The sequence below is a fragment of the Alosa alosa genome, chromosome 16 (genome assembly GCF_017589495.1).
Source record: "Alosa alosa isolate M-15738 ecotype Scorff River chromosome 16, AALO_Geno_1.1, whole genome shotgun sequence".
Classification (NCBI taxonomy): domain Eukaryota; kingdom Metazoa; phylum Chordata; class Actinopteri; order Clupeiformes; family Clupeidae; genus Alosa; species Alosa alosa.
The window spans coordinates 24,554,963-24,699,141 of NC_063204.1; the positions used below are offsets into that span (position 1 = coordinate 24,554,963).

General features: G+C 42.6%; 3 protein-coding genes across 6 annotated transcripts; 2 read left to right on the forward strand and 1 right to left on the reverse strand.

Annotated features, from left to right (window-relative positions):
* Window positions 1-7,669: 7,669 nt before the first annotated feature.
* Window positions 7,670-56,576, reverse strand: vopp1 (VOPP1 WW domain binding protein). Of its 2 annotated transcripts, XM_048267149.1 has the most exons (6): window positions 56,168-56,576; window positions 44,356-44,414; window positions 27,530-27,607; window positions 25,117-25,250; window positions 10,421-10,578; window positions 7,670-9,876 (listed from the first exon to the last, which is right to left on the reverse strand). In XM_048267149.1, the coding sequence occupies exons 1-6, from the start codon at window positions 56,228-56,230 to the stop codon at window positions 9,862-9,864; spliced, it is 507 nt and encodes a 168-aa protein (XP_048123106.1). In that variant the 5' UTR covers window positions 56,231-56,576; the 3' UTR covers window positions 7,670-9,861. The 2 variants fall into 2 exon arrangements, with proteins under 2 accessions (XP_048123106.1, XP_048123105.1); XM_048267148.1 differs by having other exon boundaries at window positions 7,670-10,578.
* Window positions 56,577-94,748: 38,172 nt separating this feature from the next.
* Window positions 94,749-97,536, forward strand: LOC125309483 (U5 small nuclear ribonucleoprotein 40 kDa protein-like). Its single transcript, XM_048266440.1, has 2 exons — window positions 94,749-95,695; window positions 97,028-97,536. The coding sequence occupies exons 1-2, from the start codon at window positions 94,911-94,913 to the stop codon at window positions 97,284-97,286; spliced, it is 1,044 nt and encodes a 347-aa protein (XP_048122397.1). The 5' UTR covers window positions 94,749-94,910; the 3' UTR covers window positions 97,287-97,536.
* Window positions 97,537-100,767: 3,231 nt separating this feature from the next.
* hnf4g (hepatocyte nuclear factor 4, gamma) lies at window positions 100,768-112,053 on the forward strand. Of its 3 annotated transcripts, none has more exons than XM_048267164.1 (10): window positions 100,768-100,898; window positions 106,167-106,335; window positions 106,649-106,743; window positions 107,565-107,671; window positions 108,355-108,510; window positions 108,894-108,981; window positions 109,139-109,291; window positions 109,429-109,665; window positions 109,961-110,101; window positions 111,609-112,053. In XM_048267164.1, the coding sequence occupies exons 1-10, from the start codon at window positions 100,877-100,879 to the stop codon at window positions 111,743-111,745; spliced, it is 1,305 nt and encodes a 434-aa protein (XP_048123121.1). In that variant the 5' UTR covers window positions 100,768-100,876; the 3' UTR covers window positions 111,746-112,053. The 3 variants fall into 3 exon arrangements, with proteins under 3 accessions (XP_048123121.1, XP_048123118.1, XP_048123119.1); XM_048267161.1 differs by lacking the exon at window positions 100,768-100,898 and adding an exon at window positions 104,043-104,276; XM_048267162.1 differs by lacking the exon at window positions 100,768-100,898 and adding an exon at window positions 104,046-104,276 and having other exon boundaries at window positions 109,979-110,101.
* The last annotated feature ends 32,126 nt before the right edge of the window (window positions 112,054-144,179 follow it).

Sequence of the window (144,179 nt, forward strand, 5' to 3'; positions counted from 1 at the left end):
GGGCCAGCTCACTATGCCTGGCTCTAAGAGAGGGCCAGAGTATATCAACCATAAATAGCTTAGTGCTGTGAACAACAGCAGTCTACCTTAGTTGAATATTCCATTACATTTGCTAGCTGTGTTTATGTTGCCACCATGCCATATCAGTGTAAAATGTAGCTCAAATGAAATTATACTAATAAAAAGACTCAAGTTGTGAACAAGCAATATCCTACAAATAATTTAAAGTTATCAAACTATGAGAGTTTTATGAAGTGCTGGCAAACACATCTGAAATGACCACCATTCTAACTTTTACTCACCTGATGAGAACTTTGAACTCTGTATGAACATTTGAACGTGTGAATAAAAAATAGAAATAATTATCCCAGAAAGTCCCAGAAATATGACTTGAATAGAAGTTAGTTATTAACAAATAATTGATAAACTTTTAGAATACTTTGAGCACTGATGCAGTCAGCATAGGCCTCTTACATTGTTTGCAGTTAGGCCTACATTTCATTCCGTTTTCGATGGCAAACGTGAAACAGCGCCAAAACAACGCCAGTGGACAAAAGGAGTATTACATGTGTACTGTTAAGACTCGCCATAGAGAATGAATGGGGAAATTACGGAGGTTATAGTTTGACGATGTCGTACTCCCGTGCGAGCCAGATGCTATATATACCACGGACATGTTTTGGGGGGCCACCTAAAATGAGTTGGCGGCCGTAGTTTGGGGACCACTGGCTTAGAGTAAGGATTGCACTGATTTAGAACATGAACTAAGGCACCTCTCCCTTGGTGGATTTTTCATGGCAGGTAATGTGGATGGCGAAGTCTTGATTAACTATAAATGTCCTTGCGCAGTGACTCTACAACCAGTTGGAAGTCTGCAATTAGAGGGATAAAATTACTGCCTCGTACCTCCTTTGTCATTTTTTTTTACTCCACCTCATAGCCGTGGGAAGTGTGGGGGTGCAGGAAAGCACGCGTATTTATGTGTCATACCACTCACGATCAGAAAAAAAAGAAGCTCTCCGTCCCCCTGTCTATTATTCTATTACGCACTAAAAATGTTACATTAGACCTATCTAAACAAAAACTAAACAAATTAACACAACAAACCTGAGGGAGATATCCTATGAGCTTTATGGTATGACAATATGCCATATTAAGTAGCTGAATATTACCGTGAGTTTCCCAAGGAGCTGAACACGGGCCGCCTCAATCTTCAGCTTAAAATGATGCATAGTGTTATCAGGGAGTCTCGGTGCACCACGGTGAAAGGTGGCATGGATATTGAGTAAGCTCCATCCACAAACAAGAGCTCTCTTCAGCGAGGTAGATGAACTTATTCATCTGTGTCTTTGCGTGCCTGTTTCAGTGGCCTCCTCAGAGCGTTTTTTCTCTTCTTTTTGAAAGTGTAGGTTAAAGGCTACACTGTGCGTTTATGATGTTAGCATTTGTTGTAGGCTATATTTGTGATATGTGGATCAATGTAGGCTAGCCTATGAATATTGCGTTGTGTAGGCCTATGTTATGCATATGTTTTGAGTCAATGTGTTCTGTCTAATATGCTGTGCGATAGGGTCTTTAGCCTGTTTTGACACCCATGTCAGAAGCGTCAATAATTATTACGTTTTATTAATGTTGGTGTTCAACAGTTTTATATTTCACGTGTTCACCGTCGATTTCGGTGCAAGGCTACAGCAACTTTGTTACCTTACTAGTGTAGCGTCAGATAGCAGACGGTTACTTTGTTTGCGTTAGTATCAATCTGTGGTTTGCGACATTTTGTCGCATTTTTTCTGTAGTGTAGCCATGTTCTTGACAGTGATGTATGCCTGTGCTGTGTGTCATGCAATGCCAGTATGCTGTTGTCCATTAACAGAGAATGGCGTTTAAATAAAATACAATAACTTTTTTACCATTTCAATAAAGCCTACTTTTCCTGGCAAACTACCCCACCCCCAACCAAAACTCACTTCCCACGGCCCTGCTCCACCTCAGTATTTTCAGCTCAGATATTAAATTCTGTCTTTTTCTTTCCCTTGCGTGTCAACCATCCGAGACCGTCCATTACCTGTCGCCGGTCCTCCTACGCAAGGACGCTCTATTCGTTTCAGACAAAGCCCTCAAAATGGTAGGCCTACCGCTTTGATTAATAGGCCGCCGCGCCACCTCAACTACCTGCGTCTTCCACCTGACCTTGGACAGCACCTCGGAATACTTTCGTGGGAGGATGCCAGCGCGAGGATTAAGCCACCTTCCTTCAGTTTTCAGGGAACGAGACTTTATGCGACAGCAACCTAATTACACCCACGCTGAATGGGTGCATTACAAGTACCAGTATGTGTACAAGTTATGTGGAGCGCGTTCGCACTAGAGTAATGGACAGGTATGAGTAATCTCAGGCTTTTAGTCCGTGGTTGCACTGCCGTTAGGAACGAACGAGCTCAGCAGCGTTTTGTTCTAGTGCTTATCTCGCCTCACCATGAAATAAAACGATGTCTGCATAATTTTAAGAATTGTATCAATTTGTTTCAATGGGGAAGACTCAAATAGTTGCATAATAGGCCTAGCATTCACAGGCAGTGCCGGTTCAGACCTCCATGGGGCCCCAAGCAAAATCTTCCTAAGGGGCCCTCCAACCTAAACTCTGAGGGATATTGTAACCATTTTTTAACAGTAGCATCTGACACCTCAGTGCTCCCAATACAATCATTTTCCCCATAAAGGACTAGGAGAATGAATAATAATTGTGTGTGAATCACCTTCACAGCTATCCCATTACAAAATACTACAGTTTTTTCTAAGTACAGTTCAGTTATACTACAGTAAGCTATAGTGCAGTAGCCTAGTATTTTCATGTCCAAAATACTGCATTTTGGTACAGTAGGCTACTATGCAGTACAATGCTGTTTTGTTGTGTCCAAAATACTGCATAAGAACTGGAAATATTTCCTCCAAAAATGTGGTTTTGATGTGGTTTCGGAAATCTGCAGTTTAATGCAGTTGTTTTTTTTTGTAAGGGTCTGGTTGTGCGTATAGCCTACTGGCTGAGGCTGACTGTTCACCTGTGTCTCTGTAGGCTACTTCCCAAAGGCATACATACATAGGCTAGGCCTACTGAACTGGCTCCCCCTGATTCCCTTCAATATTTTTTCAAACATACTATTTTAAACAATCATTGTAATACTTCATATAGGTCTAATTTACGTTGTGCAGCACAGCAAAGTTAATAAATAAGGCTAGGCTACTTTCCATTTTGCATGCGTTCAGTTGTAGGCTATCTAAACAACTAAAGCTTGACTGAAATATTGTAAAACCATTTATTTCTTTTAAAGATGTATGGGAAGAGTGAAATCGCCGATTAGTTTCGACGGGTCCTGTATTTCTGCTGAAAAACTGATAGTTTCATCCCGAGCTGCACATTATCATGAACGCATTTAATGCCGTTATATATAAACAGATAGTCGCCCGCATTTAATGCGATTATATTTCACAACTTTGCCATGTAGGCTACAGTGACTGGTGATGGCTGGCAAGCAAGCCGCAGACAGATCAGGGATTCACTACCCTGTTAGGGGTAGGCCTAGGCTACAAAAAAGTAACACGCTGGAGAGATATAGGCTATATCAAACCATGGATCGAACACAAGTTTACCCGACTGTTGTTCCCCTGGCCTTATTCTCGTGAAGTCTCTTCTTCCGTTTTCATGCCATGAATGGCAATTCGGTTTCATGCTCATCTTCTTAATGTAGTCTGAGTGAGACACTGTCGCTATAACTGTTGGCTATACCGGTCTGTTACTAGGTTGACTGAAGGGGAGACGGGGGAGGGGGCCTTCATTTACTTGCGGGGCCCTACGCAACTTGCGTAGTGTGCGTATAGGGAGAACCGGCCCTGTTCACAGGGGTGTAGCCGCTACCTTTAACAACCATTAACAGCCTATAGTCTAGCCCTTAGAACCTCATTATAAAGGCATTATACCACACATTACAGCCTTGTAATCAAGAACACCTGGCAGATTTGATTAACACATACATTATATGGACAAAGGTATTTGGACAGCTGGTCATTACACCAACAGGAACTTTTATGACTTCCCATTCTTAGGATTGCTACAACAAGGCTGTTGGTGCTGAAGGTGGTATTTATTTGCCCATTCATCAAAAAGGCGTCCAGACACCAGTGTTGGACAAGAAGGCTCACTATCTCTGTTAGTTCATCCCAAAGGTGTTCGATGGGGTTGAGGCCAGAACTCTGTGTAGGCCAGTCAAGTTCATCCAGACAATACCAAGATTGAACTCACTGAGCTCTTCAGAAAAACACATTATTTCACAAATATTTAAAAATGCAAGACTGCATGACTAGGTGCCTTATTTTATACACCTGTGGCAATGGGTCTGAATTAAACAAAATAATTCAGTGATTAAGTGTTCCAATACTTTTAGATAGCGTGATTCTTTATGGGATAAAAGTGTCCTATTCCTTATGGTAACATGCCGTTTGGATGAGCAGCCTGGCCATGAGCAAGAGGCATATTTTTTATGGAGGAAAGCTTTTATTGTTTTTTTTACTAAGCAACTGTTTTGTTTTGTTTACTAAGCAACTGTTTAGCCAACTGGCTGAGGCTGACTGTTCACCTGTGTCTCTGTAGGCTACTTCCCAAAGGCATACATAGGCTAGGCCTACTGAACTGGCTCCCCCTGATTCCCTTCAATATTTTTTCAAACATACTATTTTAAACAATCATTGTAATACTTCATATAAGTCTAATTTACGTTGTGCAGCACAGCAAAGTTAATAAATAAGGCTAGGCTACTTTCCATTTTGCATGCGTTCAGTTGTAGGCTATCTAAACAACTAAAGCTTGACTGAAATATTGTAAAACCATTTATTTCTTTTAAAGATGTATGGGAAGAGTGAAATCGCCGATTAGTTTCGACGGGTCCTGTATTTCTGCTGAAAAACTGATAGTTTCATCCCGAGCTGCACATTATTATGAACGCATTTAATGCCGTTATATATAAACAGATAGTCGCCCGCATTTAATGCGATTATATTTCACAACTTTGCCATGTAGGCTACAGTGACTGGTGATGGCTGGCAAGCAAGCCGCAGACAGATCAGGGATTTCACTACCCTGTTAGGTAGGCCTAGGCTACAAAAGTAACACGCGCTGGAGAGATATAGGCTATATCAAACCATGGATCGAACACAAGTTTACCCGACTGTTGTTCCCGCTGTGTATTCTCGTGAAGTCTCTTCTTCCGTTTTTCATGCCATGAATGGCAATTCGGTTTCATGCTCATCTTCTTAATGTAGTCTGAGTGAGACACTGTCGCTATAACTGTTGGCTATACCGGTCTGTTACTAGGTTGACTGAAGGGGAGACGGGGGAGGGGGCCTTCATTTACTTGCGGGGCCCTACGCAACTTGCGTAGTGTGCGTATAGGGAGAACCGGCCCTGTTCACAGGGTGTGGCCGCTACCTTTAACAACCATTAACAGCCTATAGTCTAGCCCTTAGAACCTCATTATAAAGGCATTATACCACACATTACAGCCTTGTAATCAAGAACACCTGGCAGATTTGATTAACACATACATTATATGGACAAAGGTATTTGGACAGCTGGTCATTACACCAACAGGAACTTTTATGACTTCCCATTCTTAGGATTGCTACAACAAGGCTGTTGGTGCTGAAGGTGGTATTTATTTGCCCATTCATCAAAAAAGGCGTCCAGACACCAGTGTTGGACAAGAAGGCTCACTATCTCTGTTAGTTCATCCCAAAGGTGTTCGATGGGGTTGAGGCCAGAACTCTGTGTAGGCCAGTCAAGTTCATCCAGACAATACCAAGATTGAACTCACTGAGCTCTTCAGAAAAACACATTATTTCACAAATATTTAAAAATGCAAGACTGCATGACTAGGTGCCTTATTTTATACACCTGTGGCAATGGGTCTGAATTAAACAAAATAATTCAGTGATTAAGTGTTCCAATACTTTTAGATAGCGTGATTCTTTATGGGATAAAGTGTCCTATTCCTTATGGTAACATGCCGTTTGGATGAGCCGCCTGGCCATGAGCAAGAGGCATATTTTATGGAGGAAAGCTTTATTGTTTTTGTTACTAAGCAACTGTTTTGTTTTGTTACTAAGCAACTGTTTAGCCAACTGGCTGAGGCTGACTGTTCACCTGTGTCTCTGTAGGCTACTTCCCAAAGGCATACATAGGCTAGGCCTACTGAACTGGCTCCCCCTGATTCCCTTCAATATTTTTTCAAACATACTATTTTAAACAATCATTGTAATACTTCATATAAGTCTAATTTACGTTGTGCAGCACAGCAAAGTTAATAAATAAGGCTAGGCTACTTTCCATTTTGCATGCGTTCAGTTGTAGGCTATCTAAACAACTAAAGCTTGACTGAAATATTGTAAAACCATTTATTTCTTTTAAAGATGTATGGGAAGAGTGAAATCGCCGATTAGTTTCGACGGGTCCTGTATTTCTGCTGAAAAAAAAAAAAAAAAACTGATAGTTTCATCCCGAGCTGCACATTATTATGAACGCATTTAATGCCGTTATATATAAACAGATAGTCGCCCGCATTTAATGCGATTATATTTCACAACTTTGCCATGTAGGCTACAGTGACTGGTGATGGCTGGCAAGCAAGCCGCAGACAGATCAGGGGATTCACTACCCTGTTAGGTAGGCCTAGGCTACAAAAGTAACACGCGCTGGAGAGATATAGGCTATATCAAACCATGGATCGAACACAAGTTTACCCGACTGTTGTTCCCGCTGTGTATTCTCGTGAAGTCTCTTCTTCCGTTTTTCATGCCATGAATGGCAATTCGGTTTCATGCTCATCTTCTTAATGTAGTCTGAGTGAGACACTGTCGCTATAACTGTTGGCTATACCGGTCTGTTACTAGGTTGACTGAAGGGGAGACGGGGGAGGGGGCCTTCATTTACTTGCGGGGCCCTACGCAACTTGCGTAGTGTGCGTATAGGGAGAACCGGCCCTGTTCACAGGGTGTGGCCGCTACCTTTAACAACCATTAACAGCCTATAGTCTAGCCCTTAGAACCTCATTATAAAGGCATTATACCACACATTACAGCCTTGTAATCAAGAACACCTGGCAGATTTGATTAACACATACATTATATGGACAAAGGTATTTGGACAGCTGGTCATTACACCAACAGGAACTTTTATGACTTCCCATTCTTAGGATTGCTACAACAAGGCTGTTGGTGCTGAAGGTGGTATTTATTTGCCCATTCATCAAAAAAGGCGTCCAGACACCAGTGTTGGACAAGAAGGCTCACTATCTCTGTTAGTTCATCCCAAAGGTGTTCGATGGGGTTGAGGCCAGAACTCTGTGTAGGCCAGTCAAGTTCATCCAGACAATACCAAGATTGAACTCACTGAGCCCTTCAGAAAAACACATTATTTCACAAATATTTAAAAATGCAAGACTGCATGACTAGGTGCCTTATTTTATACACCTGTGGCAATGGGTCTGAATTAAACAAAATAATTCAGTGATTAAGTGTTCCAATACTTTTAGATAGCGTGATTCTTTATGGGATAAAGTGTCCTATTCCTTATGGTAACATGCCGTTTGGATGAGCCGCCTGGCCATAAGCAAGAGGCATATTTTATGGAGGAAAGCTTTATTGTTTTTGTTACTAAGCAACTGTTTTAAACTTAATTCATTGTAACAGTAGAATCAAATTATGGCTGGTAAACATATTAACCAAACATGTAGCTATACAAATACGTCTGTCAGTTGCATAGATAAAAATGTAAAAAAAAAAGAAATATATTGGCAAAACTGAAGAACAACATTACACAGCATAAAACATTTATTTCCTCATAAATTTGACTCAATTTGAATTCTGGCATTTATTGGGTACAATTCTGGCACTGCAGAAAAAACAACACAAGCTTGCGTTTGACATCCAGTCATTTTCGATGTTGCATCACATTTGTTTAGCTGTTACTTTGGAGGTTTCCATATTTGACTCACCTGACCCCTACACACAATGTAGAAACAATTCAGTCGCACAGCTTCCATTATGCCATATACAGCAATAATCTCTTCATAGCTGCAATGTCAAAACAGAATCCAATAAGGCTACTCAACCACCACACAGTTACTCAAGGATAAAAAAGAAAAACATATACACCAACAATGAGCCAATTTGGAAATGGGCTTTTCATTCACCAGAGATGGGTGTTTACATATGCAGGTTTCAAAAGTGCAGATCGTATCACTGTTAACAGGCAAGGGAGAGAAATTATAATAATGATAAGTGTGCTGTATTATATAACATTATCTTCAGCGTCAGGTAAATAAAACATTTTCCCAGATCAATGCCATTATCAGTCAGTTAGTTCCATGGGTGATGAAGATAACATTTGTTGCAACTACTATGTTTGATTTCAGGGTCATTGCACCACTAAATATTTTGCCTACGCAGTTCAGCAGCAGTAGACCACATTGCATTATCTTTCTAAAACCTCAGTATCCAGCACCTTCAAAACAGACATTTCACGTTTGTTGATCCTTGTTACAGTGTGAGTATTTGTGTTTCCAGAGGTGGAGTCAGTCACAGTCACCAAATAGACTGTGACCAAAACACAGAGTCAGACATGTTGCTGTTCTATGGTCGTGTTTCAAGTTTCAATGTTCCATCTCATCATCAGTCCATAAAGGCTGGATTAAACAGAATGTTTCAGTTTTTATGAATGACAGATGTCTGTTCTAGTGATACACCATTATTTGGGAAAGAATATAACTTTTACGAGTGCAGCGTCTTAATCTATCCTGTCCCCTTGGTTGGCATCCGGAGGTCATTGATCGTCACAAACAAACAAGTCTCTGAAATCTCCCTTTCTCTCTTTTCTTCACGGAAAACATGGCACAGGGACAAACATGATGGCTTAGATAACTCTGGTGTTATTCTCCCGCATTTCCCAGCACGAGATGGGAACTGATATCGACTCTGGAGCAAATCTGGCTGTACATCTGCCACATCAGCACCACAGCTGGTGCAGAGTCGCGTCCAGTGAGCTCTGATTGGCACCGTTTGGAGGAGAGTGATTTTTGTGCGGGCCACCAGGCACCCTGTGGAGCGTGCTTCCTAATCTCTATATAACATCTCCATAAAGCATCATCTGGAACAGCCAGGCCAGCAGCAAATCGCTCGACAGAAGCTGATGGCCTGATGCTTCGACGGAAGCAATTTGCAGCCCCCTTCATTGCCTGTGCCTGACATGGTGCCTTTGAACTGTGTAAACCATACAGCTGCCTCTGCACAGCAGGCCTTTCCAAGATTATAGTAGTGGGAGCCTCTGATGCCTGTTGTTTTGGGGAGGGTATCACAAGCCTCTGTGACTTAATTGGTACACTTATAGGTGTGGTACACATACTGAGGGAAAGGTATATCTTCTCTACACTTTGCATTACGTGAAATAAAATCATGGCCTAAATGCATAAATGTAAAAGTAAAAGCCTGAGGCTCTGCTGGCTGTTCTCAGACCTGGTTGCTAGACGTGCCCCAGGAATGATGACGCTGAAGGACTGAACAGCAAACAGATTATGAATCAGTGCCTTGTGTTTACAAACCAACATGGGGAATATCCATTTGATAACAGAAAGGATAATAGGCGTACGTGTTTGCAAATTAAGGCATTGTTTTGTGAGAAATGCGCGGCTTAGAGGCCTCGTCATGCCAACTGGCGAGGCTCCCATGGCACCTACTCGGTTACCGTGGGAACCCATTCCTTCCCATCTGCCTCAAGGAAGCCGGGCACCCGCCTGTGTATCTGTGGTTAATGACTCCTCAGCAGAACAATACCTTTCACACGCACACACACGCACGCGCACACACACACACACACTCACACACACACACACACACACACACACACACACAAACACAAACACAACACAAGCACAGTTTAAAAAGGAAGACAAGAGAGATTAAAGTTAACTCAATTTTCTGTTAATTTGCTAGAGTTCTCCAACAACTTGGTAAGTTTGTTCCATGTTCCATGTGTCATGTCTGGTCCATCACTAGTTCAGAGCAGGCTGTAATTTGGCCTCAGAAACATCAATAGGTGAATAAGATCCTGAGGACAGTGCACTGATCTCACACACACACACAGGATCTGTTTCTGAGCATTTCGCGAACACACACACACACACACACACACACACACACACACACACACACATAAACACATACAAATCTGACTTCTCTTAGGTGTGGATCTGTTTGATCAGAGTTTCAGAGTTTCAGAGGACGCGCCGAGCCTAGAGCGCCCCCTACATGTTGAGCAAGGAGCTGTGAGTGCCCATCAGTCCTACTTCTTTTACTTCTTTTCTGTGTTGTTGACTACCTGGTCATAGGAGGGGGGTGGATGGTTGCAATAGGATGGAGGAGGCGGGTACGAGCTCATGATGTGGGGGCCAGGTGTGGCAGAGTAGGCGGGGACTATTGGCGTTGTGGCAGAACCTCCCGGGTCACCAAACATCTGAGGTCCTGGTTGCTGGGATACTGAGAGAAAGAGAAAGAGAGAGTTTAAATCAAAGATTCTAGAGCGGAGCGGACTCTGAATCTTTGGTTTAAATACCTGAAGAGCTATGAGATGACTGCAGTGAGATAACATTAAGATAATCATAGAGGCAAAGAAGTACAAAGAAACAAAGGAGATAATACAGTGGGCAGTGCTTCGACTTGGCCAGCTTCACTCGCGGTCCGCGCGTGGAATCACGCGGTATCACGCGACTTTAATTTGTATTACCCAGTGAGACGCTGCAACAACCCAAACAACCGGTAGATTGCTCAAGTGAGCAGGGTGTCTCGTAAAAAGAAATGGAGCCTGGAAAACCCTACACAGACTTCACTACAGACTTTAGCAGACTGGTTTAGAAACAATTTAATAGCCAGAAATATGCCTGCCCTGCCATAATAAAGAAATACTTTGTCAACTGCGAGTGAATCCCGTTTGCAGCCATAGAAGAAACGCAGGACAAATTAAACATTCTGGTTTTCTCCGAGTGCAACGATGACAGACAGACATCATTTGGACAAAATATAGAGCATATTAACCTCCGTTGCTCAGCCAAATGCCTTCCTGTTACATTCTGTTATCACGGAGTTACAGGCGATAAACGATTTTTGATGGTCACAAGTTTACTTCATTAGCGGTTTATTTTTTTGATTATTAAAGTGTGTTTTTCATTTAAAGGTTTGACTTCGTGCTTATTCAGTAGAGCATTTAGTGCTCTTCCCAATCCCAGACGTTCACATTGCATGTTTGTTTGTAATGGATGCAACCGCGAGATAGGCTACGCGTTTGACGGCAATGAGTTGTTAACAGACATCAAGACATATAGCCCAGCAGCAATCTAGGGACTGTTCGTTATTTATTGAAGGGGCCACCGGAGGAATTTTGAGTGCTTCAGTCAAAAGTTGCATGACCCTCCCTTGCCTGCTAGAAATTGTTCAATGACCCTCCGACAGAATTGTTAAAAAAGACATGACCCTCCCCTGCCAATTGTCGCTGTCTTCCGCCCGCGCTGCTTTGCGCCACAGCCACACACTGTGATAACGTTTCCTAAATCAATCTTTCCCGTGAGCTTGCATGCTACCAGTCCTTCCTTTTCAAATGTGTTGCGACTGTTTGCAAAATTTCACAAATAATCATATGTGATTAATAATATGACAAATAATCCCTGTGCACGGGGACCGAAACAATGCACAACTTTTTCCGTGTTTTTCACGTATTTTAACTTCCCCCCGCTGTCTTGCCGTTTTAATGTTTTCCCGTAGAATATCCCATATTTTAATACTCTCATAACAGCCCTGCCATCGGGCCTGTCTCTGTGTTGCCCTGTTGCTACCCCCCTGCCCTTCCAACGAAACAGATGTCTTCAAATCATCGTTTTCCTTGCTTGAAGGCGAACTTAGAGTGATGTTAACCTATTTTTAAGTTTAACGGCGTGATTGTCGTGAGAGCACGATTCATTGGCCTTATGTCTACGTGCGCACCTGAGGCTACTCAGCTACTAGAGAAAGAATTTCCCCTGTTTGTATGTTCACTCCAAGTTGGCCTACCATAACTTACCAACTCTGCACTGTAGACCCTAACTGGCTATTTATATTTTTCTGTGAAATAAGCAAATGTATTTGTTCAACTTTATGAAGCAGAATTAACGCACTAGGCTACTTGGAACATAACACATTTGACAAAGGACAGATGTATGTTATAGTAACAAAATATTAACTTTCAGTGTTTTACGATGTCTTTGTCATGGGGAAGTTTTTTCCCCCATGCATTTATTCTAGGCTACTGTCAGTGACTGCCGTGAGAGAAGCAGGTTCTGTGTTTCGTTCATGTCAGTGACTGACGCGAGAGAAGCGGGGTCGGTGTTGCGTTGCATTAATTTATTTTCAATTGGGCATGCCGTGCCGTGTAGTCCACAGCTCAGTTCTGACAAAGCCGAATTTACTCCTTTTGAAACAATGAGTGCGTGGGTTTGTATGGTTATATTGCTTGACAGGGGGGATCCCAAGCAGCTTTCAGCCATAAGGCTACTTTGAGAACATTTCCTAATTCACCCGACACTAATATTCAAAATGTTGAAAACTATTTCGGCATAGCCTATTAACTGACCACCCGATTCACGTTGACTGGGGGGCAGGGGGGGCCATCAGACATTTGTGCCCAGTTAATCCGGCCCTGCCCCCAACAAATCACACCTTCCCACCAGCTGTGACACTCCTAACTCACAGACCTATTCACAAACTGGTTTTGTGGCATTTCGCCTGTTTTGAAATCCTATGCGGCTACAGGAGCTTCTAATCGTGAGGAAGCAATTTTGCATTGTAGGCATAACTAACATGCAATAACGTCACCAACAACAACCAAAACTAGACTACTCATTGTCAACATGTAAATTAAATGTAACATTATTGTGAATCAAATTAAAATGTTCTCTTTTGCAAACGTAGGCATAGGCATAGTAACAGATTAATTTAATAATGTTACAAAGATACTACATCAATCCGTATGTTTCATTAGGCTACTAGGCTATTTGTTTTGCCTTACTCTTGATTCATTTAGGCTAGGCCTTTTTATTCAGTTATTCATCATCTTCTGTCCTTGTGTAGCGCACGCATTCTCAGACCTGTCACCTGCCACTCATCGTAAGAAAGGTGTTTGGAATCATTCCCGCGTTACAATCATCAGCCAATCAAGGTGGTCACTTCAGTCAAGCTCGTGCATGAGTAATAACGTCATCCATAGCAACAAAGACTTACTCACTCTTAGACTGTTAGTCAGCTCCAGAATCTGTTCAGGAGTTGTCATTTTCCCTTACTAAGAGTAGGTCTGAAAGGCTTTGTGAATAACTTAATAAGAGAAACTCCTATAGCAAAAAAACTTTTATTGCTATTTAGGAGTAGCCTACTCCTAGTGGTAAGATAAAAGGCTTTGTGAATATGGCCCCTGGTGTCTTGCAAGTCAGCATCTCCGACGGTAGTCTACCCTATTAAAAATATAAGTTTTCGATGTCCCAAACGGAGAGCCATACTCACCAAAATGTAGGCATGGGAACATGATGAAGTATCCAACTGTCGTGTGTTAAATTATTGTGATTACGAGCCAGTGGTTTTCAAACATAATGCGTGACTCGGACATCTATGCAACAGACTCATATCGTCCTCGCATTCGCAAAATGAGGACATAGGCCTACAGACTGCTCAGATAACAGGTGTACCTCCAGTTATGCACGGTTTTAGTCAAGTCATTTAAATGTGCTGGTGAAACAGTTGTGTACTCTATTGTTATTTATCCCTATTCACCCACGGCGTCAATTCTGTAGCGCAGTGCATTAAGGCCGGCTGATGACAGCTGCCGTTACGCAGCAGTTATCAGTCCCCTGTCCAAGAGTTCGAATCGGGGTTAAGCCCATATTTTGAGAAATGCTGAATAGACCACAACCAATTTCAATTCTTCAACACGGTCACCGTTAGACTAGAGGGAAGAAAGAATGGGAAAATATCTGGGCACAGTTCTTCCAGAGCTTCGTGCCAAGTAGCCTAATAAGCGTTGAGTCGAGATGTTTGTGTGAATGAAACGAAGTGTATAGGCCATAGTGTGACATGCGTAAACCAATGGTGTAGAGATGACGCCACAGGGTTTTATTTAAGAGAGCCTACGTTTGTATGTAGGCAATTTATATTCACAATACTTAGGCCTACTAAAATAAATAGTATTTTATTTGTATTGGTTGTTTAGAGTAAAACAAAATCGGTCGGTCTTAATTTACAACCGGCAAGTCGGTCGGACTAAAGGGGAAAAATAAATATTTGGGTCGGTTCTAAGTTTACAACCGGCAAGTCGGTCGGACTAAAAGGGGAAAAAATTAATTCTGACACAGAATTTACAGATTAATTCTGAACTGTTATTTCTCTACTGGCTCAATTATCACACCACTGTTTTGATTTGCTTAGTTGCGTTACCCCCAACACTGACAATAATGTAGACAGCAAATTTCGATTTTCGTTACCACCATGTAGTCAAGCCTTAAGACATACCCAAGTAGCCTAAATTGCATGATTTATTTTGTTATTGAATTCGTAGGCTGAGATTACTCTCGGCAAGTCTCCTGCTTTTTCAGAAGGGGCGGCAGGCAGAGCGATGTACAGTGGCAGAGCGACGCACAGTGGCTGAAAGTGGTACTAAAGCTTCACGCAGCTTCACGCCTCGTAATGCGCGACTGAAGTGGTCATTTGAAAGCGATGCCACTGTATATGAAGAAACAAGCAATACTTTCAATGCCGTCTTCACATTGCCACTTGAGATCAGCTCCGATGTTCGTCAAATGCACGTCCCTTTTCGATGACTTCTGTTATAAACTTTATCGTTTAAAAGCATGTCCCAAAGACTGGGTCGCAGGATTTTATTTGGGTCGTCAGCACAATTTATGTTGTCTAATAGGCCTAACTTATACCATTTAGCCATGAAAAGCTATCAGTTTTCTATTAGGATATAGTTTGTTTACCACAGTCACGGCCCTCTGTGCAATTTTGCATTTAGAATAGCTCTGAAACTGGGGGGAGAACACGTCGCACAGGGGACAGCCTGGACATCTCACTCGCAAAATGAAACATTTCTGTGGGGCGCCTGCCATGGACATCGCAGTTGTAAAATGCAAGGGACATGAATCAGCCTATTTGCACGAACATTAACGGACACCAGCTCTTCAACTTGACCGAGAGAGAGATGCACTCTTTAAAGTTATACCATGGTCTAGGTTGAAAAGGGTGTCGTTTAAAAAGACACCTATAAAAAGACGTTCCGTTCGAATTGCCTGAGGACAGTTCTAAATCACTGCGCTGGCTCAAACGCTAGTTGGTAATCAAGCCAACGAAGACTAAATATGTTACAACTTATGACTTATCAACATTCCACAGCGTTGCGATAAACAGCTGAAAAAACTAACGATTTTAGCTCTAAAACTCATTTAGTATGAATAATTGATTTCAAATTTATTTATTTTGTAAGTGACCATGGTATAAACGGGATAATGCCCTTCGATGTGTCCAATATCAGAAATTCATTCAAGTCCATTATCCGCTTCGCGTCGGACAGTTCACGCCTCCGCGTCGTCCATTTATTTCTGATAATGGACACCTCGTCCGGCATTGTCCCTTACTTAATATTACACAACAATTGGGTTCTATGGAATTATTTATTTGTTTCTGATTGGCCGAGAGACGTTCCATGAGTTGGAATATCCCTGGACATTTCAACTCAGAATTTGCACAGCTAATAATAAATCACTCCGCGATGAAGATGACACAATGTTCTCATCCCAGCCCTCCACTATTTTAAGCAATGGGTTACTCCTTAGCAAACCATAACGAAACAGTGCTTCACCACATCTGTGGATTAAGCAGCACAGTCAACTCAATGTAAGTAAGATAAACGAGGATGCTATTTATTCTCAGCATTGCTAACATTGTGTATAATATGATTGTCACTTGGAGGAGACTTGTAGATAACTAACGTTAGCATAATTAGCTAACCGCTGCTAACGTGCTAGCATCGTCACGTCAGGCTGTGCACAGTAGTGTAACATTTATTCACCATAAATTAATAAAGTAGAGTGGTTCTGCAATGTAGACTATGTTTCCGGTTTTTTGCAGTACCATATCCTTTACATGACATGGCCCAGTGTCCTTGTAACATGCATGCAGCAAACCTACCTAGATATGAATGTGATTTCAGCCCGACTTTCAACATTTCTTTCAAGAAGACACGTAAACCACAAAGACCCGTAACAAGGGATCTGGAATGTTGGTTACCTAGCAACCAAGACGCTGTCTATTGAAAAGGGAACTATTTTTTGATGCGTAGAACGATGTCGAAATTAACAATTTTAAAACAATAACGGGATGTTTTCAGATTATTTAGTTTGTGGTAGAATTGTTGTATAAAGCAATATAGCACTGTTGTATAAATGGATATTCCCAATATAGGCCTCCGGGCTCGTGGGCTGAACAACACCGTAATATCCATGACCAATATAGCATATATTGCTTAAGTAACCTCCTCACATTCCTTATTATTTCGGATTTAAAACGCTCAACAGTGTATTATATTAGGCTACAATTTAAATGGACATTTTAAACACTATTATTTCCTCTCGTTTTCCACCTCGCAAACTCTATACTAGGCTACAGTAAAGGCACATTATCTTTTGACTATTGCGCAAAAGCCTCTTGTTCTGATATTTATTCATTTCACATTCTTACAACATAGCTTGTCACAACATCAATACACAGCCTTGGTATACGGCCTACAAACAAACATTTAACTCCAGAGGAAAATGCGGATTCAACTTTCCAAATAAAGAAACCTCCACAAATAGGCTACAATATAACGACTTGAGTTACTTGCTATGTTTACATAGGAATTGACGGTGTTATGGATCCATTTGTCTGCAACGCAGCGTAGCCTACAACATTCTTTAGAAATACAGGAACAGCTCACTATGCTGAAGAGTGACGACTGCGTAGCATGCAAGAATACCCCCAAGAAAAGTTTGAGAACCTGTGGCCTAAAACAATATGGTTGCATGCAGGTTGCATGTTAGATCTGAAGTGAAATGGGTCTAGATGGTCTGTCATTTTTAAAAAGTGGGTCCCCAGAAAAAAAGTTTTGGAAACACTGTAATATGCTATTGTAAAAGATAATTATTCAGTTTGTTTATCAGCACTAGGGTTGCACAATTCTGGGAATTTTCAAAGTTGGAAACTTTCCATGGGAATTAACAGGAATATACAGAAATTAACAGGAATAAACGGGAATTAATGGGAATAAACTGGGAATTTTTAATATGGCAAGTTAGTCTATAACAGGGAACTTAAATGTAGTGGACAAAACCCCATCTTGCAGAATAATATTAGTTAAAACAACCTGATTTAATGCAATTTCAGTCAAATTTTTACCCTGCACATTTTTACCCTGCACATACGTCAATCCCATGCACACAGCAATCAGCACGCACCATAGGTTTCCTTTATGTAGCCTATGCTGATTGCTGTGTGCATGGGATTGACGTATGTGCAGGGTAAATCCCATGCACACAGCAATCAGCATAGGCTACATAAAGGAAACCTATGGTGCGTTCATGTGCATGGGGAAAATAAATTCCGGGGGGAAATAAATTCCCAGTGAAAATGTCATCTCATGTGGGAATGACTGGTGTGAAACTTGGGAAAGTTTGCAAACAGAGTTGCCCAGTTATGGGCTTGTCGTCACTTTTGTCCTCATTAAAATGGGTGTACGTCATTTTGCATTAGCTGTAATGGGACAATTAATCTGTCTGATTAAGCTTGACAATTTATATATAACTTACATAAATTTGGTGTGGGTGGTTTGTTGTGTCATTATATATTTTTTTTGTTTTACCATTTTCTGGGATTCTAGCTGAACAAAATGATAGTCAGTCGATGTTCCAACCAATTTGATTTTGTTGTTGAGTGGCGTGGTGTCTCTTGGGCAGTTTAGTGGTTTCAGTGTTGCTAGCTTAGCACGCTAGTAAACCATAGGCAGAGAATGGAATTCCCGCTAGCATGGTAGCTAGCTTTGTATGCAAAGCTAAGCGAAAATACGAACAAGCAAATCATATTGCTTATTACGAAACAAAATGTTAATGTCTGTATATGAAACAGTAGGAATTACCAAAAATTCCCAGTTAATTCCCGTAAATTCCGATAATTTCCTTTAATTTCATGAAAGTTTCCAATTTGGAATATTTCCAAAATTCCCCAGGTTAACTTCCCATGGAAAGTTTCCAGTAAGTTTCCGGAAATTTACCGGAAACCCTTTGCAACCCTAATCAGCACCACAGCAACGGTCGGAATGTCGGTACGAGTTGTCGGCGCATCTGGATGACCAACGGACCCGAATGTTTTCACACCGCACTCGTTCGCAGCGGTTCGGACCTGTTCGCATGCGGTCTGCGAATCTCCATAGGAAATAAATGACTTCCGGTCGTTTCACTGCCGTATCTACAGTTCTAATGTCAAGAGGGCATAAAAAGGCATCACACAAAAAACAATAAATAAATAAGTTGTGTGTGTGTGACTGTGTTCCACTTCTAACTCGGCTTCAAACACAAACAATTATTTGAAACAATTCATCTCTTCTATCTCCTACAGTATGTCGTCATGGAGACGATTTCTATAGTATTTTCACCCTACAGAAACTGAGGAGCCTATGATTTAGCGTCCAGCTATCTATGAGTACAACAGGGCTGACATTTCAGAGAGACATGAAGCCCGACTCGTGGAGGAAGATATCACTTGAGCAGCAGCAGCAAGATTTCTCTCTTGTGCGCTCACATTCCCCCGTGCCTTTCCCCATCTGTGACACACACACCGCAGAGATAGAGAGTGTGAGCAGACCAGATAAAACACAGAGAGAGAGAGTGTGTGTGTTATGGGGTAGAGAGAATCGCTACAGCATTATGATACTAATGTTTTTTAGTCCTTATCGAGACTAAACTTTGTTCTGTTGTTTAAATACCTTTTTATGCTTAAGTTTGTGCACCTTTCAACAAACTAAACAGGAACATCAATTACCGAAAAAGAAAATGTGACATTAAATTAGCTAAGAATACAGAGATTTAATCACAGATTCAATGCTAAACACTGGCATTCTTTTGGAAAGTAATTTCGAGCCCATTTAGCCAAAGAAAATTGGGAATTTCCTATGTGTTGATGAATATGAGAGTTTGACAAATACAAACCAGAAAAAAAAACATATTTCTGTTCAGTTCAATTCTCCAGCGTGCAAGACTTTATATGCATAGAACTCAAGGAGCAAAATTAAACATCAACATATTATTCTGGCCTGGAATTCAATTTTCTGCGCGACTGAGAAAAATGTTCGGTGGCCTACTTATGATGCCTTCTGATTATCAGCCTGAACTTTGAAAATGCAGCAACAAGGTTTTTTTTTTTTAATTGAAGCGATTTGTTGGTGAATCTACCCAACTCACTACTTAATGTGACTGAAGAGAGAGATAAGAGAATAAATATGGTTATCTAATACACTGAGACAGAAAAGTCTTTTTGTAAATATAACATACTGAAAAAAACTCCATTATAGACCAAGGGCTTTGAGTAAGCCTGAGACCTAAAAAAAATGTCTGATTTAAAATATGTGATAACAGAAGGGTACACCCCCACTCCCACACACACATACTGTACAAACTCCCACACAAACACACACATATGCACACACTGTGTACACACACACACACACACACACAAACACACCCTCTATGCACACACACACACACACACACACACACACACTATACACACACACACTACCAGTCAAAAGTTTGGAGATACTTAGAAATGTCCATTCCACTCCACTATAGACAGAATGCCAGCTGAGATCATTTGCATTGTTTTTAATCAGGGCAGCAGTTTTCAGATTACATTATGTGCTTACATAATTGCAAAAGGGTTCTCGACTGTTGTAGAAATAAATGGCTGATCTTTAATGCAATATCTACATTGCCCATTATCAGCAACCATTTATCCAATGTTGCAAAGGCACATTCTGTTTACTAATCTGATATCATTTTTAAAAGGCTAACTGAGAAAACATTGGAGAACCCTTTTGTAAGTAAGCACAGATTGTAATTTGTAAAGTAAAACTGCTGCCCTAGGTAAAAAAAACAATGCAAATGACCTCAGCTAGTATTCTATAATGGAGTGGAATGGCATTTTTTAAGTGTCTCCAAACTTTTGACTGGTAGTGTATGTATGTATGCATGTATGTATGCACACACTACACACACACACCCTGTATGCACACACTCACTCACATACAAGTGCACACCCTGCACATACACACACACATAAAAAGACACCCTGTATGCACACACACACACACACACACGTATGTATGCACACACTGTACACACACACACACACACACCATCTGCACACACACTCACACACACCCTGTATGCACACTCACACACACACACACACACCCCGTATGCACACACACACACACAACCAGCCCAGAAGATATTACAGAGCGAGAGAGCGTGCCATCCATATTCATGTCCTAATGACAGATCACCCACTCTGGGTCCTGTCACTGACGAATCTGCGGACCAGGGGCTGTTTTATAATGGCGCTCTACAGAGGGAGAAGATGTAGCGCTTTCAGCCCCGCTATCTCCCCCAACTCCCCGTGGGACGGGGCTTAGCGGGAGCAGCAGCTCCACTCCTTCCCCTCCCCTCCGCCCTGCTCTCCTCCCCGGCTCTGGCTGCGCTCCTCGGGTCATGAAGGATTCAGAGCACCAGATGCCCACGTTCGCCGGGGTGTAGTCGCCGAGGACACAAAGCGCAGACAGGGCCTCCAACAGGTCTTTTATTTATCTCGCTATAAAGGCCTCATGTCAACAGACTGGCTTCATTGTGATGGATAGAGAACACAAGCGAGGGAGGAAACTCAAACCAAGATAAAACAGATTATCATTGTAAGATATATGGAAACACACACACGCACAGAGCTGGAGGCACTGTACGAATAGCGTTTGTTTCACAATAAATGTTTGATGTCAACAAGGTTTTTCATTTTGATGGATACTGAAAAAAGAAAGAGAAGAAAGAGAATATGACCATGTAAGATGTAGGAGTGCTCCCACACGCTTGCACACACACACACACACTCACACACACACACATACAGAGAGAGAGCTGGAGGCATTAAATTAATAGTGTTTGTGTGTGTGGCAAGTCAATTCCTCGTTGGCTTCTACTTCTCTGCCGCTGAGAGGAGAGATGTTGCTGTGAATCTTTCGCAGCCGTATGGCAGCGTTGCTGCCTCTGTTCCCAGTCAGGCCAACTTCATTCCAGCCTTTACTGCTTACGTGACACCCAGGAAAAGTGCAACCATCACCCGTGGCAAGGCGCCAGTCTTCCGATGAGTGTCTAATAATAGCTGGTTTCCATGCTGTTCCTGGGGACCCATCAGTATTGCTTTGTGCTAGGGTGCACTGCACAGGACACGCAGAGTGGGGGAGATGCAAGGCATGATGGGAGACACACGAGGACTCGGTGGAGCAGGGCATGAGGCGGGGATCACACTGACCAGAGCCAAGCGGCAGGTTTCCTATTGTTCTCTATGGTTCGGCAGCATAACGGTGGCAGCACTAGTGTAACGGTAGCATTGAACAAGCTGAGCATTGAACTTGGTTCAACTTTCAAAGCACAACGCAAGCATCAGTTTAGGCAAATCGTTTGTGTTACCATAGGTACGAGATAGAACTAGATGGTCTGGGCATTGCATTACCCTTGTTGCACCCGCTTGCTGCTGGCCAATGTGATCCCTGCCTAAAGGTAGGATCCCCGTCTGTCTGGACTGAAGAACTGGCAGCAGTGAAGAGGAATATGATTGACTGCTTAGTCAGCATGGACGCTTGCTGCATTAATGAGAAACTTAAAACCCTTTATGTGCATCCTGGGTGCAGAATGTCACACTCGACAGGAAGTACATGCATGGGGAGGTCAGGGCAAAAAGACCCATCCACACTGCTAACGATAACTATATAGACTGTAACTACATAAATGAATGTCCACACTGACCAATAATAAGAAAAGGCTCTCAGGAATATTCTCCATGTTTATGAACGTGATGTCTAAGATCTGACAGACTCTGCTTGGCTGTCAGTGTTTTGATCATTCACAATATCACTCTGAAAGTGATCCCTTGCGTTATCGTTCTTTGTGTCGTTGTCATTATAAAGATCCTCAAGACTTTTTAAGACCTTTTTAATACCACTCCGAATGAAATTTAAAACCAACTTTGCACCCACTCGCACGTTTTTTTTCCTACAGGCCTAAGTGAATGGGCTACAACCAGGGTAGCCTACTTCGGTGGCACCGTATGTATGTGTATGTATTTCTCTATCTTACCATGCCATAAAACTTTCAAAAGTGTGATTAACTGAAAGCTTGGGATCTCAGCTAAAAAATAGGTGCATTCAATGTCAACAAATGATCCCTTGTTTTGAGTTACTTATAATTAAAGTGGTGTTGTGCACTTGTGCCAACCTGCCCCAGACACAGGGTTGGTTGGCACATGTAGTCGGAGTTAGTTGGAACAACTATGTCATAGTCCTGTGCAGTACTCGTTTTGCTTTTATTTGAAGTGCTCATCCAACCCACTGCCTGTAAGGCTTTGCTGATGTCTTTCCTGTGTGTTTTGTCTTCAGTAGGACCCACTTTCAAGACCAATTTGGTCCCTACCGATTTTTTTTTTAAAGGGAAACTTGGCAGGATTTCCCCCTCTGCTGGAGAAATTGTGCATTATGCTATTTTAAACTGTGGGAAAATGTAACGATAAAGCACATGGATTTGTTTACAAGCCAGCTTAACGGCTAGCATAATGCTTGGCATAACTATGTGGATGTTCCAAGGTAAGAAACACGATTTAAAAAACGAGTTTATTGTTTCTCACTTCTCTTTCCGGACGGTAGTCTCAATGTTGCAAGGTTGGTTTTCCGCCTGGGGACGCTTAGGGCTTAGCGGTGAAAGTCACCATTTTCACCGGAACAGGTCATTTAACCATCCAAATGATTTCTAAACGGGTTTATTACGTTGAAATAGTTGCCAAGTTCCCCTTTAACTTCAAATGTTTAAAAATGTCTGAATGTCTGCTTCCAAATGTAAAATTATGTTCAGTAATTACAATAACAAGGTTAAAATAAAAATTTATGATGTTTTTGTGTGTAAAATACACAGTGCCAACCAACCCCAAAATCAGTGTGCCAACCTGGCCCATCCACATTTGGACACTCCTCGGCACTGAAATGGTGTTAACCCGCCAGCACCAGTCACCACAGGCTTACAAATTTTGTATCAAAACATATCTGAGTCCTGTCTCTTTCAAGTGAAATTAATACTTTTTCTATATCCTTACCCATCACAATGCTAGAATGTATTAAATGGGAAGGGCGATTTCTAAGTTTTGACCCTGCAAAATCAAAAAGTTGCCCTCACCTAAAGGGTTAGATATTTTTCTTATGAGTGTGTGCTCCAGGTAAGAGTACACTCATTTTGTGGCTGCACCTTTTAGTTGCCTAGATATTAACCGTGATGCAACCTGCGCATATTTTCCCCCTTGGGATCTACCATATCATGGTCTCTATGAAAATTAATTGACGTTACGGTATCCATTAATTCTAACAAAGGAAAAAATGTAAGACCTTGCGAATTAAATTCAAGACTTTGTAAACAAAGTTCAAACATTTTAAGGCCTTAATTTGACAACATTCAATGTAATACTTTTAAGACCCTGCAGGTACCCTGTTATAGTACAGTATGTGGTACAGACACTGTCATACTTATTACTGTGCTCTTGCCTTTATGTGGATAGGCCAGTAAGAGCACTCTTTTTAGACACAACGTACCCTCAATGACCCCCTCAAAAAACACCTCATGCCCATGTGTAAAAAAAGAGCCTTTAACTGTGTGAGAGATGATGTGCTTCTAAGTGCACAGAAAGCTGCAAAATCACAAAAGCTGAGAGAATTGGGTGTCTGCTATGACATAAAGGAATACCTCTGTTCTTTCTTCTCGTAATCACCAGTGATTCACAATGGCTCTGGGGATGGCCATGTATGAGTGGTTGTTGGTTGATAAGAGCAGCTAAAAAAAAGTCCCTTTTTTCTCTCTCTGCCTTTCTCTTTTTCTCACTCTGAGCAGGAGAAGAGGACAGCACTTCATTTCTGGAGAGGCGCAGTGAGAAGTCCTCTATAGGAAATTGATCGGGCAATTACACTCCAAGGAGAATACCTGCAAACACACTGACCCTAAAGGAATGGAGTTCATCAGACTAGTCTCTCACTGGGCCATTGTTTGTTGCAGTAAGGGGCGGCTCCCACTGTTTTACTATTCAGAAGTCTAAAACACATGCATGCATGCAAAGGGACAACATGTGTGATGGCATAATGCTATGTTCAAAATTTCAGCTTGCATGGCAATCATTTCCGTCATTTTTGTGGGGAAAATTTGACGGCTGGCAGTCAAATTTGTACTTTTTTTTGTACTGCTGGCAGCAGGGTGGGAACTATAGGGACAAGATCTGTATGTATATAGGATAGGTGTAAGTGGAGGTGGAGATGTGCATAATTGCTACAACTATACCTGATCTCCCCTATCTTATAAGATACCGTTTCTCTTTTTCATCCAATATGCATCTACAACTACAATTGTTGGGGCAGACGTGGCCTACTGGTTAGCGCTTCGGACTTGTAACCGGAGGGTTGCCGGTTCGATCCCCGACCAGTAGGAACGGCTGAAGTGCCCTTGAGCAAGGCACCTAACCCCTCACTGCTGTGTGTTCACTGTGTGCTGAGTGTGTTTCACTAATTCACGGATTGGGATAAATGCAGAGACCAAATTTCCCTCACGGGATTGTGTCTTCACAAGACTTTACATTGCTGTGATGCTGTGATTGGCCAAACAACCCACTGCTCCCACTCACCTGGAGTGCTGATTGGCTGCCTGGTGAATGACACGTTGAAGGCCGGCTCATCGCTCAGGGGGGAGGGATACATGCGTCGGCGAATGAAAAATCCGGCACCGCAGCAGAAGAGCACGCCCATCATCAACATCAGCCTATCAGAGACAGCCGGAGGGGGAGTCATGTGATCAGTATGATGAACGTTACAAGAATTAAAATGCCTCTGAACAGCTGCTTCTGAGATAATCAATTTTACAGCCCCAACCTGTCACTCCAGATACACACTAGAGCAAGTGCACTAAATACAGCACATATGTGGATGGTAATGTATTTCCGTTTGATTAACAATAAACATAAACTCCTGCTCCATGGCATGACTATGAATCATAGATGAGTAATTAGCCCATATATCTCTGCGTATCCCCTTCACTTACAAGTCATGCCAGGAGAGACTAGTCCTCACTGTAGTTCTGATTATTAAAGCAACACATTGTAACAATTAGTATTTGCCCACTGGTGTCAATTTTACTGGTGTCAACATACTGAATATACTTTATTTGTAGCATTTGTTTTTTTTAAATTACGCTAAAGAAGTTCCCAGGGTGCCAAAAAGGGATGATAAGAGGCAATTCCACGGAAAATGGACTTTTTGTCACATCCATAACGCCAGTGAAATGCCTTGCCATTTGTATGACGTGAATGATAACATTAATTTTTTGTGCATTTTTTATCATTGCATTCTTCAGCCAAAAATAGCAAATGCTCAAATTTCATGTAATCATTCACATCATACCAAACCATCATAAGTTCAAAGCTAGTGGTGTTTTTCCTCTTGATTTCAGTGAACACTGCCCCATTGCCTGTATAAGGGATGCTAGGCAGCTGAAATCTAATCCCTGTATAATTACCAAAAGGAATTTTAGAAATTTCTCTGAGCAAGCCTTTCTGCATGACCTGTATCGCAGTAATATTTCTCATTCTTCTACTAATTATCTTGATCCCCACATTGCTCTCGAACCATTTTATTGAGATTTTTAATTTGGTAGTGGACAAGCATGCCCCTTTTAAGAAGTTTAGGGTTAAAAATAGAATGAACCCTTGGTTCTCATCTGACATCTCTGATACGAGTTATTATCTGTCAGCAATTTCAAATTGTTTCGATTGAAAGAGTTTTAAATTATAAATATTTGGGCATTTGGATAGATAATGTGTTGTCTTTCAAGTATCACATCTCCGAACTAATAAGAAAACTGAAAGGTAAATTATCCTTTCTTTACCGGAACAGAGACAGAGCTTGTTTTACTTTAAATTGTAGAAAACAACTTGTTCAGTCCACGTTCTTATCTGTTGTGGATTATGGCGATGTTATCTACATGCACGCTTCCTCTTCCGCACTGAAATTTATCAAACTCAATGCAATTTATCATTCTGCACTTCGCTTTATCACTGGTGATGGGTTTAGAACTCATCACTGTGTTTTATATGAAAAGGTTGGATGGCCATCATTACCTACAAGAAGAGAACAATGTTGCATGATTTTTATTTATAAAGCTTTACTTGGTATGTTACCTCAATATTTGACTAGTTTGGTTTCCGTTAGATCTTGCAATCTGCGCACTCGTTCACAAAATGTCCTAACCTTGACTGTCCCTCATGTTAGAACGGAATTAGGAAAAACAGCTTTTGAATTTTATGCTGCCAAAAAATGGAATGGCTGAAATTGGAAACTTGGGTTTCCTTGGAATGTTTTAGAAACCTTATTACCGGTGTTGTGCAGACTGTTTGTATGTGTGAACTATGATTGTTGCTTTATATCATTGTTGTATATTGTGTATGTAATCAGGGCGTCATTGGAAAAGAGAGCTTGCTCTCAACTGACCCCCCTGAATAAATAAAGGTGAAGAAGAAGAAGAAAGCTAGGGCCACCTACTTTTCCCTTCTCTAAACCAGGTATAGTGACTGGACATACTCTCGTCGCTCGCTCCATCTCTCAACTCAAATGTCTCAATGCCAAATCAGCACTGACTAATGCTTTCCCCTCTTTTCCCCCTAAAGTGCTGCGTCAAGGACTTTTGCCTGAATGGCTCAGAAAAAAGCTGTGTGACAATGGAGCACTTAGGAATAATCAGGGTGCGGAATGGGGAAGGAAATTAACTCAGAGACTCTCTGGAGTCGGCCTGGCGCAGGATGGATGGCCCCTAATGCACCATATTGATTAGGGAGGGCAAAGCATTGACCTCTATGCAGGTTCCACAGAACACCAATGCATGCTGGGAACAGCGGGACCTAAGGTTGGAAGAGCACCTAGAGCAGATAGTAGAGGCATGGAGTGTTTTTCTATTCAGTCAGTGCTGTGTCTTCCAGCATCCTGACAGAGGAAAGCTCCATCTCTTGAAGTGGGGTAAATACAAACACCCGAGGAGGGGTCTCTTACCAGAAGTACCACAGCCTCTGGAGGGACAAGGCCCTGATGCAGCATCGCGTCCCACAGCAGTCTTCATAGGAGCGACATCTGAAACATATACAAAATGACATAACAATTAAATAACAATACACACAATTCCAAACTCCTTCACACCAGGATCAGAGCTGTCCTCACAGACCAGCTGACAAAACCTGGAACAGGTGCTGTGCAAGGTTCTTATCATACACTTTTTGTCACATTCAGAAAATTGTTCTTTGCAGTCCTCTAGTTATTCAACAGGGTTTCAGGAGAAAGCAAGGGAGGGGTGCTATTAGATTGGGTGTTGGCCACACATATCACAAACATGAGCAACCTTTCACAAAACCAAATGCCTGTCTTTACAGCGGTCATCGCCGTTTTGAAAGCCTGTGCAGAATCAGTAATGGAGATCTGGTGTCAGGCACGTGGGCGCATGACCATTATGCTGCTCATAAGAGAGGCCTTAAGAGCGATAAAGTTCAGGGGCCAAGCATATCCATGGCAATGCCGCCCCATATCCAGACGATGAGGAGGGTGCAAGGGGTTAAGTATTTCCATAAGAGGGTGCTCAGGAGACCACGTGTCCTGTTAAATGGCCAGATTAGCCATGGTCAGTAGGTTAAGGTCCTGAAGGACTGTTTCAAGATGAGCAGAGCAGGGCTTCGTCAACACCTGCATCCTAGTTTAAAACACTTGATAGCGGCAGCACAATCAATATGGAATGCACATTGTAGTCAAAAGGAACACTTTAATGCTTTGTGTACAAACATCTATTTGATCACAACAGGCAGAGATTTGCTCAGACACAGTTTTAAGGCCGACTGCAGTTTGCTGAGGCTCAGCCGAACTTTGGCACTCTGGTTGTGATGTAACATCTCAGCCTGGCCCTGAGCCCCAGTGTATCAATTATGGATGCAGAAGTACACCTTGCACAGAGACTCTACCGGTTTCGAAGAGAGTGATAAAAGATGGTATAGAAACTGCATAATTCAGTGTTTCAAACTGTTGTCTCCTTTTTCAAATCGAGACACAAATACGTTGCACACACAAGCTAGGCTTTCACAAAACAGAGAGCATCTCATTTAAGGTAAATCTAAACCTCATCTAATTACCATCTAATAATATTACCACTAATAATTTTAATAATATTTCATTTACATTGTAATATACTGAAGCCTGAATCAGAGCTTGAAAAGCAGTGACTGATCAAAGCTATTGTAATGCACAGCAGCCAGTGATAAAAGCTACTGTAATGTACCAAAGCAGAGTGTACTGCTACACCACTCTATCAGTGAGCGTAGTTTAAAGGAACCATGGAGACAAACAAGTTGCATAAAAAAAAAAATAATAATAAATAAATCAGTGATGTAAAAATGTACAAGGTAATAAATGATCATGGTCGGACATAGTTTTTAAATAGACCTATCTGGTATCCTAATGAAAGGCTCTTATAAAATATATTGTGAAATAATTATTATGAATAATAGTGTCAGGTCGTTGTTGCCACAATACCTTTCAGTATGATAGTGCGATACATTGTGTGATTGCAAAGGGAAATTGCATAATGTAAGATAATGTCCATACTCTCATATGATTTACAGCTTGAGCATCTTGCCTGCGTTCCATCTGTTGAGCAGCTCCATTGCCTGTTGATTTTCATTTCTGTGCCCATGTTACCTGGTCAGAGGTTACCAGGTTATATATAATTTATGTTTAAAAGGGGAAGTGGAGGCCACATGTGTACTATAAGGTACAGTAGCAGAAATGGGGTGACCACCAACTAGACTGTTGAAAGGAGGACAATTTGTATAAGGGCCCTATTTTGGCAATCAGAAACGTAAAGTTTATAGACATTAAAGGCGTGTCCAGTCCACATTCACTAATTTAATGGAGCGATTATGTGGTCAAACGTCGGGCACTTGGTGCAAAAGGGTTGTTCTTATGTTTCTTAATCAGTCATACTGTACGTTTTTAAACCAATGAGAATGACAACAGCAAGCAGTGCAACTTCAAACATCGCATCAGTATTTTGATAGTCAGCGGTACATTTGAAGGAATCTGCTTGTACTAGACCATATGGAACAGGGATTCAACGTATAGCCTACATGCATCTGCACTCGTCTATTATTTGAACTCATAGGCAAAGTGAAACTAACTTCACTGTGGTCTCATAGTCAACGACAAAACAGCTCTACACATTTAATTACTTTCACTACTGACTGACACCTGGGTTACCATTGAAAACATGAAAAAAGCTGGGCTAGCATGCAGTAGTCTGAAAATTGTGGGTTCAATTCCCGGCTTCCACCGTTGTGCCCTTGTTTTAGGCTACTATTGTTAAATTGCAATGTGAGCGACAGCCAGCAGGGGAGGATATGTCAGCAGGATTATTTAAAAAAGAAACTGCTACATTGTGCGTCTGCCCTGATTCTGATACCGTGGCGGTATTAATTTAAACCATGGCGGGCTGCCATGCTAAAATAAACGTAAAGGACTGACATCGATTTATTGGTTGGGCTCTGTACTATATTTGTTCCACAAGAAATTTAATTTCACAATTTGAGATCTATATTTACAAAAACCTGAATACTTACGCATATTGCTTGCATATTTATAATACAGTAAAACCTATTCAGCACAGTGTTTCAGTCTGTGTGCATTATAATGACTCCTATAATAATGATGACATGGTGGTGGCAAGATGAGGGCAATGATACATGTGAATCATGTTGATCATAAGAATGAGGATATTGATGATATTCAGTGGAAAGGTAATTAGTGTCATTGGGGCATCGTTAGCAGTAATGCAGATGTGTGATAAAACACAGAATGAACTAGTGTTTCATCATGGAAAGATACACCTACAGTAGATTGCAGTCTGCATTAGTGTGCCACAGAGCAACAACTCTCGGTCAAATTTCCTGGAAATGTGGTGATGGTGATGTGAAGGCATACAAAGTAAATATAAAATATTGCATTCATAACGCACTTCCCCTTTAAAGAGCTGTACTTCCTCTGCCTCTGGCACCCCTTGTTTTCTCTTGCTGAACCTGCTGGAACCTGAGCTGTGAGAAACAGTCCCACAGAAGACGCAAGCCATAGTCACACGCTGACATGGGAGGTGGGTGTCCCTGCAAGTAGATTAATTGTGTGATCCATTTGTACATGCTGACGGTTTGTGACAACTTGTAACTTTGTGAAATGATGTAACTTCCTTGTCGTAAGAACTCGCTGTGAACTGGGCGTCCATTGACTTGTACGAGATCGCTTCTCGTCTGACGAGTTTAGGGAGGGCGTGCCGTCGCGTCATTTGTGTAAATTCCGTTTTTTCAGACAACTTACTACTCGTAAGACGAGCACATTGGACAAATGGATCACACCATAACACCTCTGGATCACTAGCATGAGTCTTTGATGTGTAACAGGGAGGCTACACTGGGCACGTAGCCTAAAGCGCTTTGTTTCTGAAGCATCTGGAACCAGACGTGATAGCGGCGCATCCGTTCGGAAAAATCAGACCAGTATTCTAAAACCATTTTTACACTCCGTGAACGGAGCACTTTAGTTGAGGACCCAGTGTAGCCCGGGCCTAATGTCTGCTCAAACCTCCTTATTCACCTGGATACTGTTACACTAACTTCAATATCACTGGATAATAGCAATTTCTTTCTTTGTGATTATGTTCCATTTACAGATTCAGTAGGGGTTCCAATATCTATTCAAGGCTTATGGCAGGTTTCATTATGCAAAGCAACATCAACCTAGTCCAATACATTTATGTATTACTTTTACAAAGCTCTTGTCAGTTAATTTCTTCAAAGTTTGTCCAAGGTGACTTCTTTCCTGACACTAATCTCATCCTATATCTGTAGTATTATTTGTGACTTTGTGACTAAAATCGTCCAAACTAATATAAATTACTTCTAATAATTATTACATTTATAGTACTAATAACCTGACTAAAACATATATGAATCACTAAAATCAGTGATTTCCAAGGCTTTCATCTGATCACAAATTACAACATGTGCATTTATTTGTTGTCACATGACCTTTAACAAAACTAAAATCATTAGCCATCTGAATCTTCTTAGATCATCAACTAGAACATTTCCATGCTAAACATACTCATCAAGGCAAAAACAAAATGTCACACACTAGAGCCTAATTATTTATTTCTGAATGCTGCAGATGTTTTGCATTTAGATGAGAGGAGACGGAAATGTCAAAATTAACCCTTATTCAGGGATATATGGGAAATGACTCCAACACAAGCTGAAACCGACTGAGAGAGATCAAAACAAAAAGGAAAAAAGAAAGAGAGAATGACTAGAAAGAAGAAGTTCAGAATGAGAGAAATGTGTGCAACTGTACCCCTGTAGAGCTGGGTATCACTGCGTATTTCCTGAAACGGTTTGATTACGATTTACAAGGCCTCAATTCGATTCAATTTCTATTTTGATTCGATTCAATTCCATTCCTTCTGCTGTGTGGTGTATAACCTCTGCTGTGTGGGGCATGTTACATTGCATTCTCGATGCACTGGGTTTAGCCTACTTGCCTCAGCCCTGAACATGTCTACTAATGCCACCACAGTAATGTTACAGTTGTTGTTGAATGGTCATGATCATAGATAGCTCCATTCACTCACCTTCATTGATTGAGCACTCTATCGGTGCACACAGTGTCAGTGCTACTATGATTTTAAGTGGAAGTGAACAGGCTCTCTGTAGATTTATGCATCCATGCGAAAAATGTCTAGCCTATGAATTGATCTCATAATATCATTTAAAGGAATATCGATACAAATCGGAAAATGTATTTTTTAAACCCATATAGCCTAGCACTTTTCTACTCCTCTGAGCACTCAAAGTGTTCTACAGATTCACACACCAATGGCAGTTTGGGATTCAATGGGGCCGAGAGGACCCTGAACTTCTGCATCCCCAGAGTAGAGCTCCATCACATTGACTATCTTATATCATGATAGTTCCTCCCCCTGATAAGAATCTCAACTAGGATATTGTCAAATCACCATACTGAACTGATGGGGGGCGGTGGACCTGAATTAGTGGCAGCACCAGCTCGTTCTCCTCCCCGGCGACCGTTTAAACCCGACCGTTTTAAAATGTCGAGGAAGCTGCATCAAAAGCTGTTTTGCTTGGGAGTTTTACCTCCACAGCGTCTCTCTAACGATCACTGTTCAAAGCCACTGATCAAAGCGCGACATGAGAGGCAGCCCAACAACGACTAACGCATGGTTGCTAGGGAAACGACACAAAGTGACACCTCACTGCTCCTCGGGTATTGACAAGTGGAATAATAATGAAAGCAAAAATGAGGACAAAAAAATTCAGCTTTCCTAACAAACAAGTGCGCGTGTTATTACAAAGCTCTGCTTAAAGCGGCCCTTCTAGAACACCCTTCTGTGTCAGAGAGAGACAATGATCTGCACACCAGAGCAGCACGTCAAGAGAAATAGAAAGACTCAGAGATTCATCCAGTTCTGTGTCTCCAGATTGGCTGGGACATATGAGGACTGACAGCCCTGGCTGCCCTAATGAATGAGCCCCATTAGGACTGCTGGAGGTGAATATTAGCATACTTAATGGGCTGTGTAAAAGGAACTCGCCGAGTGACATTAGTGGTGCGGTAATGGGAGCCTGATAGCAGGATGCTCCAGCAGCCGAGTGCTAACGCCTCTGATGGAGAGCCATCACAAACAGCACCACCAGCCACATGCTTCATGACTCTCATGATGTTGGATTATTTTATTTATAGACAGGCATGGTTTTATATATCAGAGAGGCACAACACCCTACTGCCTGTGCCTTGCATTCGACAATGTAATAACACATCTATTGCACAGAAGGTGATATATATTTAACAGTAGTGAGAAACGGCTCCATTTCATCCCCACAAAATACCATTCATCAAATGTAGGACAAACATGGTTCACTTAACTTGTACATGAACGTGTAACTTAAAAAACACTAGATAAGTACTTTCTACTCCTTAAAATGACAGATTCAAACATATTTTGATACTATACTGGCTTGTAACAGTGAGAATAGTCTCTTTGTCACTGCCACTGGGTGCCTTGAACATCTGTGTAACTTTGGAAATGTGACGTTCCTTTTTAATGCACTGGGTATGCCTTTAGCATAATTTTCCATCAAATTAAGGTGTGCCCAGTACGTTCACAGCACAAATTAGAAAATGACTGATTCTTATATTGTGTTGCTTTAATTTTTTACACTGAATGGGGAAAAATGGCAAAATTGTGGTGATGAGTTAAACCCTGTAGCAGCAGAAGGCCTGGGATCTGAATCCAGGGGCTGTGGTGAAGTGGGCGACTTGACCAGAGCAGAAATGAGTGTGGACGCCGTCGCTAGTTTCACACTCTATTACACACACAGGAAGATAACACAAATGACATCTCTCAGGCAATGGCGCTAAGTCATTTTCATCTAGCACAGTCGCTGGACTGATTCTCTCAAAAAATGACAAAAATTTGTCCATGTAGCCTTAGGCGTTAGTCTATAAAGTTAACTCTGGGAAATTGTCTCAACTTCCTAGATGTAATTCTGTTTTGAAAAGGTCTAGATTTAACATCACAAAGAGACTGCCAGACACAAGCCTTGACATGAGGAACAGAGAACATTTCAGTGCAGGGTTTCCCTCGTTTCAAAAAAAGGTTAAATGCATTTAAACTGCTTGTGACATCCCTTGATAATTAGACGTCTGACCCGGGTAACTTAATTTTACATCCCTTCAAACTGACCTTCAGAGTTCACATCCTAATGAGGCTGAGAGGCAGAACACAGCCCCGCTGCTCAAACTCGACAGAGAGAGAGAGAGAGAAAGAAAGAGAGAGACAGAAACAGAGTGAGAATGTAAGCTAGATGGAACAAGAGCGATAGAGTATGATAGAGCAAAAGAGAGAATGAGAGAGCAAGAAATGGAATGGAAGGAAGAAAGAGGGAAAGCAAGAGAGAGAATAAGAGGGACAGAGGGAGTGAAAGAGAGTGAGCAAGCTCTGACTGGCGTTGTTTTATAAGACTGAGGGGAAGACTCCCAGACACGGATTGCTCGCTCGGTAATAACCTCTATTGCAGCCCCACGGGCCTGTGTCCGCCTGTGAAGACTTCTGAGAGCCTCTGAAGGACACAGCAGTGGGCGGACCAGGCTTAACCCTTAAAGGTGTAGGTTTTTGAACATTCTAAGTTCCGCAACAATTGAAGGTTCTAAAATTCTATGTTGAATTCAATGAACCCAGATATTCTTTAGAATGTTAATTTCCCAACATTCCCGTCACACCGGTGTGACGGTACTCCTTTAAGGGTTAACAGGCTTCCCCACCACCTTCACAAGAACACAAGCATCTTAGAAAGCCACAGCTCAAAGTATTACACTCATAATGTCATGTAAGGCAGAAAAGAGTTCTTTTCCATTTTCTTTTTGCTTCTGTTTGTAGAAGGCTAAGCTATGAACCACACACGCCATCATGGTGGTGATGGCAAAAATAAGCCGACTATTATTATTTTTTGAACTAAGACATTTTAATATCATTGAACAAACTTCCAAAGGTTGTTATCTCCTGTTATAATTGCACTTTTTGTTAATGTTATGTTAAACGTATACTTGAAGGGTTCAGATGCAAAAGCCTCTAAATGCCACCCACGTCAAAAATGAGATAAAGATGGTGAGTGAATGCTCTCCAGAGCCGCTGATATACCAGCTCCTATCACCTTTTGTTACCTAATTTATATCTCTTCTTCTCTCTCTCACTCACTCTCTCCATCTTCTTCTCGCTCTGTCTCTCCGGGAAGAGAGTGGGCGTGAGGTTATTCCTCTGAATTACACCCTGAGTAGCTCGTTTTTGCACAGCAGTGTGTTGAGAGAGCAGCGGGGCGCTTCAGATAGAACGGCGCCGCAACCTGCCCAAGCATCCCTAACAGACGAGCAACAAATCACACACACACACACTCCTCGGCTCTTAACCTGAGCAGAGCTGCCCCAGTGTTAGTCCTCTTGACAACTTCTTCATTTGTGTAGATGTTTTCCCTGCGCCACCGAACCACCCCACCCCCCTGGTGCACACTGCGGCTCAAATGAGGAAGAGCCAGGGGCTTTGCCTCTGTCTTCATTAAGCTGTGAGATTCCTGAACCGCTGCCTGGTACCTGTCCTGACGGCTAACACTTCAAATGCCACCTGCCTGCCTGTCACACAGCCACCGTGCTGCTATCAGCCTCTTAGGAAAGCATAACCTGCCCACTCAAAATGTCAATCCTCAGTAATGGCACAGGGAACAATAAGTAGCTATATCTCTGTCTTTCTCTATAGCTACAATAAGTAGCTATATCTCTCTCTTTCTCTATAGCTACAATAAGTAGCTATATCTCTCTCTTTCTCTATAGCTACAATAAGGAGCTATATCTCTCTCTTTCTCTATAGCTACAATAAGGAGCTATATCTCTCTCTTTCTCTATAGCTACAATAAGGAGCTATATCTCTCTCTTTCACCGTGGCCCACTGGTTAGCACTCTGGACTTTTAACCGCAGGGTTGCCGGTTCGAGCCTCGACCATTGGGCCGCGGCTGAAGTGCCCTTGAGCAAGGCACCTAACCCCTCACTGCTCCCCGAGCGCCGCCGTTGAATCAGGCAGCTCACTGCGCCGGGATTAGTGTGTGCTTCACCTCACTGTGTGTTCACTGTGTGCTGTTTGTGTTTCACTAATTCACCGATTGGGTTAAATGCAGAGACCAAATTTCCCTCACGGGATCAAAAAAGTATATATACTTATATCTCACACACACACACACAGACAGACACACACACACACACACACACACACACACACACACACACACACACACATATGCACACACACACACACGCACACACTTTCTTAATCTTTCTCACTCAACAAAAATGTGCTAAAATAACAAATGAGCCTTACTGTTACCCCAACAGCACACCAATATGCACCACGGTGAACAGAGACCTCATAAACAGGTTAACATCACAAGAGCACAGATCTCAAGGCATCTACAGCAACTCCAGTGCATCACCCAAAATCTGTGTAGTCCGTTGCCTGCTTTTTTAAACATTGGTAAAATACAGACTACACCCTGTGTATAAGATACCTAGTAGTCATACCCTTGACCGGCATGTTGAGGTCATTGTTATCTAATAATTGCTTCTGGGAGGCTGATAAGTCTTTAATATATTGGCTCTTTGTCCAACAGGGTCGACTCTGCAGAGGGTCCCAATCTTAAGCAGCATCTCTAAAGGTGATGATCCATGAGAGCTTTTTGAGCAAGGTTACCAGGCAATGTGGTTTGGGCTGATATTGGGTTACACATGTCTGTCTGGAGAACTTCAAACATTTGTGGCAAGTTGTTGTAATTGTGCAATCAGAACACTTGGAATTAATCATTTGATTGGAGGGAAACTCTGCTCAAAAAGTGGATCCATTATCACCTTAACAGTCTCCATATCTGATTGGCTGGCCACTTGAACTAGAAAACAGACCAGGAGCCATTATCAAACAGTCATCTGTGGACGTAAATAAGAAAGAGCATTTTTAATATGCCGTCAATGTGGCATACACAGAAAATGTTAGTGCGGAGGAGGGTGAGGTGTGTAATTACCTATTAATGATGACCTTTCAACATACGACTTGCAATTAAGGCCTTTTTCCCTGTGTCTGCCACGCTGCAGAGACAATGGCGCATTTAAGTTTGAAAGGTGAAATTAGCCTGCATTGGATTCTTTATTTTCCCCTTTGCAAATGCCATTTATCTCTTGGGAATTCACTCACTACACAGTCTCTGCCTTGCTGTTGACAGGGTCACACTTGGTGCAGGATGGATCCACAGCGTCCACTAAAAAGTCATTAAAAGGTGATTTTCGCCAGGTGCATCTAGCGATAATAACCGGTTGAGTGATTTATCTGAGGGGAACTACACAGCAGGTCCAATGAAGACTATGTAAACAATTAACAGCTAAAATACTTGGTAACCATTAGCTGTCTAATTAGCCTAAGTGCAACAACACCAGCAAGCAAGCAGCAGACTCAAAGAAAGTTGGACACTTATTTATTATTGCAGAATGTACCTAGTCATTTATCTACCTACCACGTATCTAAAAAGGCCATCACAGTAAGATAGGATTAATTGCTTAAAATGACTGCAATCAGCATGTCCATCATTTCATTCTGCCAATTAATGTTTGACAGGATTATGTGTATTTAGCCTTTTTAACACTGAAAAGAAAATAGACATAAATAATGAGGCTTTATGAAATTGTTGATTTTTGACCAAAGTTTAGTCCATCAACAGTATTTGACACTGTAATATTTCATTCTGAAATAACCCCTGTGTAGTTCTAGAGAGTCTGGCACACTATATTAGTACACTCTCCCTTTAATTTGTTCCAGTCTTGTATTTTGCTCCAAAGAAATTGCAGCAGATGCCAAAATATCCTAGCAGGCAACTGTCTAATAGACACACACACACACACACACACACACACACACACACACAGAGCTATTTTGGGGGAATAGAGCCAAGGGAGATGTGTGTGTGTGTGTGTGTGTGTGTGTGTGTGTGTGTGTGTGTGATGTGCAATGCTTCAACATGGCTGAAACCAGTGGGAAGGACAAACTGGTTGATGAAACGAGACATGCCCCATCTTAGCCTCACAGCCCCTTCTCCCCCCTGGGCCTCTGATATGATAGGGTAGCAGGCGGGGCAGGCACTGGGATGGAACTAGTGGTCCTCCACCCAGTGATTCCCACCACCGCAAAGAAGTGCACGCTCTGGGCTAATGTGGCCGCCAGGACAGACTGCTTAGCCATGGCTATTAAGATAAGCTTAAAAGGTCAATTGTTTCCACAGTGAGGGAAGCCAAGCACAAAGGCACATTAGAGAGGAGTGCAATTAGCATGGTGGTCGGATGGGGTGTGGTGTGGAGAGAGGAGAGGAGAGGAGCGAATAGCAGGAGGTTTCTCAGTGGTGTGTGAATCCGCTTCAGAAGTGAAAGCTAATCTCCTTCAGCTGCTTCAGACAGGATGAGAGGCTGGTGACAAGTAGTCTCGTCGCTGGCCCTGCCACTGTGAAATACACTGCTCCTTGCCTCGCCTGGGTGGTCAGACCACCTATTATTCCTGAACTCCATCAATAACAGAGAGCAACAGTGTGCGTATCTTGGCTGGCTTACCTCCATATTGTTTTGATCTATAATTAACAAAGTGACATTGCCTTCTATATTTGCAGCAGGCAGTCATGAATTATGCACACAACACAGAATCCATGCAAAGCTTTGGACAAGCTTGATTATCCCACTTGTGCAGCCTCCTGCAGGATAAGCTGTTTATAGAGATGTACTGTGTTTAAACTCATGAATGCATATGAATGCGTGTATGTATTTATGTATGCATGCCTATGTACATTTGTTTATATATGGTCATACTTAGAGGAAATATTGCACACTGGACTGGACCAATTTAAAGGTTTTGTCAACAATTCTGGACATTGTCTTCCCTACAGGCTCAAAGGGATTGCATTTGAAATTGCTGCCACCACCTTTAATGTATCTGATGCTGATACAATCTAAACCCTAGGAATCAAAACCCTGAGCCATGAAAGTGTGAAGAGACAATTCCAGCACTCACAGTATTCTACAGAATCATGGAGAAAAGCACCACTAGATTTATTTTCCAGCCTTTCAGATCAATTCACGATGACTTACGTTTGAGTGTGTGTGTGTGTGTGTGTGTGTGTGTGTGTGTGTGTGCATTGTTTCATTTCTTTTAAGAGGTAAACCTGCTGTTCAAACAAAAAAGTTTACTTTCTGGCCTGCTATGCTTTTTCATAAAATTATGTAGAACCTATTCATCGATATACTCTTTCCTTAAACACACACACACGCACATGCACACACACACACACACCTGCTGGAGTTGCATAATGAAATGACTTTGTGATGGAAAAGGAGTTGGGTATCGATGGGGTGGTCTCAGACAGGTAAGACACCTAGGACGGTGATGAATGGGGAGATAGTGAGTGATATTGCGGCTGCCCACCAGCCCCTCCGCGTCTCACAGGACAGAGCCAATCTGTGATCCACTCACTCCCTTTGGCAGCCGTCGCATTTGAATAACGGGACGAGCGCGTCGGAGGTGATTTACGAGCGCGAGGCATGCGGAGCAGGTCAGGTCCAATCATCCCGAGATGAATCGGAGGAGTTCCTCGCCCGTAATGTTTCCATTTTTACTCACTCACGCCGAGAGAGAGGCGTCGAAGCGGCGTGCGGGTGAAGAAGATGCTAATTTGTGCCGCGTCAGCTAGAAAAACAAAAATGCTAAGATCTGCTTGCTCTCGTAAACTAGCTGCGTTCAGACACTATTTCCATTCTCAGCACACAAATCACTTCTCAACTTTTTGAGGCTGCAGTACATACTGTATAGCGGATACAGGGATACCATCTTACAGATCTTCCCACAGACAGAGAAGCTGACAGTCAAAAGAGGTACTGATCTTACAGATTGAAGGCCCCCATACTCATTATTCACTAAAGTGAATAATATATCTCCTCAACTGTTCATATGTGTAGGGGGCCATGGATTGTGAACTTATCTGGCAGTGACGTGGTAAGGGAATCTGTCAGACAAAAGAAGTAGCTTCTTAGAATTGATGAATTCATTTTACACTGTTGTGAGCACTAAAGGACTGTTTTGGTGACGATTTAATGGTGCAATTTGACTTGTGCATGTCTGAAATGAAGACACTATTTGACACGTAGCTCTTATAAAACCACTGAAAGTTGGCACACACAAGCACCCGATCAGATCACTTCACTGCTGCTCAGTGACACCACTCTGGCCATCCAAGTTATTATGGCCCGGGCCCATTGGGGTGGACAGCCATTTTTCTGAGCCTCTGTTTAAATGTTCAATGAATGATCCTGTCTCTATAATCTAATCCTTGCTGTGCATCTATTCCACATCACACACTCCCCACAGCACCAGTGGAGGAGAACTTAGAACCACTTTATAACATTAAGCATTTATTAAAAGATTATCAAACGCATATTCACAGTACTTACCAATAACTGTTAGAGTCCTTTTAAAAGTACTTCAAAATGAATGGCTACTGACACCATATAAATCCACAACAGAAATAGTCTGAATAGCCTTCTAACACTGATTAACTTTATGGTCTCTCCATCTAATACCTTGTACATTTCTAACAGCAATGTGTTTTCAATTGGTCGAGACATCTAATGGGTATTTCAGTTCCCTGTGGGGTGTAGGTATTAGAGGGCTTCTGCAGCTCAACTCTGTCCGTCAATAAAAACTGACAACATGTGATTTAGAACATAACATCATCAAAGCCTTAAAACATGTGCTTTCAGGTTCTGAAGAAAACAACATGAGTTTCCCCTTTTCCGTCACAATCTCTCTGAGACGGAATCCACTTCATCCGACAGCGCGAGCAAAATGCCCCAATCATCACTGCAGAGAGCTGGTCTGACAGCTCCAGAGATGACTGGCTGAAGAGGAACACCTCTCTCCCTCTCTCTCTCTCTTTCTCCTTCATCTACTTGTTCATACTTTCATCCACTGTCAGTGCACAACAGTCATATAGTGTGTGTGTGTGTGTGTGTGTGCGTGTGTGTGTGTGCGTGTGTTGTGTGTGTGTTGTGTGTATGTATGTGTTTATGTGTGTCTCAGCCAGGATGTGGGACAAATCACTCGAGACAGGGGAAAGGAGAAACAGTAATAAACTGGCTCCTCTCCAACCTGCCTAAGTTCCTCTACACTGCCCACTGTGTGTGCGTGTGTGCGTGCTCTTTTCCCTCCTCACTCTAGCCCTTCTCCCAGTCCTGGTCTTTCACTTTGAAAAACAGAGGCACGTGGTCCATGTACTCAAAACCTCAAAAATAAGTTGCAAATACTCTTTCTCTACTCATTCTCTCCCCACCCAACTCCCTCAATCTCTCTAGACATCCGTGATTGGGTTAAGAGGGTCTGAACGCTGATAGCTGCTAATGGGTCTCATCTCATCTCTTGTGGCTGAGCGCATTACTGGATCACTCCCAACCCCCTCATCTTCTCCTCTCATCTTCTCCTCTCTTCTCCACTCCACACTCTTCTCCTCCTCTCCACACTCATCTCATCTCCTCCTCTCCTCTCCACACTCATCTCCTCTCCTCTCTTCTCATCCTTTCCACTCCACACTCTTCATCTCCTCTCTTCTCATCCTCTCCACACTTATCTCCTATCCTCTCTTCTCTCCTCATCTCCTCCTCTCCTCTTCTCCACACTCTTCATCTCCTCTCCTCTCCTCCTTTCCACTCCACACTCATCTCCTCCTCTCCACTCCACACTCTTCTTCTCCTATCCTCTCTTCTCTCCTCCTCTTCTCTTCTCCTCTCCACACTTCATCTCCTCTATTTTCCTCCTCACCCCTTTTCTCATCTCCTCCTTTGGATCTCCTTCACCAGGGATGGTCCAGGGTCACAGAACATCAATATTAACAGCAACTAAAACTATACTTAACTTCTCCATTTTTACCAGCTCATGTGACAGAGTGAGCCTCTTGGAGGTTTGGTTAGTCGGAGAACATCCTAACTGTGATTAAAATGTTTTCCTGCCAGTTACAAACTAGCTATAACTTCCTTGGAGACTCTTGGAGAAAGAATCAAAGAACATTATTCACTGCATTTCTGACCCTAATCAGTGATTAGAATAGGCTGCAGTATGTGTGAATTGCACTGTAAGACAGAAATGACTCTGTGAGCCATAAGCTCTATGTCATTGGTCTATGGCTTTAAAAAAAAAAAAAAAAAAAAGCCAATCCCATGCTGGAAAAAAAAGGGAGCTTAGATTTAGATGATCATACCCTTGCTACAGTCAGACCGAGTGAAGCAGGGGATTATCTCGAGGTGATTCAGTCAGGCAAAACTGATCTCTGAGAGTCAGAAGGCAGAATTTCAAATGTACCACACAGGTAAGTTGATAAGGAGAGAGACAGTGGGAAAAGATGTAGGGATAGGGATGACATTAACAAACACTGTTATCTCTCTACACAGACATTCTAAGACATTCTACATCAGACATTCTAAGGCCCCTCAGATTGTAGGTGCTTTACAAACCTGTAATTTATTTATTTAGCAGACGCCTTTATCTAAAGCTACTTATGCTATTAATATATTGTTCATTTGCCGAAAACACAAATGAGAGAAAATTAGGATTAGTGAGTAAATGAAAACAACACAGAGGCTTCTTATTAAGAAGAGTAGTGCAAGGTGCCCTCTTCTCTGCCTCCCTCTCTGTCTCCTTCCCCCCTCGCAGACTCCTCCTCAGGCCTGTCTATCTAATCTGGGCTCTCTGCATGAGGAGTTGTGTGAGTAAATGAATGAATAAAGGAAGAAAGAACTGTTGGATGACTCTGATCTGGCAGGAAAATGAAGAGTGCGCACTCTCCTCTCCTCCTCCTCCCCTCTCTCCTCTCCTCTCTACACCACTCGGCTTCCCTCTTCCCTTCCCATGTCTGAGGTCTCGCCACGGGGAGGTGGGGGAGTTAATGGCATGGAAAATAACGAGAGCAGAAAATCCTGCAAATGCTGGGATTTGGCTTCCAAAAGATTAATGCGGATGCTACATGTTTCATTACAGCCACGTGAAAAAAGTCAAGGCTGCTTCTGTCTGGCTGTAGCTGCTCAAGTTTATGGCGAGGCAATGCAGTCGTGGTTCTATCCCTCAACAGCACTGCAGTGCGTGAAGAGAGAGGACTGAGTCACTGAGCTAAATCTCAGCGCAAACACAAAGTTTATGAAACGGTTTATGAAACGGTTATTGCACCAAATCTCAACACACACAAAGATTTGTGTAGGGAAGCGTAACTTGGAGTACAATGTTTGTAAACACTGAGGTTTACATACAGAAGAACCAGACACTCACCTCACCATTATCTCTTCAATGAAAATCAGAGAATGACACTACCTAGTCATTAGCTTGACTGCCCCATATTTCTGCATCTCCAGGATTTTAAAGCTACGCCCTCCTCCTCTTCCTCATCTTCCTCCTCAATGTCAAACTCCCATCTACATCACCTTCCACACTAACAATAGCTACAAAGCAATTCCATTTGGCTGGCAGCCAGTCGCTGGTGCTGCTGTTTCTATGAGGCAGCATTCTCTCATTACAAGGGCCGTCTCTCCTCGCCACCTTGGGCACCTCATGCCAACTGCACCAGTGTAACAAGGACACTTGCCGGCTGGAGAGGCTGCATAAGAGGGCCCTGTGGGCATCAGAAGCGCGTAATGACCTTAAAGGTGCAGTCTCCATTTCTGTTAAGAGGTTGTTGATAGTTGAGGTAGACAGGCAATCAAATTACAATGCTCCTTTTCGCACTCCTCAAGAAACATTCTGATTGGCAAAGAGCTTGATCTAAGCCACTTGCTTCCCATTTACCGAGCCAGCTCTGTGCACATTGTATGTATTTTTTAAATGGCCAGTTAGAGGACTGTGAGGAGCAATTCATTGAATTTTACAAAAAGTGTACTGGATCACAGACCTTACCATTAGGGATTCCTCTCCCACAGGTTGAGCCATTATGATCCAAGGCCCTAGACATACTGTATGAGACAACACAGCAAGTCTTGCACAAGGGAAAGAGCCAATTATGTTAGTGATAGTGGCTGAGACGAGTGATTACTATTATTCATGGATTGGGAGATAATTATACCCTCAACAATACAGAGCCAAACAGTGCAGCATTGGCTATGCAGACTCTTTACTCACATGAAGTAGATGGGGTATCCGCCTTCAAAATACCAGCAGTATTTCTTGGCCTCGATACACTGCAATGTAGGATAGAGAAAAAAGTTAGCTTTCCATTATTTAATTTGAGTTTATCATTACCGGTACTACTTTGTGGACTAAAAATGTGGGTATTGTTACAAAGACAACTGCAGGGTGGGGTGGAATGTATTTAAACAAAATAATTAGTCACTGTAGGAAAATAAAGGGACTAAAATGAATAGGCTCTATGAAAGAGGGTAAAAACACTGAAGCACAAACCAGTTACAAGGTATTTGAATGCATGGGTGAGCTATTTAATGTTTTCATAAAATTATATTATTTTTTATTTCATTATTATCTTCATTTAATTTGCTTTAATACAACCCATACATATAACCCATAGGAAAGCAACAATATAACTGAGATGTTGAGATGCTCAAGCTCATCTGTTTCTTCTAAAGTGAAATAGGAGAAATAAGTAGTCAGTTCAAGTCAGGGTCAGTTTCAAGTCCAATTTCATCTCAAAATACCCAGTTTTTCCTCTCAATCTATGCATATTTCTTTGTATTTCTCCAAGGGGGGCTTTATGATTACAAAATGTATTTCTTGTGAGACAAAGAAAACACATTTTTGAGACAAAACATTTTCCTTTAGGAACCGATGATACTATCTGAACTGTTATTATGTACTGGATTTATTATACATTCTCTGAAAAAATAAAACATCATTGTCCATGGTCTGAATAATCAATTCTATAGTGGTCTGCTGAGAATAATTTATCTAACAGACATTTGCAAAAGAGCTTTATGTAGGTGACATTTAACACAGACTGGACTGTCTGTAGACATCTCTACCTCCCTTTATAAAGGAAATAGAGAACCTATCTTTCAGTCTGTATTTAGTTAAGGATGAGGATGACTTGAGCCATACACAGCTATGGCCTGTGACATGAACCCAGTTTGACCATCCGTAGTGCTGTCCATCTCTCTTTCTCACTTTATTTCTCTCTCCCTCCCTCTTTCTCTCTCTCTCCCTCCCTCTTTCTCTCTCTCTCTCTCCATCTCTCTGTATGGAGTAAAAGTACCTGTCAAGGTGCATCATTCTCAGGATGGGTAAGTGAGGATCTCTCCCTTGCTCTTGAAAATCGATGTGCAGCAAATAGACGCTGTTAATGGCTCTCAAACAATCGTTTCACAAGACAACAAACTTCCGGAAAAGTGTCAAAAGCTGTCAGGCCTGGGCCCCACTAACAACACAAACCCTCCAGCACCCGGTAACTCAGAGCAGCAGGAAGGCTGTGTTTGATCATTTAGGGGGGCTAACACCAAACACTTCCCTCTGCATGCTACTGCAAGGAAAACACATCCAGAAAAAATGAGGAACGAGGCAAGCTGAGGTAAAAAATATCTCGGAGAAAGAAAGATACTTATTTTATCTACCTTGAGCACATAGTGCAGCTCTATAGAAACCACCATACCTTTTTCCTTCCTAAAATATGCTCCTGTGCACAGAGGTCTGTCAGTATAGTGGTGGGCGGAGGAGAAAGGAATGAGAGAGAGAGAGAGAGAGAGAGAGAGAGAGACATTCCATCCTAAATAGGCAGGCATAGTTTCCATTCTCTGAGGTCTGTTGACAAGGATGGTGCATAACTGTCAGTGCAAACTTCAGCTACCACACACCTCTTCCAGGAGCCAGCCTGTATTTACCCACCCCAACAGCCTATCAACTCCTACAATCCAATATACTCAATCTCTTTACTTCAGACTTAAAACAAATGGTAGCCTACTCACTTTTAAGCTCTCACACACATCAAGGTAGATGTATTTAAAAGGCACAGATTTGAGCTGGATGATGTGGTGTGAAGTAGTGCAGAAAATACAATTGTGAAAACTGATGATGAATCAAAGTTTTAACAATCAACGTGAAGGGGGAAAAAAATACAATATCCGAGCTACCCAAGCATTTAACATACTCTACATCGAAGACACTGACACAGGGCCCTATTAGGCAAGATCATTACTCTGAAGGTCTGAAGCCATAATTTTTATCTCAGTGTGCCTTATCTGCCATTATCTCGTATCCTTTTTTATTAATTATTCATTACTTGCAGTAAACACCCTGAGAGGTAGCCTGAGCGTTCTGTCAGTGCAACTTGTACTTTGAACTGCCCTATTCAGATTAATTCTCCTCTGCTAATGGACATTAATCTATTTGTTGCTGTGTGTAAGTCTAACCAACTGACTTCCTCAGTGATGAAGCCATTTTCTGTAGCTTGCATAATAACAATAATAATAGTATCAGGGGCCAAGTGGAGATTGCAAGCTGTGTGGAAGCACCTAATTAACCATTTTCCTTCTCTTACGTAAATTCTGTTTCTTAAGTCCTATCATTCATGCTGACAGTGTTTTGGCCTGCCTGTCAGCTCAATAAGACTACGAGCTGCACAACATGCTCCATGCGGCCTCTGCTGAACATATGCTGCCATGATGCCAAGACTCTTACCGGCGTGTTACAGTATCTGATGGGTCATCAGGGAGACAATAGTTCTCAAGCTTTCACAGCGAATCCTAAACGTCTAAATATTCAGACAGAAAGACAGACATGATGCCAACAGACAGGATGGGATAGGACTCCGTAGGAGATATGAAGGACAGGTAAGGGATAATGGATGACATTGCATCACATTTGGGTAGCTGAAAATAGTCTATGCCAAGATGGCAATGCAGCCATGACACAAAGTTGAGTGGCTGGGACACCTCGAAGTGCATAATAAATATTTATATTTATTTCATATTTTTATAAAATAATATTATGTAAATTTTGATTTTTTTTACAACCTTCAATGCAGTGAAGTCTATTATCCCAATTGCACCACAGTTGCCATATGGCAATTCAATACACATGAGTTACATTTACATTTTGTCATTTAGCTGACGCTAGGAGTTACATGAGTTACACACAAACAGCACATGAGTTCAATCAAGCATTAGGCTATGCATACTCACAGGATACAATAGACTTATATAGCAGGAATTATGAGATGTAGGCTTGAGGAACAAGTGAAAACAATGCCGAATATAGAATATTAAACAGAGAAACACACTTTAGAACCCATCTAAATGAGTCTAGAGTTGGCATAGGTGACTGGACCTTTGCCAAAATTCAGTTTAAAAGAACATGAATGAGACTAGTGCAGAAGCAACAATGAATTAAGAAAAAGCATTGCACCCACAACATCAAATATTCAGAGAGAGAGAGTTTAAAAGTCTGACATTGGCATCAACATCTGAACTGATTCTAAAATCCAGTTTAAAAAAGGAAACAGTTGTCGAAGTGCTTCAAAGCAGGGATACAAATCAAAAATGGCAATTCCCATCGGATATCCAGAGCAGTTCCAATCTATACTCATTCAGAAGTCCTCCACAGATCAAAGTGGCCAACGTCACCAGTGAAACATCAGCAACCCGATGGTATTACAAGAATTTATCGAGACATCCGCTGGGGTGGGTGGCGGCGTGGGAGAGGGAGTGGGGGCGCAGGTGTGTATTACAATCAGCCAAGTGGTGATTTATGTGACAACAACCTGGATCCCCGCCGCTGGATCTGGTGTCACCCTCAATTATGCCCAACTCTGCTCGCCACCCCCCTCCCTCCGACACCCCATCCATTCACTGCGCCCAAACAAGACAGGCTCATTGATGCCCTTGAATATAAATGCCCCTGATTTAAATACCTCTGCATGCCCTGCGTCTCCCTCTCGCTGGCACGTCCCCTCGGCCTACACGGCTGCGGGGGAGGACAGGGATGTACAGAGAGGTCGGCCTATGGACAATGTTTGCGTTCAGAGACGTCCGCACTGTGTGGGCCGCACACTGTATGCCTGCTGGGGTCCCTGACCGTGCTCGCTCAATGTTCTCTCTTTTCATCTCAATGGACACAGTGTGTCTGATCCCCTGAATATATCACTCTGACATAGACAAGAGGAGACTGAGAGGGGTTATGAGGATGAGAGGCAGTGTTAGACTTATCTAACGTTCAATCTGTTTCTGGTTTATTCTCTGGTTCTCTTGTGCTTCCCAGACGTGCTGCTGTCGTGTCTGAAAATATTCCCACAGCGGCAGTCTCATGCCAAAACATTACTTTACCTTTCCAAATGTTACTTTAACTTTTACTTGAATTTCTTAATTACTGTATTTCTGCAAACTCAAAGCTGCTGTGAGACTGCTGTTGTCCCTACTGTGAGGAAGAGAAGCCTGTGCGAGCTCTCAGTGTTTTTATAAGGGCAGCATCAGACATTTGCAGAGATGGTCCTCCCACTCTGTGCAGGGGCAGACGCAAGTGGACAGAATGGGAAAGGTCAGCGATGTTCAATTAACACAGAGTGTCAGGTGCGATCTTTTAGCGCCGACTGCTCCTTTAGCACTCACACAGACAAATACCTCCTGACACGCAGAAATCTCTACCTAACAACATACACGTGTGGGACACACAGGAAGACAAAGGGAATAGAGATAGAAAGAGAGAAAGACAGAGAGAGAAAGAAAGAAAGAATGAAAGAGCAACAGAGGAATAAACAAGAATAAGCAAGAGAGTGATACATAGACATATAGATAGATAGATAGATAGATAGATAGATAGATAGATAGAGAGAAAGAGAGATAGATAGACATAAAGACTGAATTAAGGAGAGGGGGTGAAACAGCATTATGAAATGGAGAGAGAGAGAGAGGAAATGAAAGAGCATAGGGAAATGGAGAGAGAGAGAGTGGAAGAGTGACAGAGCATGACACTACAGATCATTGGCATGAGCAAAAGAAAACAGGTTGTTCTTTCCCAATTTGTTCCAGAAATTTCTCCCGTGAAAACTGGAACAGAATAGGGCCTGTCCATACTCCTAAGCACCAGCACCTCCTAAGGTGACCACGAACAGGGACTCCAGCTCTGGGGCAAACAAACAGGCGCACAAAGCAGGGGGCACAATGGGCTGTTTGTCATCGAGGTGGGCAACAGGAGAATGGGCAACAGACTGGGCAACCAAACGGGCAGCAGAGTGCACACTAACAGCCAGCCATGGCAGAAGACTGCTGGCAGACACTGGAAAGGCGGGTACCAGCGATACACCCACTGTGTACTCAAATTCTCCTGTGCTGATGCCAGCTTCCTGGTCTAAAAGCACATTTCCTGAGCCAGGCACCGAGAGACCATCCTTATTCGAGCAACACAGAAGAAAGACAAACACACACACACACACACACACTCTCTCTCTTTATCCACAGAGCTAAAGCGACTGTGGAAGGAGATAATGTGGTACATGCAAGGAATTGCAATTAGGTTTAAATGCTCTTTGCTTTCACTCAGAAACCACACAGCCAGTGGCTATACATGCAACATTATGTTGCCTTGCAGTGGTGGAAACAACAATGTAAATTACATTACTGTATAAACGTCCCTACAAGGGAATCACACCCAATTTGAATCCACACAAACCAAATTGTATAACCAACACCTATCATTTCAATTAGGTTCATATTCTGATTTAGGAAAGTGCTGGTGTCCTGACTTCTGCTCTTTTGTAAGAATACCAACTAGGGCTGCAACTGATGATTATTTTCATAGTCGATTAATCTGCTGATTATCTTTTTGATCGATAAAATATCAGAAAATCATACAAAAATGTTGATCAGTGTTTCCTAAAGCCCAGGATTATGTCCTGGATTAAGTTTAAGAAGCTGTAATCAGAGAATGTGTATGTATTTTCCTTGAAAGATTACTAAAACTTGTTGACAACTAATCAATTCACTAATTCATTGTTGCAGCCCTAATATCAAAGTAATTTAAATGCCTTGAGATGCCATGTGAACTTGATCTCTCTAAACTGTCACAAAGCCAGGGTACAGTGTGCAAATAGACAGGTCACTTACTGAACCTGACCTATGATGGCAAAACAGGGCAGTAAATCCTCATTAAAACACAACTAGACTAGCTAGCTTTCGGCACACTTCCCACCAGCACAGCACGAAGCCAGAGAAGGCAGTGTATCTTTGGAAAGTCTTTGGCCATTAACATCCTTCATTAGTCTGCCCAGGATGAATGGGGGTAATTGTTGGAGCCTGCTGTAACAAACTGACAGATATTACAGCTGGGGAGAAATCTGATCACTGGCAGATTCTCCCAATTCTATTTTCTTCCCCCTGGCTGCGGAAGAAAATAGAATTAGGAGAATGGCTGCGGAAGCGATAACATTGTTTAGCCACTGCTTCACTCGGGGAGAAAAATTCTTATTACAATCGAGGTGAGAGACACAGAGAATATAACACTGCAGAGCCCCCGAAAACACATTTATCTCTTTGTGGTAGTGTGTGTGTGTGTGTGTGTGTGTGTGTTGCTGTCCACCTCCTTGTTCACCAATGTAACATGGATCATTTCTGTGCGCTTAGGTGTCAGCGTCGCTGCCGGCAAACACAAACAAGCCCTTGAGGATCGTTTTGCAGTGTTTTATGTTGCCACTTATTGGTGGGCTAGCCAGTAATCCCTGAAAAGAATTTCGGCGATGGATTAGTGTTGTCTCCCCCTCCTCTCCTCACAGCCTCGTGTTTAACTTTGAGCTTTCCCTCCTTCAGCTTCAGACACAAGTCTATGAACTTGATCAAGAGTGTGTTTGAGCTAGCGTCTCTAGCAAACGTCTCCTTTCTTCAATAACTTGCAAGTAAAGGCCATCCGGTACTCTTTAGGCCATAAGGCACTTATTGCTAATCTTACTGCTTAGGGATATTTTAGCCATGGTTGCATTTTAAATGCACTTCACTAGCTCAACAAAGTGCTATGAACACCAAAGTTACAGGTTTGATAACCATGGATGATGCATATGGTGAAAATACACTATCTACTGTACTCTATTCTGTTAGATAAAGGAGTAACAAGAAGTGCATTTGGAGAGTGCAGACCTCCACCAAGGTCAAAAGCTGTATCTCACAATATCAGAGAAGGACTCCCTGTGCGTCAGAGCTGATCCATAATTTAATTGAATCCATGCTACACCTTTTCACCAAGTTTCAAGTAAGAAAACATAACCTTGACGAAGGTAATAAAAACGTTTTCACTTTCTTATACAGTATCTACTATCTTTCAGAGCAGAATGGGCACATGCAGTGGCTAACACACTTCTCCCCAGTAAGATCCACAATATCAATGTTCACAGAGTGGAGAGAAGGTGCTACACATGCTACGTTGGTGTCGCATTCGCACTTCATGGGAAAAGTGCTGTATGTGTGAACAAGACTCACTAAGATGGAGTCTGTATGGCCTGTTCAGAGAGTCGAAAACTCACACTGGAAACCCTGCAGTGAGCCACGTAAAAAATATCTTTATAGCTAGAGGTTTTTATCATGAGCAAGATGTTAAACATTTCAATCTGCTGGGATGTAAAAATGATGCTTGGGTGATGCTTTGCACAGCCAAAGGCTACCTCATATTCCAAAACTCAGGATCCGTTAAAAAAATATTTTTCATTGATCATTTGAACCGCATTCACCAGGTCTCTTTATTTCAGTCCATATCTCTACTACTGTGAGTCAAAAGTCTCTTTTTATAGAGTGACTGTGAGCAGAGCTTTATTGCTTGCCTGGATCGAAAGGCCACTAAAAACATACAGTGTGAGAACAATACAATTACACACTGATACAGAAATAACCGGCAAGCTCTATAGTCATTTCAAATTCTATTATCAGCTCAGTCAACCACTTATTTTCCAATTTTGGAAAATGAATTATAAATCGAAATAAAAAAGGTCATTGTTTATCTTACCCATGTCACTTCACGGTTGACATAATTAAAAGCTGATTGCATTAGGATTGGTTCATACTACCAGCCTTTTGATTAAATTCTTATTTACTGGCTGACTACACAAGTATGACGAAAGCTTGAAGATACCATAGAGGTCCGCATACATTGCATGAAAGACCCGTCTTTGCTTTGTATGTAAACAACAAGCAAAAACACACAACGTCAATCAATAAACACGCCTAGCTTGCTCAGTGTAATCCTTCCAGAGACAAATGTTGTTCAAATGTTATTCTGTGAATCCTCTGTGCATTTTTATGAATCCATTTTAGGGCCATGGAAATGTAAAAAGATCTAGTAGGCTACCTAGGAGAGACAAAATATGATGCAGTTTTGTCTTGCCTTCAGAATTTCATCTCAACTTTAAACACAAACTGTAAACTACCCATCACAACTTCAGCTAGACCTCAAACAGGATGCCTTTGTTTTTGTTGTGTGTGCACAGTCCCAGTAAAGGCCAAGTCTCATCACTCACTCACCCACACACACACGCACAGTGGAGAGAGCATTCAACATGGCTGTCACGTCTGCTGCCTCAGAAGTGTCCTTGTAAGAGGCTGAACCCTGTTCAAAGACAGGAGAGCCAGAGAGGTGTAAGAGTGACACTGGCACCGAGCTGGGAGTTAACTAAGCACTGACCTCTAGCATTAGTCTTATACATCTGTTGCTGATATGAGAGAGAGTAAATTTATGTGAAAGTGTGTGCTTGGCCAAAGGGGGGGGTGGGGGACTGGTCCAAAAGAGACTTGAAGTAATCCCTAAACTAATGCTACAAGACACACCCAATCCTTTGCTGAAAACTTGAGTTGTTTCTTTGTTTCCCCTTGGAAATGTTCTAATAAAGACTTTTCCCAAATAACTTCTTTGTCATGAAAATCCTGCCGCTGGGAGTTCAATACAGAAGGGCCATTCACCAGAGAATTAATCTGATTTAGTCAGCTATACTTATACAACAGCACAAGATCCTTTAGTGGAAATATGGTTTTACGGTGCAATGATATGGGTGATTCATTCCTCTTACATAAGTTAAATGACCCCTTAATGAACTACTTTTAACCACACCTGAATAGACAACTAATGCTTCAAACTTTATATTTCCATGGTTAATAGAGTGACAGCGAAGGGGATGGCTCACACATTACACACTTCAAGGACAATTTAGAGGAATGTGCTGCGCTGCTAGAGTTATGATGCCCTAAAAGTAATCCACCTCAGCCAAAAGGCTACAGCATGATTTCAAACTAAGCTAAATATAAGTGCATGCCGCCAATGGGTTAAGCATAAGCTGGACCAGATCCAGGCCAAAGTCACATGCTCATTGGGTCCTAGCTAGTGAACCAGACCACAAACAAACAGGGACAACCACCTCCTGTTATAGGTCATTTCACCACACTTTTGACACCTCAACCTTCATTTTAATTGGGTTATTTCCAGTTTACACAGTCATTTCTGTTTATGTACCCCTCCCCCCCAACCCACCCTCCCCCCACAAAAATCCTCTTGTCTCATTAGTGCTTCACTGTTCAGAACAGAATTTTGCCACTTTGATTAGGCCTGCATAGCACAGGCGTTTGTTCTCACTTTGATTGGTCAACTCTCCCTTTCTGACATTTATGAACCACATAGAAATGCTGCCTCCGATTGCATGGAGACCATCAGGAGCATGTGGCTATCCGTATGAATGCGACACCTCCTTTCGAACTGAAAATAAACAAACTGGGACCTTTTGTCACCTGTGTTTTAATAGGAAGACAATTTTGGCAACACCACACCTGATCACACTTTTGTACTGAACTTATACCTTGTCTTTGTCTCTCTGTTCCTGAATTGGGAGTTGGAACATCTCAATACATGCCAAGAATACATGCTCTAAGCAGCTGCCTGTGAGGACTGTATGTCCTTTTCTACATTCCTCATCATTGCTCTCTGTCTCCCCTGCCATGAAGCTCTGGTCTGCTGCAGAGGCTCTCCTGTGAGGTGTCTCTGGATGTGGAAGAAACATCACGACACAGAGGCCTAGAGTGCAGAGCTCTGGCCCCAGCCTGAGAGTGATGGAGAAAGAGAGAGAGAGAGAGAGAGAGAGAATGAGAGAGAGAGAGAGAGAGAGATGGAGAGCTCTGTGGGCGGGCTTGTTTATTTATTTATGGCCTCCAATGTTTTATTTAATGCCTAAAAGTCACTTAATTTCTTCACTGCACTCTTGTCGTCGAACACACTCACGAACACACACACACACACACACACACACACAGCAGATTAATTTAATGTTTGCTGTTCTGCCGTTGCAAACACGAGAGATGTAAACAGGTGAGCACATTCATTTTGGTGCACTGCCCATTTACAACAGTGGAAACGCAGAAGTTACATTTGCTTGGTCTGATGAAATAAACCCAGTGTTTCCCATACATTGACTTATTTGTGGCGGCCCACCACAATATCAACATTGACCACCACTCAATGATTTTCCAGGTTGTACTAAATTGTGCTTAAATCTGGTTAGCATCATAACCAAGGTGTGCTAATTTGTTAAAAGCTGTTGCATTCAAGTTAATTCTGCAAACCAACCACCACAAATTGAATTAAATTCTCTGGGAAACACTGAAACCCTTGTAATTTTTAACAGTCACTCATATCAGCACATCAGAGGAAAATAACTGGAGAAGACACGGGGAGAAAGAGTAAGGATGAGGGAGTGAAAGGTAGAGAGGTTCACTAAAGGAGTCAGAGCTAAATTAAGCAATGGCAACAACTATCCCTTTTCAATTAGCTTAATGCCTAATTGCCAGCAGGCCTACATTACACCGTATTCTATAATTAGCTAAAGAGTGAGTCAAGTTTGCTTCTGTCACAAAACAAGCACTGGCTAACAACTTCCCAGGCACTGCATAACTCACCGGGTTGTGAGCCTACAAGCAGACAATGTCCTTGCATTATTCAATGGGTGTGGAAGAGCTGCAGGAAGGAGAGGCCTGAACTCCTCAGCACGCTGGAGCCAGATAAATCAGAGGAAAGCAGGAGAGTCCTGTCCTGAAACACGCAAACCGCTGAACAGGCCATTGCTTTAGGAGTGTTTGGAGCAATTGGCGCAAATCAGTCAGGTTATAACACTCTAAGAGGTGTGAAAACAATCTAAGCTTTTTTTGCCTTGGCCTTCAAAGACAGCACTGGAATTGCACATCCAGTGGACCACATTGCATTGGCATTGCATTATCAGCTCTATCATACATTAGTGCCCTGCAGCCATCTGAAATAATCATTACCATTAGGTCCACAGATATGGCTGCTTCAGTTATGGGACTATCTGGGCAGATGGTGATGTTTATGCTTGTTGGATTGCACGGTTGGAATAAACAGTCTTGGCAAGAGGTCAGTTATATTGTGCAAAACAGTCATAAGCTTCATCTTGATTTTTTATTCACGTAATATTGCATATAGTATGCCCATAAAAGCTCATTCACATGCTAATTGAACTGTCTTGTCCTTTTCATTTCCGGTAGGCTAGAAATCGTCTAACATTAAGGTAACGCACGTTCTTCCAAACAAAGAGTTCCCAGGATGTACTGAACCGTTAAGTTTTTTTGTGTGTGTGATTCTTCTCATTCTTTTCATATCAACGTAGACTATACTAACCTGATCGCATAACAGAACTACATTAAGCTTAAGATGTATAATTCGCAGTTTACAGTAAAATGCCTTGAGTTATACTTTGATTAATAGTAAGGAGACAAAGGACAATTGCACAAGAGAGATAGCTACTGTACGCCTGCCTTCGCTTACAAGGATGTGATGTGATGAGCACCATTAGCGATAGAAATCTAGAGAGATACCACTCAAAGTGAGTATTGTCTTTTAACTACAGTCCATCTTCAGGGTGAAACTGTATTGTCTGACATCCTATTGTGTTAGTTGCTCAGGACACTTACAAAGATCCCGCTGGGTGGGTGCAGGTTGCTGAAAACAACAAACGGCTCACCTCTAAAACAAACCCCAACGTCAGGACAATTCCAAGTAGTTGGTTTCCCATCTTTCCTTGCATTAGCGACTGAGCACAAATGTAGTTTCTCAATCACGATATCAGTTTCATGCCACGGTAGGTTTATAAACACAGTCAGCGGGACAAGCAGCTCTCCTCATAATTCGTTGTTAATAGCCGCCACAAATATCCAGCAGTGCGAGTGCTTGCCTGCCTAGTCCGCTTTCGATGCGGGATAGCACCCTGTCTGACGTGGACCGCGTCTTTGTTAAAGTCCTTTGTAGATTGGTATCTTCGCCAAAAAAGACGTTCGTAACGAGATGAACATGCTCTTTTTCTAGACACAAAGCCTCATGAAGTCAAAAGCTTGCCGTCAGGACACAGAGAGAAGACGGTACAGGAAATGTAATCCACGCCCCTTTTTCAGTTAGCTCGCTAAGATGACAGTCTAGGAAAGTAGCTGTATCAGGTCAAGTCAGGTTGGAAGGCTGAACGGCCCATCTCAAAACTTGCAGCTAGCACACAGCACTACATTAGGCTACCACAACCCTATTTAGATTTTTATTTGTAAATCTAGACGTTATGTCAATATTGTCCCATAAAATAGCCTATTAAATTGAAATGTCAGTAGTAGACAATAGTCTACAATTAGACCAATGGAAACTGAAGGAAATCACTACAAGCACTCAAGTCAGTCAAAATGAAATGATCTGTGGGAATATAATAGAATAGAATAGGCTTAGCACAGCCCATTTGGAGGAACAAGTAGCCTACTTGTGCACTTGAATGTGTGTTCGTCTTAATATAGGCCTACTTTTATTTGCCAAAAGGATTAAATTGTCTTGATGATTTTATTCACTGGTTTGTCTTGGAGAGTACACCTAATTAATCTATTATAACAAATATTAGTTCATATTGATAGGCCAACTAATGTTTCATACACTAGCTTTACTGTGCTGAAATGATAAACAAAGTAGACTACCAGAGGGGGGTGGGGTGGACATCCCCCACCCTGGCCTGTAAATGTTTCCATAGCAGCAGCAGCATATCATCAACATAGAGTGAGAAAGTGATGAAGATAGGAAAGTGGAAAAGAGAAATGGAAACAAGCGGGTCAGGAGAGAGAGGGAAGCTGTGAAATAGAGAAAATGAACAAGAGATGAGTCTGGAAGAGGAGTCCAGGCACAATGGGCAGAGAGACAAAAACAAAAGGAAAACCACGGGGAGAAATAAAGAGGGACTGTTCGGTGTCTTGGTGCCGTGTTCTCATTAATTGGCCCGCTGTTACAATGACGGACCACTAACGAGATGCGATAATTTGCACTGATGAATGAGTAGCCCAGCTTTTCCATCACCTGACTGCACTTCACTCGTCTCGGGCCGAGACAGGCCGAAAGGGAGAGCAAGCGCCAAGGCAACAATGGCGGGGCCCAATTAGTTTTCCCTGATCTGAGGAGCTCGCCCTAAATATCTTCAGCGTTTGTGACAGCCCAGGCAGCCAGAGAGCGCTCGCACGAACATGAACGCAAGGATCCGCAGCAGACAACCTAGAATAATGCCACCGGGAGGGTAGATGCTAGCATGTCTCATGCCCACGCACCAAACGGGCTTGGCAATGGATGCAATTTAACCTGGCAAGGGCATGTCGGCTTCGATGACATGGTGGCCATGGCAGTGAGATGTGGAGGCGTCGCGCAGAGAGACAGACGAGAGAAGAGACACACGCCCCTTGTCAGACCTCTGTTATGAATGTAAACTGAGATTGAGAGTCATTGCAGAGAACATATGGGAACCAAAAAGCAGGTCCTCACAAACACACTGCAACACATCTGGACTGCATGAAGATAAACACCACACATTTTAGTTTCTGTTTTTTTTTTTGTTTTGGTTGTTGTGGTTGTTGTTGTAGTTGCTGGAAGGTCATGTCGGGACAAATATTGGGACAATATTTTTCCTGAATGCATCACGCAGCTCACATCAAGACATCCGTCCTGCATCTAACAGCACATGGCCTCTCGCAAATGGAGCTGAATCCATGAGCAGACTAACCTGACTCTCGCCAGATGAATTTCGTTCCGCCTAGCTCCACTCATTCATCTGGGAATGATCCATTGGAGAGATGTTTCAGAAGGCTGGGCCTTATCAAAAATCCTTGCATATGATTGGATAAGCCACTTGTCCGCCATCTATTGACGTGATACTTCAACCACTCACATCGAAGCCAACCCGTGACGCTGAGAACAGTCTCACAGTCGCTTCTACGCTACGTCACAACTCCCGCCCTGCGTCCTGATTGGCTCTACCATAAAATCTGGTGCCGAAATCACTCTCAACGGAAGCGATCCCAGATGGATGTGAGTGGAGCTAGGCTGAACGAAATTCATCTGGCGAGAGTCAGGTTATGAGCAGACTGCCTCACCATTACAAAAGGCGTTTTTTTATCGCATCCATGTGTATCTCCCTCCATAAGTGTCCTCTTTGCCATGTGGGTAATTGTTACTTATTTGTCTCCTCTGTCTGATATTACTGCTCTAAAGACCTCTAATGGATCTAGTGGAAACGTATGTGTCATATGAGCCCATGCCCAATAAAAGCTGCCAACCATCTTGGAAAGGACACTTTATTTCACACTTGTTTAGCATTTATATGTATCCTTGGAGGTCTTTAAATGGTTCTGATCAATATTTGTTTAGGAAATGAATATATTTATAAAGATGCTCAAGGGCAGCAGAGGTATCCACAGCAATGGGATACCATTGAAAACGGGAGTGTTGACAGGTATGGTCCCTATGTTAAAAGTGCATCTCTTGCATGTGCACTAATAAATAGTGACTTGCTCCCCATTTTTGCATATGAAGTATTTTGACCTTGTGAATGCATCAGCGGTCCGATGTACTAGAGTTCTCTAGTTTTTCATTTTGAGAAGTTCCGGAGACACCAATATCCTCACAGGAGGTGGGTTGTGCAAGACCTGGTGTACGGGATCAGGTTTTAACTTTAGTCAGCCCGGCATTTAAAGGCATCCTTAACAAGATTCGTTCTCGGGGTCCCCCTACAGTTGAGAAGCGCAATAATAAACTAACTATGTGTCTTTTGCAAAGTATGAACATAACTCCGATATTATAGGGGGAATGCACCGTAGTAGTCTGTAGAAAAAGATCTCCGAATTCCTGTAGCTAGCAGCTCTTTTTCGATTAAATTTCGGAGGGGGGTTTAGTTTACTACCCAAAACTAGAAAGTCAGTAATCACCTACCGAGGGCTGCTCAGACAATGGCAGAAGTACCGTTCGTCATTTTATGAGGTTATATGCCATCAAAATGATTTCGGAAATGTTATGTTAAAGGTACACTATGCAAGAACTGATGGTTCTACAACACTTTCTGGGTCGTTTGGTGGGTGCTTAGTCTCCCCCTATCGCTTCTCCGCGGAAAAACCGAATATGCAACTTTCTGTTCCCGGTCCGAGGAAATCCGGATGTGACTCAGCGGAAGTATCCAATCACGCCTCGAAAATGTAGTCAGATTGTAGTTTCGAAGAAGACTGCAAAACGGATGCCGAACAATGTGTTTGCTCGACCGTTTTATTGTGAGCCCTGTATGTGTTTAGCTTGGTTTCTTGATGGCTAGCTCGGTAGCTAGTGGGGGTTTAACATAGCAGTCACTTGCTACCGAAGCTGCAGGGGGAGCTGTGTCGTGAAAAAAGCAAGCCCAAATCCGGCGAAAATCCAGAAACAGCGAAGGAATAACCAGACCTGCATAGGGCTTCTTTAATACAACCTTTACGAAGCCAAACGGCGAATCGTTCAACTAGCATAGCCATACAGCATAACCGCAGCGAGTCACTAACGAGAGAACTAGCCATGCAACTTCAAGAATAGTCGACCTGAAGACGTCTCGCGAGAATTGTGAAACATTACCTTGTCAGTACCTTTGGAGATAGTTTTTGCCTGTTGTTAATCCTTCACCTCCACAACAAAAGCATTTTCATTGTGTACAGGGGGAATAAGCCACGAGAAGAATGCAAAATACCTATGATGAAAAAACACTCAATGTATAAGTATATATACTCTTTTGATCCCGTGAGGGAAATTTGGTCTCTGCATTTATTCCAATCCGTGAATTAGTGAAACACACTCAGCACACAGTGAACACACAGTGAGGTGAAGCACACACTAATCCCGGCGCAGTGAGCTGCCTGCAACAACAGCGGCGCTCGGGGAGCAGTGAGGGGTTGGGTGCTTTGCTCAAGGGCACTTCAGCCGTGGTCTACTGGTCGGGGTTCAAACCGGCAACACTCCGGCTACAAGTCCGAAGCGCTAACCTAGGCCACGGCATTCAACAGACTCTTTCTTATTCTTTCATTTTCTAAATATGGACAAGATAACTTATCTAAAAGCTTTTGCCATGACAACCTTTGGAGCAGCCGTGGCCCACTGGTTAGCACTCTGGACCTGTAACTGGAGGGTTGCCGGTTTGAGCCCCAACCAGTGTGAATGGCTGAAGTGCCCTTGAGCAAGGCACCTAAACCCTCACTGCTCCCCGAGCGCTGCTGTTGTTGCAGGTTAGTTTGTGCTTCACCTCACTGTGTGTTCACTGTGTGCCGAGTGTGTTTCACTAATTCACGGATTGGGATAAATGCAGAGACCAAATTTCCCTCACGGGATCAAAAAAGTATATGTACTTATACTTATACTTGGAAGGGGTCCAAGTGGTTTGCAATGAGAGCCTTTTCATTTGAAGCCCGGGGCTATTTATTTACTACCCCTAATTTGGATATGATCTTGTCAGCATGGTGGTCCACTTTACAATTTAAACAGACCAACATAACTGCGGAGAAATATACTGTACCAATACCTTGCCAAATGTTTTCCACTTCCCTTTCTGCTTACTTAGGGTGGGAGTTTGGCGGAGGGGGTCATGCCCCCAATCTTACAACCAAATTTTAATGAATAATGAATTTAATGATAATCAAAGCTATGTGTGTCTGGATTTACAACAGATATTTTTGATATGATGAGAATTAATTATACTTCTCAGTATATAAAGAAAAATACACACTAAGCACAATTATGTATTTTATAGATGTAAAATTAGTAGAGTGCATTTAAATTAGCATAAATCTATCAATACACAACCCAGAAATGTTGTTGGCCTAATCAACAGCACAGGCTGTATGCAAAGTCATCATGCTGTGGAACTTAAAAACTCTAAATTCCCATCTCCAGCACTGATTAATGTTGTTCTTGTCTAAATTGCTCTGAACAACGGGACCATATGGGATCCCAGTGTTTTACTGCAAAGCTCAATGAAACAGAACGGTGCAGAGAGCAACACACCTCCAAACACTCCTATAGTCAAATGAACACAAATAGCATGTCCAAAGCTATCGGGATGGGGAGAGCACTAAAAGCTGCTAATCTGTATGTTATTACATATTACATTACATAAGTTATGTATACAAATACCTAAAAAGAGTAGAATCTGTGACCTAATCTAACTGCTACATGAGTCATTTTCTCATTAGGTTTTATTCTCTTAACAAAACAAATGTGTTTTTCTGTATGAGAGTACGTTGTAAGTATGAATTCTGAAAGGTTCAGGATTAGTCCATCTAGTGCGATGAGGACTAGGAAGAAGAAGAAAGAATCCCTAAAGCTAACTGCATTAGAGTCCCCAGTCATTCAGGAGAACCCTGCGAACTTTGATGTCTCCTGAATTATTCAAGCAAACACAGCTGTCACTCCCAATGAGTTCCACCATGCTTGTCGACCAGATACAGACTATTTCTTATCTATCTCCTTGTGTGCATGCGAGGACTATTTTCAGCCGTGCCATGATGTAGCACTTTCTGCCCACACTGGAAACAGCTGGAATATGCTGACTCGGCAGTTTCACAGCCAACAACGAGCCCAAATCTAACATCATAGCCGAGGCTTACATGTAAACCAATGATCCATTCATAATTACAGGAACATTCATTTCACAATCCTGCATTGGCATCTGCAGTCAGATGGGGTGTTCTGAAGTGTGTAAAGAGGCGTAAAGCTCTACCTGTTTCATTTTATGGTTAGCCTGTTAGAATTGAATTATGCTTTTTGTATACTAACTAACAAGATAGTTTCTGTATCACTACTAGTATATTGTACAAATGTAAAACGTGTTTTTTAAAACAAATATTATACAGGATTAGTCACAATACCACACCTCATACTAAAAAACCACGGCTGTGGTTCGGCCGAAGTCAAGAGAACGTATACAGGCTGAGTGCCGCAGGAACAGTAGTAGACCAGCTCATAAGCACTCTCACAAAATATTCACATGAACCTGGTATTATTATGACCGCCGCTGTGGCGGTCATAATAAACTTAGGTTTAGTCAGTTTTTTTTTTTTTTTTTTTTCATGTCCAAATTTCCGTCAAGGATTCCCGGGACACTGTAAGACCGGGGTACCGCGAAACTTGGTGGGCATGTAACCCCACATGGATAGCATGGAACCTCCTGTTTTCGTTTTGATCTGTAGCCCCCCCGCTGGACTGGACCCCCCGAAAGGAGGGTAGGGCAGACACAGTTTTCTGTGAATATCTCGAGAACCGTAGGGTTTAGGAGGACCATTTCTTTTTTGTATGTAGATCTCAAAGGACCATGTCAACCCATTCCATAACCACTCATTTCATGTATAGCGCCACCTAGTTAAACACAAAAAAGTAAAAATGAGGTGTTGTAATCGCAGGTATCTGTGACCTAACATAGTCAAAACTGCATGAAATTGGAAGTGTAGGATCATTATGACACCCTCTGAATGCACGCCAAGTTTCGTGGAATTCCGTTCATGGGGGGCCACACAATAAAATAATTTATGTGTACATTTAGTGACCGTACACCAACAAGGATTCCCAGGACACTGAAAGACCGGGGTACACGAAACTTGGTGGGCATGTAACCCCACATGGATAGCATGGAACCATCGCTTTTCGTTTTGATCTGTAGCCCCCCCGCTGGACTGGACCCCCCGAAAGGAGGGTAGGGCAGACACAGTTTTCTGTGAATATCTTGAGAACTGTAGGGCCTAGGATGACCCATTTTTGCGTATGTTTGCCTCCAGGGGTCATGTAAACCCATTCCATATGCACACATGTGCATAAACTGATACACACGCACACACAAACATTCACAGTAATCCTACGTATGACACATACTCACACAGTAGACATATACGCATGCATGCACATGCACACACACGGGCACATAAACAGGCAAACACATGCACATGCACGCACACACACCCACCCACACACCCACACACATATAAACATAAACATGTACATGCACACAATTCAAGAATTTCTCAGAATTATGAACAGGCAAGATGGGGGTGGGGTTGTATAAAATGTATATTACATGTGAAATCTATGAACTAATCATGTTTTGGTACTTGTTTAAATCTCCTTGTTACCATCTACTCTCTACGGATTTACTGGCTACCGATTATATCTCGTGAACAAACTCTTGCATAAACTGTTGTTGCTCGAGGCTTTGGATTATCGGACTCTATAACCTTGATAAGCCAAACTTTTCTGTCAAACGTTAACGTTAAGCGTTAAGCCAGTATCAAAGGGCTGCAAATAATACCGGGCCAAGGAAAGCGATATCTGGAAGAAGAAAGCATCAAATTCCTTCTAACGTCTCTCAAAACTAGTGACTCAATATAAAGTGAGATCTTCTCAGATTACTTACCGCTACCTGTGTTCGAGTTATCAAGGAACTGCACGCGATATCGCTGTTGCTAGCCAACTAGCAAACAAGCGTTTAAAACAGTTGACACCCGGCGAGCCCTCGCCCAGCGACCGCGATGCCTCCCCCCTCAGCTGTGCACCAGGCTGCGACTCATGCGTCCTTCTCAGCGAAAAGATAGTGGAACTTCGAAGCCAGAATAGCGACCCTCCATCAGATTGAGAAGGATGAACAGTTCCTCGACACCTTTCTCTCCGTGAAATAGCGTTACCTCTCTTACACATACAAATGCCAGATGCCCTGATTTCACTCTGTCCTCCAATGCTTTAACCATGCCATGCACTAATGCAACTTCTGTCCCTGTTGCCTCTCCCGGCCTCTGCTGAGAACCAAGCCTGCTCTGCTGGCCAGCTCCACTCCACACCAGCCTGAGCCATGGCGTGAAGCAAGCATCACAAGCACGGCAGGCGGTCGGGGACGGCACTCAGGCCCAGCCCAACCTATCACGACTGGAAAATCGCTATGCCATTCTGACCGAGGATGAGGAGCCCCTCCAGCCCGAGACAACCATCCTGGTCCCTCCTCAAAGTCGGCCCCCCGACCCCCCTCCCGGACCTCATCAACCTCCACCCTGGTCATCGGCAGTTCCATGGTTAGAGACCTCTGCATTCCCCCATCATGTAGCGGTCCCTCCAAGGTCTACTGCTTCCCTGGTGCCAAGGTCCTTGACATCCAGCAGAAACTCCCAAGCATCCTGGCCCGCCACACCAAGGTCAACAACATCATCGTTACCGTGGGCACGAGCGACATCAGAGATAAGCAGTCAGTAGCACTGCAGGAAAACTACAAAACTCTCATCACCACTCTGATGGGCACAGAAAAACGCTTTGTCATCTCTGGGCCTCTCCTACCTACAGAAAAGGTGCTGAGAGATGGTCCAGACTGTTCGATCTCCACACCTGGCTCAAACGCTACTGCGCTTCCCTAAGCATCCCCTATGTCAACAACTGGGGCTTGTTCTGGGAGAGGCCCAGTATGCTGAAGCGTGATGGTCTCCACCCAAACCAACATGGAGCCAGGCTACTCTCTGACAACATAAGCGTCCACACTGAGACATTGACATTCTGTAGAAAATATTACAGATTCCATCCCCCAGGTATTGATTCGAATGGCATTATACATGTGGATGGGTCTGAGAATGTTTTCTGCAGGGTAACATACAATACTACTACCATAGATCAAGCTGTGTCATGCAATAGCATGACTTATGCTTATAGTTCTATTCCAACGTTGATTTCTACCCAGCGTTATAGTAAAAAAGAAAAGACAAATTTAAAACTAGAAACCTAACAAATATTCTTTCCATACCTCAGCATATTCCTCAAAAAGCCAGAGGCATTTTCAGCTAACATGGGTTTACTAAATATAGGTGCACTTACTACCAAAACCTTTGCAATCAATGATTTTATTAGTGAAAAAAATTGGATTTTCTGTTTCTTGTTGAAACCTGGCTGACTTCAGACAGCGAAGCTGTTCTTGTTGAGACTTGTCCCCAAATTATAATTTCTTCCACTCAATTAGACAAGGCAAGCGAGGTGGTGGAATTGCCTCCATTCTCTCAAACAAATATAGTTGCACCGCGAGTCAACTTTGGCGAATTAAACTTCCTTTGAGTATATTGCCCTCACTCTGAAGGCTGACCCAGTTGTACTTCTATTAACCTTATACCGCCCTCTAAACTATGGACTGGCTTTCTCGACCAGTTTTCTGAACTTATGTCGCTCATCATCACTAGCTATGATCGGATAATTGTAAATGGCGACTTCAATATTCATGTCAATAAGACAACTGATGCTAAAGCCAGTAAGTTCCTTAATGTGTTGGACAGTTTAGAGCTAAAGCAGCATGTTACAGGACCCACCCACAACCTTGGCAACACCCTCGATCTAGTCATTTCCAGAGGGATAGAAGTCACAGACTTATCAGTAAATGATATAAATATGTCTGATCATCATTGTGTATCTTTTAATATTGTACTACATACTCCAAAAAATTCATCCCGAAATTGCAATCAAATCGCGACTCTTGGACATTAGAGCAGAACAGCAGTTCATAGCTCTTATAGACTCCATAAATTTAGATATTTTACATCATCCCATTGATCAAATGGTAGAGGCTCTTAATCGTGAATTAGGCTCTGCTTGACAGAGTGGCACCCTTAAAGACTAAAAAAAAGGCCCTGTAGCAAACTGACACCTTGGATGAGCGAAAATATCCATGATCTAAAAAAGATCATGTAGGAAAGCTGAGAGAACATGGAGAAAAACTAAGTTACAGGTTCACCGTGCCATTCTAAAAAGAAAAAATTGCAAATTATAATAGAGCTATTCGGAATGAGAGGAGGAACCACTTCTCTAAGGTAATTGCTGAAAACAGTAGAAACTCTAGGGTGTTGTTCTCTACCATTGATAGGCTATTGCATCAAACACCTTTTGACACACTCAGTCAGGCATCCTCTCTAAGATGCGAAGAATTTGCAGACTTCTTCAAAACAAAGTCATTTCTATAAGGGAGGCTATTGGTAACACAAGTAATATGTTTGATAGTACACCCAAAACAGCCCCCAAAATTAAGGTCCTTTAGCACTATTACTCAATCTGAGCTTGGTAAAATTATAACTCAAACCGGCTCTTCAACATGTGTTTTAGATCCAATCCCTACTACATTCCTCAAAAAAGTATATGAAGGCTTAGCTCCCTTTTTTCTCAAGGTAATAAATACCTCATTAGAAACAGGTATATTTCCAACTGCTTTTAAAACCGCTGTTGTGAAACCTTTACTTAAAAAGTCAAAACTTGACCATACCAATCTGAGCAACTACAGGCCTATATCAAATCTATCGTTTTTGAGCAAAGTACTTGAAAAAAGTTGTTTGCAATCAGTTAAATACCTTCCTCAACGAAAACAGTATCCTTGAAAAATTCCAATCAGGTTTTAGATCAAATCACAGCACAGAAACGGCTCTAGTAAAGATAGTCAATGATCTCAGACTAGCTACCGACTCAAACAAAGTCTCAATCCTTATTCTTCTGGATTTGAGTGCGGCATTTGACACCATTGATCATAGCATCCTAATTCACCGCCTTGCAAAGTGGGTGGGTCTCTCTGATAATGCTCTAAACTGGTTTCAAACCTACATTACTGGCAGAGATTTTTATATCAGTCTAGGAGATCATGTATCTGAAAAACATGACTTGCCTTTTGGTGTGGCCCAGGGGGCTGCCTTGGTCCCCTGCTATTTTCTCTATATATGCTCCCATTGGGAAGCGTCATAAGTCAGCATAATGTAAACTTCCACAGCTCATGAATGATACCCAATTGTATCTTTCTGTGGAGCCAACTAACCCAGATGGCCTTTGCTCCCTCACTGCATGCCTAACCTCCATTAATCAGTGGATGAGCAAAAACTTTTTTGAAACTAAATGATGACAAAACAGAGGTACTTCTGGTTGGACCAAAACTAAAGCGAGATATTATTCTTAGTAATCTGGGGAACTTGGCACACCAGGTCAAACCAAAAGTAACAAGCCTCGGTGTCATCTTAGATGCAGAGTTAAGTTTTAAGCCCCATATCAGTAAAGTTACTCAGACAGCCTATTTCCACTTGAGAAACATTGCCAAAGTCTGACCCTTTTTAACTCAACAAGATGCAGAAAAGCTAATTCACGCCTTTATCACTAGCAGGTTAGACTACTGCAATGCACTTTTCACTGGTCTTCCCAAAAACATCTAAAGAAATTGGCACTCATACAGAACTCTGCGGCTAGACTTTTAACTAAGACTAAGAAGAGAACACATCACCCCTGTGTTGGCTGAACTGCACTGGCTCCCTATTTCCTATAGAATTGATTTTAAGGTTATGTTAATTACTTACAAAGCTCTGAATGGCATAGCACCTTCATATATCTCTGAGCTTTTAATATCTTATCAACCACAAAGGAAACTTAGATCATCCAATTCTAATCTTTTAATCGTTACCCAAAGTGCTCCACAAACAAAGTGGAGAAGCTGCGTTTATCCATTATGCCCCAAACTATGGAACACCCTGCCTCTGTACATCAAGCAGGCGAGTTCAGTAAATATTTTTAAAAAGATCTGAAAACATACCTGTACAGGAAAGCTTTTAGTTAACTCATCTTATCCTGTAGACTACATTTTCAGATTATTCTACATCTGCTACTATTGGAGGCAGCCAAAGAAGCGGATGGGCTCCCCTATTAAGTCAGGTTCTGCTCAAGGTTTCTTCCTGGAATATGGGAGTTTTTCCTTGCCACAGTTGCCATATGGCGTGCTTGTGGGGGTAAGAGGGTTAAGGCTGCCAGTCTTATGGCGTCATTTTCTATATTTTTGATATGTTGCTGAGTATAACATAAACAGCAAAGAAAAGTGATTGATAATGACTGACTGACTATTATTGTGTTACATGTTTCAAATGTAAAGCACTTTGAGCTGCATTCTGTGTATGAAAGGTGCTATACAAATAAAGCTTTATTATTATTATTATTATTATTATTGTTGTCTAGCAGATACCAGTGAGAATTGAGTGTGCATAATGCAATTCAGTGAGACAGTGAGACAGTGCCGGACTGGGCGGCGGTCATATTTTGTACCGCTCTGCGGTACATCTAGTTTCTCCATTCTTTGTGGCATCTCTAAAATTACGTAGACCTTAAACCTAATTATAATTTGATGGGAAAATAGAACCCCATTTCAAAAAAGATGGGACGCTGTGTAAAATGCAAACAAAAACACCATGTGATAAACTGCAAATATCGTAAAATCAAATTCAGTAGCAAAAAGACATAGACAACGTATCAAATCGACAAATTTGATATTCATTTTGAATTTGATGCTAACAACATGTCTCAAAAAAAGTTGGGTTGTTGAGGGGAACAAGGAGGAACATTTCACAATTAATTAGATTAAAACTGGCACCATGATTGGGCATTAGAGTATCTCTTTTTAGAGTATTCCTGAACTCCTTAATCTCTCAGAAGTAATGATGCATGAAGAATTTCCTTTTGATGCTCCATCCACAAAAAGTTGGTTGGGGGGGGGTGGGGGTGGTGCTGTGGCGCACATGGCTACAGCACTTGTACCATATTTGGGTCCATGTGCCCATGGACCCGGGTTCGGGTCTGGTCTGGTCTGGTCCAATCCCGCCCCATCTCTCTCCTCCACTCGCTTCCTGTTTTGCGTTGCGCTGTCCTGTCGAATTAAAGGCATAAAAGCTCCAAAAAATATTGAAAAAAGAACAAAAAAACAAATGTTGGTTAAAAAAAGAAACCATAGGCATGATCCAGAAACTGTCTTATCTTAGCCTGACGAGCCAGACCCACATCAAGATGTAGGGTCTGGGGACTCACCATTCGCAGTGCTCAGTCCGAGGGGTGGGATAAACGGTTGTGTCAAATTCCCTCTGCACGCAATAGGATAGCTACAACTCATGAGTCCTATGCGTTTTCCCACCAGCGGAGCTAGCTGGCTAGTTGTTCAAACTTTTGCCAACGTAAACAAAGCTTAACTCATGTCATGCTGTTCGCCAGCAGCAGCATCCATCTTCTTTGTTTTCAAATAGCAGGGAATTCACGCCAAACCGTCGCGACTTTGCCATCATTAGCCCTACAGTATGTTAAGCCTGCCTACCGACTCTATTCACGATGTGATTGGCCTGGTCGACAATTTCAATTCCTACACCGTAGACACTTTGATATGTTGTTCTTGCACTATTCTCAATTAAATAGAGGGTTTATTTGCCAATCATAACATTCTGTTTTTGTTTATAGTTTACACCACGTCACAACTTGTTTTGTGTAAGGGTTGCAATTTGCTCAAAGATAAATGTCCTCATAAAAAGCCTGTTTCTGGAGTAAGTCTGATAATGTGTTAATCTGTAGATATACTGCATTAAGAAGTCATACCACATAGCAAAAGTGAGGAGCTAATAGTATGCATTTCTCTGTAATAAATACAAAGCTGAATATGGAGAGGATATGGAGATAATCAAGATAATTTAACTGCTCAAATGAAAAGCGAAGCAAGGTGCCTGGTTTTTACCTCCCTCATGCGGTCAATGGACCAAATGTGAATTGATTTAGACTGTGGAACAGAACCATAATTTATAGCTGTTTGAGCATTGACCTCATGTGGTAAATGATGAACAAGGTCCTATCATCCACAGACAAAAGCAATTCAGAAAACAAGAAAATCAATTTTGCCCATTGGTATTGATGAGCGGTGGTGGATTCAATGCATATGTTTAGAGGCTTATTCATTCTAAATTTGCTGCATTTTATACATTTTTGACATATATTTTCAAGATGTTTCCATCTGCTTTCTGAAAATAAATAGCACAATCTACTGAACAAAATGATCAACCATCCTAGGGTTCGTATGAAGCCCCATGTGTTTGGGGAAATGTGGAAAAGCAATCCAGTCGAATAAATTAAATGACCAGCCATTTGAATCACAGCAGTGTGTGAGACCTGGCCTTTTCTCTCCTGCCATATTCTGACTGTGATGAAAGTGGTTGGGGCATATAGCCCATTAGCAACGTTACACACACACACATTAACATTTACAAACACACACTCATTCAAACATGCACAATTACACACAAACACACACTCGGCTCCTTAAAGGCTTAATTCCACGGAGCCTGTCGGATCTGATCAGAGGATTGGAGCCTCTGGTCACTGCGGGGGTCCAGGTGTGGAGCGACAGCGCTGCGGGATTGCCTGGCAACTGGAGAGACGGAGACGGAGCCTGGGGTCTGCGCTGAAGGTGATGCGCACCCACTCTCCCACCACAGCATCCATCAGAGCAATTCAGAGCCTGACACAGACTGCAGAGTGGGTTCTTAATGTGTGGTGTGTGTGTGTGTGTGTGAAAGAGAAAGAGAGTGAGAAAGTGTGTGCGTGTGCCTATGAGGAGAGTGTATGTGTATGTGCACATGCCTGTCAACCTTCCCATTTTTCAGGGAATCTCACATATTTTGGCTTTTTTCCTGCTGTCTTCCCATTTTAATATTTTGCTGTACATATCCCCAATATTTTTCATAAAATTAGCCCCACCACCGGACCGGTCAGTCTCTGTAGTGCTGTCCTGTTGCTACCTCCTTGCACTTCCAGTGAAAAAGATGTTGTCAAAGCAGAAGAAACAGATGTTGTCAAAAGATGGTTTTGCTTCGGTGCATATACGACTTTAGAGCAACATTATTTGAAACAGACATAGAATGGAAAACTGTTTTACTTGGCTTTGTTGAATAAGACGAGTCAACCAGCCAGGTTTGCTTAATTATTCATGTGGGTACCACCAGATAAGACAGTGTGCGGATCTTCACTTTGTCTTGGTACCAGATAAGCATGAGGGGTGATATTTTATTTCCTAGCCTAAGTACAGTGTTGTAAATGGATTTGTAAAATAGCAGATGTGCAAAGCCATGCTGTGCTGAGGTCAGAAATGAGCAGTTAGAATTGGTCAACAATTGGAACAACCTCAACCCTAACCTTCACCATTCAGCAGTTCATCTCTCAGCTTAACGTGTTTGTCAGTGAGTGGTCAGGGGTGTTAACGTGTGTGTGTGTGTGTTTGTGTAGATGTGTGTGCGGTTGCATTGATTTGGTACAAAAGGTTCTACTGTCCCTCCATCAGATCATTAGAGAGCTGCTAGAACAGCCCTGCATGTTTCATGAATTACTCACACTGCAGGCCACTTACACTGCAGCACTCCAGAGAGAGAGAGAGAAAGAGAGTGTGTGTGAGAGAAAGAGACAGAGTGTGTATGTGTGTGTGTGTGAGAGAGATAGGGTGTGTGTGTGTGTGTGCTTTCTGAGAATAACTACACTCACCGCAGGGCATATCCTGCTGCAATGTCTGTTAGGTGTGTGTGTATGTGTGTGTATGACTGCAAGGCTGCTGCAATCTCCTCTTTCACTCTAATTTAAAACAGACTCTTTGTTTGTGTGTATCAAAAGAGTGTTCATGATAAAAGTGTGATTGCATTCACCACTGTGTGTGTGTGCAATATTTGCATGCAATAGTGTTTATAGTGAGCTTGCATATGCAAGTCCTGTAATCCCTTTGAATGTGTGTGTGCGTGCGTGCGAGTGTGTGTGTGTTTGATAGTCATTCATAAAATCTGTGCTGATGCAGCAGAAATAGGACCCACCCCTGGAGCAGGCAGGGATATTGCAGAGGGGGCTGACATTGATGCACAATGTCTGTGTATGTGTGTGTGTACGTGTGTGTGTGTGTATGACTGTATGTGTGTGTGTGTGTGTGCGCGCAGTTGTGTGAATGCCCTGCTCACACGGGGAGATGTTGAAAGTGGTTTAGTAAATTACCTAATAGGCTAATGTGTGTGTGTTCTCGGTGAAACTTGTTAGAATCCTATGGATAATCCTAAACATGCACTTCCAGTCCGTTACAATTGTCAGTCAACTTGAAACTGAAGCTTAAGGACAACGGAAATAAATGCCCGGCCCCTACAAAGAACTTTACTGATTGCCCGATATGTCCCTAGGATATAATAGGAACACTCTACCACACACTATTGACTTAACTCTATTTTATACCAGACCTGAGCAAATCTGAGGACGCTGTATGAGAAACGCATTATTTGCTCTAAATAAAATAGAGTAAAGTCAATAGTGTGCAGTAGTGTGTTCTTATTATTGCTATTTAAGTTTGTTCCTGCAATCTACCTGCACCTAACCGGGTTGTGCATGGACTCTGGATTGATTTGGAATATCCCTAGGATATGTTAAACTCATATTGATGAGCCTAGGGTTACGCTCTGAAGTTGAACCAAGTTGGATGCTCAGCATGCTGCTGGAGTAATAGTGGTGCCAGCTGTTTCGCTGCTGAAAATCTACCACTGGCCACTGGTCAGTGTGTTCCCGCCATAGACCAGATCTCTACGTTCTTAAAAACCAGGCAAAGACTGAAAAGCACATCGTTCATGAACATGTTACATGACCATCATAAGTATCAGTCCTCTATTATGCGTGAGACACAGGTGAGATAGTTAAAGGTGGATTTGTGGATTTAGTGGCATCTAGCTGTGAGATTGCAGATTGCAAGGAACTAAAGACCTCTTTCCGTTCACCGCCCTCCATTCAAATAATCTACAGTGGTTCTCAGCACCTATGCAACATGAAAGGCCCTCTCTTTAGCCAGTGTTATGATTTGCCCATTCTGGATAACTGCATATACATGGCAGCACAACGTAGCAGACTCTGTGGAAATAGACCCACCCTTTACGTAGATGTGAGGGGCTCATAGAAGGACTCTTAGATTACGGAAACCCAATTAACCGTACTACGTATTGAATATGATTACACACACTAATGAAAAAAATAATGATGTATATTATTCAATTTCTTCTAATCACTCCCCGAAATCCTACATACAATAGTATCTTTAGATACAATCTATGAACACCAACGGCTGACATCATCTCTCAGTACCATGGACAGCAGCCACTGATTCCAGTCCTGAAAGAGAGATTTCGGTTTCTCCTGAGCACTGCATCAGAGCCAGCATCACTGGATCAGTTAGAGAGACATTCATCACAGGAGCCAGTGACTGAACACCCCGTTTCAGCACCATGAACAGCTCCTGGCTCCAGGGGTGCAGCTCAGGCTGACTGAGATTTGGCAGAGAAAGAAAATGGGCAAGGAAAATAACACAAACATATGCATAAATAATAGAATTTAGTACTGGGAACAAACAAAATATGTGCGACCAAAGGACTCAGCCACAGAATGACTATTTGCTGATTTAAAATCAATTTAGTCAAACTAGCCTGGAGGCTCCACTCTGCACACGGTCATCACAGGGAGGCTGTTCTCTCGTCAGGGCCATTAACAGATCCTCAGCTATCAGGCACACAGACAGAGCACATAGTGTGGATCACATTACATTTCGGATTCAATTTGTCAAATTGTCATGTTTGCCATTCATCTTTGGCATAAATTAGAGAAATAGTCATTTTATTGTCAGTTCGGAGACTAAGTGATAAAGAAATAGAGGATTGATGAAGAATTCTTAGTATAAGAAACACAATAAAAAAACACATCTGTTGATTTATGTGCATTTGAGTGGTTTTCCAGACTGTGAGTAACAGCAAAATATTGTCTGATTCTGAACCAGTTGTGGTCCAGATTTGTCCCTGCCTGAAATACTGTTTCAGTTAATACTGTGTATTAGCAGAGGTTCTCTCCGATATTGAGCAGTCTGGACCGGCATGCTGTCCCTGGCTGCGCAATGCTGAGTCCTCGGCTGGAAGTCACACCGGATGCTGTAGCACTGACTGCAGTGCGATCAAAAGCTGTGATTACCACCCCATGGTGATGCCAATGAAGTCCTTCTGTCTTGATCAGAGGCAGCTCGGGGAACAGTATGCTTTAACTCAGTTGGGAAGCTCTCATGTCCTCCATTAGAACAAAACTGAATTTACTGCAAGAACGATGGGAGGGAAAAAAATTGGAAGAGAAAGTCAGACGAAAGAGAGGGAAAGTGACAGATGAAAGAAGTCAGATGCGAAGGATGAGATCCTGAGGGTGTGAGTAAAGGACAAAGGAGGACAAGGAGAGAGCAAGGACATGTGTGTTTGTGTGTGTGTGTGTGTGTGTGGGGGGTAAGCATAGATATTAGAAAGCTAGATACTGCATTGTCCGTAGAGTCCTATTAGGTAGCATCGTAAATGCGGCCGCCATATTGCTGGAGGCAACACCTTTACTGTCTATGGGCAACACTTGCAGGCAATCACAGACACCTGTCTGATTTCCAGTCAGTCACATGTTCCTTCATTGGCCTCCAGTGATTGTTGCCCCCACCAAGATGGCGTCGCTAATTACGTTCTGGAGCCCAATGCTTATCTAGCTTTCTAATATCTATGGGTGCAATGCAAGTACATAAAAGAGGAAGTGAATGAGAATATGTGTAAGGCTGACTGTGAGAAAGACAAATAAAGTCGGTGGACTATACGGACAGCTAACATACCTGTAAGTGGATTGTGAGCTGGATTTTTCAGCAACAGGAGAAGACCTTTACAACCCAAATCACATTGACTGGGATTCACTTGTTGTCATGGCAATAGCTACAAATGGTGGGAAAGATGAGAACATGCACAGACCAACATATAATTCTGCTCTATAATCCTGGGTATTTGAACAAGCAGTGGAATATATTTAATGTATACATGGTGGCCTAACAGAGAGTCTCTGAACAAAAAGAAGTAGTCCAGTTTCAAATCTGAACACTTCACTTCTATCCTAAAATCAAGTCAATGTATTCTTTCCTTCACAGCACTTTAAATGCCGACGGGATTTGTGGGCTGCAAATCGACGCTTGTTATGCAAATGTCACTATCCATTCAAAGAGCCATTCGTCTTTGCCCACTGTGGACAAAAAAGCAGACGGAGTCAGATCATTAGTATTCCAGCTGGTGGGATTACACCAGTGAATAACAACAACAGGCCCAAAAATGTACCATGATACTGGTACACAACAGAAGCAATTTCACAGAGGGAACTTTGAAATTAGGGCTTCTTTTATCAGACTGAACTGAATAAAGGGCTGTCTGAAGCACATGGACTGGGTGACTTATGTCTATTGCTATATGCTATTTCTATCAACAAGCCACGCACTTGTATCTCAGAAGGGTGTTGTGAGTGGCAGAGGGAACAACAGTAGCATTAGCCTTGACTGAATAACGTGGCAAGGCAGATGAAACTCTCAACCAAATGCGTGTGCGCGCACACACACACACACACATCATGAGATTAGGTGTTGTATTGTTGAGGGAAAAAATGCTAATCATCTAGAAGAGAAAGCTCAATCTTTGTCATTTCCTTCCACAAAGATCGAGAGAGACTTAACTCACAATATCTCTACCCCTGACAGACCTGCCCAGTTGTGGAGGTTACAGTTTTTGCCCATTGCTTACACATTTTTTGCAAAATTTGGCTATTTATGTCAAAACTCACACAGCCAAATATCTCCACTTGGAGATAAACAACTCACATATAAAATGAAAACACTGCAATCAAAACCCAACAATCCTTTCTAAAAATGTAACTATTGCAACAAAACCATACACACATGCACCATTTGAATTACTCTTTCAAATCAACAGCAACACACTGATGCGCTCAGACTCAAGTCTTCTGTGAAACTCAAAAGTAGAATTTATGCAGCTGACATTTTTTGCAACAAAAGTTTTTACAAAAAACAAACAGCAGAAATAAAGGAAAATAGGAAATGTAGGAATAGGAAAATGTAGCAACAAAATGAAAGGAAATAGAAAAAAAAAACAATTACTGGAGAAATTGCTTTTAAAAAAACAACAGAACATTTTTTTCTTGGTGTTCAGTTCTTTCTGTAAGTGTTTTCAGGTATGTGTGTGGGTATTACCAATTACCAGATGAGCTTGTATTTTGAATGGAAGTGTTTTCCCAATGATAACAGGAGATTTCACTTTTGAACAAAGTGCCTAAGAAGTTGTAATGTTTCGCAAGAAGTGTGTTGCAGATTTGGAAACAATGTGCAAAGAAAATGTGTTTAAGCTATGGTTACACAGTGTTTAAGGTATGCTACAAAATGTTTAGGTATTGAGCCTTTGGTATAAGCATTTGTTTTTAGCGTGTAAGCAATGGGCAAAAACTGTAATTTTGCAGCATATTCCTAGAGCGAGAGCTGTTCGTTTTTTTGTGTCATGGTGCCCTCTAGTGGCCAATTTCAATACATTGCAAATTCTGCTCCTGATTTTGGGGGGGGTAGGGGGATCATGATTTACGTTTCATGAAAACTGGGATCATGATTTACGTGTCCACACCTGTCCAGGGGGGTGCATAGGCATGCGGTGTTCATCTTCAGGCAGCATATGACCGGATAATTGCTACTATACCTTATTTGTGTCAGCACTGGCCCAGGTCCATATTGCTATGCATTTAGCATAGTGTGGTGTGCAGACCATTGTAATAAATGGGAACAGCCGTATGCTCATCTGCAACCAGCAGCAGGCTAGCATATGGTGGTGGTAGGGCATATCTCTCTGTGTCATTCCTCCCCATATTTTTTGTGCCACTGAATAGGGGAAAGAATCCATCACCTAGTGGTGCTGTTGGGTCAAACATGCCTCTACACAAATGTGATTCATTCTGAATGTATAATGATGATAAAAAAATGTTTTATTGGTGTATGCTGTCAATTCTGCATTATCAATTTCAAGCCATTGACACTTGACTAAAAGAAACACAATGCATAGAAATTAATTATGAAACACTACAATTTCCATGTCCTCGTAGAAATGCATGGTTGTAGTTACTCTAAAATGCATATTTGGGGCAGCCGTGGCCTACTGGTTAGCGCTTCGGACTTGTAACCGGAGGGTTGCCGGTTTGAACCCCGACCAGTAGGCACGGCTGAAGTGCCCTTGAGCAAGGCACCTAACCCCTGCTCCCCGAGCGCCGCTGTTGTTGCAGGCAGCTCACTGCGCCGGGATCTAAATATCACCTGTAAATTCTTGTAAAAGTTACAACACATAGAGAACTCCAAACTGACTGCATGCCTCACTGACAGACTGTTTTTCTGTTTGTGAAGTTCACTCTACTCCACTTCTCTTGAGAGCAGAGGTTTTGGCCTCCACTGTTTCTGAATGCGTCAAATTCTTGTTTCCTCTGCTTTATGTTGCCTGTACTGTCCTCCCTGTGTGTATCGAACACAATTTGACAGCCAGCCTAACTCCTTCAAGAAAACTTGCGAGTCAGGTTTTAGCCTCCAAGCTCCGGTTTTAATGAATAATGAGTAAAACTGAAAATGATACAAAACATGTGTATTCAATATTCAATATCTGAAGAAATATACGATTAAACAGATGAAAAAGTATCCATCAGTAGCTGATCAGTAGACACATAGAAGGCAGCATGGTTTTATCAAATAAAGATAGATTTATCAGAAATTACCAAATAATGTCACTAAATTTACAATCTACTTCAAGTAAGCAATTATTAAACTTACGGACGATGCTTTTCAAAGGCTTTAACATACAGGATGTAGAAAGATGATAATTCAGCAAATAACTCAAAATGTGCTGCTGCTTATCAAGATGGTTGTCCTGGTTGCTATGGCTGTCATAAATTAAACAATACAGCATAGCTGTCATAGCGACTCCACATCAGAAAGAACCACTAGATGGCACTAAACTGCCTATACTAACTAACTAAAATTGGCAGAGGCAGAACACTCCCCGTCTGGCATCTGTAAGATGTCACATTAACTTGAATCTAGAGAAAAGGATACATTTACTCTTCTTTTCCCATCATCAGGCCTGAGAAACTTCTTGATTGTTCCTTCTTTTGTCACCTTTAACTCCACTTTCCGGACTTTCTCATCTTGACCAGGAAAAATGGCTGTGATGACTGCCATGGGCCAAGTATTATGAGCTGTGCTTGAGCATCCCACAGCAGGGCGAGGTCACCCTAATTGAATGTTACGCTGTTCATCTTGCCACTTTCGGCCTTGTTTGCAGTGTTTGGAGGTACTCTGCTCTCCACCTGTTCCAGAACCTGTTGGCCATATTCTGCACCTGCATCCATTAACGTTTGTAGAGATCCTTTTCGCCAAAGTCTCCAGGCGGCGCCAGAAAGTTGCTCTTTTGAGTAAGTAATGCGGAAGGTGTTAAGAGGAAGGGCATGTCTGGATCAGTTTTGATAGGGACAAGCAGTCTGGCATTCATGATGGCGGACACTTCGGCCATCAAGGTGCACAGGACTTCATGTGAAAGAGCTATCTTAGTCTGCATCAACATGGAATCTAGTATTTTACGAGCCACTCCTATCATGCGCTCCCAAACCCCTCCCATGTGAGAGGCATGGGGGGGATTGAATTGCCATGTACAGCCTTCTTGGCTGAAGTAGCTTTGGACACTTGGTTCTTTCATCACCTTATCAAATCCAAGCTCCTTGCTGGCTCCAATGAAATTAGTGCCACAGTCAGAGTGGAGTGTCTTTGCTGGGCCCCGGATGGCAAAAAACCTTCTAATAGCATTGATGCAGCTTGAGCTATCCATAGACTCAATGACTTCAATATGGATGGCACGAATGCTCATACAAGTGAATAGTACTGCCCAACGTTTGCTCTGGGCCTGCCCACCTCTGGTTCGGCGGGCAGTTATGTTCCATGGGCCGAAAACATCCAATCCAACATGAGTGAATGGTGGTGACACACAGAGACGTTTTTCAGGCAAATCTGCCATCTTCTGCCTCTCTACACTGCCACGAAGCTTCCTGCAGAAGATGCACTTGTGTAACACCTTACTAATGCATCTCTTCCCACCTACTAGCCACAGTCCTGCTGCACGTATGGCTCCTTCAGTAAAGTGACGCCCTTGATGGACGACTCTCTCATGATGATGGCGTATCAGAAGTAAAGAGATGTGATTGCCACCAGGTAAGATAAGGGGATATTTCTCATTATTGCCCACCTGTGCATTAGTTAGTCTGCTACCAACTCTAATCATGTCGTCTTCATCCAAGAAGGGATTCAGCTTTGAAAGTGGACTGTTTTTAGACACTGTGCTGTTTTGAGATAGTGCCTTGTTCTCTTCAGGAAAGGCCACCTTTTGCACAGACTGAATGATTATTTTTTTTGCTTGCGACAGCTCTTCAGCTGTAGAGTGTTGATTACAGCGATGCCATCCTTTGCATTTTGCGTCTTTCCCAGCACAAGCAGACTTGAATGAACGGGCCACATGAATGAGAGATGCAACTGCTTTAAGGAGGGTGGTCCATCTTGAGAATCTCTCAAAACGTTCAGGGCTAAGCCGTTTTAGACTTGTTTGAGTGACATATGTTGCTGCTTCAGGCCGGATGTCAGCATCGCAATCTGGATCAATCAGGTGAAACGGGTCCTGATTGGTTGTGCTCAAGTCATGCTGTTTGCGTAGGAAAGCTGGTCCTGTCAGCCAGGAAGTACTCGCCAGCTGTGAAGTTGACACTGACCTTGAAGCATGGTCTGCTGGATTATGCTCAGTAGACACATAATGCCACTGCTCTGGTCTGGTGAATTGTCTTATTCTTTGTACTCTATTATGCACATACACATAGAAGCGTTTGGTTTCATTGTATATGTATCCTAGAACAACTTTACTATCACAGTAGAAGTGTATGGCATCTGGCTCAAAGTCGATCTCTTCCACGATGAGTTCAGCCATTTCTACTGCTAGCACTGCAGCACACAATTCAAGTCGTGGTATTGTGAGGTCTACTTGCGGAGCTAACTTTGCCTTTCCTAGGATGAATCCAAGCTGGTAGGCCCCATCCTCACTGATGGTTTTGAGGTAGGCAACAGCACCAATAGCCTTGGTGGATGCATCTGAAAATATGCAGATCTCTTTTCTTTTAGCTTTTGACAGGGACTGTGTTGTATAGGTCCGAGGCACATGGAGCTCCTTAAGGTCTTTTAGTGAACTACGCCATGTTTCCCATTCTATCCTCTTATGTTCAGGCAGAGGCGAGTCCCATTCCATGCTGTCCACTGAGAGTTCCCTAAGCAAGAGCCTTCCCTGTATTGTCACAGGTGCTACAAAGCCAATAGGGTCATACAGGCTATTTGCAGTTAACAGTACGCCACGTCGTGTGTAAGGCTTGTCGTTCTCTGACACCTGAAAGCTGAATGTGTCTGTAACAATTTCCCATGTAAGCCCAAGGCTGCGTTGTGTGTGTGTTGTTTCTCCATCAAGATCGAGATCCTTTACATCTTTGGCATGATCCTCTTTGGGGAAGGCCTTCAAGACATCAGTGCTGTTAGAGGCAATTTTGTGCAGCCTCAGGTTCGACTCAGATAACAAGGCTTGTGCTCTCTGAAGAAGATGAATGGCTTCAGCTTCTGTGGGCAGTGAGACGAGCCCGTCATCCACATAGAAATTACGCTCTGTGAAGTGCCCAGCAGCAGTGTCATACTCCTGTTCACACTCTCGGGCAGCTCGTCTCAGTCCATATGTCGCCACGGCAGGAGAAGGGCTGTTGCCGAAGACATGGACTTTCATACGGTATTCTAATATGTCCTTTGTCAGATCATTGTCACGATGCCATAAGAACCTCAAATAATCTCTGTGGTCCTCTCTCACCATGAAACAGTGAAACATCTGTTGGATGTCTGCTGTTATGGCCACTAGCTCCTTCCTGAAGCGGATCAGGACACCTAACAGGCTGTTATTTAAGTCTGGCCCGGTAAGCAGAACATCGTTAAGAGAAACACCATAATGTTGTGCACTGGAGTCGAAAACAATCCTGATCTGGTCAGGCTTCTTTGGGTGATATACGCCAAATGTCGGTAAGTACCAACATTCTTGATCCTCTCGAAGTGGTGGTTCAACCTCAGCATGATCATTGTCGAAGATTTTCTGCATGAAGCCTATAAATTGTTCCTTCATTGTAGGTTTCTTCTCCAAAGTGCGGCGCAGAGAGGAAAGACGACTGAGAGCCTGTTGCTTATTATTAGGAAGGCGTGGCCGGGCGTGTCTGAAGGGTAAAGGTGCGACCCAGCTGTTGGCCTCATCTTTATACATGTGTTCATCCATCATTTTCAGAAATTTCCCATCTTCTATAGAAAGAGCGAGTTTGTTGTCATCTTTAGTTTTCTGAAAGACCAGTTTCCCTAAAGTTTTTTCTTTAGCTCTGTTTGTCTGTGTGTGAGAGATTTCTTTAATTTGTATGTGACCAGGGCATGGAGTGAATAATGAAGGGCGTCCATTTTCCAGCACATTAGTCTTTGCACTGTAGACATTTGGCTTATGGGCATTTCCCAGGCACATCTCCCCTACTAAGACCCAGCCTAGATCTAGCCTCAGAGCAAAGGGGGCATCATTAGGGCCATTGATATGTTGTCTGACCTTATGTGCTCTGAGCACGTCTCTGCCTAGTAGTAGGAGGATGTGAGCATTTGGATCTAGCTGTGGGATTTGTAATGCGATAGACTTTAAGTGTGGATGTTGCAGGGCCACTTCGGTTGTCGGTATTTCCGCCCTGTTATCAGGTATCTCATTGCATTCAATCAGAGTGGGGAGTGCAAAGCTGTTACCACCACTAATTGGTTCTATATGAAAACCTTCAGCTCTTCTGCCGCATGTATCCACTACGCCAGCACAGGTCTTCAAGGAGTATGGAGCTTCGGTGTCATAAACACCAAAAAGATAAAAAAATTCAGACCATTGCCAATGACCTGTTGCTCTGATCATCGAGCATAGCGTACATTCTTGCAGCCATTTCAGGTTTCCCGTGTGGATAAACTTTAACGAGACAAATTTTGGCACATGACCTCCCAGCGCGGCCTTCTCCACAGACCTCCATGCAGTTTGCGCTGACATTGGTAGGTTGATTTTGTTCTTCTCCCTCCCCGCCATCCTTTACATAAGGCACGGCAGTCTGTGATGACCAGGGGGGTGGGCCTGGATGCAGAGCACTGATATGACTTCCACTGTCACACTCCACACATTTCAGAATAGCTTTACACTGTTTTGCTAGATGAGAGTTAGAAGCGCAGCACTTAAAGCATATGCCTTGCTCTTTTAGAAATGCTTTTCTTTCATTTAGCGTCTTAAGTCTAAAGCCTCTGCATTTCTTAAGGGGGTGGGGTTTATTGTGGATAGGGCAGTGCTTAGCCACATCATCCATCTTACTGGTGTCAGCGTCATGGCTAGTAGGATAATCTACATCTATCTTATGCACTGTCACAGGTAGTGCTGCCGCGATTAGTCGACTTAATCGACCTAATCGACCATGTAAATTAGTCGACGGCAATATTTTAGTCGAAGAGTCGTTTTACTATTGACCACCTATTTATTTTTGGTCTCCCGTCTCAAATGGCTCACTGTAATGTTATTAACTCTTGAAAAGGACGACTGTCTTTGGATGTTAAACAGGCTACTTAGACTTTGGCAGTCATGTTTTAAACCCTGCTAAGGTCGCAAGTGGAAACGCATGTAGCAAAGCTGCATGCCTGCCTGCTTTCAGCGCGATTCATTATTAGGCAGTTAAGCGGGGGACCTTAAGCTAGTACGCTAGTCCACACTCTGACTAATATAGTATTGTAACAAACTGCACAGTTTGTCTTAGAATGGGTTTATTGGTAACGCACCAAAACACACGAACGTCACTACACAGGCAAAACAAAGGAAGTCAATGAAACAAGCACGATACACAAACAGGGTAGTCACATACAATACACGGGGTAAACACATGAGGTACAACATAAAGAAAGACTATACCAGCTAACACATACATGACAAGGTAAACGCAATTACTCATACTAAAACCAACATTAACATTACACACACACATACACTGCACAGCATTATGGGAGCACAGTCATCAACAGCTAGGCTCAGATCATTACACAGCCCCCCCGAGACTTAGTCCATGTCCCCTTGACTCCGTCTTACCCCTCGATCAGTCCATGAGCCTGGCTGGGATCACGGCGCTGGCGTTGTGGGCCCAGCTGTCGCGGCGGTGACTTCGGTGAAGGCTGCGGTGGTGCGGTGTTAGAGCCACAGCTCCATTGTCAACAAGTTCCACAGAGTCAGTGTCAAAGTCTCCCGCGACCCTCAGCTGAGGCCAGGGGTCGATCTGGGGCCAGTCGATCCGCGGTGGAGAGCCACAACTCTCCGGCGGCAATCAGTCTCACCACGATGGACCCATCGAGACAGCTTCTCTAAGACATCATGCGGTCCTACCCACTGACTAGTGAGTTTGGGAAATGCCTTTCTTTCTCTCGGGGCAGTACACCCAAACTTTATCGCCGGGCTGGAACTCCTGGCCACGACAGCAACTCGTGTACTCCTTTCAGTCTCTCGCGTAGCTGCTTGTAGTATTCCAGCCCTGGCTTACCTCCAATCTCCGCTTCCGGAGGCGAACCGAACACCAAGTCCACTGGCGTGCGTAGCTCTCGCCCGAACATCAGAGCTGCCGGTGTGCATTTCGTTGACTCTTGCACCGCTGTCGCGATATGCCCAGAGCACCAGGGGCAAGTGTAAGTCCCAGTCCTTTTGTCGGCGGTCGGCCAATATGGCCAGCTGCACTGCTAGAGTCCGATTAAACCGTTCCACCAGCCCGTCGCTTTGTGGATGCAGAGGTGTCGTTCTCGTTTTCCGGATGCCCATGCGCTGGCAAACCTCAGCAAACACCTCTGCCTCGAAATTCCGCCCTTGGTCGCTGTGGAGCTCTTCCGGTGCCCCGAACCGGCAGAACATCTCAGTGACCAGTCTGTCGCTGTCGTGTGGGCTCTGATCTGGCACCGCGATATGCCTCCGCCACTTAGTGAAATAGTCCATGGCCACGAGCACGTGGCGATTTCCCCCGCTCTGTGACTGGCAGTGGGCCCATGACATCGACGGCTACCCGCTCCATGGGAGCCCCGACTGCGTATTGCTGCAGCGGAGCGTGCGAGCGTCGCGTGGGGCCCTTCTTCGCTGTGCAGGCGTCAGAGCAGTGAACATGCAGTTCAACATCCAGCCTGCATCCCCGGCCAATAGAAGTGGCCTCTCAGCTGACGAAGAGTCTTTGCAATGCCAAAATGAGCCGCCCCCACTGCCCCATGCACATGTTCCAGTACACAGGCTCGTAATCCAGCAGGAACCAGCAACTGGAAAATGTCAGATTGCCTATCGGGAGCTCGCCAGTGTCTATACAACAGTCCTTGACGTGCTACTATTCCCGGCCACTGTGAATAAATCGCTTTGGTCTCTGGATCGAGTGCTGATACATCAGTCCATGGCGGTCGCTGACCGGCCGATCCATGACCACACTCGCCGCGGATTGCGCCTTCCGGATCTCCTCCCTCGACATCACGTCCACCGGCGACTGCGCGTCCGTGGCCCCAGCTGCCGCTCTGCAGTGCTGCGTTGTGGCGTTGGGCTGCGGTGCGTTGTCTCCGGTCTCTCGATCACTGTAGCTGGTAGCGGAAGGTGGCGAGACGACCTCGGGGTGCTGTTGGCGAGCGTTGACTCTCTCGCTGGCGTGAAGCTGGCGAAGCGGTGGTTTCTCTTGATGACGCCGGGCGCTGGCGAAGAGTCTCGCTGGCGTGCTGCTGACGAAGCGTTGGCTCCCTCAATGGCGTGCTGTTGGTGAGCGTTGACCCTCTTGTTGGCGCGACGCTGGCTAGCGTTGAAAACAGTGACTCTCTCTCTCTCTGCCAGCGGTGATGCAGCCTGTAGCCGACGAGCGGGCTCCGGTTGAGCCGCGGCCAGGCTCCTCTCCTCCCTCCGGTGGCAGTGTTGGCACTGGTCTGCTGCACACGGACACCTGGACAGGGCGTCTGCGTTGCTGTGAAGGCGACCCGCTCGGTGTCGAATCTCCATGTCGTAGTCCTGGAGCGCCTCCAACCAGCGAGCCAGCTGGCCCTCTGGTTCTTTGAAGTTCAGCAGCCAGGTGAAGCGGCGTGGTCCGTTCTCAGCAGGAACCGTTTGCCGTAGAGGTAGGTTCGGAAATGGCGCACTGCCACCACCACAGCCAACAGTTCTCTGCGTGTCACGCAGTAATTCTTCTCCGCTCGGTCCAGTGAGCGGCTGAAGTATGCGACCACTTGCTCGCCCTGCTCGCCTGATTGTGAGAGGACGGCGCCGACGCTGACGTCGCTGGCGTCAGTATCCAGGATAAACGGCAGTCGAGTGTCAGGGAAGGCGAGCACCGGGGCCTTGCATAGCGCCCTCCTCAGCCGCCGGAATGCCGCGTCGCACTCTCGTGTCCACTCGAAGAGCTGGCCTTTGTGCGTCAATCGATGCAGCAGGCTGGCGACTGTAGCAAAGTCCCGGTGAAGCGCCCGGTAATATGACGCCAGGCCCAGGAAGCTCCGCAGCTCAGCACCGTCGCGTGGAACAGGCCAACGCCTCACCGTCTCCCACCTTAGCTGGGTCGGGTGGCCACTCGGCGGCCCCACAACATGGCCTAGGAATCCGGTTTACCTCGGAACAGGTGGCACTTTTTCGGGTGCAGTTTGAGCCCAGCACCCGATTATGGCGTCGAACACCTTTTCCAGATGTCCTATGGCACCGTGAAGTCTGTTGCATGACACAGGATGTCGTCCAGGTAAACCACGCAGCATGTTAGTGGAATGCCCGCCAGGACACGCTCCATCAGCCGCTCAAAGTTAAGCTGGCCCGTTGCATAGGCGAATGGAAGTACCGGAACTGCCACAGCCCTTGCCCGATGGTAAACGCTGTCTTCGGCCCGAAGCTTCGGGGCTAGCTCAATCTGCCAGTAGCCACTCGCGTAAGTCCAGCGAAGCTAAACCAGCAGGAGCCGGCAATGCTGTCCAGCACATCGTCAATCGGGGAGGCGGGTAGGAGTCTTTCCGGTTACCTGATTGAGGCGCCTGTAGTCAACACAGAACCGCCCGCGAGCCGTCCTTCTTCCGGACGAGTACAGCCGGCGCAGCCCAGGGACTACTGCTTGGCTCTATCACTCCTGCTGCGGCCATTTCCTTGATCTTTTCTTCAGCTGCTTGTCGTTTGGCAAACGGTAAGCGATGAGGCTGAAGTCGAATGGGCCGAGCATTTCTGGTGTCGATATCGTGTTGGACCAGGCTCGTTCGGGTGCAGTCCTCATCTCTTGCAGCGAAGATGTCGGTGTACGCTGCTAGTAGTCTCCGCACCTGGCTACCCTGTGCTTCACTCAGCCCCTCACAGCTACGAATGCAGAGTTCATTTACGGCTTGCCTTGTTTCTAAAGAGGGCCGCGCTCTCTGAGCGGAGAGTGGTGTTTGCTCAACCCGCTCTCTTGGCTCCTCCCTGGTGAGCGTGAGCTGAGCAGTGGCGGCCTCAGCGAGCGGACCTGGATGAGACCTGTTGTTTTCGCGGGCTTGAGTTTCGCGGGCTTGTGTGGGAGGGGCGGGAGTCTGGTATGACGAAAATACTCTTTGCGAAGTTAAGCTTCCCGCGGACTTGTGAGGAGCGAGTTGGAGAGTTCTTCGTCGCGCCAGTTCTCCGCACTTCATGCTCTGTTTTCCCCGCCGTGTGCAACACTACGCTGCTCGTCCCCAAGTGTAGTGTGAACCGGGAAATGTCCACCACAGCCCCCCATTTCTCTAGCACGTCCAGGCCGAGAATGCAATCATCCTGAATGCTAGCCAACCAAAGCCGGCGGCTCGCCGTCTCACCGTTGATGCACATGCACACCACTTTTTGTCCATACAGTTCCGCTCGCTCTCCGGTAACTGTTGTGATGCGCGTTTTCTTCCTTTTCCAGCCTCTGGGTCTGGCTACCAGCATGCCGGGTAAGAGACCGGGGCGCACAAGCGAGATGGTGGAGCCAGTATCGATCAAGGCGCGACACCGAGTCCCATCTAGTGCGCAGTCCACATACAGTCCTCTGGTTTGGCCGAGCCGGCCCAGCCGTATGCAATCCATAGCCCCTCCCCGCCCGTGCCACCTTCTTTTTAGTAACTGGGCTGAAAGCGGCGAGGGGTGCCGGGGCTGGGCAGTACCATGCGATGTGTCCCGGCTCACCACACTGGTGGCATCCGTCTCTGCTGGCCGGCCTCTTCCACTCGCGTGGGCGGCGTTGTGGTGGCTGTGCCGTGGTCTGCCGCGTCACCTCCAGTTCCTCCCCGTCTTCCTCCATCGATGTCTGGCGTGCAATGCCTCGACTCTGTTGTGCGGAAGATGTTTTCCACCCGTTCGGCTTCCGCGAGAGCCGCGGACAGCGAGCTGGGGGCGCTCAGGCTGGTTTCCAGCGCTCCAGTGTGGGTTCAAGTGGCAGGATGCTGCCATCAGCCCGATTCGTTCCCTCCTGTGGCCGGGGGCAGGTCTCTTCGTTACAGTCACGCTGCAGGCTGGCTCCGTCTGCTGGGCCCAGCAGCTGGCCATGGGTGAGCGTGCTGTCGAAGAGCCTTGCCAGGGTATCAGTTGCAGCTTTCTCCTCCCGCCCAGTAGGGATTGTCATCCCACTTCTAACACCAATGTAACAAACTGCACAGTGTGTCTTAAAAATTTATTGGTTACGCACCAAAACACACGAACGGCACTACACAGGCAAAACAAAGGAAGTCAATGAAACAAGCACGATACACAAACAGGGTAGTCACATACAATTCACGGGGTAAACACATGAGGTACAACATAAAGAAAGACTATACCAGCTAACACATACATGACAAGGTAAACGCAATTACTCATACTAAAACCAACATTAACATTACACACACACATACACTGCACAGCATTATGGGAACACAGTCATCAACAGCTAGGCTCAGATCATTACAGTATTGTGGAAATTGCAATAAATGAAGTGAAGAGAGTGGCTCACGTTGACAACGCCACGGCGTGTCATTTATTCATTCATACAAAAAAAAAACGTTAAAATGAATATGCGCTGCCCGTGATACCAACAATCAAGGTGCGCGTTATTTCCCATGTTCAGTAAGTCACGATGCATAGGATATTTTTTTGCGTTCAAGCCAACAGATAAAGTGAGGTATCCTATGTGGTAAGACGAGAGTCACAAGAAGTGCCTGTAGCCTACTTGTTTTGAACATGCTGACATTTGCAAAGTCCTCAACTCCTGTCGCCTTTCAAAGTTGGCTAGACCATCGTTTCTCAAACTTTGGGCCGCGGACGAGCACCGGCCGCAACGTGGACACTGCTGGTGGAGGAAATTATTCCCGGGCTTAAGCCTGATAATTTGCTGCGTAATTGATCAAGGAACCCAGGACCGACAGAAAAAGAAAACAAACGTTTCTGCAATCAGTGTCATCAAACATACAGTAGAGGCATACAATTAAATTGTGGTATGAGCGTTCATTCAATGCATCTTGGCGTCTTGAGCGAAACTGAAACCACTTTCGATAACGTTGGTAGCAAAGCTCCGATTCACCTATTGGAAGGCTATTTAATTATGAAACAACATTTAATAGAACAATGTGGATTTATGAAACTTCCATAAAAACAGAGCACAGACTAATACACTATCTAGCATTGTATTGTATAGTCAAATTTGAATAACATGGCCAAAAGCTATTGTGGCATAATTAAATATCATGTCAATATTCTTTCCATTTGCCTATCAGTGTATGATGCTTGCATGAGGGAAACATCCCAAAACAATGGCACCCATATAATTGCTGTTGTTTTGAGAAGTATTTATCATGTAACCATGCAAAAGCAATGAAACTATTGTAATTATATTTTACATTGGTAAAGCAGTCCTCTGTTTTCACAGACTTTTTGCACTTTAAACATTGGCTGCTTTGAAGTGCATGTATAACAATATAGCATAACAATAATAATTGTGATGTGATATAATGATAATTTGATGGGGGGTGGGTTCATGTAGGTGCCATGATCGGCCCTCAGGTCAAAGAAGTTTGACAAACATTGAACATTGTCCATGTCCATTGCAACACTGGCATACAAATAAAGTACAGTAAACAGTTGACTTATTAATAAGCTTCTAACAAAAGTAGAGTGAACTATATTTTATGTTTCCCCTTCAGTTGAGTTCAAAATAAAATGGACACAACGAAATAACAAACACTTGATTTAAAAAAAAAAATGAGTCGTTTAGATTAGTCGACTGATCGAAAAATTAGTCGAAAGATTAGTCGTTAGAAAATTAGTCGTTAGTGGCAGCACTAGTCACAGGTATTTTCGTCTTGAATTTTGATGTAGACCTGTCATGCGAATTGAAGCTTGTGCTGGCCAGAGCAAAGCTTGGGTCATTTCTTATTTTTGCATTAAGGCAGACAAAATCAGTGAAGAAAGAGAATGGAGGGTAAGTGACATTGTGGTCTCTTTTGAATTTAGACCCTTGGTATATCCATTTTTCTTGTAGTCCAAAGGGCAGCTTCTCCACAATGGGGTTAATGCCACGGGCTGTGTCTAGCACTGTGAGCCCTGGTAGATATCCATCTTCCTTTGCGGAGAGTAGCTCCATTAAAAGATCCCCCAACTCTCTTAGTTTATGGTAGTCCCTATTAGAAATGTGGGGAAAGTTGTCTAGTTTCTTTAGAAGAGCCTGCTCAATAGCTTCCGGAGAGCAGTAGACTTCCTCCAGCCGTGCCCAGACCATTTGCAGGGCAGCAATGGGATTCCCTATGTGGACAGACCGAAGCCGTTTGACATAGTTGGAGGATTCTTTGCCCAGCCATTTTGTAAGCAGATCTAACTCTTCGCTTGCAGATAGCTTCAGGTCATTGATGGTATTTAAGAAGGATGACCTCCATGCCCTGTATGACTCTGGACAATCGTCAAATTGTTTTAGGCCTGTGCTGACAATTTCCCTGCGTGCCAGATATCTAGCCATATTTATCATGTCGTCAGGTGGACGTTGCTTAATTAGTGGTAGCGTGGGTATGTAGGGAGAATACGGAAATCCATTTGATCCTAGTGGGATGTCAGGTTGTGGTTTGTAATGTGCTTTCTCTCTGTTAACAGTTGTAGGCCTTGTAGAAGGACTAAAATCTTGTGTGTGTAAGTGTGAAAATGGGTTCTGGTATGATCCCTGCGGCTGCTGTGGTATTTTAGAACTGTGAATGTATCCTCCTGTAGTGAGTGGTGGCTCTCCATGTCCTATGCGGGCCTCAGGCACATAATGTTTGGTAGCACTGACTGGCTCTGTATCTGGGGTTGTCATGGATAATGTGTGTACATAGTCTCTTGTACACTCCTCTACACTCTCTGAAGAGAATGGATGGCTCTCCTAGGCCACTGCAACCATCTTGGCTTATTATATGTGGTGCTGAGGATTCCTCATTTGCCCATTCTGCTGCAGCTTCCAGCACTTCAGCCTCTGCTATTGCAGCAGCAGCCTCTTTTTCCAGACTAAGGGCCTCTAGATTTGCTTCCAGTCTAGCTTTGTCTACTTTCATTGCAACCTCTTTCTCTGCAAAGGCTGCACAAGCTTTAGCCGCTTCCGCTTTGGCGCGGGCGGCTGCTGCAGACGATTTTGGTGCTCTTGAACAGCCAGAGTGATGTGATTGTTTGTCTGACATACCTCCGTTGTTGTGTTAGTTTACCTCTTTGAGAGACGTCCTTTTACTGTACTGTCCTCCCTGTGTGTATCGAACACAATTTGACAGCCAGCCTAACTCCTTCAAGAAAACTCGCGAGTCAGGTTTTAGCCTCCAAGCTCCGGTTTTAATGAATAATGAGTAAAACTGAAAATGATACAAAACATATGTATTCAATATTCAATATCTGAAGAAATATACGATTAAACAGATGAAAAAGTATCCATCAGTAGCTGATCAGTAGACACATAGAAGGCAGCATGGTTTTAAGAAAGATTTATCAGAAATTACCAAATAATGTCACTAAATTTACAATCTACTTTAAGTAAGCAATTATTAAACTTACAGACGATGCTTTTCAAAGGCTTTAACATACAGGATGTAGAAAGATGATAATTCAGCAAATAACTCAAAATGTGCTGCTGCTTATCAAGATGGTTGTCCTGGTTGCTATGGCTGTCATAAATCAAACAATACAGCATACGTTAGACCGGCACATCCGGGAACTTGACTCGTGACAAACGTTCCCGCCCCTTTCGGGGGGAAAACAAACAACACCTCTCATTAACTCCAACGCAAATTAGGGTCAATAAACGTAATTAAATACAGAAATCGCAGGAGTAAATAATAACAAAAAATACCACAAATCAATATGACCACTCAATACATAACCACTTTGTCGGTCGTTGACCGTGAAAGATACCTACAAAAGCTTAATTCAATTAATATAAAAACATGTCCCTTCAGTCTCCCGAGTAGGCTACGAAGTGGTGCAACAACCCCACTCAGTGACCAGAAGTGTCACTTCTCTTCTTCTCTTCTTATGGCTTGTAGCCATCATTTTCTTCTGTCAGGATTTTTTTTGAGGACATGGTAGGCAAAAGAAACTCAGGGAGGGGTTCTTAGCTGTGTGGTTGGTACATGTCTACCGGTTCACTCTGGCTTGTTCTGAGGGAATGTTTTCCCCTCAAAAGGGGCATGGCGCAAACAACCTGCTCTGTGTGACGCGGGTCCGGTTGTAAGTATAGCTGTCATAGCGACTGCACATCAGAAAGAACCACTAGATGGCACTAAACTGCCTATACTAACCAACTAAAATTGGCAGAGGCAGAACATTGCCCATCCAAGCTCCTTTGATGTGCAGGACTGCTGTCTTTTCATCTATCAGAGCTCGCAGGTATGAACCAAGATAGGCTGAAAGTTTTGTGCAGAAAAGTTTCCCACACCATTGGGAACAGTGTGTTTGTAAGGTCCCATATTCACAACATTTTACCGCAGGACTAGCGGAGCTTCCCCCCCTGTATGCATATACTCATCATCTCAACATGCTTTGGGGGGAGCTGGGGGTAGAAGAGCCACTGGGGGCTGGTGGGGCTTTGGGGGGAGTTAAGGGAAGAAGAGCCATTGGGGGCAGGTAAGGCTTTGGGGGGAGTTAAGGGAAGAAGAGCCATTGGGGGCAGGTGAGGCATAAGTAGCCGCATCCCAACCACATGTGGGTCCAAGTGCATAAGATAAGGACCTGAGTTTGATTCTGACCTGTGGTCATGTTCCTCTCTCTCTCTCTCTCCTGTCCTATCTGCATATGGCAAAAAGCCAAAATGCTGCTGTATGATCATATTTCCACTACGTGGATGTACAGTGTTCCATATAATGGCCTTGTCTGCATGTCCTGTGATACTGTGAACACCATATCTCACAGCAAAGTCTTAAAAGTACAGCAGTCTTAAATGTTCCAGAGGACTGCATTGTGTACCTCCCAATGCCTCCCATGTATGCAGATTTGTCAATTGTCTCATAATACAGGTTAGATTTATGCTATGTGAGACCATTCCAGTCTCACATTTATTGCCTTACTGGGCCCTGCATGAGTGAATTTTAAATCAACATATTTAAAGGCACCCTTTACCTTACATAACGTTTCCAAAATAATTTTGCTGGCATAACCTCATAACATGACGAACAGCACTTCTGCCATTGTCTGGGCAGCCCTCTATTCACCTTATTCACATGGCGGCCATTGTAATCCAAAACGAGGCTACAGGGTCCATGAACCATATTGTTGTGTTCAATGTACCCTGTAGCCTTGTTTTAGTTTACACAATGTTTTCGGGTAGGAACACTGTAGCCTGACCTTGCACAACGAAATAGCATAGGAAGAACACACAAACCATCCTTCTTCTCCACAAATGCCTTAACATTGTTTTCTGGTCTTTTGTAAAAGTTATTGTGCCATCAATATCTCCTACAACACTCATTAGCAAAATCTAAGAGATGCGTAGGCTTTAGGAAAAAACTGATAGCCTATATCCCCTCTGTTTTAAAAAATAATAGCATCGTATTTTGTCATTTTTGGTGAATACATGCATTCCGTTAGGATATTGAACATATTTAACATTCTCTAACCATCGTGATTTCGAATTGGTGCAGTTTTCAGCACAAAAACTCAGAGAATGAATGTCTAATAGGAAGAGAATTAGCACTGTCTGGTTACTTCCGGTTTCTGGACTGGTTGTAGTTCCTCCTCAGATTCCACTTGAGGGCGCTCGCAGGCGAGTGCAGAATGCATGGAGGTCTATGGAGCTTTACCCCTCAATATCCACTTTTCTCTGGATATAATTTTTTGAGTAGTAATTTGAATGTTGCATTCGCTAGGAGAGGCAAAGAAAATACACACTGTTGATTGTTATATTTTTTGAAGTCACGTAAGTCTTCTAAAAAGCCTTTCAAATATGTCAATGACGTCATTCATTAGCACAATGCTAGCGTGATATGGGCAACAACGACCCAACCTGTAAGAAATGAAAAGGACATAAGTACTCATTCATTCAACTTTAGATCTAAAATCTATATTGAACCTGCATAAACTACAATAAAATCTACGATTCTTCTACGACAAGCAGGTGAAAGAGATACATTTAGCCGTCTAGCTCTATAGACCCCCATTCAACCTGCACTCGCCCGCGATCACCCCCAGTGAAATTCTAATGGAACTGCAACCAATGTCGATACAATGATGAATGAATAATAGGGGGAGAACCGCCACTCTCGGGAAACTTCCGGTTTCTGAACTGGTTGCAGTTCCTAAACTGGTTCCACATGAGGGCGCTCACGAATAAGTGCAGAATGAATGGAGGCCTATGAAGCTGTACCCCTCAAATCCACTTTTCTCGGGATATAATTGTTTGCCCAGAAATTCGAATGTTGCAGTCAAAAGAGGGGGCAGAGAAAATACAAACCGCTGAGTATTATATTTTTTGAGTCACTTATTTGTTCTAAAAAGCCTTTCAAATGTGTCAATGACGTCGTTCATTAGCAGAAAGCTAGTGTGTTGTGGGCAACAACGACCCAACCTGTAAGAAATCGAAAGGACGTGACTACTCGTTCATTCAACTTTTGACCTATAATCCATATTGAGCTTGCAGAAACCACAATCAAATCTTCAATTTCTCAACGACAACCAGGTGAAAGAGACAAATTTAGCCGTCTAGCGCCATTAGACCCCCATTGTTTTTGCACTTATTCGTGATCGCCCCTAGCGGAACTGCAACATATTGCAGGTACAATGGAGTTAATAGGGAGTGATCCGGCTCTCCGTAAACGGGCTCTGGTAAAACAAATAAAAAAAGTAATGATTTAAGCTACAACGTCGCCTGCAGATAGGCCCCCGTGCTTTCACCTTCTTCTATGTTCACAGTTTATGTGACTTTATAAATAAAAAAAAACATTCTCGGAGGGCTCTGATAAAAAATAAATGAGCAACTGGAAGTTGTTGAGTTGACCCGGAAATACTGTTCATAATTATGCGAGGCATACAGTCTATGGTGCGAGGTGAATGAATGGTGCTGTGTTAGCGTGTACGTAAGAGTAGAATTGAGGTTTTGACAATATAAGTCATCCTAACAGAAGACAAACGAAGTAATAGTGCCAGGCTGTTTGTGCAGTAATGATTGAACCCAAGAAACGTGCTGCCGATATGGCAGTGGTCCCAGCTGCTGTGAAGAGGCCGCGCAACGAGCTTGTAGCCGCCGTGCAGTCCCAACAACTCATGCCTACGGGACCTCCGCGCTGTTCCAGCCTCGAGGCTCCGATCATGCTACTCTCTGGGCATGATGGGGAGATTTACGGCTGCAAATTTCACCCCAATGGAGCCACACTAGCCTCGGCCGGCTATGACCGCCTCATCTTGATGTGGAACGTGTATGGAGACTGCGAGAACTACGCGACGCTAAAGGGACACAGTGGAGCAGTTATGGAACTTCAGTACAACACAGACGGGAGTCTGCTGTTCTCCGCCAGCACCGATAAGACGGTGTGTATCTGGGACGCAGAGACAGGTGAGCGTGTGAAACGTCTGAAAGGCCATACCTCCTTCGTTAACTCTTGTTACCCTGCCCGCCGTGGCCCTCAGCTTGTGTGCACGGGAAGCGACGATGGCACCGTGAAGTTGTGGGACATCCGAAAGAAGGCATCAGTTCACACTTTTCAGAACACCTACCAGGTGCTCAGCGTCACCTTCAACGACACCAGCGACCAGATCATGTCCGGAGGCATTGATAATGACATTAAGGTTTGGGACCTGAGACAAAATAAGTTGATATACAGCATGCAAGGTCACGGGGACTCCGTTACAGGACTCTGTCTTAGCGCAGAGGGATCCTACCTGCTCTCCAACTCCATGGACAACACCGTGCGGGTATGGGATGTCCGGCCATTTGCTCCGAAGGAGAGGTGAGGACACCACGTTCTTGTATACTGTACAATATTTAGTTTGAAATAGAGCCTTTCATGTTTTTTCTTTTCTTGGTTTAAATATACCCATAGAAGAAGTCTTAGTCTTAGTCTTCATAAATGGCTGATGGCAGTCAGAAACGCGCCAGATGTTGTACCCAGGATCCGTAAAGGCCCTCCTTCATGGTCCAAAATGTGCTGCCCGTAGCCGTAGGGGCAGTTGTGGCCTACTGGTTAGCACTTCGGACCTGTAACTGGAGGGTTGCCGGTTCGAACCCCGACCAGTAGTGCCCTTGAGCAAGGCACCTAACCCCTCACTGCTCCCCGAGCGCTACTGTTGATGCAGGCAGCTCACTGCGCCGGGATTAGTGTGTGCTTCACCTCACTGTGTGTACACTGTGTGCTGTGTGTGTTTCACTAATTCACGGATTGGGATAAATGCAGAGACCAAATTTCCCTCAGGGGATCAAAAGAGTATATATACTTATATACTAGCCTGAGTGCCCAACCAAAGAATCAAAGCAGTGAAAACGTCACCAACAAAGCAGCCTTCGCAGGCAACAAGTGGACTTCTTTGGCAAGTGCTTATGCCCATTTGATGCAGGCTTTAAGCAAAGCAAATAGTCTGAATATCCAAGCAGAAACATTGCCAACTAAGCAGCCTTCATGAGCAACAAGTTGGCTACCTCAGGCAGTGCTTAATGTTAAATTGATGCAGTTGATACAGGCTCTAAGCAAAGCCTAAGTGCCCAAACAAAGAACCAAAACGGCAAAAAACATCACCAACAGAGCAACAAGTAGGCTTATTTAGTAAATGCTTATGCCCCGTTGATGTGGGCTCTTAGAAAAGCCAGTAGCCTGGCTCTGTGACCACCCGAAGAACCAAAACAGCAAAAAAAAAAAAAAAAACGAACAGAACAGCCTTCACGAGCATTTTACTGGGGGTTATCAAGAAGGCACCTTCCTTCGTCGTTTCACTGAATTAGGCCCATGACTCATGAATTAGGCTCAACAGTGGTGTTTCTTGTCCCAGACCCACCCCCCTCCACACATTGGGTAGACACAACCAAAGACACCAACAAATACCCCTGAAACACAGTGACTAGTTTTACTAGAGTTAATTCAGGTTCTAAACACGACCCCAAACGTCTGTGAGTGCCTCAGCCATAGCCATTTGCTTGCCTTTTCAGCAGCCTTGTACAACTCCTTGTTCAATTGTAATTGTCATTTTTGTCTTTTATAGCTGTATTTAGGCTACCTTTGCATTTGTCAAAGTCTATACTTTATAGCAAAGTAACATTTTCCTGAAGTATGTTGTTACTGTTGTTGAAGGTGTGTGAAGGTCTTCCAAGGGAATGTTCACAACTTTGAAAAGAACCTTCTGCGTTGCTCCTGGTCTCCGGATGGCAGTAAGATTGCTGCTGGCTCCGCTGACAGGTTTGTGTATGTCTGGGACATCACGTCCCGCAGGATTCTCTACAAACTTCCGGGTCATGCTGGGTCAGTCAATGAGGTCAGCTTTCACCCTGAGGAGCCTATTGTGCTGTCTTGCTCCAGTGACAAACGACTGTACATGGGAGAGATCCAGTGAGACTGATGACATGTCTTTGCAAAATGGAGGGACAGCCGTTGAAGGACATTTGGCGATGTGTTCAGTAGACCTGTGTGTGTTTTTGTATACGTGTGTGTGTACGTATGTGTGTACGCAATGCCATGTGTGTATATGAGAGAATGGAAGACGCTTGACTTTTACATAAGCAATCTCAGCTTTTCTTTTATAAAAGTCTTGTAAACTTGGATGTTTTTGACATCTTTGAATAAACTTGCTAAGGAAATACCAATTTAGGTGTATTATTCTGTCATGTTGGGAATAGCTAACCAAGTACAGTGTTTCCTCTACGTTTATTTCAGCATGGCGGCCCGCCACGGTTTAATTAATACCACCACGGTATTAGAATCAGGGCAGACGCACAATAGTTGCTGTTGCTTTTTAAATAAACCTGCCGACGTATCCTCCCCTCCTGGCTGCCGCTCACATTGCAATTTAACAATAAGTAGCCTAAAACTAGTCAGAGGTTATTATGGCCTGTCCAGTTTCACTTCACATATTATATGTTGTATTGATGTAGCCTATTTAAAACATTAACTTTCTTCTCAGTGTTTCCTCTTCATTTAGCGGTGACACTGCTTCAGAATTAGGGGAGACGCAAAATATTGTCCGGAAGCATAGTAGGCTAAATGCCCTCCGCTGGCTGCTGAAAATTGCAGTTTAACAATAAACAGTATTGCTAATCCGAGGTACCTGTCTAGTTTTATTCCATAAATATATTGTTTTTATAGACATTAGTGGCATGCGCTATCAAGCGCTATGTGCTACGCATGTTTGAATGTGTTTCAGAATTTTATTTGAATTTGCAATTAGGCACTTTACATACTGTGTGTACTGTATTATGATGTCCCACTCTCAGTGCCACATGTTTTCAAGAGTAGTTCTCTAACTTATACAAGGTGTTTCCAGAAAAATCTGCAATTCTGGTTTACAGGAACTATAATTTCAATCATAACCGTGAAACTGATATTAGCAGCATTAAGCAGTAAAACGCAGAAAATCGCAAAGAAGACATTATATAAATATGGGGGTCTATTAGGCCTCACCTACAAGAAATTCAAATGTTAACGTAAATAAGTATTGAACACGTCAAACAATTTTTCAGTAAGTATACTTCCAGTGTGGCTATTCATATTAATTTTTCACCGGACATTAGTATTAACTTAGGTAATCCACACATATATAAAAATCCAAACATTAATGTCTAAAAGTAGTGTTATGAGTAAAAAAGTGGAATGTAGTTAGAGAAATTATCCCTCCTATCTATGCAAATTGATATAAGCTGGGTTAGTACATACTGGTAGGCTATAAAAAGGTTTTTGTTACCAAGGTGTCACACAAGAAACATTTCATGATGGGTAAAAGCAAAGAGCTCTCCCAAGACCTTTGCAACCTTATTCTTGCAAAACATATCAATGGAACTGGTTACAGATGTACTTCAAAACTTCAGAATCATCCAGCAAGCAGTACTGTAGCCATTATCTGCAAATGGAAGGAACATCACTGCGTCATCAGCTGGCCATGCACAGGATCTCCTTGCAAGATTTCTGACCAGGAAAACAGAAGGATAGTCAGAAGAGTAGCCCAAGAGCCAAGGACCACTCGTAAAAAGCTCCAGAAAGACTTGGAGGCAGCAGGTACAATTGTTACAGAGAAAATCATAGGTAATGCACTCCACCGCCATGGCCTCTATGCACGCTCATTCCTCATGACTTTATTGCTGAAGAAAAACATGTCAAAGCTTGTTGAAAGTTTGCTACACAACATTTGGACAATCCTATGAAATACTGAGAGAATATATTCTGGTCAGGCAAGAGCAAAATTGAACTTTTCGGATGTCATACTACACACCATGTTTGGAGGAGAAATGGCACTGTGCATCACCCTAAAAATACCCTACCAACAGTGAGGTTTGGAGGTGGTGGCATCATGGTGTGTCTGTTTTTCATCTCATGGTACTAGCAGACTTAATACAGTTGAAGGAATGATGAATGGAGTCATTTTGTTCTGGGAGAATCTTTACATCCACCAGGATGATGAGGATGAGACATGGCTAGACCTTCCAGCAGGACAATGATCCAAACCATTCAGCAAAGGAAGTTCTCAATTGGTTTCAGAGAAAGGAAATCAAGGCCCTAACTTCAATCCAATTGAACAGTTTTGGAAGTTAACTAAAGATCAAGATTCACAAGATGGACCCCTGGAATCTTCAATATTATAGGACTTTCTGTTTAAAAGAACTCACACCAGAATACTGTGACTGATTAGTTTCGTCATACAGGAAATGCCTAGAAGCTGTCATTATGAATAAAGGCTTTTCCACAAAGTATTTAAGAAATTTTAGCAGGTGTGTTCAATACTTTTTTTCCTGTGGCATTCCACTTTATTACACATAACTCTACCTATGGACTTTAATGTTTGGATTTTTTTATATGGGTGGATTATCTGAGTTAATACTAATGTCTGGTGAAAATTTCATGCAACTAGCCTCATTGGAAGTATACTTATTGAAAAAAATGTTGATGTGTTCAATACTTATTTTCCCCGCTGTATATTTCCCAAAGTATCCAAAACAATATATTGGAGGTTTTAATATGTATTGTTTTCATCTACAATGATAACATCTCTGATTTTCTGCTCAGCTCAGCACTCCCTTACAAAAAAAGGAATTCCTTGCAATTTATATGAATTGATATGCAATTCATATGCATACAGTATTTTTGACATGAATAAATTGCATTGCAACTACATTGTATTGCACTTTAAGGTAGAACTGCAGTATTTTGGACATGAAACTGCATAGTAGTAGAACATAGTGCTACATTAGCCTACATATTATATTAGTAGCCTACTACAGTTACCGTACTTCGAAGAAACTGCAGTAGGCTATAACAGGTGTTTTGTCCCTGTCCCATAACTGCAGTTAGTCCACCTCTTCAGTAGAGTGGCCTCAGCAGCCACGCGTGTCCGTTTTGGAAAGAGCCTCAATACGCGCGCGCCATCTGTCGTCTTCAAGTGAAACTGCTACTATGGTCCGACTAATAATGGTCTTGGGAGATGTGGTTACACAGGCCTTTGGACCAACCACTTGCAATGCAGTCTACCTGTGACTTGTCATACTATTACAATAGGGTATAGGTTAGTCACAAATCATAGCCTAGGCCTATGTAGTAGCCTAAGTCTCATCCGAATGACACAGAAACCGTTTCAGCCAAATTATTTTCTGATAGGCATAAAGAACCCACAAACTAGTAGCCTAGGCTAAATAAAATAGGCAATCTATTTTTTTGTCAGTCTATAGCCTAAACAGAACGACTATAGCAACACGTTCAGCGCATATGAACCTATAAACAAACGTCGACAGATGCTTTTTCTTTTTTATTGAGGCTAGTTACTGTTTAACATCCCCACCCAACTTTCAGTTTGTTTAGTAAATCGATCTAATGACAGGCCCCTCACGCCCGCAAATGTGTGGTGAATGAATTGTAAGCGACATATTTGCGACACTGAATCTATTGCAGGCTACAGCGCGGACTCGGGAAGAACTGAATTATTCTTAAACTGCCGGATTCATGCACATAGGCCGCAAGAAAGGTAGGTCCGTCATTCATATTCGAACGAGACTGTGGTGCACAATCAGGTCGTTGCTATAGACAGTTTAACAAAACTGAAACATGACGACTGGCACATAACTAAAACGATAGCCTAGTTCAGTACCGGTGGACAGTTCATTCTTCTTCACAATGTGAACCCTGGTTTATGTTGCATCACGTGATTGTAGGTTACTGTTGTCAAAACGGGGATTCACATTACCTCGTCTTTAGGTTGTGTTTGGTCGCAAAAGCTAGACTTCCTGGTTTAAATCCATAATATCTCTATCTTTCCTCGAAACTGTTTGCGCTCTTAATGTTTTAAAATTAAGTAGTCTAGTCCAGTCTAAATGTTTATGTGAGGCCAAATTGAATTATATCAGTCAATTAATGTTTAGTTTTATTGCCTAGATAACAACAGATATTTCAATAGTAGGCCTATATTTCAAGATAGGCCTACTATGTAATTTAAAATGCCATTAGCCTATTTCCCAACGTTTTAGCATATTGTGAGTGATGTTTACTACTACTACTATGATTGTTTACTGATCTAGCTTATTCCAATGTGGCTATACTGTATGGCTATGAGTTCTGTGTTATTCTTAGAAAATGGTCCTTGCTCATCTCATTTAGAAAAGGTATAGCTACAGCAGGGATCTCTTAAAGGAAAGGATATTTGTCATGAGAGTAGGTGTGTGGCTTATGAACTTTCACTCTATTGGATACTATTGTTTTATTTCCTGTCTGTTTATTGAGCAATCAAAGCAAAATAAATGAAAATACAAACAAACGAGCAAAATACACTTATTAAATACTGAAATATCTCCGCACAAAGCCTCCACACATAGTGTAGTCTATTGGACTTGACCGCCTCTGTAACTGACTTCTTACATTGCTCAGCGACCAAGTCAACTGGTTGTTTTTTTCCAGGTCTGTTTCCTTTAACCTACAAAGCAATACAGGGGAACATGACTTCATCTTTTATGGCCGTATGGTAACATGCTGTGGATGCACACTAGCTACCCACACACTTCCTCATCCAGAGCTCTGACCCTGGCATGTTAATCTCAGTGTCTAGTGAAGGGTAAAACTATGGTTTGCTTTTTTAAATGATGGTATTTTTTACTGTACTGTTCGGAGGGAATCCAAAACTAAATCTGTGTTTTGTGTAGTGCTATTTTGTGCATTCTATCAAGGCTTTTTTTTACTGTAAAAATGTTATACTGAGAAATATTTTCTTAGTAGACATTTTATGATATTTGATTATATTTTATGATATTAGCATCATTCTTCATAATCCATGTTACACAGCAGACACACCATGGATTTAGCTGTATGTAACTTGCTAGCACTTTATTGTACAAATCTTCAATTAATGTAATTGACACATATAACTTTTTATGAAGTAACAGTACATTTTTCCAACCTGTGATACCTATGTTATGACTCAATCATAAGCCAGTGTATAAAACCTAGTTGTTGGCCTAGTTAAAGGAATGCCCTAAAATGGTTTGAAACGTTAAAGGTATAGTCAGCAGTTATTTTGCCATTTCACAAAAGGTTGTTAATATTCAAACTTAACAGTCAATAAAATCACAGTTTCATGCTCCTGAAGCACCATCTTGGTTGGCTGAGACTGTTTTTGGCATATGTTTACAAAGGGTGACAATATGATACGATCATGATATTTAGGTCACAATCCAATATTATTGGGATTCTTTACCTTTTATGATACAGAAAGCCTTGTGATTTGATTCTGTGATATATTGTAATTTATTTCTACCACAGTTTTTTATAGCCATCTTGGTGGTAAAATTGTCTCATATTGACAAATACTGAAATTGACTCATACTTACTTTTCAATTTACAATGTGACACAAGAAACAAGAGTCACACGCCATATTGTGGACTTCAGAAGCAATATTATGAGAATAGATAAATGCTAACAGCTAGGAATGCTATGAGAAATTAACGGAAATCTGCCTGGCATTAAAGGCATAATGAGCAAACGGTCTGGTAATTTGGATGTATCACTTTTACAACAAGCACAAACATTAATGAAACACATTACCCTATGCTATTCAAGAATGCCGAAACACAGAAACCCCAGAAACACTGCCACCCTTTGTAAACAGTGATCTTAATGATTCTTCACGTTTACCCAAAACCTCTCTGGCTAGTTTATGTGTAGTTTTGCCAAATATTTAATGGTGTCAATCAGACATAGGGTAGAACTGGGTAAATGGAGCCATTTAAATTTTTCATCATTCTAATGTGTCAAAGAGGTTTTGTTTTGTAACCTTCAAAAACAAAAATTCAAATTCTACAACTTCTGTAACCAACAACTTATGAGGGTATGGGATAAGATTAGCCTAGGTGTGGGGTAAGTTGGGCCAAAACAAAGAATTCAGGTAAAACATTTTTATTTTCTTAAAACAATCATTTAATTTCTACAAACAGTAACAAACACTTAACTGAGCATTTGGCAAATAGATTCAACTGAAATCTTGCCAAGACAGGGTTAGGCCTATACAATTTTTTGTTGCCTGTTTACCTTTGAATTTGCCCATTTAATTCACTTAAAGAAGTCAGACTAATTTGCAGCCTAGTCTCTTTAGTGCTTAGTAACACTAAGGAACCATATAGAATGAGGTCACAAAATCAAGGCAAAGTTAATCTTCTTACAGATGCAATACAAGAACTAGTTAGCCCTCACATCATAGCTTAAAAGTAAACCAATTGAGGTGTAATGCATCTGAAGGTTGTTCTATTCCCATTTTCTTTAAATCACCCTAATTCTGGACATGAATAGAATCCACTTAGAGAGCAAAAAAATGATAGGCCTAGTTTTACACACATTTTTTTACCACATTTGCCCCATGCCGTACCTTTCCACAGATTGTAAATAATGACTCCCTCTTCCTTAAAATGCTGTCACATGATAACATTTGTTTATGTGGCTAATCTTACCCATACGCTCAACTTACCCCGTTCTCCCCACAAGTAAATCTTTCACTAATGGCTCAGCAATTAGATATGTGATCAGATTGTTCTGATCAATTTGGATAAGCACAGATAAAGTTGTGTTAGCCCTCAACGTAAGCAGCAGGTAAAGCTCCTCCTTGCTTGTCCAGGATGACAAATCAGCAGCAGTCAGTGCGAGATAGAGAGATGTGCAACCTCAGGTTACCTCATGCGTGCTAAACTCCAGGGCCCTGTTGGGTAAAAGGGCTTTGCAGAGACAGTTGGGCAGGTATGAAGTATCCTCCAACACCTCTCTCTAAATCCCTGCTGGACATGGAGGTGGCCAATTACTCCGAGGGTCTGGATCCCACCTACAGCACCCTTGGGTTTGAGAATGCAGACGTCCTTTATGAAGGGGGTGAGTGGTAGGCATTTGAGCTCATTGACACAGACAGGGATACTAGCCATTTGTCTGTCTGGTGGCTGCCCACATCCGTAACCAGCACTAATGGTTAATTAGTCAAAGTGTTACTGGGCACATAGGGCGATGGCCATTAGATTTGAATGCAAAGTGACAGTTCTGACTGAGGGTTAAGGAATGTAGAGCGAGTGTAGATGGAACTTTACAGATCTGTATTTGTATGACAGGTGTTTATGTCTTCCATGAAGCATAACGTATCCTTTCCTTGGTGGTAGTTTACTGTTCTGGCCACTTAAAAATTCAGTGTGGACAGAAAAATGTGGTTGCTGTTGCTGAAGGAGAAAACAAAGTTTTAAAAGGCTGTTGACTGAATGAAGATATTTTGTCTTCAAGTCTGTCTGGATCTTTTCAGGAATGGTTGAATAATTCCTTTCCATATTACCTGCCATCAAGCCCAAGCAGCTAATGATTAGCTAAAATTCGAGAGTTGCCATTTAACTTTGCTCAAAATATAACTGGGGTTCCTTTAGGCTTTCATAGTATCCCATTAAAAAAAACGTGTCAGGTGCCAGTTAGCCATGCCATCAGTTAAAAAGCTTAATTATAAAATGTGTGGATTTTCTCATAGTGGTGTAGAAAATGACTTAGTACTTTCTTTGTCATTGTGATTACACAAATCTTGGTGTAAAATGCAGAGCCTGTGGTTTCTCTTTGGGACAAATTGGCCTTGTTATCTTTACTGTGCAGTGCACTGGCATCCCTTGTGATAGAGAGGAGTCATAAAATAACATGAATAAAGAACTATTCAAAGGGCACGCATAGGTTACCGCCATTTCTAATCAGGCTGCTCTCAGAAAGTTTGGCTGAACACAACACATTACTTCTGTCAGATATTGAATGCAAACTAAGGCTTGTGTATGCCAATTGTTCTGCTGTTGGTGTTTGTCGAACTTGGAGATAACACGTTACAGGTCTTGGACAGTGATAAACAAAGAGAAACCAATGTGAGGCCTCTTTAGATTGAAGATGTATTAGCTGCAGTACTATAGATGTCCTGAGATCATTGTTTTAAGATTCTGCCTTCAACTGTTCAACTGTTCAACTGTTTCAAATGACTTTGTCAATCTCTGGAGATTCACATTTTCATTTTGATTCTCCCTTGCCAGCAAACCCTAAAAAATATAACACAAAGAATTGAATTAAGCAGAGCAGTAACAACTCACAGTGATGCAATTATTCAAGAAAAGGAAAACAGAGTCTTGTGCATCTCATTTATAAAAAATGCGAGTGCAGATTAAGTTATGGATTATGCTGAATCATAAAGAGGTTGCACTCCACACGTATTAAAAATAGCAACAACAATGCCAGTCTCCATTGAATATGTGTCTTGAAGATAAAAACATACAATGGATAATCCTGATTAAGTCTGTCCTACATAACAAGGAGATTTCAATCAGACTGCACATAAAAAGGGAGAAGTCCCCTGTTGCAGTTCTTTTGTTGAAATGTTATGATTTTGAATGCACAAAGGAATGATTGATTTCTCCCGCCGCTGTACCCTAACAGAGGGGTGCCAGTTCCTGATTACACAAGAGGGCCTGCTTTGGTGGAGACCCTTTGTTCACATATGCAGAACTCCCTCATTGAAATCTTCAGCTACCCAATTAGCTCCATACTTATTGAAAGACAGCCCAGTTTGATAGACATCTACCTAAGCCTCTCTGCGGTTCGTCCATGCATCTTTCAGGTTGATACGCTGAACTCGGCTAACCGCTAGGATGCTGAGACTGGATGGTGTTGATAAGACTCGGAGTGGACACTTAGAGACACACTCGGCCTCATGGGATGTCATATATGTGTGTGTTTTCTGTGTCTGCCCCCCAACAGACATCATGCCGGCCGAACCCAACATGATCCAGGGGGATAATGGCATGAACTCCAACTGTGCCATCTGCGGGGACAAAGCCACTGGCAAACACTACGGCGCTTCCAGCTGTGACGGCTGCAAGGGCTTCTTCAGACGGAGCATACGCAAGAGCCACGTCTATTCTTGCAGGTTAGAGCCACCCGCATCCACAAAGAGCATGGGGCCCATATCAGCATATCACCATCCGGCTCACGCAAGACACACAAACACACAAGTTGCTGTCCGCCCAAAATACATTTTAAACATTTACTAATATAAACAGTGCAGGATAAGCACAATGGCAGGTCAAAGACATTTCTCACACGTACTTAACAGGTTCTGATAAGCAGAAGGGTGTGTCACTTTTCAAGCATAGGGATTCCAGGTTTTAACACTAGCTGTCAACTCAATGGCTTCTGCAAACACACACTGATCTATGGTGGGGTTCCTTTTGCCTTCGCAGGTTCAATCGCCAATGTGTAGTCGACAAAGACAAAAGGAATCAGTGTCGGTTTTGCCGTCTCCACAAATGCTTTAGAGCTGGAATGAAGAAAGAAGGTAATTTGAACTCATCCAGTAATTTTTTACACACTTGTGCCTCATACACAAATAAGAGATTGCAAACTGAGTTAGTGTGCCGTAAGTATAGAGAAGGGAATTATCAGGTACACATACAGTGGTTTGTTCAGGGAGAGAAAGAGAGGGAGATAGAGGGAAGGGTGAAAGAGTGAGAGAGCCACGCTCAGGACCTGAAATGGTAAGCAGCCATAAACGAGGCATTGATTACACAAGGAATGTGCTGTTTATTGGAAGGATAACCTTGGCAGTGCAGTTTATGATGGGCGATCATGTGCTTTCTCCTTCACCCGCCCAGCGAACATGTTGTTCTGGGTTGTGATCGGTTAAAGTTTTACCTTTTGCTTCACTCTTTGGTTTCAACCAGCCCTCATCAGGTTTTCCCAGTCTCCAAAGTAAAAATGAAAACAACTAAGTTGGTCCTTTTTCCTGAATAGAAATAAAGAAGGGGGGGGAGGGGGTGGTTTAGCCTGTAACCTTTTTAAAAAAAGGGCATATACTGCTGAAATTAGTATGCAAATAAGCATGAAAAGCCTTGTTTCTTGAGGGATGTCATTACATTTTTAATCAGCTGATGGCTAATATCTCCTCATCAAGATGCCAGACACAGGCTTCTCATATCACCAATGAACAACTGTCTGTCTATTAGATTCAGATCCCTGTCCTGGGGGAGAACGAGCCTACTTCTCTGTCAATTAACTGAAACAGCTAATCAGTTATAATCTTTGGCCGTGATTAGCTGTCTAATCAGTTAGATTTTGTGTGTGTGTGTGTGTGTGTGTGTGTGTGTGTGTGTTTTGCAGCGGTACAAAATGAAAGGGATCGTATCAGCTCAAGAAGAAACCTACAGGAAACCAGTGACCTGCCCCCTATCACCTTACTTGCACAGGCAGAGTCCCTATCACAACAGGTAAGTAAGATAGCAGCTGGGTTCCCACGCACATTCAACACACAGCATGGCAAAGAAGACAAAATAAAATCACAGAAGGTGACAGGACACATATACACGCAGGCAGACAAAAAGATTTCTGCCAAAGTTTCACACATGCTGTGAACATGCAAATTAATCAGGCATTGCAGACACACACACACACACACACACACACACACACACACACACACACACACACACATACCCATACACACAGAGAGAGAGAAAATGTATGGTTGCAATGTTTATGATTATGCAAATCAAAGAGAAACTCTTCTGATTAGATTGTGCTTACTTGTTCCATGAGGAAAATCTTTTTAGATTAGGAAATATTTTTTTTAACTGGATTTACAGGATTTACTATTGACACTGATTACTCTTTTGAGTGTATTTGTGCGCACAAAACATATTATTGGTGCTGAGTGATGGCAGCCATGATTCACATTAGGATTTTTTTTTTGGTTAATCAAGTCCTGTAATGTCTCTGTTCATGTTCATCGTTAGTTAATTTTATAAATTTCTCTAATAATCTGCATGGGTACTTAAGCTTTGGAGAGTTTACTGTGAAGGAGCCAAGAAGCTGTGAAATAGACTAATACATGACTCTCTGACTGAGGCTTTGACTACGAGTTCATATCAGCGTTCTGTCTGTTTCTTTGAAGATCAACGCCATCAACCCCACAGTGCCCCCTGATGTCTCAGAGACGAAATCAGCTACCATAGCTGACGTCTGTGAGTCCATGAAACAACAGCTGCTCGTTCTGGTAGAATGGGCTAAATACATTCCGGCTTTCAGTGAATTGCCACTTGATGACCAGGTAATGGACACTGTAAAACCAAATAGCGAACATTAATGGGAAAAGGGCTTGCTTTAACTTTGAGTTACATGTTATTTGGATAGTCCATTTTAGAGACTCTGTAAACAACTATATCTACCTATCTACTAGAATTAATTCTCACCTAATGGTGAACTTAGCCAGACAATAATATGTTTCTATCCTTGACCCCCAACCCACATTTATTTACTAAAATAATTGACTATTGAAATTAAGTAAACTTTTTAGAATATCTAGTTATTCACTCACCTGATTTAAAATACATTTGTTTGTCCCTAGTATATAAAAAGCTGTTAAAACTGAATTTTTTGTTGAAATTATGAATTACATATTGAGTTAGACTAACAGTGTCTATTTTCCTCCAGGTGAGTCTCCTAAGAGCGCACGCTGGAGAACACCTCTTACTTGGTGTGGCCAAGAGGTCAATGCCCTACAAAGACATCTTGCTTCTCGGTAAACACTGCCATCCCACATGATTAAAAAAAAAAATACAACACGGCAATGTTATACATATAAATGGCCTGTGAAACATTTACTTTTGAAATGTATGCATGAAGATTTCTTTTCTGTCCCAGACCTTGGTTTTCTTATGGATACTATCCACCCCCAGGTAATGGTTGTGTAATCCACCGGAACTGTCCTGAGGCAGAGATCAATCGAGTCGCCAACCGTGTCCTGGACGAATTAGTCTTACCCTTCCAAGATATCCAGATCGATGACAATGAATATGCAGCCTTAAAAGCTATCGTTTTCTTTGACCCCGGTAACTGTTTATTTTCCCCATCGGCTTGTCTAGCATGAACACACCCAAACACACAATTCTTCCTTCTTGATATCAACACATGCACCTCATGTTTTTTGTACTTGTTCAACATATTTTTTTTATGTGACCCTCTTCAGATGCCAAGAGCCTTCGAGACCCAGCCAAGATTAAAAATATGAGGTATCAGGTCCAGATGAGCTTGGAGGACTACATCAACGACCGACAGTACGATTCGCGGGGCCGCTTTGGCGAGCTGCTGCTCCTGCTGCCCACCCTGCAGAGCATCACCTGGCAGATGATCGAGCAGCTGCAGTTCATCAAGCTCTTCGGCCTGGCCAAGATTGACAACCTGCTGCAGGAAATGCTGCTTGGAGGTGGGTGTGAGACACAGTGGAGATGTGCTATTGGTGTACTGCAAAAATCTGATTATTAAGACTGTATAGTATACTGTTGCCAAATATCCATATGAGTCTATATCATGTCTTCATGATGAGTCCATCATCAAGTAGCATCATACTCTGTCGAAAGGCAATGAGTACTTATCAGATGTTGTTATCCAAAATGACATGTATTGAAAGAACCCAGATCATAAGAATGGCAGGTGACACAGTGCTAACTGCTACTCTAACATGTAAAGGTGCTCATCTTGTACTGTGTATGTTTGACCAGCTGACCTGTCGTCCCCAGGGATAACCACAGAGCAGCCCCACCTGCATCCCCCTGGCCATCCCCAGCTTGCTCAGGACCCTCATACTGGCCACACTCTTGTCATCAGCTCCATCCCAGCTTCTGTGCATATACAGCAGATCGGTATGCATAGGGTTGTCATGTTTGTTTTGTTTTCTTTGTTTACTTGTTCTGTTTTGTTGTTATTCTTATGAGGTCTATTGTAACATCTAGCCAGGAACTACAGATGAAAATGAGCCTTTCTGGCTTACTCTTGTATTTACAGTAATTTGCATTAATGTGCAGTATCCCTTGTAAACAAACAAACAAACCAACAAGAGCAGTGGTGGTGATACATAGAACTCTGGGGGGTTAGCTTTTGAACAGTACTGAGAGTTAGTTTGTTGCTGAGTATATTATTGCTCAACAGCAATGAACACTGTCGTGGTCTTGAATTTTTGGATGGTAACTACCCGATACCACCTGTTTATAACCCTAGACAGGACTAATTAGAAAGGCCTTTAGTCAACATGTCTTCCAATCCACACACACACACACACACACACACACACACACACACACACACACACACACACACACACACACACACACACACACACACACACAGGCCTACATAGAGTTAAGGGATTTGCTTATCTGCAGGTAGTAAGTTGTAGCTTAGTGCAGTTGGTTGATGGCAATCAGTACATTGGGCATATTCTGATAAAGCACGATTTAAACTTTTTTGTGTGTTTAAGGTAGGCTATGATTTGTATGGTGCATCCAATGTTGTAAGAGTATTTTTAAGAGTATTTGTAAATTCAGTTTTAAATGAATTCTGTGAGTTAGTGCAGGTGTTTACATTTGTGCATTTAATGTCGACATGGAACTAACTGCTTTAGTTTTTTTTTTTATTTCCAATCATATATTCAAAGATATTATGAATGAAGACACTAGGAAAGTAATGCAAATGACATTGTAGTCAAATACATACTGTTACCTCCACCAAGAAGGTTATGGTGTGTTTTTTGTTGTTGTCGGTCTATAAGCAGGATTATGCAAAAATACAAAAACAAACAAAAAGCAGCGACTGGCCCAATTTCCATGAAATTTGAATGAATGAACCAATTGAATTTTGGACTGAATTTGTATTAGGGGTGGATCCATAATTTTTATTTCAGTTGTGCTAATACTGCAAGATACGTCATTTTGCCTTAGCCGAGGAGGTCTGCCCTCTTAGTGTATACATACAGAGATAGCAGTGGCATCTCACATAGATTTTGTCCCAGATCTGATCCTAGCTATACCTGACTTAGCACCATACTTTTCATCTTAGAAAGTGGTCCTGATGAGCTCTACAGTTTAAGGACACCACCTGTTCTTGCACTCTGAAGGCAGCTTTTTCCTTAATATTTTTTTATTATTAGTCTTACGTAGAGGGTATTGTTATCTTGTGTGTGTGTGTGTGTGTGTGTGTGTGCGCGTGCGTGTGTGTGTGTGTGTGTGTTAGTGGGTTCAATTGTATCTAGATCAGAATCCAGATGCAGGATTTTCTTTGAAACTTTTTAAAAGTCACTCTTTCATACAAACCTGATAACTTCTTCTTGGCTGTAATACCATGTTAAACCACTACCACTGTCTTTCCCTATAGCTTCTCCAGAGACCCCCATCCCCTCTCCTCAACAGCTGCCCAACCAGGAGATGTACAAAGCAGCATCTAGTCCCACCACCATTCTACTCCCTGCCACGGACCAGATGAACAGACAATCCCCAGATCCTCCTCTCTGAAGCCTCTTTGTGCCTTTTTAGAAAACGTTATAGATATCTGAATGTTATATTTTTAAATGTGAAAATTTTAGAGGATCATTTTTATTTCCATTGTGCCTCTACTTCATGCCTATATGAATAAATTTGTTAATTTAGTAACATGCGGTGGGGTTGTTTGTTGTTACTGGTGATGTAGCATTTGTTTTGTATGACCATACTCAATGTTTCTAGGTGTTGTAACTGTTAAGACATGATAACTGTATGTAATTTTGGCTAGATGTCATTCAAAAAGTAAATTGTGAGTCCTTCTGTTTTTCACATCAATTCTATGACATTTGTCACTGTTGATTAGTTTAGTTTAATAACATATTTTTATAAGTTGTAAAGAAGAAGTCAGGTAATTTATTTAGTAAATATTATTGAAATTCTGAACAATTTTCGAAAACTAAATGCTTTGTACATTTGCAAGCTTATGAATAAAAGGTAGCCTACACTATGTCAAAGACCAAATGATTATTTCTGTTCATGCATCTATTGCATGGCCTACACATGTGTAATTTTGAAAGTAGGCTATAGCTATAAGTAATAATGCTCATGTGCAATCAATGTAGCCTTTGTGCAGACTATCTGTTGAACATTTTGCAGGGCCATAGCGGAATGGGGAGGGGGTTTCTCTGTTAGAATCTGTCCAAATTGACAAAAATCTTCAAATATGTGGGAAAGAGTGAGATGTTGTGTGAGAAGGACATGGGTGGTGTGATGGTCTGTCAAACTTTGGAGCATTGCGTGCAGGCCATAGTCCCTAACGTCATCGTTGGCGGCTTTAGCTAGTTTGTTTGTGAGTAAGCTAGTCTATTTGAATTGACTGATGATGAGTCACTTTTGCTTTTTACAAATGAGGATGACAAGATGAAGCTGACACTAGCCTATGTCAATCTGACAAAAGTGGATAGAATGAGAAAGGTGAGAAAAAGCAGCCATATTGACCTAGCCTTTTTCTACTTGGCTAATTCGGTAAAATATATAGGCCTAAACAAGACTGACAAAAAAGTTGAAACACCTTTAGCAGTGTCTGCAGTTTGAGAAAAATTAATTTGTGTCATAGGCCTACAGTTTATTGTTTTAACATATTTCCTGCGGTGAGTCTAACACCGTTAAAATGTTTCACTTTTCAGACAGCAGGTCAAGCCAGGACAGGTTCTGTGTAGCCAGAAGTTTCTAGAAGGACCTCCATGTCTTCATCACAAAGAGGGGTAAGCTTGATGACAGTGAGACTGTGTTTTAACTCTGTATCTGTAGACTATATTATGTCTCCAAATACACACATGAAACACTACCCAATGGCCTTAAGTGTGCTGCTGAGACTACAGTAGCCTAGGCTATAGGCCAGTGTATTCAGATGATATTGCTAAATTTTTCCATAATAGCCTATGGAATATGTAGAATGGTCCCATAAGCTTTTGACTTGAGCCAAACACTGCAACAACAAAATAGTCAGGAAGATGTTTCTGTCTCCCAAGAGAAGACCAAATGTATCAAGCTTTAAGGCGCACAGTTATGGGTATGAGTAGGAATTTCTTTACTGTACTCAGGTTCTGAAATATTCAGACAGGCCAGACCAGGCAAGAGTTCTAGAATTCAAAACAGAGCTTGCTAAAGGCACACATGCTGTCCATACAAGTTTGCTTGATTTCATTGATTTAATGAAATGCATCAAAGGGAGATTTCATTTTCTAAGGTATATTGTGGAGTATGGTGTTGCGCTAAAGAGGTCTATACATTTTAGTAACTGTGTTGACCTCTTCATTGGCACTCTGACCTAATATAATTAAATTGGGCATTTGGGAATACATTGCCTCCAGACAAAATGGCCTTTTTGTTTAAGGTGAAGGTTGCTTTAAAGGTGCCATGTGTAAGAATTGAGGTAAAAAATATCCAAAAAATGAGCTACACGCATCAAAAGAATGAGAAGAAATTAGGACGATGATGTCATTTAAAAAATGACAAGGTATAGTGCTGCAGAGATATCAACCTGAATTAGCATGCTAAATTATTAGCCACAGCCCGACAGGTGTCATAATACCAGTTTCGGCCATGGGAGACGGTATGCGGGCAACATAACCACCAGCCAAACTGCAATACACATGTCTCGGTTGTTACTATAGGGTAGACCAACTCACTTTCTGGAGGTATACTGCCCCCATCTTTTATGGAATGTGGAGTATGAATTTATTTTTTGGCGGACATTACACATGGCACCTTTAAATGAAAGCTGCAAGTTATTGCAGGTGTTTACAGTGATGCTTTTAATAAAATGTTGACATGGAATGAATTTCCCTCACTTATTACCAACCATTCATTCAAAGATTGAAGGAAAGGAAAAGGGAAAAAGGAATGTAAGTGCCAGTAAACAAGGCTCTTGTCTATCTTCTTTTCAACTGAATGTCATTCACTTCAGTAATGCTATGTTTGTGAATACACCCTTGCAACATGCCTTTGGGTTTATTGTGATCATGCCTTGAACCAGCAGCAGTAAGTGCTTTTGTGTAGTAGGCCTACACGTTTTCTTTAAAGCCATGATCAGAGAATCCAATATTTTTCAACAAAAAAATGTTTCAACAGGAAGGAGAAAATACCAGTAGATTGTAATCCCTCGGCTTGTATGAAGAACAGTGAATGTTCTACATGTGACCTATGTTACGAGGCCAGTGTCTGACCCTGTAAGTGTCAAAAAGGCAAAAGGCACCAATGAACCGTAGGATGCAGTGGTGCCTCCATGCTCTGCCACGAGAGCTTCCAGGAACCAAACCCGTGCGAGAGAGGATTGAGAAATAAACAGGCCCAAATCCCCAATCAGTACGGTAATAGAGCCACGCAGCGGATCAGGTTAAACCGCAAGGTTTTATGCAGGAGACACAGTGCATTCCCAGCCCTTTAATGAAAAGCCCTGGGATGCCACGTGTGCCTTTTCCCCCGAACTTGAACTGGTGTTTTTGTATTCCAGTCACACTCGCCTCATTTCGAGTGCCTTTCCTCGGTGTGACGGGTGTGTATTAAGTCCTGGCAGCTGATACTGAGCGGTGTGGAGGGGATAAAATAAGCATTTCCTTTCTTTGTGTTTGCTTTACGTGGCGGATGCCTGCACACAACCGCTTGACATTATAATGACAGTGAGGCTGCGCTCAGAGAGAGAGCGGGTGTGTGCGTGTGCGTGTGTGTGTGTGTGTGTGTGTGTGTGTGTGTGTGTGTGTGTGTGTGTTTCTGTATTAATTCTCAGGTTGAAAATGCCTTTTCTCAAGCCTTTCCTTGAATTGCCCTAGTTGTTTAGGTTCCAGCCTGCCTTTAAAACAGTATGAGGAAGGGAACTCACACATACTGTATAGGAAAAAAATAAAATTGTGCAGACACAGAAAATATTGTCTTTTGGCATTATAAATCAATAACAGTTCCCACAATGAATGAGCTATTTTTAAATGCAGAATATTGATGGTGTTAAAAAAAGAAAGATACAAAGGGGACAAAAGCCGGGATCTTTGCGGCGCAGTACCATAGTACACCATTAGATGGCACTACAAGGCTTTGGCACTGAGATGGAAGGCACAGAGGAACACAGGGTGCCTGTCATTGTTGTACATGGAAATCAGCGGTCCCCTTGCATTTTTTATTATTTGGAAAATGCAAAAACAGGAATTTAAATGTTCCTCTAGTTGTGGCGTAGCTCACTAATGGGGGTTTGTCCAGTGAGTCAGTATAAATCAGACACGTTGGAAAATTTTAAGGGGTTTCCCCCCTAATAGTCATTCTTTTTGGTCACCCATCTTATTTGTCAGGTTAAAAAAAATCCAAAATGTGGTGGCCAAGAACACTGCAGGACTTGTCAAGAAAAGTTGACATTGCAAAATGGGGTCCACCCCACTCAGCTCTCAGAGTTGGCAACAGCGAGTAGAAAATCTCAGCACGTATACCCAGGGTAATGTAAGTACAGTTTGAAATTGATGGTGTATGTCAGGCAGGGGACCAGACTGCCATTCACTGAGAGATTAAGGGTAAAGATTGCGCCCCGTCATTTTTCACACATACATTTACTCATAATTCCCCAACGTTACTGACTCCACAGGATCAACATAATGTTCTGCCATTAACTTGACTGTGGGTGGAAGAAACGTTGCATCCATTTGCAATTTAACCCTTTGCTATTTAAGACGCAAACCCACTTCAAATTCCCCTTTGTGATGCCAAAATAAACCCTTTTCTATAGTCTGTTTTGTTTAGGCTAATGCTTAAATGTTGACCCTCGCCGAGTACAGGTGACTGTGAACAAGTATGGCGCTATGTCCTCCCTGCTGTATATTCTGATAAACAAAGGGCCAAATTCACAGGCAAATACAAGGCTGGATGCACATTGTTTGGCTCTCTTGGATAGTTCACAGTCTGTCCAGCCAGCATGGGAGAAAGCACTCGTGAAATGTATTCAATTCAAATCCAGTTGATGTAGTACAGCCTAATCTTTCTCCATTAAACGTGTCAGTGTTTTGTGATCGTTCCCCAATATATTTTACTGCCTCGCTTATAACACTAGTGCTCTGTGCTATGCCACCATCTCTGTAACCTGCTGAATTATTTACTCAGGCGTGGCCTTCAGATATCACGTTAGAAAGACCTTGATTACAATGGGAAGCCAAGCGTTGAAAATCACTCTCTTCCCCAGAAAACGCTTCACTCTATAGACATTTGAATAATTATGAAATGTACATGTAAATAGTAATAGGAAATTAATTACACAGATTCAGTGGCTTCCTTTGTACTCTCCTCAAATGCTTGAGCAAAATAATTAGATTTGTACTGTTCGTCTTCTTCTGCCTTTTTTTTTTTTTAAAAAGGCAGTGTTATCGTAAATGAAAGGTAAATTATTTACACTTCACTCTTTCAAATGATTGCCAAAAGTAATTGCAGAACACAGACTTTCTCACTTTGGTGGGCGCATCACAAAGATGAAAGTTCTAGAGTTATTTAACACTGACTAATGTGCTTTTAGACACATTCTATCATTTTTTGGGGGATGTAGTTATAGAACCGTTAATCACAAAGAAAATGATCACAGCCCCCGCTGCCTAGACTGATGTGTGAGCCACTGAGTGGAGCTGTGGCCGACTACTCCACAGAAGCGGGTGGGAAATGAGAGAAACTGATTGCTGACAGTTTTGTGCACCTTGAAATTGCACCCCTGTATGCAGTTTTTTCCCCTCTTCTTTTTCTGTCTTTCTTTTTTTTGTAAAGTTGTTGTAAATGGATTTAAGTCCATTAGGCCTTGCTCTTGTGGTGTAATACTGCCCTCATTATGGCCCTGATAAACAACATTTGGAGAGGACATCTCCATTAGCGCTGGCCTGTGTGGAATAATACATTTCTCATTTCTCCACTGATAAATAAGGCTACAGGGGACATGCATTTAGTGCATTTAGGCTCTTTCTTCCGAAGGGAAGGCCATTGTTGGGACTGAAATGGCATCATTTATTTAGCCTGGATTCATCTCCTGAATCTGATTTTCAGATAATTCATGAGAGCTTTTCCAATCCTGATTTTAGAAGTTTGCATGGATCCTTTTTGTTTTGTTTTAAATGATGTACAGAAAATATTAATCTTTGGAATCATCACTGTAACTCATACTGATACTGTATGACTGTCACATGGAAGACAAGCATGTATTTGTAAACAAAGCTTTACCTTTTTGCTATACTGAAATAAAACCTCAACACACACACACACACACACACACACACACACACACACACACACACACACACACACACACACACAGAGAATTGAAATGCATGTTGCATTAAATTCCACCTGGAGAACTTCCTGTGCATATTTGTGTCTTTGGAGATGCAACCTGGCTTTTTCTAAAAATGCGTTTGTATATTTGCTGAACCATCCTGTCAGACATGTGTCTGGGGCAGATAGGCCTTGGCAACCCCTCTGCTCCCCAATACGCCCATGAGGTAAATAACCTACCTGCATGGGGAAGATTGGAACTCAGCATGCTTCCTGATAAAGTCAAACTTTGGTGGGGCGCATTTATTTACACTGTATATTTCAACATGGCTGCAGTTGTAACAGCTTAATTTGCCACCAATAATATTTCTGCTCACCTCCGTGATAATGAGGTGATATTGGTTATTTGAAACTTGGCTGCTTGGCTGACTCCTGTAATTCAAGCTTACTGCGTGTGTCAGGATGGGGTTAGCCTAAAGGCGAGTTGCAATGTGACTTGCCCTTGGTTTAAGTTATCAAATCAAACACAGGTAAAAAATAGGTGATTTTTTTTTTTAAAGCAGCACACACTGGCACCTGCAAAAGTTTCATATATGCTTCAAGTTTGAGCTGTGCCATCCAGTGTTTATAATGATGATTATGAAAGTAAGCTGAAGCGACTATCGAATTTGTGGAATATTTCTCCCCTCCAATTTTCGTCTAATTCATATGGGAGTGAGCCCAATCCCACAATTCATCCTGGCAGGTCGTGGGGTGTGCGGACGAATGCACATTCTTCACCAGGTGTTTCCAGGCCACCTCTGTGGGGAGCTTTTTGTATTTCTCTGTCTGACGTGCGTTTCCTCACGCCCTAGCTGTAAATTGAAAACACCGCCTGCACTCCCTAACTCTCTCTCTCTCTCTCTCTCTTTCTCTCTCTCTCTCTCTCTCTCTCTCTCTTTCTCTCTCTCTCTCTCTCTTTCTCATCCTTATCTTCTGTGCTCCTTGGGAATGGACTTCATTCGTTCATGTGAACTTCCTGTAACCCCTCATATGCGAGACACTCATCATGGGGCAGGAGCTCAAGACTGAAGGCTGCTCCATCACCACAATGGCAGGATGAAACGCCACCCCTTACACCCCCTCAACCCCCCGCCCCTCCCCAGAAATGACATGAGGGTCCTTCCTCCCTTACTGTGATCAGATTAGGCGCCTCCATACAATCAGCAGGGGGAGAGCGCGCGGCGTGGCGTGTTCTCATTACCCCCTCGGCGCTGTCATCTCTTCCTCCCCGCGTTCCTCTTTTGCTCTGGCAAAGTATTCATCCCCGAACTCCTGATCAGCGAGCAGCCCAGCGCCACTTTCATCAGTCTAATGCATTCCCTTCCTATCTGTTTCTCTCCCCTATCCTCGGGTTTTCCCCAATCTCGCTCTCGCTCGCCTGCTCGCCCGTGCTGCTGAGCCCTGGTCCTAATTTCATTTCCTTAACCTTCTTTAATATTGTTGCCTAGGCGGAGGGGCCCATCATGAAGATCCTGAGCAATCCCTCTCCATATTGTAAATCACCTGTGCTCGATGGGTGAGGCTCCTCTGCGGACGAGAGAGCGAGATAGAGAAAGGGAAGGGGGGTAAGGGGTTGTGTGTGTGTGGGGGGGGGGGAATGATGGCCTCAGATTGGGCGCTATTGTCTGTCTTTTATCAGGGTGATATCACGCTACCTGCTTCCTGTCAGCAGGAAAATAAAAAAAAGTGTGTGTGTGGGGGGGGGGGGGGGGGTGAGGGTGGGGGGCGAGAGTGAGGAGAGACAGAAAGAAGACATCAGGTGTCTCACAAACAGGCCTGCAAACACAGAACACATAAATATAACCGTGTCACGGGAGGGGTACTCTGATTAAATTGGAGTGTAAAAATACAGAAATAATGGTTGTATTCAGAGTTCAAGGAATACTCTAATCATGCAATTACAATAAGAGCACTGTTAATATTCAGTGCCTCTTACCATCCTGCTACTCAGGTGAATTAATTTGCTTAAGTTCAACTCTGCTGATTCCATTCGCACCATCGCTGTGGCGTCAGCACGTCAAAACGTCCCACAGTGTCTTGGGTATGTGTGCGTGTATGTGTGTGTCCAAACTTAAGCTCTGGAAACAAGAAAAAAACAAACAAGAAAAACACTTGCCACATTCATTACAGCTTTGCCTGTCATTATCCTGAAATCTGATTTCTCACTACTTATAGGATTCTCCGCAGAGAAGACATGCTGTTTTTCATTGTTCCTTTTTCTCCGCAGTTGAAAAGTTCAACTTGTGGGACATGTTGTTTTCGTGGCGTCAGGCCACTGTGTCACTGAAAAGCACCACACACGGTATCTGTCTCGTATTTCAGCGCACCACATTATGAGCGGTGCAGCAGAGGCAAACTGTTTTAGTGTGCTGCTCGTTGCAATTTTGCGGTGCGTGTTTTTGGATCCGATCCCCCACCGCCTGCCTTGCAAGAGTCGATACATTTTCGTTACTCTGAGTGTCACAGCCTTGTTGTAAACGAAGTCTGCCCTTCTGACTCCCTGTTGAATAATGAACTATAACTCTGAAATGTGTTATTAATTATGAGCGGCTTTTTCCCCAAAGCCCACAAGAAAGACTGGGTGATTGATCAAAGGCACCTTATGCACTTATTCAGTGTGTTAAACATTAGGTGGGGAGGTTGCCGACTTTGCGGGAGTAAACAAAAAATATCTTGTAAATCTATTTTGCTGTAAGCCACTGTAAAATATGAAACAGATCCATTTGTATTCCACCTCTGCAGGGATAATTCATTCTTTAACCTCACTGATGCTGGCAGTAATTACTGATTAGAAATAATATTTCAGTTTTCATATTTCGTATTGCTTTTGTTACTGTATATCTGTGTGTGTGTATGTGTGTGTGTGTGTGAGAATGAGTGAGTGTGCAATAACTGATAGAAAGTATTATTTCAATGTATTTTGTTGCTTGATTACATAAAAGAATAATTTCTCTCTGGATGCGTAGTCCCATTCATAATTAATTGTACACGTTGTCAAAAGCTGTCATGTATTTGTAGATTGATACAGGAGTCTGTTCACTTCTCTGATCTGTGGAAACTTGTACAAACTGCCCAGCCTGTACCAGTACATCTGACAGACCCAGCTCCTTTTGGAGACTCTGTCAGCTGGACTGCCTTTGAAGAAGCGTGCAAGGTGTGATTCTGAGATCCGTTTCATCCCCCTTCTTACTCTTTGCCTACCGTCTGTAAGTAGAGCAAGAGGATCACCCCCCACCCCCCCATCATCTTTTCCTATTTTATAAAAGGTAACACTGAAATGCTGCAAACACTACAGAGGACCAGACGGCCCTATGCCATACTCTGATACAGACGTGCAATAACATTTGCAAAATTACACTGGGCAGGTGAGCACACAGTATACACTTCATGACCTCTCTGAGGAGGTGCACTGTCTGCCTTGGGCTCGCACTGCCTGGTAGCATTGGTCAACAGGCAGTGTGTGTGTGTGTGTGTAGGAGGTCCCATGGTTATTCGGACACACAGACTCTTAGGTCCCCAAGTTAAACTCGTTGTGAGTCGGGAATGCTACATCACATCAGTGGAAAGCTAGCGTCTGCCTGGGTGGAAAAGCCAGAGTGTCCTTAAAATGTGCAAATGGCAGAGTGGTCTGACAACCCATTGTGATATTATAATTGAAGGGACATTAGCCACCTGCATGCTAAATAATAAAAAAAACATGCATCTCCTATTTTGCTAATAATCCTATTTTTGTATTAGTCAAGACCTTTTGTGCTGCCCAGAATGAGCTGAATGTAACTTGATTAAGTAGTGTTTGACCTAGAGGGGAGTATGTAAAAATGTTTGTTAAACAGTGTGTCACCCCCATTCCTGTAGTCCGGAGGCTGTTGTTTGACAGAATGGTAATTTAAAATGAAGCAAACGGTGTGTGAGAAAAAAAAATCCCCTGAAAAGGGCAGCTCAAGTTAGAGTAATCTACATAACTGCTCCTGCAGCTAAATTACAGCTTGTTGTTGCACGTCTCGCCTGCGCTCGCATGGTTCTAAATTGTGGGCAGATGCCTGCAATTGTGAGCTCCTCTCCATTGTGGCGGCCCGCTTCCCAGTGTTCATCAGCCGCCGCTGTCCAATGGGATTACGGTAAGCCTCGGCAGTAGTTTGCCAGCCACTGATCAGAAATTCATATCCCTGGATGGTAGATTGCTCTCTTCATGGTGTCCTAGTGACAGCTGGGATTGCTGTCATGGTGTCAGGCTGGCTGGCTGGCTTGGAGAGGAGAGGAGAGGAGAGGAGAGAGAAAAAATAAATAAATAAAAAGGAGGAAAAAAATTAGCATTTTGCAGCGCCCCAAAATTCTGCTGTCCGGCACATAATCAAAAAAGAAAAAAAGAGGCTGAATGGGTAATTTGGTCTGTCAGAAAATAGCAGCGGCCTCCGCCGCCGCTGTGGCGGTGCAACCATCGAAGAATCTGCGGTCAGAGGAGACAGAGGGAGAAAGAAAAATATTGTGACGTCTGTGGTGGCTTGTTCTCTGAGTCGGTGCTCGGCGAAACAGCGTGTTGTGTGATGGCTGAGCGCTGTTTCCACGTTTCCCCCATATGTCCATTTCTGAGGGAGGCTCAGGGTGGCGTGCATTTCCCCTTTTTTGGAGGAAGAGAGAGAGACTAAAGGAGAGAGAGGTCCATGTGTTCTCTATTGGAGAGGATTTTGGGGGATCGGAGCGGGGTGGGGTGCGGCTGGAGGTAGGGGAGGAGAGGGGTAGTGATGGATTCACAAGAATATGGGGGAGCTGGTGTCAAGGGCAAAAGGAATTAATCACCCCGCACCAGCTCGCAGGGGGTCAGCTGCTGACTCCTGGGCGTCATTTTGGGTCACGCGTCTCTGGGGCCATGGTACCACAAGCGTGTGTGTGTGTGTGTGTGTGTGTGTGTGTGTGTGTGTGTGTGTGTGTGTGTGTGTTTGTGTGTGTGTGTGTGTGTGTGTGTGTGTGTGTGTGTGTGCGTGTGTGCGTGGCTCTGTGTGTGTGAGAGTGAGTGAGTGAGTGTGCCTGCTGCACTGTGTTATCACCCTGTCTGATTTTTCTGTCCGAGAGGAGGCATGCACACACACACTCACATGCACTCACCACATACGTACACACACACTCCTGAACACACTCGCCAAGCACAGCCTGAATTGGGGCGCTTCAGTCACACAGGGAAAGAGAGAGAAAGAGAAAGAAAGAGAGAGAGAGAGAGGAGGCAAGCACTCTGGTAAATATACTCAGATTTTTACGACACATTCAGCATGTGACTCTTTGTTTCTCCTGACCTCCATTTAATCTTTCTTCAATGCAGATTGCATGTGGCTTTGTCTGTCTATCGCTTGCCTGCCTGCCTGTTTGTCTGTCAGTTTGCTGTGTAATTTCTGGGGTTGTGTCCCATTTGCGTCTCTCCTCTGTCTCCTCTGTGTGTGTGTGCCTGCGTGAAGGCCATTTCCAGCGCTGTTAGCCTCGTCTTGAATGTGACGTTGTTGTAATTCTGCTCTCCTCCTGATGAGGGGCGTGCGTGTGTCTGTGCAGGATGCTGGGGCTCAGATGAGGCTGGTTGATGATGAGGCTTCAGTGGGAGGCAGCCCGGGCTGTGCTGCTGATAACGTTACAGGGATGAGCCCTCTCTTTACAGGCGCCTCAGTATTCCCTTAGGCTTAATCCTCGTGTGTTAATTCTCAGCCTTTCCCCCACACGCACTCCTCCCCACATCCACACCAATGAGGGCATGTCAGTCCCTTTGACATTTAAGGTGGGCAGATTTATCGTGTGCAGTCTGGCTCTCCTTGCTCGCTCGCCCAGGCGCTTGCTCTCCTTTCTCTTCCCCCTATCTCTCTCTCTCTTTTTGATCTGCTAGAGGTTATCCATCATCTTTAATCATGCAAGGGGCCGAGATTGCTTCATCACTGCGTCCCATTGGTCGGCAGGAGAGAGAGAGAGTTGGAGAGAATGAAGGAGAAAGAGGGAGAGAGAGAGAGCAGAATATGAGTGATTCTTGGGACAAATGCAGTCAAATGATCATTAAGGGATGTGATTTGCAGACAGAGATTCTTCTGGCTTGCTGATGCTCATTTGAAGCAATGATGTGTTGAAGGCGTGAACGCTTGGCTTGAGGCTGGGGTGCAGGGGGGGGCTAAGGGTGATTCTCATCCAACCTGTGTGTCCTAATGTGGAAGCGGTCGTGTAATAGTCCTCACAATGACAACTGCCATTGTCTCCCCTGCAGCATATATGCATTGTGGTGATTTATTTATGCCTCTCTTACCTGTGAAAAGACATCAACCCTTCTACATTTATTTAAAAATAAATACATGTTGCTTATATTTGTTGGTTGTTGCTTATATTTTAAGAAGTATGTGAGTAACCCATTTTAGCAATTTTTTAACCCATTTAGACCTCTTAAATCACCATCATAACCATCATGTTTTTGTGTTGTCCCCCCCCCCTCAATATCCATCATTTCAAAGTTCATAATGGTTTACCAAATTAATGTTAAAACTGTGAGTGTGTTAAAAATCACTGTACGTATGTTGTAGAGCTTGTTAGAGTGACGTTAGATTATACGCTATGCTGTCTGAACCATCAGATGTGAAGCACAGACTGTAAATACTTGTACTATGTGAGGAGCATTTTGGGGAAGACGTTTTGAATGTATGCCTTTTGTTTGCTGTGGATCTCATCTTGTAATCGACGGCAGCGTACCTCCATCCACTTTTGTAGCTAGGATCAAAAGACCCTAAATATGTTGTAAATGAGTGTAAATGTTTAGCCTTTACACTCTGAAGACAGATCTTAGATTTGCCCTGTTTTTATATTTAGTTAATTATGAAAATAGTTATTATTAATATTAAACTTATTACTATTATTACTATTATTATTATTGCTATTTTTCATTTATCATTGACACTACTCATGCGTGTGTTTTGTCAGAATAGCTGAACAAATTAATAGTCAAAAAGACCACTGGTTGCAGTTGGGCTTGATTAGAAAGAATGAAATCGTCAGTAGTTACTAACTTCTGATATTTTACTAGATGACTTTGGTGGTGTAGCATATGGTAAAACCTGTCTCACCACTCACCCCTCCCCCAAGCTTTTTAACTGTGTAGGACAGAGAGAGCTCAGCGTCAGTGAGCAGCTGGGAGGTGTAATGTGAACCACACAGGCGGAGGGGAGAAGGGAAGAAAGGCGGCTTCAGAGGGCCACTGACCAGCGGGTCACTAATGAAAACAGTGTGCGGTGCCCCCCATTATAAAAAAAAAGAGAAAAAAAAGAAAAACACCACACCTCCTATGCCCTTCCTATGCCTTCAGAAAGGTACAGAAGACCCTTTGGCTGCTCCTCGGCCCTTCCCACCTTCTTTTTCTCTCTCCAAGAGTCTCTCACCTTCCCTATCCAAACACGTGGAAATATGGAAATTCTAAACACCTTAACTATGGGGGCTTAAGTGTAATCATGTAGTCAGATGGAAGGGACATAGTTTGTTCTGAACTACCCTTTTCTGGGAAAACAGGCAGATTTTCCTGTGTGTGTGTGTGTGTGTGTGTGTGTGTGTGTGTGTGTGTGTGTGTGTGTGTGTGTGTGTGTGTGTGTGTGTGTGTATAATATATATATATATATATATATATATATATATATATATATATATATATTATATGTTGTATGAGACTCTCTCTTTCACTCTCATACAGACACACACAAACACACACTATACAGCAGGACAGGATTTAAATATTTTCAAACCTAACGGTTCTTTTTTTTTACAGTGAACAAGTCGCTGGATGAGGTTGTAGTTTAACTCTGAGCGTGTAAAAAGGCATAATTGACACAAATGTGTTTTCTTCATTTCATGTCGGTGTAGGTGTGTGAGCGTCTGGTGTATGTTGTTGTCCCTTTGTCAAGCAGATGAGGGAAGCCACACTGATAAGGCTCTGTCTCTATGCTGCATGAGGATTTCAGCACCGTCATAAAGGTGGTAATGCCTGTGTCCCACTGTGCATGTGTAAACCTTATCCACTGACATAACTGCTGCTGGAGGATGATCATTTGCATGTCTATCACTGGCTTTATGATTCAGCCATGCATTTGTTGACTGCCCCCAATTGACCAGTAGGTGGCACTGTTTCCACAAATATATTAGACTACTGGCAAATCTGTCAAGGAAGGGAAATTGGCAAGGATGAGACTGGGGAATGAACCATTGTTGGGTGGCTATTTTGAGATGGGGAAAGGGTAAACAGCACATTATTTACATTCATATACGGAGTATGCAAAAAATGACAAGGATGATGTGCCGTGTAGAACTATTTGCATTGTCATACAGTACTTTTACAGCTGAACACCATAAATATTCATCAGGAGCAAACACAAAACTCAAGCCTTCACTCTTCAATTGCACGCTGCAGCACAGCGTTTTAAAATGCTTTTCTCCCCATCACTAACATTAGTGAAATACTTCTCCATCTTTTAGCAAATCTGCTTATTGTATTACGTGATTTAAAAATATATATTAATATTAAGATGCAAAAAAATTAAAAAAAATATCAAGGAAAAAAAAGAAGCACTGGACTTATCATGAAGATGAGGCCGGCTGATTAAAAATCACTCTATCTGTTCATTCCGTTTGCCCTCATCAAATCCATTTCTAATTTCTATGGCTTTCATGGCAGACTGTACCAAGCCATGACCCTTAACTTTGACATATAATGTTCTTAATATCCAGATTAAATTTTCTTTAATCTGTCCTGGAACATGTGAAATTATTTCTGCAATCAAGTGCAGGGCTCCAGCCAGCCTCTGACTGCCTGATGCCTGGATCAGGGATCAGATCCCCAGCCCAGAAGCCAAGAGACCAGAGATGGGCAGATTTGGCCATCAGCATGCAATTAAGAGAGTACAAGTAGCAGAGGTGCCATTATGTGACCAAAGAAGTTAATGAGAATGACATCCGGCACAGTCAGTGTTGCAAGACATTAATCTGCTTCATGCTGAGACACAAACTCATGTCAGACATTTTAAATGAGTTTATATTTTTTCCCTCTCTCTCAGCAAGTTTATTATGCACCAACTCGCTTGATAGGAAAGAAGTGCTGTTTACAAAACCAAGAATCAAGATCAACCGTGGATTTGTGTGTTATACAAACATTTGTTTGTAGTATGGTTGAGAAGCGTTTGTAGTAATCTAAACCTGTGGGCAGCACAGGTGTAAGAGCAAAAAGACCACATTTCTCTTTCTCTCTATGTGCATCTGTTTCGCGGTGCCTTTCTTTGTCTCTGTACGACTTGCACGGCCAGACTACCTGGTGGTGATGGACAGCTGCTAGTGTGATGTGTGCAGACATGTATGATGGACTGTGGAGAGGTATAGTAGTACACCCCCGTCTCCCATTTGGATCACCATGTCTTTCTCAAGTGTTCTTCCACGTAAATCTAGAAAATAGGATTGTTAAATGTTAAATAGATCAACGGTGAATATATTTACCTTTTAGCTACATTCTGCACTAAATAAGAAGTAGTTGTTTTAGGGTCTTGTGATTGTAGTGTGAAGCCCAGTGTTTGCCTTGGTTATACTGCATTTTAAGAGTTGGTTAGTGGTAAGGACTAGACTAGACTGTGATGCTGGAAATTGCAAATTGAAACTGAAGATTGCCCTATACCATGGACTTTATCTTAAAGCAGTAAAGCAAGTAGCTGTGACTACAACTGCAGGTATTGATTTTGCAATTTCAGCAAATTAAGAACAAGACAGGAAAGCCATTAGGCCTTTCAGTGATTGCCACTGGTACTTTTTGGGGATGTTGAAGTTGACATTTAAATTAGACTTGAGGCCATGCCAGGGGTGAGACACCGAATCTGGTTTCTAATTATTCAAGGTGACCGAGGCCGACACATACATATGAATGCTGACTGTCTGCTCGTCTTCACATATAGCTCAAATAATGTATCATACGCCCTGAATATATATTGCTGATATGTAATGATATTACCCCCCTCTCTAAATCACACATGAGGGCTCAAGCCTTAGAATATAGTAATAAAGGGCCAATATAAGGCCATCTGCACAGGAAATATTAAGAAAAATGGTTAAATAAAGAAATGTATGAGGCTGAACAGTTTGCATGATTGAGTTATGGTTTTAAAATGTGAGGCTAATATGGGTCTGTTTAGCGATTGTGTAGGCTGGTGGGCTGTCACATCCTCCTCTGCCACTGCCTTTAGAAATATGGCACCTGAAATCTACGCTTGATCGAAGTCAAATAAACAAATCTTCAAAATTAGCCAGATCCATATCTGCAAAATTTAATAAGCGGCATCCATATGCTTTGTTAGCTTTTATCATTGAAAATTATCTATATTGGGATTTTATGACAGAATTTGACTGATGACATGCCTTACAATTATTATTATTATTATTTTTAATAATCTGGGGCTTGTTTACTGAGAAAAGATTTAAGGGAAATGTGCTCCAAGCATGGCTGCAAAATTTGTTTTCAATTCAATTCAGCATTATGAGAAAACAAATACAAATGTTCTACAAGGGGGTATTTGTGTAAAATTTAACAATATGCCATTTTCATTGTTTTTTCCATGGTTTTAATGAATGCAAGAATGCTTGTGGCACTGACAGAAAGGGGAAAAAACGATCTGAATAAATTAATAAAGTGATAAAAATGAACATGACCAAAGGTGCAAAGAGATTTAGTGCTCCATTGAGGGGCATTAGTACAGATGATTGACAAAAGTGCAAATTAAATTTTATTCAGCAAGTCATGAAGGTGTCATTCTGGGGGAACTGGTTATCTTTGAGTGGGCGAAAATGGCTCTGAACATGTGTACGCGAAGTGCACCGCTAATTCGTTGATTGCCCTTTGGAAATTATGGCTGCTACTTGTTAGGTAATTAACACTAGGCTGTAATTGCGTAGCCCCTGGGGGGCGATTAATTTTTCAACGTGTCATATTAGCAGAGAATGGGTTTGGGAAGCTTGTCTTTGGCAAGGGATGGCGAGACAGATGGCACATTGTCAACAGAAGAGATGTTTTGTTTGCCTGAAGTTGTGGGAGAAAAGACTGTGCCTGGGGAGCTGTCTTCCTCTTTCTGCCTCATTAATTAAATGCTAATTGACTGTAATTATTTACATCATGTTCCAAATGGAGACATCAAGTGCCTGCAACACAAGTGTCTTGGCACCCTTCAAATGGAGTATGAAAGACTAATCTGTTCTTAAAACCGGGATAATCATGAGTTTCTAAAATATTCCATAGGTTACTATTTATACAAAAGATCAACAGAGCCCCATTTGTTGACATAGTGAGCTTTCACAATCCTTGTTGTGTTTCTCCATGCCAAGCTTTGGGCCATTTCTCCTGATATCTACTCCACCACTCTTCATTTTTCCATCCTTCATGTCTTGTATCTTATGGCTTTTATTGAAATGTTTAATGCACCATAGCTGGCCCTGCAAGGAGCTGTTAATGAAAAATGAGAAAACCAAAAAATGACAGGCTGTTTGCTTGTAATTGTGATGCCCCCTTATGTGTTTTTTGCCCATATATTATGTTAATGACATGCTGACTAGGCAATAACTGATATGTAAACATATATTTGATTGCGTTCACATGTGTGTTATGAGACGAGGAGAGGCTGTCAGGTTGTATGTGACTCCCTGCCTTTGCAGTGTTGCGGTGACACCTCGGTATGACATTGATCAGATAGTCGGCGAACTCACTGTGGCAGGAACCCCAACATTAACACCTCCAGCTAATCGACATGACATCAATTTTAACCTGACCTAGAAACTCTCCTAGGCTGCAGCCCCTGATTGACAAACCCGGCGTCTTTTTCCAGGTCACGTGAAGAAGAGGAAGTGTGTACGGCTGATCTGGGTGAATTAGTCTTTGCCAAGAGTCATTAGCATCTATTGTTGGCATACAGTGAGTTAAGAAAAAGATTTTGGGAATCCTGTGTTCATTTTGTACATTTGGTGAAATGGATTTAGATGGATCTCACTCACACATATGTCTGTAATGATATTTGATTAAGCAAGATGGCATTGTGCTGTAGTCAATGTGCTACAGGGATTAGTATTGGGATGCTGTCTCAGACTGACCACAAGGCCAATCTTTTTCAATGGGAAATTATTGCTGACAAAGGCTGTTTAGTGGCATAATAGTGATATTTAGAATGTTAGACTTATTAGTGTTCATTTTGGGATGAGACAAAGACAAAATATTTCTATCAAAGATGACTAAGACGAGATGAAGAGTAGAGAAGATTGTAATTATAAAACATTTATTGTGACGATATCAACATGCAATATTGTTGACAAGACTAGACAAGACTAAAATATAGTTTGAAAATAACATCTGTAGCAAACTTTATATTAGTCACCAAGAAACAGGAGACAAAGAGTAGGCCTATTTTCCCCAAAATATATTCACTGTCTTCATTGCATGGTAGACTCTTCAGTTCCTGCTTGGCCTACTGTATATGGAATATCTCCATATCTATTGCGTGTTGATTGTCATTTCGGCGCCCATGTTAACAGTTTAGAGCAGCCACACTGCCTCCGTGATACACGCGTCTCAGGTGCGGCTCGAGCCACACTGTAGGAGTCAGCTAGAGAATAGAAGTGGAGCCTAAGTTTTGCATGAAGCAAGAGTGTTGGAAGCAGTTCTGTGCCAAAATACATAGTAAGACTGGTTTAGTAATATTGCTGTTCTAAAAGGGGAAAGTGGAGGCTGCATGTGTAATATAGTAGCAGAAACTAAACGTAGCAGTGTGCTAATTGTATCAGAGACAGTCTTGGTGTGAAGACACACACACAACTGCACCACAGCAATGCAGTGGTGACAGAATGCAAAGTGCGTAAACTAATATACAAAAATAATGACAACGTTGGGAGGTGACGAGTTGACCGATTTGAACCCATTAAGTCAAATAACCGAAAAACCTAAACGCAAAGAATTTGAGGTAGGCGAAGTTGTTGTTAGCTATATTAGTTTTACATTATGTAGGTGGTGTTTTATAGCCAAACTCAAGATTGAGTAGGCTATAGATAGACTAGAATAGATCACACAGACTATCCCTTTCCTTAATATGTTGCACAGATCATTTTCAGTGTATACCTTTGAAGGGAGCTTGTTCATGTTACCTGGTTGGTGGTGTTTGCCAGGCAAGTTTGCAAGGCTGTTTTTTCAGCAGGCTGGTTTTTCAGCAGCGGTAGCTGAAAAAAAAGTGGAGTGAAAAATGACTCTATGAATATCAACAGTTGATACAACCTGAACCTGTCACATTGATTCCATTTTCCAATTAGCTTGGGAAAACATTTTCACTAGTGACTACTTAAAGTTGACTAAAATGTACAGCATGTTTGTCGACTAAAATGTTCTCAGTTGTTGTCGACTAAACTATACTAAAACTGTAAGCGATAGACTAAAAAATAAACTAAAACTAGTAAGCATTTTTGTCTGAAGACTAGAAATAAAAGATGACTGCTAAATGTACTAAGATGTACCACACATCAGTATTGATGTAGGTTATCATACCTTTTTTAACATTCAGAGTTGTGCCTGGCACTCGCAATGCTGAATTTTAATTTACATCTGCAGTTACTGTTGACAAATAGAAAGGCCTCATCATAAAAAGTAATAGAAATATCCAAAGGTAGCATTAACCGAGCATTTTATAACAAGACAACATAAGAGCTTTTTTTTGGGTGGTAGTTTTTTTTGTTTGTTTTGTGTACATTTTCATCAGTGTAATCCCCTGTGTCCAGAGATTGTTTTTTTTATTCAGTCTTTCTTTCGCTCTCTTTTTTTACCCTAAATAACACTGAGAGATAAGGAGGTCCTACATATTCAGGACTACTGTAGGTGCGGCTGCAGAAGCGCAGGATTTCCCCCCTCTAGTCAATTGCGGAATTAATTTCAGCTGGCAGCATCATGCTGTGGTCATTTTGTCTGGAGAGACATGTTGTTATCTTGATTTGGCCATAACAGCTACGAAATGATCACTCAGCATGCAGGCTGTCCGGATAGCACAGACAGCCTGCCTGGCTAGGGCTTTTTAAAATACAGGCGAAGAAGATGGGGGTGGGGGGGTGGGGGGGGGGCTGCAGGTCGTTTTAGCATTCAGATAAGAGAGGAAGAAAGAAGGACAGAAGAAAGAAAGGGAGACAAGACAAAGAGAAACGAAAAGCAGGCAAAATTGCAGCTGTCATCAAACAAAGTGTCCGATGGGGAATGGAAAGCAGGACTCAGAAAGACTCTTTTCTTTCTGTCTGTCTCTCTCTCTCTCTCTCTCTCTCTCTCTCTCTCTGATGATATGAAAGTGCAGACCCATGGTGCTTTTTAAAGCAGACATTTGTAGCCCCCAAACTGTGACAGTACAGTATTGGTAGGCTGGTAGACAGTGTTTTGTTTGGGTCAGTGTTGTCATAAAAAAATAATATTTATTGCCAGTTTAAGCACAATTACTGTGAAATGAAAATATCTATTTTGGTATATTTTCTGTTGCTTATCGGTCAAAAGCAGTTAAACTCACTGCTGTTAGGGCTTTGGTGACTGCAATGGTGCCTGCAGTCTGTTATGTGAGCAACCCACTGGATCATTAAATTAAAGTTGGGAAGAAACAGATAGGAAGAAGGCAGAATGGGACGTTTTTGTACATTTCATAAGCCTGGTACATCCGCCTACTTTTTCTTATCACACAATTTGCATAGAAAAATATGATATTTCTCCCTACAAGTTGTAGCGGACTCCAGTAATTAAAAAAAATTGAGATTTGAAAATGTCGGCAAGCCTTGATGTCAGGAAGATTGCCGAAGGGGTCACAATAATCAGTGATTACATTTTAATCTGAAAGGGAGGCGGAATAGAAATGATGGATTTCATCAGTAGCAGTTTATGTGTTTATGAAGCTTCCGCAGAACCGGACAGCGGTTCCAGGAAGATTAGAACACTCACATGTATTGAGATATATTGGTGCAGGTTAATGCTACTTTTTTACATTCAGGATTAAGAGCAGCATCGGCAGCGGTCACACATCTGTGAACTGTAGCTGCACAAAAACCAATGACCCTGCACGCTTGACATTTGCTGTACAGTGTGGTACAGTGTGGTCAAATAAAAACAGATGAATCTAGATAAACTAGTAAATGCAAACGATCATATTATAACATAAACAGGCATTGTACCATAATGAATTTATAGTACATAAAATGCAGTTTTTATCTGCACAGTTACAACTTATTTTGTGTTGCAGAGTGGAGCCTTTGTGCCTAACTGAGAGAATAGTCTCTCTGTAAGCGGCCTTTTTCACACGACTAAGATGGATGGACAGTGACGCATCCCTTACTTCCTCTCTTGTTAAAGCCGCCCTCTTCATGTGTGTCAGATGCTTTCAACCCTCCACAACAGTTTGTTCCACCAAATCTGGCCATAATATATCATTATCACAACTTTGGGAGGAAATCCATAGGATCAATATGTCTGCCCGGTCCCTGGGCTGTGGATTGCTTACACGCTGAGCGGCTTGTTGTACCACAAGTCAAGTCCATTGAGCCACAGGCGACCGCAGACTACAGCAGCTCCCCTGCTTGGCTCTGGTCTGCATACAGAGGAAACCAGCCAAGAAAATGCCCAGAGATGGCACAGCCGATTCCCAAGACGCAATCTGAAGGCGTCGAGGGGGGTCACGATTATTGCCTCTTATTCAGATGCATACCATCTAGCCTTATAATTACTTTGTTCCCAAATCTGTGAAGGCACAACAAGAGTATTTTTGTTCTGCCAAGTGTGACGCACAAAAAGGAAGCACTCAAACCTGCCGATACAGGAACCGTACATGATTCTGACTCTAAAGGCCAGACAGGATTCAAGGGCTGTGCTGGAGACCCACAACACAGAGCGGACCTCCCCCACTTATTACGACTTCTCCCCCTTCATCCCTAATGCACTGGTCAAGCTTTGGTGTGGATTGATCACTCAACCTTCAAGCTTTTTTTTTTTTTTTTTGACTTCATTAACGCGGGGTCTGGTCAGCGATGGCCAATTGGAGAGTTGTTAGGGGGGTGGTGTCTATGTCTGTGTGTTGAGTATGAGTGTGTGCGTGCGTGTGTGTGTGTGTCTGTGTGTGTGTGTGTGTGTGTGTGTGTGTGTGTGTGTGTGTGTGTGGTGTGTGGAGGGGGTGGACTTCGAAAGTAATTACCATCCGATAAACAGGTCAGGAGTGAGTACGGCCACAGCTGCTGCTGCTGCCGCCGTGGCCAGGGCCGTCCGCAGTGGCAGCCACTTCAGGCAGCTAAGCTCCCGGGTATTGATTGGCCAGTCTGTGACATCTTCTAAGCCATGTCACCCAAGTGAAAGAAGACTCCAAATTGACCAATAATAAAGTGTTGGGGAAGTTGTAGCCGCCACCTCCAGGGACTTGTTCATGCGCTGGAGTGGATGCTCCTCCTCTCGGACCATCAATCCTCCCTGAAGGCTCAATATAGTGCTAAATTAGCCAAAGGGACGGCGGAAGGACCACTGGACATCTGTTACAGACCCTTGACTTATCCCCCACCCCCACACCTACTCACCACCCCAAACCCCAAACCCCCACCATCTCTTTGCCCCCAACCCCACACCCCCATTTAAATACCACAGTAAAACAGTCCAAAAGCCCCTAGCAATGTAATGCCAGGATTTACAGTTGAACAGAGGGAAGACGTAGGATATCCCCTTAAGCTTTAAGTTAAAACAGATCTATATGAGAAGTGAAATTTGCACAAACACCCCCACCCCCCCCACATACACACACACACACACACCCCAACCCTACCCCTCCCAACACACACTCGCACACGGATGGACGGAGTTTTGGTGAGCTGACTTTAATGGTATTAACTGGGCTCATCTTTCTCAGAGTGACAGTTTTGTCACTATTTAAAAGAAAGGACCTAAATTACACTCCGGTCCGCAGCTGACTGAGGCAGTGGTGCTTAATGGCTGCCTCGGGAGACATAACAAGTAGAACAAAAAAATTATAACCCGTGTACACGAACAAAATGTGATATATTTACAGAGCAGAATTATTCAGCAGTCACTTGTGGGTGTGCTGTGACTTGTTTTTTTCCTTCTTTTCTTTTTCTATTCTTTTCCTTTTCTTTAACAGAGCATAGCACGCCTTATCAGAATACTATGAATTTATATGGCTCCTGTGCCGCGCTCCATGACAGAAAAGTGCCAGTAATTGTTAGCTCTTTTGTGTTTATTCTGGTATTTTTCCTTGTCACCCAGTCCTCGCCGTTCATGGGCTACTGATCTCCCAATCGCCTTAGCCGACTTTATATCAAAGAGCAACAAGCATGGAGGTTGTTGGTGTACTCTCAGTGCAGGGCAAAAACCCAGCCACTATGAATATTTAATCTGAGGAGACGGGTGCTGGACTTCAGCTTTGTCTTTCATTGGATTACGCCTCTAAGACGGCGAAAAAAGATTAATGGTACTGCAAATGGGAGAGGGCTGTTCATCTCTCGGGTTGAATCTTGGAGATAAATGGAGAAAAATTACCATACATATCTATTTCAAAAACACTACTTCTCCAAGAGAGTGGTCAGAGGATATCTCCTACTCAGATCAGTGAAGTTTCACACAAACTCAAGCAAGCATGCAAAGTCATATATTTCTGTTTCTCAAATTGCAACCATGTTGTTTATTGTTTTCCTGAGGGGACTTAGTATTTTATTTTTCAACAGAGCAGAAAAAAACAGGCCTGTTTAATTAGAAATCTGTTAAATAGCAGCTTGCATTTGAGGAGATGATGATGCAGTTTTTTCTCATTGATTTTGCATTATTGCTAAAGACATTCCATGGTTCCATTCAGCACTGGGGGTCTATTGGGAGCACCATTCAAGAGAGTGCTGATGTATTGAAATGATACCCCCCCACACATGCACCCAAAAAATCAATTGTTTTGTCTTGCATAAAATGTAAAGGGTAGATGTGCAGAGGCCCTTCTGGTTTCCAATTGATGGAATTACTCAACATAGACTTTGAGCCAATAATTTCTCTGATGACAAAAGTAATTCATTTCGTTTAGGAATTGAAGGATTTTTTGTTCATATGTAAGCAAAGTGTTCCATTTAAATACAGTATGCCTGGAAGTGAGATGATTCTACGGTTGTTCATGCTGAACATGAATTTTGGTTCTGGCGGTGATTTCATTTATTGGACATCGAATATTTCATGTTTGCTTTAATGCGGAGCAGTGCGATGTTTCTAAGGCCTGTTGAAAAGCTGCATTGATTTTGTTTTTTTACTGTAGGCCTGTTCGGATTATGTTCATCAGCATAGCTCCCAAAATGTGTTTAAAAAACTAATTAACTCTCAGGAAAGCGTACTAAGCAGAGGGAATGTGGTCATAACGTCCCACAATGCTTGATGTTGTAACCTCTCGCCTCTTGGGCTGCTTTCCAAGCTTTTGTGTCCGTGGATATATCAATGGCCAAGCGGAATCACTCTTGAGTATGCAGTGCAGAGAGAAAGAGCTCTTAAATGACCGGTAAATCAAACACTTTTCTTGAATGAGCAGCCTTTGTGGATTACCAAGATCATTTGCATTACTTTGAAGTATTCAAAGCGTTTTGCAGCCATTACAGTAATTAACATCATTGTCGATGTCAATGGCATGATGCCACAAGGCATCGCAATTACACCCATGCTAATTAAGCTCTGACTAAGCTTTTAGAGAACAATTATATTATTTAGCTGATCCAACGTAGAAGCCCCCATGGATATTGCGCAGCCCCCCCCCCCCCCTTCCTCTCCTCCCGCCTTGCACCAATACACCCCATTGCACATTTTGTCTTCTTGTTTTGTCTGCGAGCGTCCTGCTAGACAAGGAGAGCGGACAAAGCAATTTCCCGTCTGATCTGCTGGGCCTCATTGTAGTGACGTACCCAAATTAAAGCATGCCCTTATTAGGACCGTGTCTGCACAGAAGCTGTAGAGACTCACGCTGACGTGAGCCCTGTAGATTTTGACACTGATATCACCAATAACATCTCGCTCCAAAATACTTGGGGATAAGTGTGTTTGGACCAAAGCCAAGATTTTATGATAAAAGTGGGCTTGTACTTGCTTAATTGGTTCATGTGCCATTACTTGTAATGTGCTGCACAGACGATACATTTAAATCAGAGGTTTTAACAAGGTGTTAGGCTCAATCTTGCTTCCATTCTTTCACTTTCATATGTAAATTTTGATGTTTTGGCTTGTAAAACTTTTTGGACATTTGAATAGTTGAATAGTGCACTTGATTCACTTTGACTCAATTAGGGTTCAAGCAATCCATGCATTACTTCTCTCTTCATGTAAAAGTATTTTTTGCATTAAATGTTTCCACCTAGTTGATAATTTCATCCCTTACTGTATATTTTTACATACCCATGTGTGTGTGTGTGTGTGTGTACATGTATGCCTTTGTTTAAATTCCACACAGAGACCTGCGTGTCTTGCCTGTCTCCTTAAAGTAAATTGATACTAAGAGGAATGGAGATCCTCAGGTGAAGAGCCTGACACGTGGCCCAGGCCTCCACAACACTGTGGGATCAGCAGACTGTGTTAAAGAGCTGTGACCCTTAAAGTGCTTCCTGTTCTAGGCCAGGACCTGTAAAATAGGTCTTGTTTTGGGTGAATTTGTGCGCATTACTGCCCTTGCTGTGATCAATAGCTGCGTGTCCTCCTATTGATCCAGCCGTCTGCAGGGGGAACGTGTGGGAATGGATCTGTTTTGGTTTTCAGTCAGACCACACACACGGGCCATCAGGTGAAGATCCGACCTTAAAAGACAAGCAAGGGGCCATTCTGCGGTTTGTGTGTGTGTGTGTGTGTGTGTGTGTGTGTGTGTGTGTGTGTGTACAGGTTGGCTGCTCATAGCAGTTCTGTAGAACTGAAAAGATGAGTGTGAGTGAGAGTTATGCGTGTGTGTGTGTTTATGTTCATGTTTATGTTTTGCCGGATGTGTATACACCTTACACATGATAATCCAGCAACTTAATTGGTAGTGCAGCATCCTAGCCACATGGAGGTTTTGGTGGTCAATTCTAGTCAGCAACACATGCTGATGTACCTTGTCTGCATTTACTATTAAGCCTCTTTTTTGCAAGTTTGTGCCAAAGAAACAGAAGAGACTAATTGCAGAGCATGTAATACATTCACAATGCTCTGTTGTATTTTCCATCCATTTCTCACTGGCTGTTTTGAAAACAGACTTTATTTGCTGGCAATTTAATGCTGTGATCACATCAAACATGGTTAAACAGACTTGATGTGGACCAGCCCTGTAGACATCAGGCAGATGTAGTGCCAATCATCATTTCTGTTAATGACCCTAAATGTCAACTTGGAAATAGTCTGATCTGCTGTCCACCACTGGCAAAGCAGCATGGATGGAGAGAGAGCCTTTCGGGGTGGAAATTTAATTTCATACATGCGCACACATCCACACGAACACAGACCTTAACCAAATGCACACACCCATGCAAACAAACACACACTTGCATATACAGTACTCTCTTCAGAAATCATATGTTCACAACCACATATGAACACACACACGCACACACACACACATGCAGACGTGCACAAATATGCACACACACACGAACACACACACACAGACACACAAACGCTCTTGCTCTCTCATACACACACATACACACATGCACACACACATACGCACACATTCTCTCTTCCTCTCTCTCTTATTTCTCTCTCCCCTTCTCTTATGCACGAACACACACACACACACACACACACAAACCAGCACGATCCTCCCTGCAGTGTGCCTTGAGCTCCCTCATTAGTCTTTACATGACAGTCCTTGACCACCTGATGGCCCCTATGACTTCTCCAGAAGAGGCCTGCTGGTCAACTCTCCATGCCCCCATCCCCACTCACACTATGATGACCATTCCCAAATTTCCTTAAATGACACAACTGTCCCAGCTGCACAAACTCTTTAAACTGAGACCCTCTCCCAAACCCACAAGACATGACTGGGAAGGCGTCCAGATCATTCAGTGCCAAGCGAGAGTCAGGAGGCGTGCATCCAGACAAAAATCATATTGATTAGAGAACTGTTGCCACATTTCTGACTAGTGTGGACAGACTCCATTGTGGACAGACCCCATGTACTGTAACAAAACTCCGCTGTTGTTGTGTGCTGTTGCTTATGTCCACTGTCTGGGGGCAGATACTGAACTATCCTGGCCACTCCTTGAAGATCATCATCTGAAAACACCCTACATTGTTACTTGATTGCAGACATACGGTCATTACAGCTTTGTGGAGTATAGTTTTGTTTTTATGTCTTGTAAACATGGCTGTGTGTTGAATCAAAGAGTGGATTCATTCACATCTCTCTCTGTTTTGTGTTAAGCAGCTAGTCAAACCTCAGCGGTCCTGTTTAGAACGAGCTGTGGAGGTGGGATGGCGTCAGCCTCGGATTAGCCTACATACCTGTCCAACTCTGGCCCCCGCCCCGATTCATTACCCCTCTCTGGACGCCATTGCAGCGCAATGTTTTAATCATGATGGGGTGGGGGGGCACAAGAGATGGTGGGGGTATGGTGCAGCTTGTTTGTAATTATAAACACTGAGGACTTGCGGATATCAAAGGAGATTTGATGGAATTCAAGCCTATGGGCATCCTCTGTTGCTTTGAAAATGGCCCGCAAGAACATCAAAAGCGCGGGCCCTAGCCTCTTTTGAGGTGTCCGTGTTTGCTGTGTTTGCATATACCTTTAAGGCCTTTCTGGGTTTTTCAGACAGCAAGGTCAACATTTGTTGTTTGTGCTCACAGTCAGAAAGAGGACTCTGAGGCCAAAGGAGAAAAGAGCTACAATTCCCTTCTATTAAGTACCGCCCCTCCGTGACTGCACGCACATTAGAAATACCCCAAAAGATCTGAGAGCAACACAGAAACCTCATGGCTTTAAGTCTGCTTAAACTCAGGTTGTTTGCTGACATTGAAGCAGAGGATCCTAAAAATATATATTTATTGACTGTGCATACTGTTATTTGACTATGATTTGGTGTTGTCATTGAACCTATATTGAATTTAGTTATTTAGTCTGTTGATAATTACAAATGTATAGTGCAAGCCAAGCCAATGCAACTTTATACATTATATTGTCAATGTAACAAAACCAACATTGGAATCTACATAACTGGCACATAGACATGGATACCAATTATAAACACATCTTTGATATTTGTTTTGCAGGGTTGTTATACCAGTAACTGGAAAACATGTATATTTTTCAACAAATTAGAGCTTGTGTAAACAGATGTCTTACTTTGAAATAAATGAAGAGAGCAGGGATTCAGCTCCTTTTGTGATTGAAAGGATTTACAGTGGTGCAACAGTGTATGAAAAATCCCCAACAAAGACCCACATGAAATAAATTCATGTCCAAATTAAATCGAGAGGTCTGATCCCCCTTTGATTTCTGCATTGAAAAAGCCTTGTTTTTTTAAGTGGATTCCTCCAATTGTGAGATGCAAGTCACAAACAGTCACTTAAATGTATTGTCTCCCCTCTTCAAACCTAATTCCATATACTCTTGATTGACCTGAGACATAGACTGTCAACACTGAGTAATAGAATTGAGTGCTGATGCAGTTGTGTGTGATTACTGATCCCAAGTCATCATATCAGGCCTTAATCTTCCTCATTTCATTGAAAAAAGACAGATAAAGGACCTACAGAGAAATATTTTCTCTAATGAAATAGTATAGATGATTCTCCAAGCAATGGCTGTTTGTACTGTGAGGGTGAATCAGTGGTGCACAGGTACCAACAGTATGTGATTGTGAAACTGTATTGATATTCTCTTATACTCGTATTCCTCTCAGATAGAAATAGCCTCAGTTCACCACTTTGTACAAGTTGTTTGGCACAGCCCTGAAGTTGATTTATTATAGATTATGCAATGGAGGCTGGTAATCGGATAACAATAAGGACAGGGGAAGCAATTTGAACACATTGAAGGCCAAACCTGTGACTTTATATAATGCAGTTGTCAAAGCACTGGATTGTTTGGATCCCTCTGCCATTCAGTGGGTTGTTTTTGCTTGTAGTTGTTGAATAGAAGATAATGAAACACTACAGGTTTTATTTGTTAGAACACTTTAAACGCAAATGCGCCCTAGTGCTGGCGTGCCTTCATATAAGTGAATTATAAAGGGTACTCCTTTTGCGAGTGACCTTGATTATTTCTGAGAACACGTGGAAAGGAGTACGTTTGTGTTTTTTTTTTTCACCCCTTCTTTTTCCAGGGAGGAGAAACTTCAACATCTCTGGAGTCATTTTCATTCACATCTAAACACACTGCAGCTCAAGTAAACAAGCTGCCGTCTGAATGTGAGACACATTTTATAGTCATAAAGGATTTTTTTCACTTGAATGACAGAAGATCAAAGGCGCTCTGCATTTCTGAGGTAGAGCATAGCCCCGAGCTGTGAAGAATAAATTTAGAACAAATTTTCTTGCTCTTACAAGGTATTACTTTAATTTCTTCACTCGCTGCATTGGGGGAGGAGGAGACACGGGGACATACAGTAGTAGATATCCAACACATCTTCCATGCAACCTTGTTTTCTATCAGAAATATAGAAATATATAATACGCCACCTGCTCCTTATTTCTTTAAAATCAGTTGTGTTTTTGAAATGAAAAGCAATTTTCCTTGGTTTATAATCCTGGGTAATAGTCAACCATCATTTTTAATCTTTAGATGCATTTTAAATCCAAGCTGTAATGTCTTAACTCTTTGACAAGGTCAAATATCTTAGCAAATAAAGCTTAAGCTTTGTTTTATATGAAAGAATTACACGATTAATACCGAAGAATTAATCACGTACGATTCAGATCAACCAGATTGGGTTTGTGGTAAGGATTATTTCAGATAGTTCCTGGCCTATTTTTTCCCATGCCATAAATTGACATTGCTTGGCAAAAGTGCTGTTATGAAGAAACATTAACTCTTTTTTTCTCACACTTCATTATCTTTCCTGACTGAATATGTTTGCTTCTCTAAATGAATCCTAAGGGTCTTACAGTTTACTGTCTCTTTGTCTCAAGTCTGTGTGACCAGACACGGGTTCAGGTCAGGTAACCTGAGGAGAGAAGGTTCGGATTAGATCACAGTGTCTCACAGACACTCAACACTGTTGTGTATTTCATAAGATGAGTATGAGTGGAAATGAATTGAGAGCGGTCATTGAAAGTGAACTTTAACTGACAAGCATTTAACAACTGATACAACTATCGTACCAAAAAGCATAAATTAAATGGCTGCTCAACTGAACGGACAGTAACACAATATCACTAAAATAACGTTCTGATGACTGATTTAACATTTGCCCTTTTGTTGTCCTCCACATGCCTATGTCCTCTTCTCTTCTCTTCTCTTCTCTTCTCATCTCATCTCCTCTCTCTGTCTCTATAATTCTCAGTGAAGGATCTACAGTATAGTATGTTTGTACAAAGCTTGTGTTGACCTTAAACTGAAGTCTCAACTGAAGTCTACCAAAGATCTGGGCTTACGTTTCCAACTGCAGCAGGTAAGGAAGGATACTGAAAATGAGAAGAACCAGCAAATGTATAGGTCACTAGGAAATATTTTCTGTTTTACACACTTTTTTCAAATATTGTGATTAGGTAATAATTTTACACCTTGCTTTTCCAGATTTATTTTTGCCCATGAGGGTATTTTTTATTTTATTTATAAAGACTTCTTTCATAAACTGGTCAGAGGTGTCTACTTTTATTCATGTAGCTTTTTTTTGCTTTGCTACATATGTCAAAACAAACTGTGATTAATAATTTATATGATTTATGAGGCATCTAAAAACTAAGCGATCAGAAGTCTCCGACGAGAAGTTTCAGGTCTCTTACTTGTAAAGTCAAATAAGCAGCTCCTGTATTCTCAGGTAAACTGAAGTCAAGGATACAAGTGTAATGACTTTGAATAATATCTCCAAAGCTTATTCCCAGGGCATGCTACAGCTTCATTAGAATATTGCATTTATTTTTCCAACTCATTTTTTCCATTCCTATTTGTATCTGTCTAATATTCTTGCAATACACTTAGCAAATGTTAGCAAAGTCATAAATCAAGCTGTGGGGCCTTGGTGCTCTGTCCTGTCTCCTGTACCGTAGGTGTCACCACAGAGAGTTTATTGATGAACAATTTATCTTTGAGTTTCATCCTTAAATGCATGCATGCATCTTCAATTGAAGCCCAGACCTATGGGCTGTGGTCAGCTTTTTCCACAAAATATATCTCTAGAAAAGATACGTGACAGAGTTAAATGCGTTTAAACTGTTTTGGCTTGTTGATTTCGATCTATTTTAGTTTTGAAAAGTTTGGGCCCTTTCATTAGCAAGGCAGAGTAAGCTGAACTTCCTGAGAATCTCAGCACACGCTTGATCAATCCGGTAATTTATGAACAAAACAAAAAGGTCAGCTCATCACTTCTTCTCATGGAATGACAACAGCTAATTCTTCACAACCATGGTTTAATTGAAGGCTGAAAATGGGATGAAAATGGGGAAATGTTGCATGATCAACTTTAGAATGTAAATTCAGGTGTAAAACAAATGTCTGATGTGATGGACTGATGACTAATGTGATGGACTGTTAGGGAATCATTTCTGCAAAGCAATTTCCCCTTGGGAATGAAAACCCAGCACTTTTCCCAGGTGTTTTTGTGCCTCTCTTGTGCCTTGCAGTGGGTCAACAGAAACACCACGTACAGTATACTGTATTGATTCTCTGGGGACATATGCATACATATGCAGTAGCCTGGTTGTGACCATACATGCCTGGTTGTGACATGTTACATGTGAGAAGCCTGTACTCTCATATTCCCAAGACAAATTTCTCTTAACGGAGACGATAAAGATCATCTTTAAGTTTAACTTTTACAACTTTAAGGGAGACAATAAAGATCAACTTTAAGTTTAACTTTAACATGTATACATTATTGTATAATATAAAAATTCTTATGAAACAGCTCTCTGCTTTTAGCCGGATCCTCTGTACATAGCGTATCTTTTGTATTGTTCATCTGAGCTGTGCTGCAGCACCTGGGAGGTGGGAAAGTGGTGAGATGAAACGGGTGCCACTCTGGGAAGCTGCTGGCGTAGTTATTTATGTACCTCTTGCAGTAGTGCTGTGTGGTATAGCACTCCAGCAATTATGAGTTAAGTGAGTTGCGATAAAGTGGACATATTGTTCCGTAGGTTTTTAAAAATGTGGTCTGTAGTCACATAGTGTATGTAATGATTTCGATACTGATGTTACGAAAGATACCACTTCCTGAGTTTTTAATGGTATCCATTTATTTGATAATGGAGATGCACAATTTCAAAGATTACATTTCTATGGAGCAGTGGTATTAATGCCTCTATGTTATGTTTTATTTTGCATAAATGCATTCACAAATGTCCAATTTCAGCCCGTCAGAGTGATTATTGTATGTCCAAATATTTGATCTTTACCATTTATAAATGGACATTTCATTTTAACATCACCCGTTTTCACTTATATTGAATGTTACCGGGTTGTGATGGGGACT

Coding starts and splice junctions, on each gene's coding strand:
- vopp1 (XM_048267148.1), bottom strand. CDS start 56,230: ATGCAAGGAAAGATGGGAAACCAACTACTTGGAATTGTCCTGACGTTG. Junction 44,415..56,167: donor CGTTGGGGTTTGTTTTAGAG/GTGAGCCGTTTG, acceptor CCTACATTGCAG/TGTATCGAGGCCAAGAAATA. Junction 10,579..25,116: donor GCAGCCAATCAGCACTCCAG/GTGAGTGGGAGC, acceptor TCTTTCTCTCAG/TATCCCAGCAACCAGGACCT.
- LOC125309483 (XM_048266440.1), top strand. CDS start 94,911: ATGATTGAACCCAAGAAACGTGCTGCCGATATGGCAGTGGTCCCAGCT. Junction 95,696..97,027: donor CCATTTGCTCCGAAGGAGAG/GTGAGGACACCA, acceptor CTGTTGTTGAAG/GTGTGTGAAGGTCTTCCAAG.
- hnf4g (XM_048267161.1), top strand. CDS start 104,150: ATGAAGTATCCTCCAACACCTCTCTCTAAATCCCTGCTGGACATGGAG. Junction 108,982..109,138: donor CAAAGACATCTTGCTTCTCG/GTAAACACTGCC, acceptor ATCCACCCCCAG/GTAATGGTTGTGTAATCCAC. Junction 109,292..109,428: donor TATCGTTTTCTTTGACCCCG/GTAACTGTTTAT, acceptor GACCCTCTTCAG/ATGCCAAGAGCCTTCGAGAC.